General features: G+C 29.2%; 5 protein-coding genes and 1 long non-coding RNA gene across 9 annotated transcripts; 2 read left to right on the top strand and 4 right to left on the bottom strand.

Moving 5' to 3' along the window:
* Positions 1–573: 573 nt before the first annotated feature.
* Positions 574–4,495, bottom strand: LOC107446687 (uncharacterized). The gene is made up of 3 exons (XM_016061399.4): positions 4,386–4,495; positions 1,353–1,824; positions 574–702 (listed from the first exon to the last, which is right to left on the bottom strand). Exons 1-2 carry the CDS (start codon positions 4,398–4,400, stop codon positions 1,360–1,362), a joined length of 480 nt encoding a protein of 159 aa, XP_015916885.1. The 5' UTR covers positions 4,401–4,495; the 3' UTR covers positions 574–702; positions 1,353–1,359.
* A 19,305-nt stretch (positions 4,496–23,800) lies between these two features.
* On the bottom strand, positions 23,801–39,951 carry LOC107446700 (RING finger protein 141). The gene is made up of 6 exons (XM_016061415.4): positions 39,769–39,951; positions 37,741–37,874; positions 35,164–35,272; positions 32,901–33,085; positions 31,302–31,415; positions 23,801–27,501 (listed from the first exon to the last, which is right to left on the bottom strand). The coding sequence occupies exons 2-6, from the start codon at positions 37,869–37,871 to the stop codon at positions 27,342–27,344; spliced, it is 699 nt and encodes a 232-aa protein (XP_015916901.1). The 5' UTR covers positions 37,872–37,874; positions 39,769–39,951; the 3' UTR covers positions 23,801–27,341.
* Positions 39,952–40,167: 216 nt separating this feature from the next.
* Positions 40,168–44,875, top strand: LOC147807258 (uncharacterized). Of its 2 annotated transcripts, none has more exons than XR_015435585.1 (3): positions 40,168–40,320; positions 41,231–41,375; positions 44,166–44,875. It is a non-coding gene; the product is annotated as an uncharacterized LOC147807258 (long non-coding RNA). The 2 variants fall into 2 exon arrangements; XR_015435586.1 differs by lacking the exon at positions 44,166–44,875 and adding an exon at positions 43,711–44,032.
* A 14,407-nt stretch (positions 44,876–59,282) lies between these two features.
* On the bottom strand, positions 59,283–71,089 carry LOC107446690 (progranulin). Of its 2 annotated transcripts, none has more exons than XM_071182894.2 (3): positions 71,019–71,089; positions 64,155–64,238; positions 59,283–59,721 (listed from the first exon to the last, which is right to left on the bottom strand). In XM_071182894.2, exons 1-3 carry the CDS (start codon positions 71,035–71,037, stop codon positions 59,300–59,302), a joined length of 525 nt encoding a protein of 174 aa, XP_071038995.1. In that variant the 5' UTR covers positions 71,038–71,089; the 3' UTR covers positions 59,283–59,299. The 2 variants fall into 2 exon arrangements, with proteins under 2 accessions (XP_071038995.1, XP_015916888.2); XM_016061402.4 differs by lacking the exon at positions 71,019–71,089 and adding an exon at positions 66,253–66,389.
* An 8,155-nt stretch (positions 71,090–79,244) lies between these two features.
* LOC107443027 (carcinine transporter) lies at positions 79,245–111,627 on the top strand. The gene is made up of 10 exons (XM_043048008.3): positions 79,245–79,940; positions 85,204–85,307; positions 91,830–91,984; positions 93,951–94,119; positions 96,415–96,541; positions 101,983–102,095; positions 104,110–104,324; positions 108,322–108,503; positions 109,268–109,431; positions 110,420–111,627. Exons 1-10 carry the CDS (start codon positions 79,530–79,532, stop codon positions 110,469–110,471), a joined length of 1,692 nt encoding a protein of 563 aa, XP_042903942.2. The 5' UTR covers positions 79,245–79,529; the 3' UTR covers positions 110,472–111,627.
* Positions 111,628–119,093: 7,466 nt separating this feature from the next.
* LOC107445832 (transmembrane and coiled-coil domains protein 2) lies at positions 119,094–142,003 on the bottom strand. Of its 2 annotated transcripts, XM_071183257.2 has the most exons (13): positions 141,746–142,003; positions 139,155–139,395; positions 137,842–138,031; positions 136,981–137,191; positions 134,309–134,353; positions 133,481–133,546; positions 128,195–128,280; positions 127,101–127,164; positions 126,728–127,022; positions 125,940–126,005; positions 125,677–125,832; positions 122,173–122,357; positions 119,094–119,721 (listed from the first exon to the last, which is right to left on the bottom strand). In XM_071183257.2, the coding sequence occupies exons 2-13, from the start codon at positions 139,386–139,388 to the stop codon at positions 119,598–119,600; spliced, it is 1,722 nt and encodes a 573-aa protein (XP_071039358.2). In that variant the 5' UTR covers positions 139,389–139,395; positions 141,746–142,003; the 3' UTR covers positions 119,094–119,597. The 2 variants fall into 2 exon arrangements, with proteins under 2 accessions (XP_071039358.2, XP_071039359.2); XM_071183258.2 differs by lacking the exon at positions 133,481–133,546 and having other exon boundaries at positions 141,746–141,907.
* Between the last annotated feature and the right edge of the window lie 2,176 nt (positions 142,004–144,179).

The following is a 144,179-nucleotide window of genomic DNA, read 5'->3' as shown; positions in this document are numbered from 1 at the left end:
AGGAAGTTAATATTTTTGTGAACTTCTATTTCATAATTTTGGTGCAGAAAAAGGCATTTGATTGCATCTTTAGACAACTCGCAAGAAAAACATGTTTTAAAATATAGGGCTCTATTTATTGGGAATTTGAAATATTTTTTATTTATTAAATATAAAACTGAAAAACGTAGACCCTTGAGAGAAAAATTATTAATCGAGTCGATTGCCACTAATAAATAATCTATCTTAATGGAAAGTGTATTTCTAATTCCATATGCCTTTTTTTTTTAAATTATAACTGTTCATTTATAAGCTCTAAGAAACTACATTTTTTCGAACTTCAAAGAATTTAAATTTTAAAAGAATCTAAAGAAATTATTTTTAACTCAAATGTACTGATTAAAATAGTTTAGTTCATGTGGTTTAAACTCTTATTTTATTGAACATATTACAATATTTTCTTATCGTGAAGCGAAACAAATAATTTGAAGAAGAAGAAATAACATAAACTTATGAGAAATATAACAATAATTTATTAAATATTTTTTACATTTTTACAGGTTTTTACAATCATTGCATTTTTAAACAGCAAAAAATTTTCTTTGTAGGAACCTAATTATGTCTTATTGCTTTCGAATTGGTCAAGGAGATAAGATTCTGTTTCGAAACAATTGTTTTTCCAGGAAATAACTCAGGTGCAGTCTTGTGATAACTCAGTTTATTCTGAAATAAAAAGCAGCAATAAAATAAAAAGTAATCGTAAAATAAACCATAGTTAAAAATAAGTAACATTATGGTATAAATAGCATAGAAACTAGAAAATGTCTTTGTCAATAGAACAATGCAGTTGTCAATAGAACAAGATTGAAAGAGCCTAAGCTATAAAACATTTTATACTAAGTACTATGTTAAGGAAAAGTATCTGCATATAGTATTTATATCACACTGCTTTTCAAAATAATAGGCACCATAGGCACCATAATAGGCACCCTTAATATATATTTTTATAATCCTTGCCAGTAATGAAATCAAAAAATAAATACATCAAAACGCTTTAAACAGATCAAAAAACTTTTTCAGAGAACTAATGAATCATAAAGAAAGGAAATGAGATTAAATACTTAAAAATCTGTTTGATTGCCTGTTGAAAGGTGATTTTTTATCTGCATCTTCAAATTTTATCTGCAACCAAACTGTTTTTGATCTTTTTAATTCCACCTATTACAATAGTTATTCTTTAGATTTTGATATCATTTTTCTTTTTTATCGCTTAAATTTTAATTGGCGACCATTGCATATTTTTTTTCATCTTAATAAAGATCTATTTAACATTCAAATAAGATTGTCAATAAATTATCAAATTTATCACTTACAATACTCTTAATAATAGCCATATCCTCCATAACCGTTACCGGGATAACCATAGGATCCATATCCATATCCGTAGCCAGGATAGCCATAGCCTCCATATCCATAACCGAGACCGTAGGAGCCGAGTCCATATCCTCCATATCCAGATCCAAGACCGTAAGAGCCAAGGCCATAACCACCATATCCTAGGCCATAACCACCATATCCTAGTCCATAACCACCATATCCGAGTCCATAACTATCGCCAAGTCCATAACTACCGCCAAGTCCATAACCACCGCCAAGTCCATAACCACCGTAACTGAGTCCAAGACCTCCATATCCGGCACCGTAGATTCCTGAACCTATACCATATCCATGATCTTTAACAAAATAACGTCTGCTAACACCATGACCACCATGGGGTCCACCATGGTGAATTACATCTTCTCCATGCACGAAAGCAATGGTTGATAAAGCAACAAAAAGAAATACCTAAAATATAAAAAAAAAATAACAGGCAAAATTAAAATTTTAGAAAGTGAATAAATAAGAAAAATAAATAAATATGAAAAATAAACAAATATAAAAAAATAAATAAATAGATAGACCGGCAAAAATTTCATTTTGAAATACATCACATTATTTATATTCATATTTGATGTAGTTTCCAAATAACTACAACGTAAACAAAAGTTATTTTCCAAGCAGAATTCAATTTTGATATTGAACTCAAATAAATTAATAGCTCCTGAGAATCCAGCTAGCGATTTTCCAATCCAGCAGAGTTTAACAACCTGCTCTTCTGTTCTGCATTTTCTTAAATAAAATAAAAACTTTTCTTGACTTTTATTCTATTTCCGGTTACAAATTCTAAAAGAAATGAAATCTTGCATAATAAATGCCACTCACTACAACCTAGAGAAAAATCTCCAAAAAGAAAAACGAGTCATTTAAGCTCGCGGGATTGCAAATTAGCACTCCGGTGCAAATTAGAATCCGTTCAGCACGGCAGCGGACGCGCTACAGATTATTTACAGCTTTTGCAGATTATTTTTCCTCTACGTTTACATTTTCTTTTTAAAAAGCAAGCAAACAAATAGGAGAAAATATCTAAAATACTTTTAAAAACATTTCTAAGCTTGTTTCTAATCAAAATTAAAATGCTGAATTGAAAGAACATCTCGAAAGCGCCAAAAGTAAAGATTATTTTTTATGTTATTTGCTTACAAGTCCAACTATACAAGGATTTATTCCATTTTTTTAACATGATTGTATAAAATTAAACTTACATTTAAACATTATAAAGTAGTGTATAATTTGAAAGAACCTTATGTTTACTTTTTTTGCTACATGATTAAGCTGAATTTTTATAATAATAATAAAAAGTATTATAAATCACTCCTTTTCCACAGGAGCCATTTAAACATCAAAGTAATCTTTAATATTGTTTCCTGATGGGTACTTTATTGAGTTTCACTTGATAACAGCTGAATATATATAAACATGCTATTTCCGAAAAGGAAATCATGTTAGTGCTCTCTAAAGACATATGACTTAGAGCATTATAATGAGATTTATCATAATAATATAAATATAATGCTCCAAATCTTCTGATTGCATTTATTTTATTTTTATAGCCATCGTTTAACAGCATACCCAATTTTTGGGTTTAGGACTACTAATGTTCAACTTCGTAGACTTGCTATTTTGAACCCAATCCAGACGACAAGGAAATTCTTGGATCAAGTATTAGGAGATATTTCCCTTCGTGGAGTATTTTTTGATGGAACTAACCCGCATTTGAGTTACATGGAGATGAAAACCACGAAAATCCCCTAGTTTAACTTGACGGAAAAGGGACTCTAACCCATAATCCGCCTACCGCTGAGGATATTTCACGTCAGCACTGTGGTCGATGCAAGACGGATGCGGAATTCGTGTCGACCAGCTATCGCTGGGATTCGAACCTAGTTCGTCTCATTGGAGGACGAAAGCTCTATTCCCTGGTCCATCACGGCTCCTCTTCTTTACATAGCGAAAACATCAACACCAACAAATAAAAATTTGATACTTTCTGCCAATTAAAATTTTAAAAGAATTAATTGCTCAAAATGTGCCGCAAAAATACCTTTTTAGAATTATGATCATTTTATGAGACATTTTAGATGAAAAAGATGCTATACGTAAAGAGGCTTAATACATTTGATAAACAATCATTATTCTACATTCGTTACCAGTCATTGCACTGTAAAAAATTCCAAATCAAATTACAATCTAAATTACTGGCTCTTTAGGAGCATCATCCTCAAAATCTATTTTGCCGTAAAATATTATACCGTAATTAATTTAATTAGTGTGATTCAGTAATTTTATGATAACTATTACTGTTAAAAATATAATGGAACAAAAATATTAGCTTATAAGTTCATAAACATTAGTTCATAAGTTTACAAATATAAATTGTTTGGGAACAAAAATATTAGAATTTTTGTTCCAAAACATGCTCCGGTAAATCGGGATCTTACTGTAAAAATTTCCGACACCCTGAATGCGGTACTTTTTACTGTAATTTGATGCGAAATGTTTCGCAGTTTAGATACTCTACTTTGAAAAGAGTTTGAAAAAACTTTGAAAATCAAAAGATAGAAAATTCATTGAGGCTCTTTGTTTTCAATTTTATTTAGTTTATAAATAATTCAGAAATAAAAGTAGTCAGAAATCCTACGAGTAAATATTTTTCTCACGAAACAAAATTTATTATTTTTCACTATTTTGCTTTAAACAAATTTACGTTTACTTTAATAATAACTCTGAAGCTGCAATGCTTTGCTTTATTGTTTATGTTTACATCATTTATGTATCTTAAAAATTGAAGAAAAGAACCAAGAAATTCTGACAAATTATTTTAAATGATCATATTTAAAAATACATATTGAATATAGGGTAATTTTTTTACCTAGTATTAAGAAAAGTTCAATTTTTTACTTCCTATCATACAATGCATACATTTTTACTATGCAAACTATACAAGATATAAGAACACAAATACTTACTAATGATTTGATCATTTTAGAGCTCGTTGTATTTTCAGTTAAGAACGATAATTGACCACAAAACTTCAAAGTCTTTTATAATAAAAAGTTACAATGCTTCAGTGAATTTAGGGTGACAAATCTTCGTCATAATTGCGGTCAAGCGAAAACAAAAAAGGAATTTTAAAGAGAAAGTAATAACACTTCACGCCTTGTTTGTTTTCTTCTGATTTTAATGTCAATGTCAAAGTATAGATTCAGAATAGAATTGATTATCCAAAGCTTTTCGTCATCAATTAATTATGAAATACAGATAATGATTTTTAAATTTCAATATTATTAATTAAATGAATTTTAATACTTTAAAATTAATTTAGATACTCTATCAAGAAGAATATCAATTTGATAATATTTATTTCATTTCAAAAATTATTTCAAAATTATTTATTTTGTAAATATGTTTATAAAACAAATCCGATTTTCTTTAAATTGACATGAATAAAATTCAATTATAAGAAAAATAAAATAAAAACGAAAAATATTTACATTAAGACACTGATTGCACCTGATTAAACTGTTTGACTGACAGTTAAAAAAATTTTTGTTATTTAATGAGTTAAACAAATTAGTTTTCCCTTTTCACTTTTTCTAAGTTACTTTTTCGGAATTATAAATAATATTTAAAAATTAGACATCAACAAAAAAAAAAAAAAAAATAATTCTAAAATAATCTTTAAAATTCATAAAAAATAAAAATAAAATTTATAAACAATCTATGTCCGTTGTTTTATTAATAAATAAACACAATATTTTTTTTTCTTCTAAATATTGACATTTTTCCTTATCACAAATGCAAATAAGTAAAAAAGTAAAATATAAAAATTAAGATAATAGATATAAATAGTAAAACTACTTTTGTAGCTCCCCCCCTCCTGAAATTAATTAACTTTTTACTCAAATTTATTTGTCACAAATATAACTCAAAGTCACAACCTTCTGTATACTTATTCATTTTGCTCATTTATTAATTTTGTATTTTTATTTTGTTTCTTTCAGTTAAGTCGCAGATTTTATGTATTTAAATTAATGATTACAATGCCAGCCATATAATAAACTATTGTATGGGTTTTAAAGCAATCAAAGTAATAAACAGGCAAGACCTAGCAACGAAGAGAACAAAATGGAGAAAGGATTTAGAGAAGACCAGGGCCCACCCAGGCGGTCGTGCTACTGATGATGATGAATATTCTATTGTATTTAACCTTTAACTGAAAATTAACACTCAAATATGACAAAAAGAGTACAAAAATTAACATAAATTTGAATAAAAGTAGGGAAATAGTTACATGCTTGTTTTTATTATTATTAAGAAGTAGTATTAGTATTAATTACACCTAAACACCTAATTTGCAATACCTTAAATCAAGTGTTCTTTAGTGGTGATGCAATGTTCGCGGAGTTCCATGCATCACAATAATACGCAGAAATGAATGCTTGTTTGTTCTTATATTTTATTTTATAACCGTCGTTGAACAGCCGACCCAATTTTTGGAGTTAACGACTACTAATGTTCAACTCCGTAGCCTTGTAATTTTAAATCTAATCCAGAAGACAAGGGAACTCCTGGATCAAGTATTGGGGAATTTCACCTTCGTGGAGGACTTTTTGATGGAACTAACCCGCATTTGTGTCACATGGAGAGGAAGACTACGCGTACCTCCCACGTTTAGCCTGACGGCAAAGCGACTCTAACCAATGATCCGTCAACCACTGAGGATATTTCACGTTATCACTGTGGTCGGTGCAAGCCGGATCCAGATTCGCATCAACCTGCCAACGCTGGGATTCGAACCCGGGTCGCCTCACTGTGAAGGTGAACGCTCTATCCCCTAAGCTCTCTCGGCTGAAAAGGTATGCCAACGGCACGCGGTATTCCCAGGTGGTCACCCTCCCAAGTACTGACCAGGTCCGATGATGCTTTCGGAGGAGAACCGGTATCTTCATCATGGTATGGCCGTTTTTGGAAAAAAAACGACTTTGTTTGTTTTGCAAAAAAAATATTAACAGCCTCAATCTAAACTTTGTATTTTTGCCTTTGGGTGCAAAAATTTAAGATAAAAAGAACCGGCACTCAGAATGCCAGCAATTTTTACAGTAAAATCCGCATTTACCGGAACATGTTACGGAGCAAAATATCTGATATACCGTAATTTCTTCAGTAAAAATCATCGTAAAATCACTTAATCACTCTAATTATGTAAATAATATTACTGTAAAAATTACGTTATAATATTTCACTGTAAAAATCGGATTTTACGGATGGTGCACCCAAAGTGCAGGTACTTTATACCATAATTTGATTCAGAGACATTTATAGTGTGTGCTTTGTAAAATGAGTGCTACTCTTGTGTCAACTTACATGTTTAAAAAAAACTAACATGCTCGATCAAAACGTTTGTTTTCTCTTTCCTTAGTCGCATCTTGTTAGATGACTGTTACTCTTGAGTGAACTTAGACGTTTTTTTTTTTAAAAAAAAAAGCATATTCTCATTTGTATTTTCTTTCTTTAAATATGTGTTGTTCTTAAGTCAACTCAAATTATTAAACAAAAACTTAGAAATATTATCCATTGAAACGTTTGTATTTTCTTTCTTTAAATGTTTGTTGCTTTTGAGTCAACTTAAATGATTAAAAAAAATTTCTCCATTGAAACTTTTATGTTTTCTTTTTTTAGATGCGTCATGTAAGATGACTGTTATTCGTGTGTCAAATAAGATGTTAAAAGAAAGATGTTATAAGATGTTAAGGCATCCTCTAATCAAAACTTGTATTCTTTTTATTTAGATGTGTTTTGTTAGATGTATGTTTCTCTTGTGTCAGTGCAGATGAATAAAAGAAATACCATTAATTGAAACGTTTGTATTTTCTTTCCTCTGATATTTCTTGCAAAATGACTGTTAATTTAACCCCAATTTTGATGTAAAAAAAAACTATAAGTTTGCACAACGCAATTTGAATCATAACAAAGGAAAAGGGTCTAAAATTTTATTATTTGATTCAACCTGCAAAACTTGCTTAAAAACAGTTGAATTTGCAACACTTAGCCTAAGAGAAAATATATTCCAAAATTATGAGCTTATTTCGTTCACGTTAAATTATATGAGTCAAATTCCATTTTTTACTTTTTATAAAACTAAAATTTTAAAACAGCCATAATTTTTCAAATGAACTATTCAAGAGCAATATCAACTGCAATTGAATTAGAAGAGCTTTTTCTTTTTCTATTCTCAATATATATTTAATTTTCCGAATTAACTTTCATACACATACATTTTCAATCATTTGAATAAGGCAGTTTTAATCATTTCTTTATCCTTTACTCTGGTATAATAACATTATACTAATAATCTACTTTGCAGCATCCTTTTCTTATTAATCGGAAATATTCCGCTTTTTAGTATTAGATGCTCATAAATAAACCATTCCCTTATTACATCTTTAAAGAGTTTTAGCTCACAAGTTGCACAAAAAATTTTTTAAGGCTTCTACTTATTTCGTTAAGGTTAAAAGATTGGAAACCTTTAAATAACACTTGAAAAGTCGGATAACCGCTCTCATAATTCGAAATAATAACTGTAAGTGTAGGGTATTTTTGACTTTTCATAATTTGATCCTATTTAAGTGCTTATTTAGTCATTCATGCGTTACACTTATAGAAACGTGCATATAGAACCTTATACCTAGAATAACAGGAGGGGCCAGTGCAGCCCCTCAGGTATTTTGGTTAATATTCCATAACAGCAAGAAGTTTTGGTCATAAGACAACCTTTGGTACATGCAAGGTACTCCAATTTCATTTAAAAAAAGCAAAAGTTTTTCGAAATGTCTATAGTTATTATTCATACAGGAAAGGAAAATCAATTATCTAAGAAACTATTGAATAAGTATAACTGAAAATCCAGTGTTCCGTTTAATCAAATATTTTCGTTAACCAAATCGAATAAAATACCATATAACTCCGATGATCAAGTCTATAGTAACTTTTTATTAAATTAATTATGATTTTATTTTAAGAATTTTGATGTCTAATAGATCGGAAATCGGGGAAAGGCCAAACTGGCCCTTTCAGTCTTTCTAGGTATACAGCAATGTTCAGTCTTTCTAATACTAAAACAACTGTTTTTTCCCCAACATTTTGACCGTATCTTTAGAATAGTCATATCAGTTAAATCAAAATGTCTGGACAATTCAATTCTTGCAATTAAACAAGGATTCCAAAAATTTCATATAACATACATTTACATTCAAACTCGCATATCAAAAGAATCTTATATTTAAGGCAAAAATAATAAAAGATTAAAAGAAACTGTTTTATTGCATGTACAGTGCTCTAAAAAAGAATTGACCACTCTGAATAACTGTTGATCTACTGATCGGATCTTCACGTTCTAGGACTCAATCATAATGGCTCGATGGAGTGTCCTCAAATATTCGAATTAATAAGTGCAGACGGTATTTTAAGTTACGAAATCAGATACAAAAACACTTAATAAACATACCTTTCATTTTGTCGGATTTGGATTTCTGACCTCCAAAATACAGGGGTTAGCCGCAATCTGAGAAATATGGTCCCAATATTTTTCTACATACTGTCCAAAGTTTAGACCCCCTAATGATAATTTAACTTTTTGCTTTCTCATTATCTCGGGAACTTTTCAAGCGAATTAAAAACTTTTTTTCACACAATTATAAAATTTGTTATAATAATCCCATACAAAAAACAACTTTTAGTATATATTTATTATTTTTAATAATTTCATTTATTAATGGTAGAAAAATTTTTTAGTTGTAAGGTATGCAGTATTTTGTATCATTTTGAGGAACGTAATTTTACAAGGCAAAATACAAAATTTGAGCCGAATAATTCCTGAGTCGGTCGAATAGTTTCTGAGAAATATAATTTTAACTATCAGAGATTTTTGAAATTCAATTTCTCAGAAACTCTTCAACCGATTACCTTTGGATAAACGAATTTTATAATTGCGTGCAAAAAGTTTTCAATTCGCTTAAAAAGTTCACGAGGTATGGTGAAATACGCGAAAAGTAAAATCAGCACTAAGGGGTTCAAAATTTGGAACGATCTCTTGAACAAATTATTAGGACCATATTTCCCAGATTGTGGCTACCCCATATATTTTGGGGGTTCAGAAATCCAAATCCGTCAGCAAAAGAAAAAAGATATGTTTGTTCAGAGAAAGTACGTTTTTGTATCTGATTTCGTAAATTAAAATATCCTTTGCACTTATTAATTAGCATATTTGAGGTCACCCCCTTGAGCCATTAAGATTGACTCCTAGAACGTTAAGATCCGACCATTAGATTATTCTATTCTGGGTGGTCCTCTTTTTCTCTCTCTCTCTCTTTTTTTTTTTTTTTTTTACTAACTGTACACTGATTTATATATAAAATATGTACTTCAAAATTTCACTTCTTTTGTGTTCCTGAAATTATTTTGAATTTTAAAGTGGTATGAACTTTAAATTTTATTCCTTTATTTTCCTCCCAAAGTCAGTTTGCCCTTGCGCACATAGTCCCTAGAAGTTATTCTTATCTTCTACTCTTATCAACTCTCTCCGACGCTGAAAAATGATAATCTTATCCCTGAAAAATGTATTGCATTAAATAGTATAACTGAAATTTGTGAAAATAAGCTAGAATTTCTAAAAAATGTTAAAAAAATACCTTAAAAAATATCTCGAAATTAAGAAATCCCCTAAATTATTTATGAAAAATAACCTAAAAGAGCAAAAGAGTCCCAAAATGCAAAATAATAATAATAATAATTTCACGTATTATCAAATTCCGATCCATAACTTACTAGTAATTTATCAACGCTGCTTATTGATTGCAGCACAAACACATTGCAGTAATTCTTATTTCATAATTTTAAAAACGCATTCATAATTACATAACATTATGACAGATATAATTAGAACTCTAAATTAAGTAATAAAGAATATATTTTCCCCCCTTTCAAAAAAAATGACGCAAAATTTATTTCACAATTTCACCTTTTTGTCGTTTGTCAAAAGTGCAAATGCGACTCATTTAACCTCGATTTATTTTTTTGAAATAAATGATTAACATTGAAACTTGTTTCCTTTTTGGTTGATTCGATGTTGTTTTGTCATGGAAAAAGGAATATATTCTTCCCGCTTATAGCCTTGAATTATTCGGTCATCGGGTTTTATGTGAACCGTTGACTTCGTTCCAAAAGAATGCGCACCGAAATGCGGTTTAGTTTTTCTATTCCTCCGAAAAGAAAGTGATGATTTTGAAAGTGAAAAATACATGCTTTTCTCTTGCCCTTAAAAAACCCGTTTTTCTTCATGTTGATTGATTATATATATGAATAAAGAATTTGTTTATCGGTAGTTTTTTTTTCATTATATTGGATTTAATTAAAAGAAGGAATATATATATATATATATATATATATATATATATATATATATATATATAATTAAGTTGAATTGTGCCATGCATTAAATGAGTTATGAAACGAAAGAAAGTTTTAAGAATGTCTTGATCCTTCTTATAATCTTGCAGATGCATAAGAAATATATCTTTAAAAAAATGTTTAAAAACTTTTAAAAAAATTGAAAAAACCACTTTTCTATGAGTCTACACGAAAAAGCAATAAATGAAATATTGCATGTAACTTATTTTATTAAGCTTATTTGCCAGAAATTATGTTCATTTTCTATAAAGATTATCTTAAAATGTGTTGCAGGAATTTTTTATAAAATCTTTAAAGAAAGCAGATAAAAAGTCGGTAGTTTATTTGGATTTATTATTGTTATTTGAAAACCATCAACTTTTCATCCACATTCTTTAAAAATTTTATAAGAAAATCTTGCAACACATTTTAAGTTATATAAAATTAATATAATATCTGAAAAATTAACCGTGACGATATAAACTCGATTTTTATAAATTGCACATAATATTTGATTTATTACTTTTTCGTGCGAAACCATGAGGACTTTTTTAAATTTTTTTAAAATTATTTTTTCTTTTGTACTTTTCTGCCTTAGGAATCATTAAGTTAATGAAAAAAGTTTCGCCTTTTAACCCCCAAAAAATTTAAAAGCACAACTATAAACAAAACAAAATAATAAAAAAGTAGTTTCAGATAACTTTAGGAATGCTAACTCGGTGACGTAGCACAAATCCAAATACCATTTGCGTTGATGACTGAACTTGTAAAAAATTACTTAACATTAAAGAATGCGCTATAAAATCTTGAGCAGAATCGTATACAATTTTACTTATAACAATGTCTAATGTTATACTAATGTGAAAAAATAATTTTTCAAATATTTCTCCCGAACGAAATAATTAAAACTTTTGAATGATTTTTCGAATCGGGGGCTAAAAATGCACTTCGTAGAATTCAAAACCTTAGCGCCAACGGTTCTAGAGTTATAAGAGATTCAAAATAATGTCCCGCAACTGGGACAGATAAAACACTGTTTAAACACAAAAGTAAAATTGAAAAAGAAATCATAAGTAATGCGTTAAACTTAACTTACAAATATTTTACACCTTACAAAATATTGTTGCTAAATAACTAGAAATGTTTACTTATTTTATTTAAGAACTCATGTTTAAAATTTAATTTTTTGAATTGTTTGATCAACTAATTAGAGATTTTATCAAAAGCTCTCCATAGTAATGGGGATAATCTTTTTGAATACAGATACATGATAATGACTATTGTGAGTTGTGCAAGATTTGAAATTACAGATATTTATTATATTTTTCCACATATTGAAACTACAAACATTACACAAGAAACAAATACAGCTAATACGATGAGTCAAAGCAAAAATTCCTCAATTTTTTTATTAAAAAAAATCGATCAAATATAATCATTTTAAGGTAATAAGTGCATAATGAACTGAAGACTTTTGCCAATATTACGAGAGCAATGCGATGTGATTAGCATATTTTAAAGAAAATAAGCTAAACCAATTTTACCATTTTCTGACGCATCTACGATTCACAAACCAACCATTTAATGGAGTTGTAAATTAAAACGCATCTGTCGCTTTAATGAACAATAAGTACCAAAAATTCTTGTTTGAAAAATTTTAATATATTAAACATAATGACTTTTGAGGAAAGAAGTAATGGACGTTTAGAAGAACGAAATTCCGTAATATCGTTTAGAACAATTTCCGAAATCTCTACTCCCTCCCGCAAATCGATTATTCTATCTTTTCCTCCTTGAGGATGCTATTTTCTTGAGTGTGTTTTAACTAAAGGAATTTAGAAAATGAGACTGATCGAAGGCAATAATTTCGAAAATTGGCTAGACTTAAACCCCTAATTTAGAGCTGTAAGATGGTGAGTAAATTAAAGTTTTCGAAAGCTATTTTCCGGCAAAAATAAGACATCAGACCTGGAAAGTTAATCGAGAAGTTTTAATCCAAGGGCACTAATGATTCATTTTTAAATTGTATCCAAATGAGGCAGCTGTTGCCATTAGCTGTAAACCTAATTTCATCTTTAACAATTTAATTTAGTATTTTAATCTCGCTATAATTAAGTTGGTTGATGGCAACATGTTCTCTCGCAGACATCTTGGAATTTGACAGTTATTTTAAGCTTCATAGAGTCATTTTTTTTCCAGCTTATTATATCCTATGTTTTTAGCTACTTCAAAACAAAAAACGCTCTCAATTTTACACTAATAAAATTCAATTTTGCTAACTAATCTATCGTGTTAGAAAAAAAATTAAGATTAAAACTTGAAATTTAATGGACACATTAATTAAATATTAGGGAGACCGGAAAGTAATGTCGTTTCGGAACATTAAATATTCGTTAGTTGTAAAAACAAATTCTTTTTTTTTTATCTCTTTCGATTTATTTTCGATCTTGCATGGTAAGGCTGCTGCTACCCATGTTGATTACATTATTAATTAAAAAAATAAAATAATAAATAATATTATAATATAAATAATATAAAACAAATATGAAATGCACCGAAACGACATTACTTTCCAGTCCCCCTAATAGTTCCTTGTATGATAATTAATTTCATCCTAACACATTCTAATTAAATGGTAAAGTAAAGAGGCAGCAATTCTAAAGTCTATAAATAAAATAAAATGAAATTTAAAAAAATACGAGCTAATACGTAATGCGAGGATCACCAAATATTTTAATACTTTCAAATGAATATGAAAATCACGGCGAATGAAAATAGCCATTAGTTTCAATAAATCTTAAACTGTCACGTTAATTTTAAAAAAATATTTTCATCGTGTTAACAGACAACAGGATAAAATTTGAGGAATCCGGACAAATTGCATCCACGTGGACTTTTTACCTCATGGATCGACAATTTTTCTTTCAATCTTATTTTTTAGTTGATTATAGATTTCATTTTTAGCATCCTCAACAGTATAATTTTCGAAGCTCATTTTTTTTACATTTACATTAAAATGTATTCATTTATTTTTATTCACATACATTTTTTTTCCTTTTACACAAAATCATATTTTATTTAAATGTTTTAATCAACATTATCATCTTGCTTGTTATTAGTTTAGCTGCTTCGTAAGAATGAACTATTTGTTTATATTTGTTTTAAGATGGCTTGAACAAACGAACAAATCAAGTTCTTGGCGCAAGAATAAATAAAGTTCATGGAGCCACAAGAATAAATGGTGGCTAGTACCTGTTAATGACAAGACACACAGCCAAGTTATTTCAAATTTGACATTCTTTATTACTGGCTTGGTCTTCGGCTTTCTGTTATGATTGGTAACTATGTTTACACACTTTGGATATAAATTCTGGTCACATTGGCACTTCGATTTTAACATTTTTCCAATGTAGTTAATAAAAAAAACACATCACCCCAACTTCAGCTTCGGCTATGGATTCAGACAGAAGCTTTTATCTGATTTTGTACATTCTCGTAAATTCATCCTGCCCTGCAACCCTATCTAGAGAAGGAAATTAAATAATTAAAATCAGAATTTTTGAAAGTTCTTTCTGCAAAATTGGAAAAAACATATTTTTTCTCAAATTAATCGACATGTTAGAGATTAGAATTTAGTGAAAGATGATAAACAGGATATAAGGCAATAATCATCTTATTGTTTGTCAATCTTTCTAGAAAAAATCTTCACAAAATAAAAACGTTCCTATTCAAATGAAAGAATTTTCAATGCAAAAATATATGAATAACTTGATCTAAAGGTGGACATTAGAAGGCTTTTTTCCTGCCGATTGAACTCCACCATTCAAGGGAACATTGATGGAGACGTAAAATTCTAAAATGCTATTAATCATCTTTATTTAAATTTCTCAAATATATTCTTGCGGAATATATTTTCTCTACTTATCCAGTATCTTTCAAAACATACAGAATGCACACTGAAAAAAAAGTGCATGTAAAATTACCTTATTGTATGATTACTACATTTTGGAGAAAAAAACACAATTCAGGTTAATTAAACGAAAATATAGGGTATTTAAACCATTCATTATATATATATGCAATATTTTGTAAATAAATCATAAACAAACAAAAGCACTAAAAAATCCACTTTCTTATATGAAAAAAGTAAAATTTATCTTTTGTTTTGGAAAGTAATTTTATCAGTGAATATTTAAAGTTGATTTCATTATCCAGTGGTTGAAACATTAAAAGAATTTTAGAAGAACCCATTTTACTCCTACTGTTTAATATAATAAAACTACAACGGTGATCAATATTTTGTACATTAATCATAAACAAACAATCGCAATAAAAAGAAAAACTTTTTCTATAAATTAAGAAAGTAGAACTTGTCTTTTGTTTTAGAAAGTAGTTTGATAAGGTGAACATTTACTGTTGATCTCTTTATCTAGTGATTGAAGCAAGAAAAAGTTTTTAGAAGAACACGTTTCACTCCTGCTATTAAAAAAATAAAAAAATAAAACTATATCAGTGATTACTGTTTTTCACATTAAAGCATTCGAGTCTCAAAGCATTCCCAGTATCCAGCGTACGAAATTAAAACAAATTTAATTAATAAAACTGGATAAATTTAAATATAAAATCTACTTAACGAAACTAATCTAATTTAGTTAATAAATTCCCTAATATGTGATGTCTTACCAATTAACCCACATTATTATCACAGAAAGCTAAATAGAGATACGTCCATCTAAGTCTTACTACTACGTATATAGACAAGCCATTTTTTCGTTTAAGCCTGTTATTGGTTAACTAAATAAATACAAATCAAAAATTTCTTCTCTTAATCATAATAAGCATGTTAATGAAAAACATAATATCTTGTGTAATATAAAACTATGAATAAAACTAGCCTAAAGAAGCATTTAAAATGTATTTAGTATTTAACAATTAAGTGCGCCCGCTTGTAAATACATATGAAAGTGTAAAAGATTTTAGTAAGTCTGCCAAAGGTTTCAGAGAAATTTTTACTGATAAATAATTCAGTTACAGGGTAAAGGTTTGAAGAAAAGAGTAGTAGCTCAGGCGCTGTTCCCGTCATCTAACTGGGATCAAAATTATATGGCATTCCTACCATGGCCGTTAAAAGATAGAGCTCTAAAAAATGGAGTTTGGTGCTTAACGCTGCTTTTCAAAGTTCTGTCGCCAAGGAAAATTAAAAAAAAAAAAAAAAGGCTATGGTTTAACTTATAGTTTAACTCATAGTTACACTTAAAGCAATGCGATGATTTTATACTATACATATATAACCTTGCTGTGAAGAATTATCTGGGTTTTAGAACAGACAAACAACGTAAATATTTTAAAAGTTATAAAACTTTTTAAAAAATCGCCAATTTGGCGTCGTTTTTCACCTAGATGAAAATTATCAAAATCACTGCCTTATTCTCAGTTTTTGCAAATTTTTATGAGCTTAGGTAATGTAACATTGGAATAAATTTTTACATATTAAAAAATTAGATCACAAACGCTTTTCATTTGCACAGAACTGTGGCTTTTCTCCATTTTGACGTTTTGCGCCATTTTCAAAATAAGCACAGACAGCTCTAACTTTAGATAGGCTTAACTTGACTTTACAATCATGAGTTAACAGTTGCAAATTCACAGCAGTTATAAAAGTAGCATATTATTCCCAAAAAAGCATCATTTTAAATTACGATGGAGCCTTCGAATGAAGTTGTATTTAGAAATAACTATTTTCTCAACCATCTGAAACATTCTAAAGAAACTAATGAAATTTAACAAAACATTAGGAAATAAATGTTAATTATATCTGCAATACAATTGGTAAAAAAATTCAAGTTGAATTCAATGAAATGAAGTCGTTCCGTACATTATTGGCATAAAAAAAAATTTTTTTTTTACCTTCAATATTATGGTAACCGTTCATTTTATCCTTTAAAGCATTCAATATATAAAAATGTCAGTTACTTTATCTGATAGGTTGTTATTTAGTTTTTAAAAATGATTTTTCAAGAAAGTAATTTTAATTTTTTCTCTACTCGGTTGAAAATCAAACTTTAAAAGAAAAAGAGGAGAAAAAAAATATTTATCTATGCATAATTTCTTTTTTCAAATTGATGGTTTAGAATTTTCTTTCTTCAACGATTTTATACGCATTTTTTTTTTCAGTTTCTCTAATCATAAAGTTCAAAAAGAAAATGATATATTAATGAATGCATAATTCCACTCATAAAAACCAAGTTAAATTATGCCTTCAATCCGCCTTCAAGTTGTTTTAAGTCATTTGAGAACATGAAAGAAGAAAAAGGGGTTTTTAAATATGAATATTGGTTTTATCTAAAAATAAAATAAAAATAAAATTTCTCTTTGCTAAAGTGGATAAAGATAAAAAGATGATGAGGAAACAAGATGTTTTGAACAATATCGTTAAATGCAAAATAATTGAAGGTTGGGTTGTATTTTTAAGTATAAATGATAGCTATTGAGCTAGGGAAAAAGGGCTAATCTATTTTGTAATACTAAAAGGTATAATATCTGTTGTTAGTTTTAAACTAAACTATGAAAAGAAAATAATTCTGGTAAAATTACCGTATTTGTATAGCAATGACAATTCTGGTTTAAAAATAAAATAAAAAGCTGTAATTTTTGTTTTAATACCAAAACATACGGTATTTAAACCATTCATTTCCATTCGTATGTGATGGTTTACCAGAAATTTTTGTTCTTAAAATTTTAGTACCATGCATTTAGTAAGAACACAAAACTGAAAAATGAGTTTCTAAGGTATCATGATAAAATTACCACATTTACATGCATGGTAATAAAACCATATTTTATTGTTAGCTTTACCAAAAGTCATTACCAAGGCCTTAAAAATTACTGTGCTTTTTGGTGTTTCCATAGAGAAAGACTAACGTTTAATTTCGCCTTATTCTAATATAGTAGTTTTAACCATACTTTTTCTCAGTGCATTAAAGGCTGTTCAGAAATGATTTCACTCTTATTTGTGAAATTGTGTCAACTTGTAACAAGGGGACGAAATTATCAAGAAGTACCGCATCACACATTTTGGTTCAAATAATATTTGGTTTATATACTCATACACGCACACACACTGTTTTATTCCACTTTTATTTTAAAATAAAAATATTGTTTTTGAATGACTTTGTATTTCTGTTTATTTTAATTTATATCGGAAAAATTCACTCTATTTAAGGTTTAAATTGATACTGGTTGAAAATTAGAATCTAAAAGAAATTGTTCTCCGACATTTATGCTCTTAAGAAAAAATAACATGGATCATTTTCACAAAATTCGAACAACCTTAAAAAGAGAACATAAAATTAATAATAAAATAAATAATGCAAATTTCATTTAAATATTAAAAATACTAATGTTTACAATTTCTCTTTCATAAAAATATTTAATTTTATTGTACATTAATTATGTTTTTTGTAGTAAACCTTACTGTTACTTAAGTACGCCTATGATCATTATTATGGCTTAGCTAACAAATGTCAATAGTATACACGAATAGAGTTTAGAAAATAAAATTTCCTGCATGATTTATAATATAGCGTAGTTTCTAAATTGCGAGTACTACAAGTTCAAGTAATATAACGTGACATTTGACAGAGAGGGTAGAGTTTAATGTGTGACACTTTGTGACAAAAGGGTGGAGACAAAAGAAATGATAAAAAAAAATATTAATGGACAACCATTTATCTCATTCGATTCAGCATAAGAAAATTAGGTCGGAAAATGTATCTTACATGTTCAGATAGCCTCTAGATAGCAATGTCAAAAGTGTACATAAGTACATGTTATGCATAAAGTATATGTATGCTCTTTATGAATAAAGCTCTTTTAACATTTAAACTATTTATTCTACTGACTCTTGTATAATTTTATTCGATTTAACATGGAAAAACTACATGTGAAATAATGTCTCACTTGTTGAGATAGCAATTGTTAAATAGATACAAGCAAGTATAAAAGAGTCTTTGATTTCATAACATGTTGCAGTATAGGCTGTTTGATTACTATGGTCACCAAACAGATCACCTTTTATTTACCAAAGATGTCTATCTGACTGCAAGCAAGTGACTCTCACTTGGTCGCTTTCATCATTCGTATTCTAGGTGTTCTTTTTATATAAAGCTACACGGGAGTAAAATTAACAGCTGGGCATGAATAAAGGCTCTTTCCTTAAAGATGGATGGGTTTTCAATGTGGGTGGTGTAACACATAAGGCATCCTATTCAAAATTATAGAAAAAAATTTCTTTCTAGAAATAATGAAGATTAAAAAAAAGTAGCTTGGGGAAGAAAAGTGAACTATTTCACTGGATCTATCAACGTATTTCTTTTTATCTGCAGAAAAGATTGTTTATATGCTTCGATTTTTAATCTAAAAACTTTTTCTAAAAAAATAAAAAAAAAAAATTCTATTAAAAGAAAAAAATGTAAGTTTTTTGACTATTCTAAGAAAAATTTTGGTGCACGATTGAAATATTTATTTTCAGAGCGACGCATAAAGGAATGATAATTATCGTTATTTTCCTTTAGAATGAGCAGAAACCTTTGAAAACCGGCGTACAATTGAAAAAGGATCATAAAATGTCTACTTAGAAGCAATAAAGGTAAAAAAAGTTACAAGGGAAAGAAAAATTAACTATTTCACGGAAACATATTTTCTTTTATCTATAACAAAGATTGTTTATTTGCTTCAATTTTTTATTTAAAAGCTTTTTTCTAAAAAAATGTAATTTTTTTTTTCTATTAAAAGAAAAAAAAAATTAAAATTTTTGACTATTCTAAGAAAAATTTTGATGCATAATTGAAATATTTATTTTCAGAGCGACGCATAAACAAATGATAATTATCGTTATTTTCCTATATAATGAGCAGGAACCTTAGAAAACCGTCGCACAAATGAAAAAGGAGCATAAAATGTCTACTTAGAAACAATAAAGGTAAAAAAAGTTACAAGGGGAAGAAAAATTAACTATTTCACGAAAACCAGCAACATATTTCTTTTTATCTGTAACACAGATTGTTTATTTGCTTCAATTCTTAATCTAAAAACTTTTTCTGAAAAATCTAATTTTTTTTCTATATAAAGAGAAAAAGTTAAAATATTTTTTACTATTCCAAGAAAAATTTTGATGCATAATTGAAATATTTGTTTTCAAAGCGACGCATAAACGAATGATAATTATCATTATATTCCTACATAACGAGAACCTTTGAAAACAGTCATACAAATGAATACCTTACACACCTTTGAAAACGGTCGTACAAATGAAAAAGGCTCATAAAGAAAGGTGGTGCATCAGTGAGAGGTCAATAAAAACTATTAAAAGAGAGATATTCTACTCTTCGTCTTCACTTTACTTCATATGTCTTCACTTCGTCTTCACATGATGCCAGTTACACTATTTTTTCCTCTTACGATATCTTGATTTTCATTGTTTAGCAATTACTTTTTCATTTAAATTTCTCACGTTAAAAATAATATTTTGGTTAAATATTTATTATTCACAACTATTGTGGCTAAACTATTATTATCTTGACAAAATCGTGACATCCTTCGCTCATTTTGAGGGTCTAACATTTGAAATTGTCGATATCGAAAAACGGGTATATTCAGCGAAAGTGCGCTTTGTATCTGATTCCGTAAATTAACAATAATTATTGCAAATTAATAAGCATATCTGAGGCCAGCCTTCTGAACCATTGTGATTTACCTTGTGCTTTCTTACAATATTGAACTCATCCCTCTATCAATAATTAATACTATTTTTTTATATCCAAAGATTAGCGTCTAACAGGGCAACAATAAAATATTCGCCAAAAAACTGCAATTGGCATGATTAACCAAACATTATGCTGACGCCATACAATTGCAACTGTTCACACTTAATAACTTAACTCCCCACTTTATGATAAGAAAACGAAATATTCTACGAGAATAAATAAGGTGGAGAAAAAAAAATGGTAAATGCTTTTTTCGACGGAGACTAATTATCGTTAAAAGAAACGGCTACCATATCCCCAAGTTTAATGATGATTCTTCGTTCGAAATCAAATGCCAAAGGCGTGGTTGTTGATGTAGTTCCATCATTAATTATAACTCTTTATTTTGAATAAGTAACTTTTATTTAATGATACTTTAGAATGTTCTCTAAAATGGCATTTTTCGGAGATGAAAAATACTCCTCGAAGCCGAGTTCAGCTTGTTAAAAAGGAAAAGCTTTAAACGCATGTTTATTGTTGGCGGTTATTTTTTTGGAACCGTATTTAATGCTGATGTTTTAGAACATATGCATTCTCGTGAAAATTATAAAGGTGATTCAAAAGTAAAAAAATCTAATGATGCCTTTGTAATTTTATCTCAAAATAAGGAAAATACTTTAACGCAATAAATTGTTATAATTATATGCAAAAAAAATTCTTTTGCTTTTCGAAAGAAATCTTGCTGGTTGATTTTAACAAAAGAGCATTAGAAAATGGCGTGGCGTTATTTTTCAACCTTTCAACTTGAAGAAGTTAAGAGTTTTTTCTAAATTGTTTTTACGAAATATTTTTGATGTTGGAGAAAGTTTTAAAGGTTCTATAATGATTTTAATTGTAGGTTGTTGAATATACCGCATTTTAGTTAGCATTTTTTTAATACTTACCTACTTGTTAAGCAAAGTTTCACAACAGCAGCCTTTCTTCACGCAAAAGAAATTTTTTCCGTTCCTTTAGAGTTAATGAAACTTTTAAAAAGTCTGTTCCTTTTTTTTTTTTTTGGTAATGATAGGAAACAAGAAAAATCAAATTATATGTCTTACAAAGTTTTTAATGCGAGTTTAAAATACTTATTGTTGTTAAACACTTTTTCTTTCTTCCTTTTTTCTTAAAAAAATTTAAAGAATTATTGTAGCAAGTAGAATAAAAAGTATCAAAAACACGAAATTTTACTTATTCTTTATTACTTCTTTTATTACCCTAAGAAAATTTCGAGCTTTCAAAGAAAAGAATAAAAAAGATTTTCGAAACATTTACTTTAGAGATATAACGCAAAAGATAATTAAAATTTCTTTTTCAAATTATTTATTTTTACGCCTACAGCATTCAAAATTTTAAATAAAAAACTTGCCTCATAGATTTAAAAAATTTATTCTAGTTTAAAACACTAGTTCAACAATTAAAATCATACAGATTTTTTCCAAAATTGCAGTTTCTTCCTGTGTTTTTTACATTTAAAATGTAATTCCGTTACATTTTTTAAAAATTAATATCCATATATATTCACCAAAATATCCAAATAATTTTTATCAACTTCCACACAAATTAAAATAATCATTGGCACATTTTGGTTAAATTCAAATTAATTCCTGTTAAACCTGGTTCTTCTTACATTTTTATTATCTGATAAGAAATAATTTATTAAACTTGCGTAAATTTTCATTTATGACTCCTATTGTGCATATTTTTTTTCACTTCGGATAAAAATTTAAGGTGCGCAGCCAAATCTTTCAACAAAAAATAAGCACCTTTTAAGTACTTTTCAAGAACTCAAAAAATATTTTTAAGCACTATATACTTTAACAAAATGCAAAATAATTTTCCGACTACATGATCCTGATAAAATAACTAGTTTCTGACAAAGAACTTTTTTCTCGACTATATTAGCCATTATAAAGTGATCAGGAGATTTTTCAGTTCAATATTAGAGGGGGGGGGGAATGAAGCATGAATTTAAGAATATCTTGCAAAATGCAGCAGAGACTGCAATAATCTTACCAAACTCAGCTCAATAGACGCACATGCGGACTCGCAGGTATTTCATCAAACATGTAAAATGATTGGCTCATTCATATGCTATGGACCAAATAGATTGTAATATGTACGCCAAATAGATTGTGGTTAAATGAATTGTGAAAATGTTGAAGAATGTGAAAAGCACGCTTTGGCGTAATAAGTGGCGAAAATCAGCATGGTAAAGTAAAAAAATCCAATTTTCGAAAAGGGAAAATTAAGGACTTTTTAAAAACACCCAATGGAAAAAGCACCTTTAAGGGCTTTTAAAACCGAAAATCAAAAATAAGCACTCTTTAGAAACGCTACACACCATGTTATTAATTAACAAAAATGATAATTCCTAAAATAGTTTTAATATTTTTGAATTATTTTATCAATTAATCAGAATTTCATATAAGCCAGGGTGCGTAGCCAAATTATTCAACAAAAAATAAGCATCTTTTAAGCACTTTAAAAAAAATATCATAATTAGGCAGATTTGGAAATTTTTTGACAATTTATGGTTTTATCTTGTTTTAACCGTCACATAAAACAAAACAAAAAAAATTTTGAACATTGTTTTTGACAATTCTGTCAAAAATTATGAAATTTTGAATTATGTAAAATGGATGGCATTTTCATATGCTAGGGACTGACAAAAAGTCGAAATAGATTGGGGTTGAATTTATTGTGAAAACATTGTGAATAGAGCAATGTGAACTGTGTCTTTTTGCATAATTGGAAATGAAAATCAACATAGTAAAGGAAAAAATTCATTTTGGAATAAAAGGAAAATTAAGAACTTTTTAAAAACACCCAATGAAAAAAGCACCTTTAAGGGCTTTTAAAAACCGAAAATAAGCATCTTTAAGCACTTTTTAAAAACGCTACGTACCCTGTAAGCAGAGTTAAGTTTTGACTTTTAAAATACATTACTTTAATAAACTTAATATACTTAAAATACATTACTTGATTGCATTACTTTCTGTCAGTGACAGTGCAATTCATGCAAATAAATTACTGATAATCAAATATGACAGCACACATTTTACTGTTTAATAAAAATATATTAATTTAAACTAAAACAAATTTTTTTTTCATGAATAAGACAACAACAGGAACTAAAAACAAACTCTCAAGACTAGTAAATACAATTTTTTTGTTTATTTTGATAACATTAACAATCATAATACAATATATACAGAAATAAACTTATAATACAAATAAAATAAACTCTATCATAATTAAAAACGCTTTAATTCTCACTTAACACTTAAATTTTAAATGTTTAGTTTAAATTAAATGAGTTATTAAAACTTGAACTCAGAAACACAAATTTTAACTTGAACAGCTTGAAAAAGAATTGGTACTTACATTTTATTTTTTTTTTACATAACAGACCAACATAGAATTATTAGAACATTCAGAATATGTCCCTGAAAAGGTTTATAAATTCAAGACTTTATATGAATGTAAATATGCTAGATGTTCTTTAAAATTTTTTTCTTAAACAAAAGCTGTCATTAAATAACTTTAAATTTTTTTTTAACTGTACAAGTTTATTTATCCAGCTCTAAAATTTCTATATACAATTCCAAAGACAGCGTTTTACTTCATCACAGATAAGTAATTTTAATAAAAAAACAACTTATAAAAGATATGCATATAAAAATAAATTAAACAAAAAACTAAATCTTTGCCAATACAAATAAGGTTATAAATGGTAAACCATTTCTCTTGCTAGAAATAAGTGATTCACTAAAGGAAGTTATGCAGTATATGTAGTTTTAACAAACTAGTCAAAAAGTAAAAATAGTTGATAAATAAAAATGTTCAATATTGAAATACTTTTGATGAAGTATAAAAGTAATTTATACAACAACTGAATGTACAGCAACATATTATATATTCTTTAATAAAAATATCACTAAAAAAAATTGCATACCCCTCCAAAAAGACTATAACTTGCGATTATTCAATTCCTTTCAATATTGTACATTTTTAAGCCAAATTTCTCATTTTAAATAAAAATTACACAATGGGGATATACTTATTAATACTCTAATTTGCAAGTAATTTTGATTGATACATTTGTTTACTATCTACTTTTAAATTTGTTAAAAGAATAGCCAAGGATTAAGTTTCTTTTTAATAACCTTCAATGATAAAATTTGTAAATAAAGAGAAAGCAATAAAATGCCTGAACTTCAATAACAAAAAAAATAAATAATAATAAAATGAAATATCCACAATTTTTAGAAATTGTCATTTTATTTGATATTTAGTTTATCTCAATAACTATGTGTACTGGAAATTAACTCAATATCATTTGAATCAATATCAACTGAAAACTTTACACAATCAACTGATAATATATTAACTCGGAGGGCATAAAGTACAAAGGTCAACATAAATTACAGTTAGAAATTATTTCAATTAAAAAACACTTATTGATTTATTAGCTGTAAATTGCAAAGGACTACACTCAATTATATATAAAATCAGTCCTTAAAGGAGCTAAACATTCCAAAAACTGCAGACTCAGGATTATCACAACTTACTCTAAAATATTAACAAATCATTCATAAAATTTAGAAATAATTAATTACAATTATTGTATATGTAAAAGATACTGAAAACAATTTTAAATGCAATGGCATTTTCTTTTAAGGGCTATACCAAGTACGGATTGCAATGTGTTGTTTTAACTTACTGAAGGGTGAAAATTCAGTGTTAGGGAGCTGTTAATTAGACCCTTGTTAAAGGTTGCATGGTCTCTCTCTTAACCATCAGATTGAAGGGCAAGAAATTAGTGCCGAAGAGGTTTTTAAAGGAGTTGGTTGTTGTATTGAAATATATGCATAATATACATGAATGCACCTTCGACATTTGAAGAAAATTTGTCACTATGGTGGAAAATTTATGAAAATAACTAAAAGCAGCCAAAATTACTATATTCTACCCAACAAACAATTTTAGGGCTGGGATATCCTGGTTGGTAGGACACTGGGCCTATGTCTATGAGGTTGTGGGTTTGATCCTTGCTGGCCGAAGACTCCCCATGTAGTAAATGGTGACTGATGCACATTAAATCTGTCGAGTCTCAATGTCCTCCATGTTCCCATAACAAATCAATACCTCTGAGGGTACTGATCCAGGAGTTTCCTTCTTTTCTGGATTGGTTCAATTACAAGGCTAGGGAGTTGAACATTAGTAGTCGTAAACCCAAAATTGGGTCGGCTGTTCAACGACAGTTATAAAATAAAATAAAACAAAAAAAATTAGATAGAATGACAGAAACTTCGTTAAGTTAATAACTGGTTTTATACTTCCAAAAAATTTTTAAATTGAAAGAAATATATGCTGATATATAAAAAAATCAGTAAAGATTTTTAGAAAAATTAAAACACATATAAAAAAAACAGTGATTTTCGAACAAATTTTGTCAAAATTAGGTGGCAAAAGGGTTGAAACTAATCAATACAAGAGTCAATTAATTGCTTGCCAAAAGGTTTTGTTTATAATTGAGATTTTGTGCTTACAGAAAGTTTTTCCTTTTATGAAAGTCTGGCGATAGACATGGTCTATCATGCAAGTTATTTAATTTACTCTGTAATTTGATAAAATTTCTATATGTATGTAGTTAAAAATAACTATGAAAAATTTCATTCCAAAACCTTTTCCCCGTGATGTTTTTTTTTCTCTCTCTCTCACCATTTTCTCCTTATTTCATTTTTTTAAATTCAAACACTTTATTTATAATGATTATTTCTTGCAAAATATGTACACAAAGCATGTAAATATTATCCAAAATTTAATAGTTGACAGTGAAATATTAATAATAAAAAATAGGGAACTACTAATAAAATTTCTAAGCTTAAATTGGAAATAATTAAAAAAACACTTACAGATAATGAGATAATTTAAAAATCAGTTGGACCATTTCACACCAATGTTAATTTTTTTTCTATTTTGATTTTTATAAAAATACCTATCAGATGTAGAGTTTTCCTCATATCTTCCAGTGAAAATTTATTTCAAACTACAGATTTTAATGGTCAAGTAACCATTATAGCATCAGTAGTAAAATTAACTGAAACATGTCATAAAAATGTACTTGTTTTTACAGATGTTAGTACACAATTATCTTTTCTTTTACTTAAACTGCAGCCACAGTTAAAGTTTGCAAAAATATTTCTGAAAAATGCAGTGAAATATAAAAGTATCTAAAAACAAGTTAATTTCTGTTTGTTAATTACAACAGCATCTTTTGAATTACAATTACACAAGAAATTAATTTTATTAATTAAAAGTACATTTGCATCGTTTCTAAGGTCACATTCCAAATGTAACTATGCTTGAATTAATGCTTCTCTTTGTTTTTTAACAAAACAATACAGTAATATAATTTTTTTATTATCTTGAGCTCTTAGTCTGTTACAATAGAACTACTAAATTACGTTCTTTTCAGGAACAAAAGTGAGAAGAATAAACTAATAAAAAATATGTAAATTAATAAACTCAATATAGTAAACAATTTTCAATACTATAGGCAATACACACAACACAAAGCTCGTGAAAAATAACATTGATATATGACTTGAGAGACACAAATAGGAGATTAATTAAATTGACAAAGTTTTTAAGCATGTGAGACAATTTTTTCAGGTGTTGCTACCCAGATCAATCGTCATCTTCAGGCAAGTTTAATGTCAACTCAGTCAGAGCTTTTTGTACTTCAGCATTAATTTCAGATGAGTTTGGAATATCTGGGGTTACCCATGATTCATCTGTATTTTCCACTGTTTCCCGACAAACTGGGCATGTTTTATTAGATACATTCCTAATAAAAGCAAAATATATTAGAAGGAACTAATGTTGAACATACAAAATTTCTGTATTACTTCATAACAGTGCTATTTAAAGTGTGTTTATAGTGTAATTTTTGGGTAGGCTATAAATACAGCCTGACTTCCATTTAACAAAGTCGCTACATCCTGATAAAAAGTTCGTAATATGAAACATTCTTTATATAGAAAATTATCATTTGAAATACTTAAATAACACAATAATAACTGGTTTTAAATTCATAAACACTAGACATAATTAAAATAACAATTGATTCACCTTTATCTTCATCTTAATCGTTTCAAATGATTTTAACATTTTATCATATGAAGGTTTGGTGATTTCTTCATAATACGAAAACCTCAGAATGCCCCGGTACCCAGGGAATATTATCACCTCTGCTTAATTTAGATGGCCTTAATATGCCGATTAATTAACACAGACAATAAAATCGGAGACAAATGTGTTCCTTAGCTTATGGAGAATTGTAAATTACACAAAACATTTAAGCTCGTTAATTAGGAAAATAGTTGAAGATTCGACCACTTAATGTTAATTTTACTTTTTATGTATTTTTTCATCATAAATAAGTTTAATATTTCTCAAGAAATATTCAACTTATTTCTTTCAAATTTTGGATTTATCATTGAAATTTACATTAGAAATAATTATCTTTAAACATTAGTGAATTAAATATTAAAAAGCTATAAATAAAGATAATAAACAATTTTCTACATGGAATTGTCTTTGGAAGAACAAGTATTATAATTGAAAGCAAAATTTTTTAATTTACTTCATCAATTCCACAAATAGAGCAAAGTAGGAATCATTCTGCTGCAAAATTAATGGATCATATTTTACCACTTTCACGAACCACTACCCTCATACTTTGAGGATTAGGAATTCAAATCTGCCAAAAAAAATTTTTATCCAAAGAAAGTACAATTTTGTGCCAGATTTAAGACATTGTCTGCACTAAATAAACCCAACAAGAATCTAGGGCCGGCCCTTGACATTTTGGCGCTCCAGGCAAAACCTTAATTTTGCAAGCCAGAGCACAAGGTCAAGAAAACTGGAATGGGCACAGTAACTCATGGCTCTTGATTTTAGCAATGTACATAAAATATATTAAAACACTTTCTATAATTATTTTTTTAAAAAAATAACTTTTTATTATTACAAGAATAAACAAAACATATTACGTGAAAATATTTAGTCACATAGCAGTAAAGAAATATAATGGACGACACAGATTTTATTTTATGTTGCTATTGCTTTTAAAGCCACATTAAAATTAGCTGAAAGAGTAACTATGGGTAATTCACTATGGGATACACTTGTTATTAGTTAGCACATATGTTTAACTGAATTCTTAAAATTGGAGGCAAGTATTTTTTATTGTGTTAGCGTAATATTTTCTATAAATAATATTTTTTATAAATGTCAAATTATTTTATTTCGTGAATCAATCAGAAAATATCTTTCAGAATTTGTATAAATTTGTTTAAAAAAATATTAGTCATCGTCTTTTAGATACCTCAAGCTAAAATTAATATCTTTTTATGATTTTCTGGGCATTTTAATAAAATTCTCTGGCATTTCTTTATCTCACTGTTCAGTGACACCCTGGTTTTAAGAAGTTGTAATAAATGTTTTCTTTTTTTTTTTACAAAATAATAATTTAAGCATATTTCTTCAAATTTTAATCTAACTTAACAGAGGTCATTTCTTATTCAAACTTATATGGTAACAAGAGTTACTATTTTCACAAAAATCAAAACTTTATTAGAATTAAAGTATTATATAGACATTGAACTGGAATTATTTTTAAAGAACAATAGAATTTTTCTCATTATTACCGATTTCAAAACAATATTTTATACACTTTCCCCAAAATATTTGTTTTACTATTTACAAGATATCTGCAAAATTTCAGATTCTCAAATTCATGACTAATTCCAAGAATTTTTCATGACTTAATGAAGTTACTATTTTCTAAGATAAAAACACAACAATAAATTTAAAAAAGCATTATAAAAACATTCATTGAAATGATAGGTATAACCAAAACTGTTATACTCTGCATCTTCATAGATTTTAAATTTAAAAAACAGAGTAAAGAAAGAGTTGAAGCAATAAAATAGCTGAAAAAAATACAAAAGCGAATAATTCCTTTTTTTTTCTGCAGAATTACATTCTAAAGATACTTTTTTTGTTCATCAGAAAGGAAAAAAATACTCCTGATTTTTCTGTTCTCATTTCGGAATAAAAAAATTTGCCAATGGCTGGCTTGCCTGCAGCTAAAATTTTAAATTTATAAAATAAAAATAATAAATAATAACAAAAATTCTGAAATCACAGATAAAAGATAATTCGCTCTAGAAATGAAGTTTCTTCTTTCATTTTTTGAAAACACATCATAATTTTTAAAGAACACAACAAAACATTTTATATTTTAATCAAATATGATTGTGAGTGGGGATTTCGTTACAAATTCAGATATTCGGAACACCATGAAATTGGGGGAAGGGAGATAAATTCCATTTTAAAAATTAGATTTTTTGGTGACCTAAATCCATGACTTTTCGTGATTTTTTTTAAAAAATAGCTCAGATCATGACATTTCATGACAATTTTTGCTCAATACCAAAATGTATGACTTTCTAGGTGCTCGAATACCCTGTATTTATTCACAAAGAAACATAAGTGATATTAGATACTAAATGTAATGGAATGAAACAGAGTTACAAACTGAGTTAAATGTAAAAATAAAATAACTAGAAAGCAAACAAAATAAAAGGAAAGATCATCGGGGGCCTTAGGATTATATACAACTACATACAAATGAATTGACACACGGGTATGTATACAAAGAGTAAAATTCTTCATTCTAAAGTTTCAATGTTTTTTAATACAAATATAATTTTTCATGTGCACTTCTGTACATTATTTCAAAATAAACATTTGATGACCTTAATGAGGAGATTGAATCAATACAACAAATTTCAATATTATGAACATTAAAATTTAATATAATTGTAAAAAAATATATAAATGGGAAGTAGTTTTACAAAACTTCATCATTTGTTTAAAAAACTCTAAAATAACATGTAATACACACAAAATGCTTTATAAATTTTAAATTTAGAAACTTTCGTATATTCTGGTGTAAAGTCTACCCCATATTTTTTATTCTAAGATAGCAAATTTCCGGTACATTACGTGTATAAGTCCACCAATGAAAAAAAAAAAAAAACAATTATGAAAACTTTTATTTCATTGTAAAATCTTTTAAAAAGTGAAGAATTTCAAATTCTATGAATGGGGGTAAATATGATTTTATGTGGGATGAAGTTGAATCCATTGCAGAGTGAGGTCTCTATGACAACACTGCTAAAGTTATTGAAATCCCACTTTGATAATGTTCTGCAAATTTTAAATTTGTAGCTTTATTGTGTAAGTTTTTACTGTGCAATATCTTTTGAAATACTCTTGAATAATTTATCTTAACTTTTCTTATTCATAATTTTTTTCTGAACACATTTATAACATAATTGATATTAAAAAAAAATTTTTTGTAAAAAAATATTATGAGAAATGATTATGAAGAAGTGTTTTATCTAATTAAATTAATACATACGTTAATTAAGCAGATATTTTTATTAGAAAATAAATAATATTAATCTAAACAAAAGTGGTATTTTAATTTTGTGTAACATCTTTGAGTATTTTTATAAGCTTAGAATTATTGTTAGAACATAAACCTAAAACTAAATAAATGTATTTATTTCTTACCATTGTTCAATGCAAAACAAACAGTAGGCATGAGTGCAAGGAAGAGTTACTTCCGGTTTTCTTTCCATGCATATTATACAATCTTCTGTTTCAGGATTTTCTCCGGATGTAATCCTAAAATTAAAAGTAATTTATTAACTAGAATAGTTAAAGTACTTCTAAATACAAATGTTCAATTGATAAATGGTAAGATAAATTAATATTATGCATGAAGATTGTATCATAAATGAAAAAAAAGGTAATGTGGGGGTAGTATTTATCGACAATGTCAACCTTCATCTATGAAATGGTACCCCGACATAGAGTCGAGTTAGCATGTCTTATATACTAGTGAATTGTAGTTGTAATTTTTGTAGTGGTAGATACGCTACAGTACTCCCCCACCAGAATTATAGCTGTGATAGAATTCAACACATGGATACCACTAGTTGATATATTTGTGACAGATCGGGAGAGCTGGATTAAGGTCACTGGGTTTTGAACATTAGTCATGAGAGCTGTATTAAGATCATGGTCGCAGTCGCTCCTGTGTTGCCTTTAGCAGTCGGATGAATGCAGGTTGGCGTTGTGTGTGATCGAGACGAGACTGAGTAGCAAAAGTGCGAGGAGGTGGATAATGTCACAGTCACAAGTAGCAAGTCAACAGTTCAATGTGGACCATCCAATGAAGTAGGAGTTACCAGATCGAAGTGGGCGTTACTGCCAAGGTAGGCGTGTTCACATCATGTCCGAAGGTCACCAATATGGTGATAGTATTTATCAACAATGTCAACCTTCATCTATGAAAAAGTACTCCGACATAGAGTCGAGTTAACATGTCTTATATACTAGTGATTGCAGTAGTAATTTTTGTAGTGGTAGATATGCTACCGTAACATATACAACTTAAGTGTTGTAGAGAATAGTAGTTGAAAAGATATTTCTCATTAAGCTCTTTGTTCATTTAGCTTTTACATTAGCTAAATGAACAAAATACACTAAATTTAAATTACATTGTACAATTATTACATCATTAATACAGACTACTTAATTTTTTTTCCATTCATACTGTAGATGTTATATTAGCTACAAAATAAATATTAGAATTTTAAAACCCAAAATCTGACACATTTAAAATGCAATAAAGTTAAGATGGAGGATAAAAGAAATCGTAAAAGAATAAGTAAATTTGAGTTTATTAGCCACAATCACAACATATAAGATGCACGTAGCAAACACTGGGTTGTTGGTATTCCAGTATTGGAAATATTATGAAAAATAAGATGACAGAAGCCATTCAAAAGACGAAACTTACTTTCTATGTTTCAAAACAAAATTTTAAATATTGAAATGAAACCAAAATGAAATTAATAAATTTTAAAAAGAATAATTGTAATTTAATTTCTTAATTGAACACCACTGTGCTTAAAAAAGTTTCCTCCCCCCCTTTTATTACTCAGATGAACTACATTAGAGAGAAAATTAGTTTGTAACTATGAAAAACAATTACTAATTTCTAACAGTGCTTTTTACTTAATTCCCTGCAACAATGTTATGAAAACGTAATAATACCTTAAAAAACAATATTTAATAGAATTATAGAAAGAAAGAAAAACTCACTCATCCAAAATCATAGATGCTGAAAATTGTTTCAATAAACCACTGGGGTTTTCTGATTTGGCACTAGCACAGTTCTCAATTTCTTGCTTGTAGTTCATATGATACAGTATCATTTTGTAGCCTGTTAGGAACTGCCTCAGGTTCAATAATTTGTAAACTAATGATCGAGGAGGAGAAGTTAAGTGCTAGAAAGAAATATATATTCAAAAAAATAAATAAACGCTTTGAAATAAAAAAAAAATTATAAAATATTGAATTATATAAAACCACGAACACTTTAAAAAATATTAACAATAACCTCACACAAGGTTGACTGGTTTAAATTAATGTGATTTAAACCACAGTTTTCTTTTTTTTTTAAATTTAAAAAAAAATTTTTACAAGAAGAAATTTTTTAAATAACTTAAGTTTTCATTATTAACATAACACAATGAAAAATAGTAAATTTTTTCCATAAAAATCTCTTTAATCTTGACCTAATATGAATCTGCGTTACTTCAAATGAATAAATGTGCTACGTAATGTTTAAAAGATTATGTATTACTGTTCTTTTGCTAAAATATATAATGTGAGTAAATTTAAAGTCAAGTCGTAATGTGTCTAAAAATTATATAAATAATGCAGACCATCATTATTTCCATGTTCAGATAGTTTATAAAATTATTCAAAAAATGCAATTATAGAACAAGGGACAATCTAAAGTTTCACCATTTTTTTTCATCTTGTTAATTATGTTTTTGCATGTGACAAGCATAAATATATTATACTTGCTACAATCAAAAGCATAAATGGAGATGAGGTGCTTTTCTGAATTTTATATTTTATTACCAGATTTTTTTTTCTTCTGTTGTCATAAACAAATTATTATTGTATGTTCTACACAGCATGTTTTTATTGATTCTAATATTTTCAAAATACAATGCTTATATAAAGGGCATAATTAAACATTATACAAAATTCATATGCATTTAAAATTTAACCAATGTATTATAAGCGCATATTGATATGCTTAAAGCTTCATTGTGTTAATTAAAATGACAAAAAAGATTTATATTTCTTATTTTTAATTAAATCATTATAGAAAAACATACCTTTACTATTATATATACATGCCAATTTGATGTTTTTAGTACTTTCATCATTCCACTATTTTCAAGTATTTTTCAGTTGAAAATAAAATGTTTCTTGTTCTCCTTAAAGTTGAAATGAATTGAATTGGGGAAAAATAATCATTTTATTCATTAAATTGATATAAAAGTTGTAAATTGAGTGCAGTCTATTAATGATGTTAAATATTTCCTTAAGTATTAGTTTGTTTTATATATACAGGATAACAAAAGGAAACTCTTTTCCTTTTATTTTTTGTTACTAATATAACGTTTAAATATTAAGTTTCTATTTTTAATATTTAAGTTAAAATATGAAGTGATGTATTGTATAAGCACATTCAAAATATTCATCGATTCTTTTTTAACTGCTTGAAAGTTGATTTACTGCACAAATTAGAATTTACTAAAGAGGGATTTATACAAGAGTTTTAGTGATTTGATGGCCCACTTCAACACAAAAAAAAAATAAAGATAAAAACTTTAAATTATCTTTTTGTAATACAATTTTTTTAAATATTTCTAAAATAAAATATTTATTTTAAACTAAAGAGCTTAAATTTTAGTCGCTCATAGCTGATAACTTGTCAGATAATATAAGAAAATTGATTTAAAATAAGAACTGAATGATAGATCGTGAAATATTGATTTAAATCCCATATCCTCACAATGATATAGCAGTTTTCATTTCTTCGGGATACACTGAAACCCGGATATAAGAATATGCTTGCGCTGTAACGATACAAAGATTTAACATTCTTGGATTCACTGTAACTATGTTAAAGATAGGCAAAGACAATGTTGGTTTTTTCTAGCGATAAAGATATTATTTCAACAAATTAATGCAAAAAAATATCCTTTCTGCAATGTCATACCAAAAATTAAAAAAAGTCATGGCAAAAGTTCATTTTAAATGTATATCCTAATTAAATTAAATAACTTAATCTCAAAAATGAACATAAATATTTTTTTTGTCAATAAGATGCTGAATTTTAATTGATTGATAAAATGTATTTAAATAGTAGACCTGTTGTATTGGTTTCATATGATTCACATCATCTTTAGTAATTGTTAAGTATTGGACTAAATAGGATAAAGAGGATGTATTTAATAATCTTGGAAGTGAACAAAAAAAATAATAGAGATTTGTGATTTACCCGAACACAAACTATTTTTATAGTGTGTTTCCAAAAGAATGTAGTATCACTTTCCTCTTTAATCTTAAATTCTAGCCTTGAGTTGCCGTCATCTGCAGCATGCGCTAATCTAAGAAATGGGGGAAAGGAAACAAAGTTTAAAAAAGGTAATCAACAAGAATTTTCAAAAAGTAAAATTTGTATCGTGAAATATGTGTAAGTTGACTAATTATGGTGCACTTTACTGGTAATCTAATAGAGAGGCATGTGCCATTATTTTTGTTTCTTCTTAATCGATTGTTATATCTCTCTAATTCAGAGAAATTCTAACAAACACATAAACTAATGGCATAAATATTCCTAAAAAGTTTTTTTTTTTAAATATAAATAGAGTACATACATCACGATAATTTTTATCCTCAGAACGAAACAACATGAGTGGATGGTGAATTAAGAGAGAAATTCTCTATCTTTCACTTCACCTTGTTATTTCAATAGAAGAAAATTGATGTAAGAATTTTCAAATCAAAATTCTAGGCAGAATGGTTTATTGCTCTGCATTTTTGTTATACAGACAAATTTGTTAAATGAGGACCTTATACATTTTATAGTTAATTTATCACTTTTTGGAATGCAATTGTTATATTTATTATACAAAGTGAACTTTTAAAATGTTCTTATTTTCCTTAAAGCATCATAATAATGCAGATTATTCTATTTTATTCATTCTAAAATTCAAATTTTTACCTTTAAAACTATCTTACAAATAAAAATAAACAAAGAACACAACTTAACAATAAAGTAATGATTACAATGTGGCTTTGAGGAGAACTCCTCCAGAGGGAAAGTCTGGGACTGTCTGTTACTATGGAAACAAGTTAGGGTACATTTCTGATGGGAGTGAAATGGAGGAGAGATGGTGTCGATTGATTTACTTACGGCGACCTATGCCAAGATTAAGACAAAACTATTCACCCCAAACCACAGTCTTTTCTTCATAACCACAGTACCCACCACAACGCGCGAGACAGATGTCTGAAGGAGTTCTCCTGAAAGCCCCACTATATATGGAATTATTAATTATAAACACATAATTTTTTTTTCTAATTTTAGTGCTAAAATGAAGTAAGATACATTTTGATGGCATTGTTGTTTACTCCTTAATTTCTTTATTTATGTTGTATTTTTATTACTTTCTATAATATTTTTGAAAGAATAAATTCTTCAATATTCTTTCATTTTAATTTTGCTTTGAACTGATTAGTTAGTAGTATATTTACTGAGATAAATATATTTACTGAGAGAAATAAGGGGTTATGAAGGATAATTACAAAACTATCCAATAAATAGGACTTAGTTTTGTTTAGCAATTAAGAATTATTTTTGCCTCTTTCTTGTTTCTCGACCAACGTATTTCACCCAATGATGCTTGATTCTGGTGCTCTACTGGGAACTGTGTCTTTACAATCAGTCTACTATAGGGAAGGAAGCAAACAACATGCTGGTGGCCTCATCAATGGGAATGTCAAGATTTTTTCTTCTCTTTTCTTACTCATTTCAACAATGAATGTGCTTCACCCATCCATCAATTCACAAGAGCAATCTCTTGCAAATGTGAGCTTGAATTTCCCCTCGGGCTTCAGGCTTTTTCCTCCTTCCATAATTTTTTTACTTCGAACAATTGTTTTAACCCAAAACACATTTATTACGAATCCTTAGAACATAAACAGACTAGTAATTATTATCATGTTGTAAATTGGAGTTTGTTACAAATTTGTACATGATGTTGTACAGTCCAAAATTTGTCTGAGCCTGCCACATTTACAAGAAAATTTTATAAGAATGCCATTTATAAGAAAATAATAATTTTAAAAAATACCATTTTTCGAGCAAATTGATATCAATCTGCTATATTAGAGTATTTTTTCATTAAATTCACATCGATCAGAGAATTCTTGAGTAATCCTGCAGAAAAATGAAATTGCTTAACAGGCCGCATCAAAGAATAAGCCAAACATCATGATAATTTGATTTTTAAATACAGATAAGAGCTAACATATTTTCCAGCAATTATCATGATCTAATAAAGTGTGAGGTAAATTATTTTTAACGTTTCGATGTTTCCTCCAGAATTGCTTCAAAGCAGGTCCCTATTAAAATCTAAATGCATCAACATCCAACTACTAATTTTCAACAAGAGATTAAAAATTTAAAACATAATTTAAAGCAGAACTTCAACCTCAAAGAGTTTAATACAATTATTTTGCCTTAATATGAGGTTATTATGTTCAATAAGACCAAAGGATATCAATCATATAAGTAACAGTATATATATATAAGAAAAATTAATAAATATACAAAAAAAAAACCTGATTTATATATGTCTGTAGAGAGAATAATAATTATTATACAGCAAACCACATGCATTTGTAAGGAATCAATCTTTTTATTATTATAATTATCTCATGCCAGACTTAGTCATGGACCACAATATATTAGCAAAGTTAGAACAAAATTAAAATGTATCTACTTTGATTATAAACCTACAATAAAAGAGTAACAAATATGAAACTAATAAAATAAGGCATATAAACATACATTTCATTGACTTGATTTAATTTCTCTAACAATTCTTCATGAGAGATATCAAGTAAATTTTTAATGGTATGAGCTTCTTTAACAACATCATCTTTTATTTCTTCCAGTTGACTTGTAAAAGATTGGCCCATAGTCTGAAATGTAAAACTAGTATGTAACACAAATCATACTTATCATTGCCTTAAGACAGTGGTTTCAATAAACTTTAGTAACTATTGGTCCTCAGGACCCTGGTCATTCACATTTCCACTTCACTTTTTAAAATGACATATATCTCCCATTTATATTTTTCAGTGACAGCACTCTACACAGAAATCACAGTAATTGTAATTTTTTAACTCTAACTAACAGCTGTCAAATAGTTTTCTAAATTTTGTAAAGTTGTGGTTTCAGTACCGTGCCATTTTAACACCTTTAACCTTTTGATGATGGCTGGTACAAATGGTGTACCAGAACAATGGATGTTAGCACACTAAAAGCCGTATCCAAAAGGTTAAAAACATTAGACAGTATACAATTATGCTTTAATAAAAACTTAAGAACATTTTTTTTAAGCTAAGGCTATGCTTATTTGTTTGACATACATAAAGAAAATATACAAATAAAAGTGCTTTTCTCATATTCTAAAAATTGACTAATTAGTTAGTAACACAGATTTAAGTTAAATACAGAGTTAAAAGTTTAAAATAAAATCAACTAATTGAAAAAAAAATAGCTTATTCAAATATGTATTAAATACTCAATTCCATAAAATTTATACTCTTCTTTAAAATAAAAATGGCCCTTTGTGCTCCAAAGCTAAGACATTGTTTAATCATTAGTATGAAAAAGATTTTTTTAAAAATTCAATTGTTCTATAAACTTAAGATTATTTAGTAAAATTTTGACTTAAAAATATGTATTACAAAAATGTTTACAAGAAATAACACTGAAATGATTAACAATAAAAAGGCTTTGAACTGAGATACACATATCATAATTATGTTAATTAATACCATAATCATCATAATTAACAAAATAGATATACCATATCATTTGACCACCTTTACCTCATATTCTTTTGCATCATTCTAAAAAAATTAGACATGAAATATCTTAAGAAATTTTTCCTTTTCTCTACACTTAACTTCAAACTAACAAAAAAAAAAAAAAAAAAAACATGTGGTGGAATTTGAATTAGAACAGTAGAGAAATTTAGAAATTATAAGGATGTCAGTTTAAATCATCCACTGATTTAAATAAAATTTAAATTAACTTACAAATTTGTATTTACAATCAAATAAAATTAAATCTTAAAATTTAGTGTGTTGTTAATAATATATGGATTTCAATATTCAAAGAACTTTTAAAGCAAAAGCAATTGTGATGATAAATATGCTGCACATATTTGCATACAATCTACATTTAAGACAGTGATGCAAAAAGTTATAAAAAGAAATAAAACAATCCTGAATAATAAATTAATACAGACATGTAATCCCCCCCCCTTATATAATCAAACATTTAGGAGACCTGTTTTCAGCAAGCATGTATTAATCATCACCTAATAATAATTATTTTCACAAAATATGTTAAAATAAATATTTAAAAATTTAGTTAAGCTATTAGAAATAAAATATACCTTATATCTGATAACACAATCATATCAAAATATATTTATTTTAAGCAAGGATTTATTACAAATCTGAATTTAACCTGATGAATTTCTGGAGGATATTTCGGTATCGTGATCCGTCAGATTTCTGAATGGATAGTGAAAACTTAGTTAAAAGAATTAGTAAGAAATATTCTACTAAATAAAAAATTATGCATTATGTCACTTTAATTAAATGGAAAAGATTTTTCTTAAAAAAATCCTCAGTCAAAAAGATTATACAAAAGGTTGACATAAACTTCGAAGAATCTACATTTTCTTGAAATTGCTCATATTTTTGCAAGAAAAGAAGAAAGAGATACTTTAATTATTTGTTCGTAATTAAAAAATAAAAATTTAGTTTACTACGTCAAACAATAATATATGAAAATTACCTTCTCAGTAGGTTTTCAGTCTCAACCAGTCTAATTTTAAAAAATGTATTAAGGAATATTTCGCCGTTTAAAAGTTTTTTTATTCATTTTAACTATTTTATATAATTTCCATCATTAGGAATGAATTCAATAAACACAAGAAGGGGAACCATCCGAGCGAAAAATCAAAATATTTATTAAGACGGAATCTGCAGGTACAGTTACAAAAGTTTATATCAATTTTCATCACGTGAGGCCATCAGAAATGTTTCATTCTTGCTGCTGTAAGTCTCGCAGTTGTTGTTGTTGTTGTTGTTGATTTACGTCGCACTAGAGCTGCACAATGGGCTATTGGATATTTGGTCAATTTAGGAATTGGTAACTGGGCGGAGTGAGCTTGACGCTAGCTTTTATCCATCAATCTTATTATAACCCTATATTGATTGTGTGACCAAACTTTTTCGCCAAAGCAATTGGCGTTGTTTAAACAAAAGCTATTGTTAGAGGAAGCCATTTTCTGTATTTGGCTGCGCGGGATTTCATATTTTATCATCATGAAAGTTTTAATTACAGGTAATTCTTATTAATTAAAGATTTATAATATTAGTGTACGTTTCATAGCAGTATATAAGAAAATTACATGAAATTTTTAAAAAGATTAATGAATTTTATTAAATATCTGTGAATACCACGCGTTAGATTTTAAAGTAAATAGTTTGTAAAATGTATGTATTTTAAGAAAATCGTTATAAAAATTCATTTATCAAAGTTTTTCTCTGCTTCCTTAGAAATCCTTTGTTTGATCTGCCGAAATTGTGTGAAGCAGTTTAGTAATGAAATTTCATTTAGTTGAATTACTTGATTTATGTTTATTTTAGTGACATAATATAGAGGTATCTTTTTTTTCTATGAAATATATTGCTAATTAAAATTTATTATATATAGAAAGATTAATATTGAATTTTCTTAAAAATAGTGAAGAGGGTTTTGATCATGTCTAAAATAATTTGTTTCAATTTTATTGTAAACTAATCTAAAAAAAAATTCTGAGAGAAATGGAACAAATTTAGATAATATTTATCATTTTCATTCACAGTTACTGCATTCATTATTATTCTTTTAGGTTGTCTTAACTATTGAATAAATTATGAGCATGCATACTTTCAAAAAAAAATTTTATTCTATAGGTGTATCACAATTATGTGCAAAACAATTTGTACTCAATAATTTGTTTTATTTAAAATACATAATACAAGTACTATAATAAATTAGAAGATAATTCAGATTAGCAAGTTATCTTAAATTTAAGTTATCTTTATTGGATATTAATATGAAATTGAATTTTTTCAATTATTTAACTTCTCAAACTATATCTATATTTGTATTTTTTTCATTACCCTAAGATTTTTGACAGTTTACGTGGACAATGTAAAGCAAACTTTTCATATTTCTTCTTTCTCTTCATAAAATACTTTTTTACTAGGTGATTCCTTGGAGAAGTATTTGGCTAATTACTTAAATGCTGAATGAAAATGGGATATCGATGTTTGCACACCCTGGAATCGGTGTGGACAAATTAAGTGTGCAGTTGTGAAGGGACGATTGTGTTTTTGTCTTAATTCATGTTGGTAAGTTGAAATGTAATTTATTTACATATTTAATGATTATGTATCTAAACCATTTGTTGGCATTGTTAGTATCTTGTGTAACTATTCTAATTCAGATACTTATTTATTTTTTATTAATATTACTTATGGTTGTGCTATAAAATAATAATTTATTTTGCTTTTCTTAAAAATAAAGGAACTAATGATGTGCAATTGGGTACAATGCCCAACTTTAAAAAACTGGCTTGTGTGGTTAATAAAATTTGTGGGGTTATTGGGGAGATTTTGTTTGGTTATCTGTGGAAGAATAATTCTGGGTAGCCAGCCGCCAGGAACTAATAAAAAGAGAAGGGAACTCAAAAGGTATAACTCGTAACCACCCCCGGACAACTATCTACATGTGTTTTTTTTTTGTTATAAAATTTACAAGTTTAAAATCTGTTTAGCACCTTGGCGATTGTAGTTGGCACGACAGATCACAATACAGAAATATTTCCGAGTGGTTTTTCTCGAACGAAGAGTTTAGAAATTTCTCTTGCTGAAAGATCAGCGTATGCATCAACATTTTGTTAATCTTGAAAACGTCACTATAAAGCGATTCAATGAAGTAATTAAAACTTTGTGAATTTTACTTGGGCTAATGTTCTGTGAATCAGCTTTATCTGTGGATGAATGTATTGGTTAAGATCACATACATTTAAACTGCCAGGGCCATATTCAACTGGCAAACATCTTTGAAGAATGCATAGCAAAGTTGCTAAAAAAGAAGTGTATTTATACACAACTTTATATACTAATAATATAAAAATATTGTAATCTTGTCTTGACATTTAGCCAGATAACCAGAACTCATCCCATACAAATAAGAAAGAGTAGTCACAGTCAGATATCAGGGATTTGGGTCCGTTAACGAACTATTCACAAAATATCTTTTCATAAAAACGGACATTTCACAAAATAATTTATCCTTTACTCAGACCCTTCACAAATTCGTTTATCTTCATTATTGTTTTGTTAATCGAATAAGCCCTTCCCGGGGGGGGGGAGAACGACAGATGTAATCTAAATAAATTTTGTCTTCGACAGACACTTCTTCCTTTATTCGTCCGAAATGAATATTCTGCGTTCAGCAGTATAGGCAAAATACCAAATATTTGTATGTTGCATCTCTAATTTAGTAGCAGCTATTGCTGTTTATTTTTTAAATTTTAATTTTTTTAATTATAATTTTACAGTGTTGGACATAATCTTGTAAGTCTTTACAATTTAAAAACTCCTTGAAAAAGTTTTTTTTTTTTTTTTTTTGCAATAACAGACCCTATTTGCACAAATTCACAAAAGCAGGACCCTGGTTGAAAGAATGTGACTTAACGTTTATTTTATATTCACAAATTACAATTAATTTTTTTCCAATTTTACAAATACGGACCTTTTACAGAATGTCTGGACAGATCCCTGACAGTACTTGAACAGATTTAGTACTATGATGCTGTAAAGAAAAATATTCAGTAGAGAGTGTTTTTTTCTAATATTCTTATCTGTGCTACTTTACACAATGCAGAAAATTTTTTAGATGCAATAGAATATTTTATGACTAGTTCTCTCTCTCAATGATTCTGGTTCTACCCTTAAAGGACAGAGGGAAGATTGTTTAGAGCATTGTACCTGAATTATAAATACTCTTCCACTTTAAATGCCTTTGGTAAAATATACTAAATGAATAATGCTAATAACGCTAATGAATAATGCCAATTGCTATTTCTAAATAGCAATGGGTATATGTTCAACACTAAAAGAGATTATAAAAAATTTTAGATTGCACGGAGATTGATCTAATTCTATTCTTTGTTAGCTTAAATGAGATCTAGACTTAACAGAAGCTAATATGAGTGTCTCAGTTAGTATCTTTCTCTTTTATTACTATAATGTTTTGATTATTCGGAGAATTGTATATTTTTAACAGTGGCATTATACCTTAATCGTTGTGATTCTTTTTTCCCCAACTGTATTGTTATAGTATGGATTGTTTACTGTTAGTACAGCACTGTTTATAAATTATTACAGTATTAATAAAATAATTAAAGTCAGAATGAATTAAATGATCTTTTAATGTTTATCAGTATTTGTCTTTAATCACACCGTGGTTAAGGAAAAGACAGTGCCCTACCAGTTAGTATATTCCTCTTTTATTAATAATATATATTCTTTAACTTTGATTATTTCAAAAATATTTATTACTTTTGTTTTTATCAGTGGCATTTATTGCATTCTAAATAAAAGCTAATTTAATGTTTGATCTAGATACTAAAAAGTTTAGAAAATTAATTTATGATTTTATTTTTTATTCTTGTAAAAGGTTTAGAAAATAATATTCATTAAGGAACTGGTGATGTCGACAGAATTTAGATGATTAGATACTAAAAAACTGAGAACAGTGCAATCAAACCTGAACAATGGACAAACACATCAACATGTACTGACTCATCATTAAAAGTCAGCGTGGGGATAACACAACATGCACATTCCATGATCCATCATGAACTCGTGCCTTTAAGAAGCCTACGTGGCTGTCTCTAGGGTAAACGGTGACTCAACAGTGCACACACCAACTGAACAATTGGCTGTGGGGTCATTTATGTTGTGTAAAGAAAATATAAAAAAATCTATGCTGTGACTAACTATTAAATGCTGTGATGTAATGTCCTGTGGTTGTCTTGTTCTTAAAGCCATTAGTCTTTATATGTAAACCCTGATTGATGCTGCAATAGAAATATTAAATAATATTAATCAGACACTTTCCCTCTCTTTCAGATGTAAGTAACCTGACTAAATTGGGGATCTGCAAAAAGAAAGAATTGAGCAACAAAGCTAATGTTGCAATAATTTACACTCCTTTTTTATGTCTTGATTTTAAAGTGACAGATGTGTCAAATCCCCGAGTATGAGTTTGAGTGATGCTTCCTCCCAAAAGAGTTGTGAGACCACTCTGAAAGTGTCGCAAGTATGCCATATGCGTGGAGAAAGATGGATATGCCAGATTTAATAATAATAAAAAAATTTCTGTTAATCTGTGCTTATAACTTAAAACTTATACTTCTGTGCTAAAAGTTCTTTCACTCTGTAATTCAAATTGATTCAAACTAATGTATGCAATCCTTTATTAGATTCACAATTTGAAGAGTTGTGCTTTTATCTATATACTTAACCATTGGTTGAAATCTTAACAAGGTATCTTGATTACAATATTAATTTGAAGCAACTTGTTCTCTTCTAGCTTTTGCCTGGATTCTGCTGATGATTCATGTTTGTCCCGGGGAATGGTCTCACAGCATTGTCTGCTTAAAGCTTTTCTGTGAGATATATTTACCAGGACTTGATTTTCTACAATGGTTTATGCAGAGTCTCATTTAGTTTGAAGAATATCTCTGTACCGTAACAAGATAACATTTCAGTCATTGATTTTGCTATATGTATTAAATATAATTGTATATTTTTTAAATTCATAAAAATAATTAAGCTCTTTATTTTCCGGCACGGTTGTCAGTTATTAATATAACTGAAGTCTTTGATTGGATTCTGATCCACTGTAGAATTTTAAAGTAACATGATTTCTATTTTGTTATCTAGAAAAATGCTTTTATTTTACAGCTGACTAAGCAGACAATAGCATAGCTGCCAACTGTTCAGAATTTTTCGGATTTGTTCCTACTTTTTAAATCCAATCTGATATTTTTATAAAAATTCTGAATTTTCATAAAATTTTTGATTTTAAACCAATCCTTTTTTCTGATCGCCACAAGCATGCATCCTGCGATTATTGTGCTAAAGTAATTTTTAGTAGCTTTTTATTGGAAAATATTATTCCAATAGCTGTCTGTTGCTGATTATTTCACTAAATTATTATTTTTGGAAATTTTTTTTTTGTAGTATTTAAACACTTACATCAGAAATATTTGTTTATGATGTAGATTATTATTTACCAGTGTTTTATAATTTGGAGATAAATAATTATATATTAATAGGTAATGTTTGTTTTTAATATATTATACCGGTATTCCTAATTATAAAACATTAATATTATAAGTTTCCCACAAAAGATAGTGTTTATAGTTTTGTTTTACTAATTTACATATTTAAATGTATGTCTATTAATGTTATGATTTAATAATTAAATTTTTATCTTACTCTCGTAATTAGTGCGTATAATTTTGTCGCATATAGTGTTCCTCATTTTTGATTCATAAGGTTGGCAGCTTTGCAATAGTTATAAAGAAAGACTTAGCTGCTCTTTTTCTCAGGATGATGCCACTGATAGTGGTCATAGACCTTATATGATTGCATCTGCAAGCACCTTCATAGAGTCAAGCTAGCTACCATACTCTGTCTATTGTGTAAGAACAAAAACAAATATACGTGCTTCAAATTCTCAGATCCAACTTGAATAATTTTTCTTTCTTCCTTTTTTATACTTTTTACATATGTTGTACTCTTACCACTAAAAATAAATATATTCAAAAGAAAATTTATCTCATTTATTTATTCTTTCTTGAAGATGTATATCAAGAGAAAGATACTATTTTATAGTACATATGTATCCAAGGTGCTACTACTATAACACTGCAACTATTTCAGTTTAAATGAATCTCAAGTTAGAATTTAATGCTACTATATTTAATTAAAATTTTGAAAATACGTCCAATAGTACGTTTAGAAGTTATTTGACTAAAATATTGTACAAGGGCTAGCTCTTGACCTGAGAAAAAAACAAGAGTTTCGGGAAACGAAAAGCGTTAGTTAACTTATTTTTAACGAACTGTAATTCAACTTTTTTTTATTTTCAACTAGCTAAATATCCACTCTTCGAACAGGATTAATAAAATCAAAAAAACAATAACTCGTTACTGAACAACCCAATGAAATCGTGGACAAAACTGAACGGTATATACTGACAAAATTAATAAGCAAAAACATAACAAAACCTGTTTTTTGTTGTTCAGCCCATTAAAATTGATATTAACTGTATTCAACATTACTAGGCATAATATCGAAATTAACCATTAACTTGGAATTTTTGTAAATAAGTAATTTTTTTAATTTATATAATAGGAATTACCCATATTAATTAAGCATCATTGGCGACAATAATAGTATGGCGCTTGTTTACGATTAATCTACCTGAACTCCATAAATGTTGCTTATTACATAATGGCTTACTTTTTAGTATTTCAATATGCATCTATTACATTACTTAAATGAACTGAGCGTCAGCATTAACACTTTGACTCAGAATTTTCATTGAATATATTTTTTTTTCATTATTTCTTTGTATTTATTCATGTCAGGATAGGTGAGAAATAAATTTAGAAGTTTAATAATATTTGGTGAGATGAAATATAACGTGAAACACCATGTCTTTTCCTGCATAAAAAGTCAAATATTTCAAACGCGGTTCACTTCCAAACAATTTAACTAATATGCAGTTATTTAAATCTTAGCGAAACAGTTATTTATAATTGAAACTTCTTTAATTTACAAAATCATTAATACATTTTTGAATATGAATCAAAAAAAGATTTTTCCAAACTAATTATTTTGAATTTTATATTTCAGTAAAATATATAATTCCGTAATCTAACAAATATTTTTTATCAGCTGTTTGACTTTTTATTTTTAAAGAGAGAATACCAAAAAATATATATATATTCTTACTAGGAATTAAAAGGCCAGAGAAAAAGAAAAGAGGGACAGCTGTTAATAAAACTGAAGTAATTTTCTACGTTTTTCCTAAGCAAATTAGTACCACTTTCCCATTAATTTTGCCTTTCATTGCAAAAGAATTTTTTTTTTAATTTTAATTACCGCTGTTTTTAAATTATTTACTTATACCGAAACACATTTTGACAGACGTGTAAAATTAAATACGTGATTTCAGATAACTTCAGAGATAATTTGGTGACATAGTGCTACCACGTAAATTTTTTTTTTCATTGTTGTTGTTTACGTCGCACTAAAGCTGCTCAATGGGCTATTGGTAACGGTCTGGTAAACATTCCTGACAATCATCTGAAGACATGCCATCACAATTTTGAACTCTGCCGAGGTGAGGCTCCCTTCGCTTCGATAGACAGACGACATGCGCGTGAAGTCAAGTACTTACGTATAACATTTTAACGAGAACCAATACCTCACACCCTCGGTCCCTTCACAGATTGATCCAAGTAGTTTTTCACCCGCACGCTGACAGCAGCCAGTTATGCTCGACTTCGGTGATCTGCTGAGAACGTGTCAACAATCAGTCAATTGCGGAACTGTTGTTGATTGAAATTATGACGTAGCGAGAAAAAAAAACTAAATAAAGTACAAGCATTAACTCTTTTTTATTGTTATTAAATAGAGCTATAAAGTATCAATGTTATGTTTAAGATTTTTGAGGAAACAACGGCTAAGGTTTAACCAGTCAACCCCGCTTAAAGGAATATCATCAGTTCCAGCCAAATCTATGCAATTGAGCGGGTTATTCGATTAAAAGGATAGTGCAATATTCTATCCTAAATTTCTGCGAAATTTTATTTTTAATGGTATTTAATGCAAATTATAGTGTTTTGATTAAATAAACTTAGTTTTATGATCAATAAACAATTTTGATTAATAGTATCTGTGTTAGTATCATAAAATATAAATGTCATTTAAAGTTATATAAAAATAAATCAATATTAGTGAATAGTATAATATATAGGTACTAAAATATTATTTGATCCCTTCCGAAAAAATCTATAATTGAAGACTATTTTTATACCCGTTTAATTTGTCAATTTATCAAAATTAGATTTTCCCTTTCAGTTTCTATTAAGACTTTCATGAATAATTGCGTATTCCTCTCAAACGTATAGTCAGATTATTTATTTTAAATTTTTTTTTTCTAACCTCGTCTTGAGAATTTCCAAATTAATGAGCTGTTTTAGTTTGGAATTTTTTTTAATATATCGTTTCCCAGATTCATTGCCCCCCCCCCTCTATTAATTCAAATCCATCCTTTTCTCGCTGAACTTGCAATCATTCTCAGAGTTATTCTCTGGATTAAGCAATAATTATTCTTACTTAAGAGAAAGACACACTGTATACTGATTTGTTACGTTTTTGAAATTTTTTCTTATGAAAGCTAATAGCGCACCAGGAGGGGACCACAAATCTTGACTACAAAACAAATCACTCTGTACCTTTTTAAAATTCTAAATGATGTGTAAGTAAGTACAATTTGTCTAAAGTAAGAACTCCCCTATTCGTCTGGACCTGTGGGGGTGACTATGGTAACAAGGTATAACTATTTCAAATAGGGGTGTGGGTCACTATTTAGGATATATTTTGTCTCGGGTGGGGGAGAGAAAGGGAATCATTTTTCTTCATATTGCCCTAAAGCAGTGTTTCCCAAAGTGTGGTACGCGTACCCCCAGGGGTACGGGACCAGTTTAGCGAGGGTACGCGTCCTTATGCGAAATATCTTGCAATAAACGAAAATTTCAAACAAACTTATTTAAAAACAAAGCTAGCCATGAAAATTTACGATTACGTATTTTTCTATTTGCTATTTTTTGCGGAGTTTGCAGTTAATAATTAGTGGTGTCAACAGCCAGTTGTGATTTGTAACTTTTGTGCAATTTTTTTTATAGTAAAAAATACACTCATTTTTTTATTAGTCGTACACAGCATTACGAAAAATTTAGAAAGGGTACACAAAAGTCATAAGTTTGGGAAACACTGCCCTAAAGTAAAGAGAAGCTACCCGCCCTGAAATTCGCTATTCTTGTTTCCTTAGCAGCAGACGGCCTCAGATTTAGTGGCGGGGGGAGTTCTTACCGTAAACAAACTATAATTCAAAGAGGGGTAAAACACTCGTCGCTCACTTCAATGTATAACTAGCAGCAAGATTAGATTTTTTTTTTTCAATTTTACCCCTAAACACCTGTTTAGACCAACTAATGAACAGGACCCTTTTGAAGTGACCACCTATTGTATCCTTATCTTAACTGAAAAACGAAAATTTCATTTTAGTTAGTGAAGCATTTCTCCAAAATAAACAAATTTTTTTCATTTCAGTACCTCTTCTTCATGCAATTAGGCGGGGACAAAAAACAAAGAATGTCAGTTTAAACGGGGAAGTTTAACATTAGTTGCATACAAAATGATTTGGTTCCATTCGTGTAAGCTTGTTATTCGATTATCCGACATGTAATTAAGTGGACATGACGCAAGAAAGTTCCAATCCGTTTTTCGCTCGAACGGTTTGTAATATAATGTTTTAATGTGAACAGTAACCTTCGTGCGACGAACTATTAGTATGCCAAATTTCATTGCTCTCTGTCGGATGGTTTAGTCCAGGGGTGGCAAACCTTTATGTCTCAACGTGCAATTTTTTCTAAAAAAATGTTTAATGAACTAATTAATGTATAGTTTGTCTAAAGTAAAAACTCGCCTAGCCATTTGTCAAGACCCTTGGCGGTGACTATGGTAACGAGGTCTAAATATTTCAAGGGATGTGGGGTCATTGCTTAGGACAGATTTTAGCTAAGATTCAGCGAGAGTAAGAGGACTTTTTTTCCAGTCTATTGTGTTAGCCCTAGAGTGAAGAGAAGCTACCTTCCCTCCCCCCCAATGCCCTCCTGTGTTAACATTGTTCGTCAATTCGGACATTAACAGGGCAGATTTGTTGGCCTCTCTTACAAGGGCACCATATTAGGTGGGCCAACGTTGCTCCCACAGTAAGGACAGATAGTACAGAGAAGAAAAGAACATCCATGCCTTGCCCGGGATTCGATCCCAGAACCTTTCTGGTGCAAAGGCAGTTCCCTAACCCCTCCACAGGCCGGTCGGCTAGCTACCTTCCCTGGAATACGCTATTCTTGTATCCATAGCAGCAGACGGCCTCAGACCATGTGGCGGGGGGAGTTCTTAGCTTAGACAAACTATAAATACTCTGTTAAATTCTGCATCCATTTATAATTACATTCATGTTTTTAAAATATAGGAAAAAACAAGTGAGTGCGAGCGAAAAGGACACATAGCCTCTAACATAATTGGATATAAATAGGAGAACAGATTTTAAATTATCTTAAGTTAAAGCTAGACGCCCGGTGGCTGAGTGGTAGTGCTTTGCGCTCCCGTGCCACCGGTCCTGGGTTCGATCCTCAGGCCGGGCAAGGTTGACTCAGCCTTTCATCCCTTAAGTGGGTAGACAAATGAGTACCAAGCATGCTTGGGAACTAAACACTTGGGGTTCCGCGTTCGGCTGACCACCTAACTGGAACATCTGCTCCTGTACCCCAGAGCCCAATGTCAAGAAAACTGAGATGGGCCCAGTAGGCCTTGGCCCCCTAGAGGCTGTCGCGCCACTGAGTTTAGTTTAAGTGAAAGCTACATTTTTTTCCTTCGGCTTAATTTAGTTAAGCTAAGATTATAAGAAGTAAAATTATGACCGCGGCAGTAACTATAGAGTGGGGGGAGTCTCTCCCCCCTCCCTATATATATATGTGTGTGTGTAACATAAAGCGCTTCAACTAATCTTTTTATGTTATTCCTTTGTCAAAGTCTTTTTCTTAATTTACTATTCTAAACTAAACGCTCTTGCACTTTAATATTCACATCCTGTCTTGTAATCTACTTTTGGTTACTCGAGTAACAGTTTTGATTTTTCCCCTTATTTGAACTGTGAGAAAGACTTTTTCACTCGTCTTATTTAAAATATAGATTTTGTTTTATAACCATCGTTGAACAGCCGACCCAATTTTAGGTTTACGACTCCTAATGTTCAACTCTGTAACCTTGTAATTTTGAACAAATTCAGAAGACAAGGAAATTTTTGTTTCAGTACCCTCAGAGGTATTGAATTGTTATAGGAACATGGAGGACTTTGCAACTCGATAGATTTAACTTGCATCAGTCACCATTTACTACACGGGCAGTCCTCGGCCGGCTGTGGATGAACCCACGAACTCTTGGGCATGGGTTCAGTGCCCTACTATCCAGGCCTATAATAGATAGATTTTATTTTATTTTATATCCGTCGTAGAACAGCTGATCCAATTTTTGGGTTTACGACCACTAATGTTCAACTCCGTAGTTTTGTAATTTTATAATTAAAAAATTAAAAACTGGAAAGTTCCGCCCCTTGTTTACGTTGCTGATCAACCCTCATGGTTGCTTCTCATTAATCATTGCGGATTAAGAGAAAAAAACCGTTTATTTCCTTAAATTACGATCGCATTGCTATTTACATTTTGAAGATGACTAAATTTAGACAAAACAATAAAATTGGTACCAATCAATAAAATTAGAACATCCTGTAGAGTTAATACTCAGTGAAGATGGAACCAAGGGAAAGAGTATTCGCCTCCGAATGAGGTGAACCAGATTCGAAATCCAATAATGGCTGGTCGATACGAATTCCGCACCCGGCTTGCACCTACTACAGTGCTGATGCAAAATATCCTCCACGGTAGACGGATTATAGGATTTCGTGGTTTTTTTCTTCGTGTAACGCAAATGCGGGTTAGTTTCAATAAAAAAAAATTCCCGACACTTGATCCAAGAGTTCCCTTGTCTTCTGGATTGGGTACAAAATTACAAGGCGACGTTGTTGAACATTGGTAACAGTAAACCCAAAATTGGGTCGGCTGTTGAACGACGATTATGAAGTAAAATAAAAACCACGCGCTCCAATCACAATATTTTTCAGTAATATCCCGATTTTTTTTTTTTTTTTTGAGAGTAGATTTAAAGCTCTTAAATATCATTACTTAAACTGCATAACATATTTGAGTTTGGATGGAGTTGGATGACTGCATTCAAATCATCCTATTACAATCATTGTTGTCGAAACTGGTTGTCGTAATAATTTCATTTAAAAACAATAAAAGGTTTCAACTTAAACAGGGCATTTCATAAAGTTCAACCTTAATGTATATTTTTAAAATCCTTGATGAAATTTAATTAAAAAAAAGGGGAACACACTATAAGGGTCATAAATTAATATTTAGGCAAGGAAAAAAAAATCAAAATTTAATGAATCACGACTGATGAAGGTGGGATTGACTAAAAACTTGTGATTACTAGAGAAAACAAAACTTAGAAGGCGATTAAAACTTAACACGTTCGTGTGTCATCGGCCATTCAAACTGGTTTTCTATTTTTCATACCGCCTATTTACCAATTAATTTAACTGATACGATGAAGTTGTCATTTTTTCTCTTCTATGAAATATCAATTTGCAGCTTTCACAACGTGTTAGATGTAATTACAGAACACCCTGTATGATATACAGTATTTTACGTGATTATTAATTAGGTAATTTTCACAATCAAATTTAAATTTTAATAAGATAAATAGCTTTTCTAATACCTAAAATTTAAAAATATCATTTTTTAACTTCTTGTAATTACTACGTCTCTTCAAAATTATGTTGAAAAATTATGATGTTAAGAATGATATAAAATGTTTCATACCTCTTAAAATACACTTCTTTTTATAATCATTAATGAATAAAATACAAATAATATTTAATTCTTAAAGGAACTTCAACATTAGTTTTGGACAAATAAATTTTACTGTAATGTGAAAATATTTTTAAATTCTTGAATTTAACTTCATAGATACGACGGAAATGCGAATTGCCATAGCATTTGTGCTCATATTTTCGACCGCTCTTTAGAATGAGCTATTGTAAAAAGTTGCATAGATTTTACGAAAAAAAGAACAACTTAGTGTTCAAACGATATTGAGGAGCATTTAGAATGTCGAAGGCACTCTGGAAAAAAAAAAAGTAAATAAATAAAATTCTGCTGCTTTTATCCTTGTGTTTCATACTAGGTTTATCAGGCATGTTGCAAATATTGATGAGCTTTCTTTAATATCATTGATGTTTGGAACAGTGTAGTCGATTCTGGTAATGCTGTCATTAAACTATAACTGAAATTTCATCTAGAAAGAGTCAGTCCAGTTTGAGCTTTATCCTAAGCACACTTCTCTTCAAATACAATTAATCCATATATAAAACGTAGCAAATCAAAATTGAAACATTATTTATTGATTACCAGTTAACATCACTATTTTCCTTAGTAATAATCAATGAAAACTCACCACTCATGCTCTAAGGAAATTCTTTTTCAATGGTGCATTAGAGTTCAAACAGCGATTTTACAAATAAACAATTAAAAATAAATAATAAAAAGTACTGTTAAATTAATGGGGTATGCCTTTTTATTCTATGCATAAATCATGGGGATAAGTATAGGCTTACTGTTTGCGGGTTGCAGCCCAAGGATAGTCAAAGGGTCATCTAAGAAATGACAAAAATAAATAAAATAAAAAAAGCTATATTCAATAATTTTTTTGAAAAAAATGTCAAAATTCCAAAACTGCTAAACAGTATGAGAAAGAGCCTTAGTGCAGATTATACATAAAAGGCCAATTCTATACATGCAAATAAAATAAAAATTATATATATATATTTTTTTCATGAGTAAAAAATTAACTAAATATTTAACAAATCTCATTTTCTGTATTAAATTTATGAAAATTTATTTTAGCCATGATAAAAAAATTATATATGTGTAACATGTTATGAAAAAATGAAACTTTACTTTACTTGTAGCTTTTTTTTAAGACTATGTACAAAAGCAGCTTCTTTTTTATATTAGGTTTTATTTCATACCAAACTTTGAGTACATTAACATTGATACAAATGGTAAATAAATTAAGAATTAAATATACTTTTTATGACCATTTAAACTGTAGTTGATTTAGACTAAGAAGAAATAATACACTTCTCCATTTGATTACAAAACAAGAAATTATTATTTTAGGCTATAAAGTAGTAGTAACCATGTAAGCATAAACAAATACTGTTAATTCAAATAATAAAAAACAATTTAATTCTATTTACTTAAGCTGATTTGAAATGAGATCCACAATCCCTTAAGATGTTCTTTGGTTTCTTTATGTTTCTGAACAAAGCATAAAAAATAAATGCCCTTTTAACATAAAACGATAGTTGTACTGTAAAAAAAATTTCTTCCTTCATGTTTCAGCATTCATACATAACTTTTTCAGAAAAAAAAATCTCTATATATATATATTCTAGCAACATTTAGACCAATTTAAATTAGATATTCATTCAACACAAAACAATCCTATAAAAAATTTAAAAAAAAACTAGAGTAAAAATTAAATTAAAATTAGAGTAAATTATTTACACTTTTTAATATTGTGTTCAATAAACAAATTTTGTGTATTATAAAATCATATTATGATTGTGAGAAATAGAGACACTTTTTTGAAAAGCCACACAATCTCCGGTACACAAAAAAATATATGAAAACAGACACGAAAGCCACACATCAATTAAAACGAAAATGTATTAAAATTCATCTGAAAGTAAGATCCAGTCAGTGGTGTTACATCCTTTAGAACTGCTCTTAGAAGATATTAGAGGGTATGTTGTAATTTTGCAGTACAGACAATGGTGGATACGATGTATTTTAGATGTAAATATAAACTACGAAGAAGTTAAGATACGTTTTCTACAGCCTCATGGACCCTCACTGTCATACTCGTACCCACAGAAGCCTTTGATATTGAAAGTAAATAAATCACAGATCATTTAGAAGGTAACAACAACAGGTTAAGATTTTTTCATACCGTCTAATGAGATAAAATAATTAACAAAAAAATAGCACTACATCATTCCTAACTATTTCATAAAATTTTATAATGCTTATATGTTTAAAAAATTACTAATTCTGTTCATAACATATTGTAACAGAGTTAATAATCATAATTTAAAAAAATATTTTCTATGAAATAAATGTTATTCATATCTTGTAACTATTTCACATATTTTTTGCATATCAAAAGGTAAACCATTTTTTAATAAGAAAAATATAATACACTTGCTAAAAATAAAAATGTTATTTTCGATACATTTTAGGAGACAAAAGTATGGGATAAATACTACTTTTGGTATGAATGATCATTGATTTATATATTGGTTTAAGAATTTTAGGCTTTTTACTCAGTTTTCCATGTATATTGTATGAAATGTCTTAAAGGGGAAAAAAGTTGTACAGCATACCACTTTCAATTAATAAAAATTTTGGTTTGCAATAATTAATGTTTTTTTTTTTTTTTAAGTTTCAATTTCTATGCTACAAATTTGAAAGGTGTAGAAGAATGTTGTAGTCAAAAAAAAATATTTCTTTCATAATTCTTTGAGACCACATATCACAGGTCAAATCAGGTTGCTTTGAAAGTTGACCTAGCCTCAGAAAGTCATATAAGGTATCAAATGAAAGGTTTATTGCAATGGTGTTTCAAATCTTTTTTTAAACACCATTTACTTTCTTCTAAAGTAAAAAAAAAGTAACTTATAAAATAAAAGTTCTTAAAGTAACTTTTTTTAAGTAAAAAAAAAATACAGTTATTTATATGTATGCAAGTTAGTGGTTTTTTCAGTGAAAATTTTATTTTTTCAAGTGTTTATAACTTGGGCAAATTTCAAATTAAAAACTGTTCGAATTGTTTACTTTATCATGTGTGCATGTTCCACCAAATTTCATTAAAATAGTAGGGGGGTCAGTTCAAAAGTGATTGATATATTGTTCAATGACTCATTATGAAATTTTTCCTTTGCTAATATTTCTTTCTACTTATTATATAAATATAATTCAAATTTTAAAGGATCTTTTTGATTGATAGTTTCTAAATCAAAAAATAAAAAATTTTACTCTTATATGCTTCAAATATAGATTTTTATATATTTATTATTTGATTGTTACAAAATTGTTTTTCTAATAAAGCAGTGGTAAGTTTAAAAAAAGCAACATTTTTATACTGCCACTTGATGCACATTTGACCTAACTCTTAATACACAGCAGTAAATAATATGTAATCAAAAATCTAATCTATCATCATGAAAGTAAGTAGTCAACTATTCGAAAATAAATTTCATGTAACATGAATTTTTTTCATTTCCAATATTATTGTTATTTCCACAGAATTTTTATCATTTCAATATTATTGCTTATCATGATGTGCTTAGATTCACAAATATATTATTACTTTTCATTACTTCCAAATAAATATATAATAATTGATAACCACATAAAAATTTTACCGATAATTTTTCTCTTGCCATAGTTTTATTAACTAGCGATAATTTTATTAAAACTGCGAGTTACAAATTCATTTATAAAATGTTAGAAGTAGAAACACTTTTAATGTCGAATAAACATAATATATAAACACTTAAACATCAATTTGAACTTTACTCCAGAATTATTTTTTATGTTACAATTATAATGCTTAATAATTAAGTACAAATGTTAGGAAATATGCATAGGATGATTAGACATTACATGGCATAATTATTCTTTTAATTTAGATCCGAATTTTCTTTTCCTTACAACAGAATGTAAGAAAATTATATAAATATTGCAGCTAAGCTTTTATAAGAGAATACTTAATTTAAAAGTATTAAGAGCAAAGTATTAAGAACATACTCTTAATATCAAAATGACATACTTTTATTTAAAAACAAATAATAAACATAGCAAAGAAAACATTCATTTTTATTGTTACATTTATAAATATCTAAAAATTCGAAAACATTTTCGCCTAATTTCTTTTTTAAACACAAATCTCCTCTTTTCCAGTGTCTGTTTACGAAATAAATGTAAACACAATCCATCAATGAACCAATTGTTTCATCACACCAAATACGAGATTACGCGAGAACACAGACAGGCGTGCACAAAATTAATGAAATTTTTATTTTAATTCACAATAAACGCGATAACTTCCCAAATTCTTGCAACCATGAGTGATAGTCAACAGCCAATCACAATGCGAAAAGCCCATTGATCCGACGTTATCATTTCCTTGTTGCCATTCTGTAGTAGAAACTATGGTTTAAAATTAGTTACCAATTCCTTAAAAGATAGAGACCCTGGGCTATTGGCGACGGTCTGGGAAACATCCCTGAGGATGATCCGAAGACATGCCATCACAATTTTGATCCTCTGCAGAGGGGATGGCACCCCCGCTTCGGTAGCCCAACGACCTGCGCGCGAAGTCGAGCACTTTACGGTAGCACAGTTTAACGAGGACCAATACCGCACACCCTCGGTCCCTACGCAGACTGATCCAAGTGGGTCACCCACCCGCACACTGACCGCAGCCAGTGATGCTTGACTTCGGTGATCTGATGAGAACCGTGTCTTAACGATCAGTCCACTGCGGGACAAGTCTCGCAGTGGACTGATTATTTAACGACATAGGCAAAAGTGTGCCGCGACAAAAATAAAGGTTGAGAATCGATGACATAGAAACTGAAGTTCGCCACACTATGAAAGACCTTGGCAACAGATAGGAAGCAACGCAGCAACAGATTTTGATCTACGTTGCCATTGCGATGGGGATAGAAAGCAACGCAGCAACAGATTTTAATCTACGTTACCGTTGCGATCGGTGGAGACCCAGCTTTAGCGTTAGATTCGTGATCGATCTTAGACCCTCTCCTCTTCTTCTCAGTTGTATATTAATGTACCTACGAAATTTCCCCCTTTCTTATTATTTTTCGTAGTTAATTATCTGAAATATTTTTTTACATTTCCATGACGCTTTTTTTAGAACTATGTTCAACGCAGTTTCCAGTTCCATGCAATTTTCTAACTTAAAAAATGTTTGATCTACTTGATGCTAAGTGTTGCCGTAGGTAGAGAATTCTGCTCTACGCCACCTGTAGCCTATTTCGATCGCCAATTGTAAAATGTAATTTGAGTAATATTTTGCAAACTTTAAATAATGTTAAAGAAAAAACACCAAAGTAATTCGATAACTTTAGAAACGGCAAGGCTACGCTTCTGATCAGAAACGTAACATTTTAACTTGGAGAGAATTGAACCTCGGCCTACTGTGATCCGGCTCAATGGTCTGCAAGAATGTACGAAACAATGACATGTACATAAAATCCCACCATTAATCCCCGATGATTCTCTCCATAACCATTTATTTTGGAGGTCACTTTCTTATATATTCCACTATAATAAGAATTTTGATTACGGTACCCAGGTCCAGAAGGCCAATTCACCAAATGGCATAGATTCATCGCTTGACGATTCATTCTTGTATCAACGCAAAAGTTTAAGTCGATGGCCAAATCTTTATATAATGAAAATTTTAAAAGTCCGACCCACCTTTTCGCAAAAATATATCTTAAAAGTTACATAAATTTTAGATAATAATCTAAGTGAATTTCTTTTTATAATTCAATTTCAAAAATATTTCAGCTTAACACTCATAGAAAAAAATGGTTCTGTTAATAGTAAATTCGGCTGTAAACTTTTATACTATTTCCAATACATTACTTTATATTGAACTTTAACTAATCAATGTTTTACAATGAAGTTGATCTATGCTACATACATTCTTTAAAATATTTTTAATGACAAAAGCTGTTATGTGTTGCTTTTACCCTAGATTTCTCTGTAATTGGGTATAATATGAAAAAAACACAACTACTTCGATTTAGTAGGAACAACATATGACGCAATGCTAAACGAATGGAATTTAGTTGTTGTTTATTTAGTTATTGTTATTAGTAGTTGTTGTTATTTGTTTTAGTTGTTGTTGTTTATGTAGTTGTATTTAGTTTCAATAACTTTTCTTTATAATGCAATAAAATCTGGCGAGCAGCTATTTAAACGATCGAACACTTCGTTTGTTTATTTGTGGCTTGAAGTTAGGCTCGCAGAAAATGCCGTTCATGGGTTAAATTTAGTAGGAACAACACAACCTGTGACGTAGGCTATATTATACCCAATTGTATTTTTTTATTTAGCTAAAACTTATGAATATAGAAAAAAAGATAATAATCATATATTATTTTTCTTTTTTTTTCAGAATTTATTGAAAAGTGTAGCAGATACAGGAGTAGAAGAGTTTTTTCTTATGCAATACTGGGATGTTGAATCGCAATCAGAGCCGGATGGGCAACAATGTTGCATATCAGCACAGCAACTTGCATTTGGATACGGGCAGCAATCATATCCACTTCCTTTTCGATGACAACAAGTTGATCCAGTAGAACAAACTGAACTATCTGGACAAAGTATGAAATTGGGCATTTTGTTAAAAGCAGATTTCAGATTCAAAACTGTCTTGAAATAGACTCGTTCTGGATTCTGCTCAGAATTGCACTGAAGTGTGGTGAGGTTGCATACATAATTTTGTGGGCAACAATGAAATCCATCAGAACAACATACAGCGTTGGGTAAAGGACAACATTCCCAGCTTTTCCAGTTTTCGCAACATGTCTGGCCTGTAAAATTAAAGTTTCAAATAAATGAAAAATAATTTATAGTTGTAGTTCATTTACGTCGCACTAGAGCTGCACAATGGACTATTGGCGACGATCTGAGAAACATCCCTGAGGATGATCCAAAGACATGCCATCACAATTTTGATCCTCTGCAGAGGGAATGGCACCCCTGCTTCGGTAGCCCGACGACCTGCACGCGAAGTCGAGCACTTTACGGTAGAATAGTTTACCGAGGACCAATACCGCACACCCTCGGTCCCTACGCAGACTGATCCAAGTGGTCACCCACCCGCACACTGACCGCAGCCAGTGATGCTTGACTTCGGTGATCTGCTGGGAACCGCGTCTTAACGATCAGTCCACTGCGGGACAATAATTTATAGAGATGAGCGAAATATAATATTAACTTACATACTAAATTAACACCACACCTACAGACAAATTTTTAGAGTTTTTATCAAAAATAAATGAAAAAACTTGCTTATTAGGTTCAAAAATTAATATTTAAGAGACGAAACAGCAAAAGCGTAATCGAATAGCAATCAATCGCTTTTGAGAAAGACGGGATAAATAACATAAAAGTCAGCTTGTTTGCCGTGTGAAGTTTGAAGGTTTTTTCTAATAGCTGACTTTCAACTGCTTACTGTTTCCTCCGACAATCAAACAAGTTTTGCTATCTCTAATCTTACTTTCCTTGTTAATGATTAGTCTAATTTTGATAACGCTTTTGTTTTTATTCCTTGTTTTAATGTTAGTTAGAGATTCTTAGTTTACGCGTTGCTTTTTAATTTTTTCTTCGAGGGTTTTAAAAACACACACTAAGCTTGTTGCTGAAAAGTGTAAATAAAATTTAATAAATATTGGATTCTTTTGTTATTCAAGGAACGAAATTTCCACTCACACTCACCAGTCAGCCGTTGGCGACCAAATATTTATGGCAGGCGAGTAAGTTTTGCCTTGTAAAATGCAGTGTTTCGAATTGAACTACAAATTTTTTTAAAGAGTTGGGAGTTAACATCTACACTCTATATATCAGGACGAAACAACTGTGCAAACATTATAGTTCGCAAAATTTAAGGCTATGTCAGTAGGACTTATTATTTAATTTATTTCTATTATTGTTATTATTTTATTATTAGTATTATTTTATGATTAATGTTATTTTGTTATTATTTAATATTATTTCACTTATTCATTGATGTAAAAAAAATTCCCTTTTATTTTCAGTTTTTAATCTTTATATTTTTGATCTCCAAAAATATTTATACCGCATGAGTTAATGTTTTAAAAATTGCTTACATTCTTCGTCAAAATAATGGCAAGCAAAAATTTTCGTTTGACTAGAATTGATATTTCATGCCCTGCTGTAAACTATAACAAATTTTTTTAATAGTTACTTTTATAATTATTTTTATAATTTTATACATTATTTTCTTTAAAAGCTATTTTTTTCATTTCGTAAGTAGTTATCGATACTTATTGATCTAGATTTATGAAATTTTTATTCACCCATATTTTTCAGTTTTTAATTTCGAGGGAACTAAGTCAAGTATGACAGGCCAAGGTTTCTTTTGTAAATCACCTAATCACTATCAGTAATATTAGGCTACTGTTATTAAAAGGGGGTGGAGATTTTGATATTTGTAAATCAGCGAATATATATCGTGATACATATCGCGAATACATTTTTGTGATGTGACACTTCTTGTGATAAAATTTTACTTCCTATGGAACACTAAGCAACAGAATTTGGGTTGCGGTAGCTCAGGGGATAGAGCACTCGCCTCTCAATGAGATGCTCTCGGTTCGAATCCCTGTCCTGGCTGGTGGGTACGAATGCCACTTTCTGCTTGCATGACAGCCAATTTGTAATCCAGTGTCCTTTAGCGACTTTTGGGACTTTTCCTCTCGGTTGTAGTCAGTCCCAATTAGGGTGCAAGTTTTTATTACTTTTAAAATTTGTTACCTGAGCTAGAAAAAAAAAACATTCAAAAGTAAAATATTTTGTTATTTAAAAAAATGCCAAACAGGAAAGTGGGCTTTAAAGGCCGCTATATTGGTAAATCACGTTGCGGCAATACGCAGTGGTAGACGGATCATGGGTTAGAATCTCCTGAGAATCAGGTTTACAATGTGAGTGGTTTCTGTAGTTTTCCTCTCCATCTAATGCAAATATGGGTAATTTCCATCAGAAAGTCCTCCTGAAGGCTAATTTGTTCTGATATAGTTCCAGGAGTACCCTTGAGGTTTGCGTTGGGTTAAAAATTACAAGGCATGATATATTGATAGTCGTTAACACAAAAAAAGGTAGACTGTTCGATGCTGTATTAAAATAAAACTGTGGATTAAAATTAATGATCCTAATTTCCTTTATTGGAGATTAGATTTCGCTTTTGTGATCATAATTTGCGATTTATAAAATTTTTCTCTAACCAAAAGTTGGAGAAAGTAGAAAGCATTGAATACTTTCTTCAAAAATATCCGTTGCAGTTTACTTAGTATAATATTTTAAGTATCAAATCAATATCTTTAAATGTTAGAGGACTATAAGAATACGATTTAGCGAGAAGAAAGATAGATAATTACGAAATAAGATATTTTTTTAAACATATTCATTCAATTAAGCCGCACTTAAAATTCTTACAATAATATTTCATCACTCAAAAATAAAAGCTAGTCTTCTAAAAAAAAAATATTTTACATTCCACGTTTTTGATATTGACGATACACGTTATCTTGTTTTCTTCATTATGTATTTTGCTTTTATCACCCTCGCAAAATCTTATTCTAAGTCCTTCTAAGTCTAACAAAATCTTTAAAGATTTCTTAAGAAATATAAATAAACGTAAAATATTAATTTTATAACTGAATAAAATTAGCAATAAAAAATGCCCCAATTACAGTTTCTATAATGGAGCAAGGGATGCATTTAGGGTAAAATTCGTACATAGTTTCAAAAATATTCTTGAAAAATCCAGACTAGCGTACCACCAACGTGCTTTTAATGCATTATTAAATTATAAAGCTTAAATAAAATAAAAAAATATAGCTGCGAGCGAGACCAGTTCCGAAATTGAAGACAATTTGTTCCTTTAAAGCCATTTTTAATGTAAACAATAGCACTGAAGCTTGTAAGCCGTTAATAAGTGCATTACCAAACTAATCTGCAAACTAACTAGGGTGGTCTGCAAATTATTTAGGTAATGTGGTGGAAATGTGCAATTTAAGTAGGTAATGGCAATAAAATATTTCCGTGTAATAGGCTATTCTATAGAGGAAATTCCAAAAACTTCTTAAGTAACCATTTGAAAACAATATTAATAAAGAATTTGGCGACAAAAGGCCACGTTTAAATTAAGTTTGGCTTGCCGCTATGTTGTGGCAAGTCTTTTATATAAATACACTTAATACAATACACACCCTTGTTTTTATACACACATTAGCAAAAATTTTACCTTGCCCCAGTTGGGCTCCAAATTTGCTATAGATAACTCCCATAAGAGCATCCATCAAGAAACCAATTTTAGGAAGTCTAGTTTTTTTAATATTGGAAATAGAATGGCTTCCAACATTGGTTGAATAACGGCTACAAAATATCGGGTGTATTAGCCATTTTTATATATGGACTAATATAGACTGTTTAACGGCTGTAAAATATAGGGTGAACTTCAAAAATTTGAATAGGGCGAATATTGGCAAAATATTGACTCTTTAAATCGTTATTGAGCCAAGATTGGTGAATATTGGCCCAATGAGAACCCAAGTTATTTTGCTTCTAAAACCTTGATAAAGCAAGAACTTCAGCCATTTGACTCGAAACTCTTAATCTGCATATTTTTCATACTTTGTTTTATTATTTAGTTTTAATTTAGATCCAAATAAGTGAAAAACATTATATCTACCGTTTTAATAATTAATGGTTATGAAATATAACATGAAACACTAGTGTCTTTTTTTGCGTTAAGGGTAAAATCTTCCAAACAAGGCTCACTTCCAAACAATAACTTTTCAAATTTTTACTTATTTGCAGTTATATAGATCTAAGAGAAGTGGTTATTCATCAGGGAAATATCTTTAATTAACAAAATCAATTAGTGATAAATTTATGAATATGAATAGAAAAAAATTCAAACAATTTTTCGTTTTTTCTGTCGGAATTTTCTATTTTAGTACAAATATAACTCCAATAGCTCTGTTTAGTAACTATTAGACTGTTATTTATAATGAAAAAATACTAAACTACGTGTTAGCTTAAAATTAAAGCGTCAGAGAAAAATATATATAGGAGACACCGGTGTGCCATTTGTGTCAAATTCTTGGAAACAGAGAAAATTGTTTGCAATGCATCAATTAATACTATTTTAATGAAAGGAATGTCCCCAAGGGGAAAAAAATCATATTTTATATTTTAAAAAACTTTTAAGTACACTTACCCTCAGAACAAATACTTTCTGAACACTTTCCTATGACAGAGGTAAAGACAGCAAAAAGCACGAACAAAAGATGCATCACAAAACCTGAAATATGGAAAAATAAAAATAACGATTAAAAACTTTTGACTATCAGGATTATGGCAAGGTTATGGGTATTTGAGAGATGTTAGGAATTTTTAAACGTTAAAACTGTAGAGAAAAATTTAGAATTGAAGAATTATAGAAATTTTAACAATGGCAATAAAGCATTGTATTTTTCAATTTATGTTTTTGATGCTGAAAGGTGCCATGATATTACAACAGTGACAATAAAATATTGAAATTTCCTCCATATGTTTTGTTGTTGTTGCTGCTTCTAATGCTACATGCCAATACCAGCAAGCTTGCTTGGTGAAACCAAACGAATTTAAGGCAGAGAGTGAGTTTCTTGTTTTTCAGTGTCGCCATCTGTTTCCAAGAATACGATTTCAGCCTCACAGTTGTCACAGTCCGTTTATGGGGCGGACCCATTCATATATCCAGTCATTCATCCACGGATCGTAATTTTGAATTGAACCAAAGAACTATCAATCTCCAGTTCAGTATCCCCAGAGGTATGATTTGTTTTGGAAACATGGAGGACTTTGTAACCCGACAGATTTAACACGCACCAACCTCCATTTACTACACAGGGAGTCTTCAGCCAGCGGTGACAGAGCTTACAACCTCTTGGACAAGGACACAACGCCCTACCAACCACGCTGTCCCGGCGAAGTATGGCCGGAAGAGCGTGGTTTGTTTTTGATCTTGAAAAGCTCCATGGCATTTCAACAACGACAATAAAATAATGAAATTTCCAATGTATGTTTTTAATGTTGAAAGGCTCCATGATTTTCGTGTGAATTAAAAATTTTTGCGTTGCGGCTACTTCCTAAAATTTCGCTTAAAAGGCAGTTTTATTATTTACTTAATAAAGCGTATATTTTTTTGTACAGGTCATTAGAAAAGTCCGAAATTTTATTGGGGTAATTTTAAAGTGTTTAAGTTTTTTGTTAATTTTTCACAAACTTAAAAGCATTCGATCAAAATTGTTGAATATGTAGTCGCTTAGTTAATGTGTTTTCCCCTCTGTTAAACTATTCAAAAGAATTCATCAAATGAAATTAACTTAGGATTTCCTATAGCTAACAAACATAAAAAATATAACCTCTGCTTTGATTTTGAATTACGTTTAATTCAGTATTAGTTGCACTAAAAATACAGGTGATGGTTCATGGGGAACCCAATTACTGTCTTTAATAACTTATATTTCAAGTTTCATAAGTAAGAGAATTTTCCAAGTTTGGTCCTTTATTTGTTAAGCAAGGGCAAGAAAGGAAACGCAATCGCAGGGTTCAAAAAATCTCACTATTAGTTTACATATTGATTAAAATAGACTCTCCCTATTCATAACAACTCCAAATTACCATTTTTCAATGAAAGGGGAATATTTGGCCTTGATTCTGTCCAAAAGATGGAAAAACTACAAATTTTTTGTATTTACTTGATTTATAAACTTTTACTTGATTTATATTGTATGTAGGAAAAAAAGCGACGTTTTTTTTTTAATCGTCAGTTACGTACATGAGTATGCGGATTAAAAAAAAAAACATTTGTAACTCTTCTGTGATCAGTTTTTTCTTTATATTAAAAAATGTGAGAACTATTTACTTACTCCAAAATTAAATCGAAATTCAAGCAATCTGAGACGAGTTACTTATTTATTTGGACATTAGAGAGCTCGACTGCAAAGGAGAAAAATCATAATGCATCCGCTAATAGTTTTCGCGGGTGCCTTAAATTTGACGTGAAATGACTCAAAAACTAATAACCAAATCGATAATGTTTGGATATCAAAATGTTCTTTAAATATTTCTCAACCAATGCGCGAAATTTCACTTTGTTTCATCAATTAATTTTATAAATTTGACTGCGGCACACTCAGGGCAAATTTCCCATAGTAAAGACGGCGCAATATCGTTTTTTTCATACAGGGAAAAATTTTATCATTAAAAGAATAATTTAAATAATTATAATAATTAAAAACTACTAGATGTTAGAAGAAAAAATTCATACATACTTTTTGTTAATAACTGGACCATTTCACATTTATGAAATAATAAAAATGGATAAATGAGACTTAAATTTTTTAACCTTGTCATGCATTTATATAGTTTCTTTTCAGATATCAAATAATCATCCATACACTTGAATTAGTTTTTTAATCAGTAGCACACAAACACACATAAAAAAAATTCTTTGAATAAAATATTAAAACCATTCTTTCACTTCGATAAGATTAATGATAATTAAATCATAAGAACAATAGAATTACTTTGGATTGGTTCTAATGTTTAAGAAAGGCTTCAAAGATATTTAAACTTTCACTTTCGTAAAATACGTTTCTGATAAAGCAATTAACTAAACATAATCTCAAAATTATCAAATTTTTTTCATATTTCAATACTTTTTATATAATCTATCAAATATCTTAGCAAAAATATAATTAATAAAAACTGCTTTTTGAAGGATATACCTTTATCGTGTTACGTTAGAATCGCCCTAAGAAAGTATTTTTAGAATTCTTACAAAAATTGAAAACAAAAAAGTATGCGCACTGGGGGCCTCAAATTAATAAGTGGGAAAAATACTATGGAAATCTGATTAATTACAGTAAAAGAAGACAGGTTCAATAAACATCAAAATAGGTTTCATTGGTGGTTGAAACTTTGAGATGTTTCAAACAATCAACTTTCAACTTCTTTCTTTTTTCTCCTATAATCAAACCTGTCTTGTTGTTTATTACATTCACCTTCCTGTACTGTGATTTGTTAAGCTTTCATCCCGCAATGCTTTTTCTTCGCTTAAATATTAATTTGTGACCCTCAGTTTCATTATTTAATTTTACTTTGAAATTAGCTTTAGATTATGAATAGTAATTGAAATTACTTTGCCAAATTCGGTACACAGTTATGAAATATTTCATAAACAATTATTTTTAAATAATGATTTGGTATATTTTATAATTTAATTAAATAATGAAGAAATAAATTTAATAAAAAGATACATATTTTTTTGTATGTCTTAAAATGAAATGATAGGTCTTGTTTAACTGCATTGCAAACTAGTAAGCTATTATGATGTAAAAAACTGCTGGCTTTTTAATTATAGTCGGTACACATCTTACATCTATCACAAGTGAAGTTATTTAGCGTGTAATATGAAACTTGTTCGCAATATATGTAGCCGTTGAAATCATTGAGCAGTTTAGTTTTCGGCTAAAATAAGTTATCTAGTCCTGTCGTATGTATTTTCTTGCATAATCATAGCAAGAATAATTATAGCATGTAATTTGCAATAATGTTTTCGCATGCTTCAATAATTTTGCAGCAATATTATATACAGTGAAACCCCTTGGGAACGAAAACTCTCTGTTCCACAGTAAAATGGTCGTTAATGGAGGTTGGTCGTTCTTAGGGTTTACCTCTATTGACTTCGAAATGTTATAGAGGGTACATGATTTTTCGCAAGCGATTCTACTTTTAGTTAGTGTCCTTTTCTTGGTGCAGAAAGGCCACTAGTGTTATGAAAACCGGATCAATGAATAAAATTTAACGCCAATAAAATCGATCCCTACTGACATAATTATTAGTAAAAACAAATTTGCCAATTATGAATGATTTTGAGTACTTCATTGATATTCTTGAAAGCAACTAAAATAATTGTTGCAATAAAAAGCTAATGAAATTAGAATAATCATTTTAGTGATTATATGAACCTTGTCAGCAAAAATAAGTAAATCACTACCCACCCTTATACTTGTGAATAATTATTTTTCAAAGCATAGTTTTTACCACAAGTTTAAAGATTTTCTTTAATATACCATGAGTTTTTCTGATAAAAAGGCATTACTGTCTTACGCAATCATCTCCGGTAATTTCCATTTCCTTTATGTGTGTCAATGAGAATAAACCAGACACTAAACCCATCCCCTTCCTTGGATGCTGACGTACCATTAACATAAAAATGATTTCGTATGACTATTTGTTACAATTCTATAAAAATTACATTGCTAAAAGCAATAAAGAAGAATTTTTTTTTAATAATTACTATTGAAAGCTAATGTATTTATTAAACTTGTATCTATAAAATGAGCAAAAATAATTTTTCACCTATGTTTATCTGTCTATGCATTTAAAAGCTAAATTAAGTTAAATAATATGAACATTAGCACATGTAATAAAGATAACAGCTATAGATAACAGCTAAGATCTAGATGCAGAATTTGACTAGAGTCAGTGTCAGATGTATATACTTTTCTTGATAACTCTAACTACAAAAAAAAAAAATGTTCATTGAAGGATTATTTACATTTAATGACTATCAGTAATTTGATGTTTTCTAAGAAGTTCTCGAATGATAAGTTTTCTAGACTGATCAATGCTAACTAGGCAATTTTTTTATTCAGATTCAACGAGAATTTTTTTATTTACTTATACATCCACTTAATTTGAAATTCTTGCTTACTAAAGTTATACTTTTAAGAAAATTATTGACATACAGGGTAAGGTGGGTAATACCGGATAGCTAAGATTCGAAGGTCTGTTGGAAATTATATTCATGGCCTTAAAGCTGTATAATAGTAATTATTTTCATATATAGATTAGTCAGTAAAACAAGGAGTAATTCACAAGAAAATTCAACTATACATTTGAAATGGAATTCAATTAGAAAGATTGAGTGTTGTGAAGAGAGTAAGGATTAATCCTTATAAGGCTTGAAAGTAAAATTAAGATTGATACTGAATGAAAAAAAAAAGTCGTATCTCTACTAAAAAGAATAAATTATTTTGATTTATCAAATTTTTTAAATTCAATTACAGTTTAAAAAGCATTTATTTTTTCTGTATGAACTTTGTTCAAAGATAACAAAATATAGAAAATTGAAACGAATTTATTTCCCAATATAGTCTTCATCTGTTTTATTTTAAGCAATAACAAAGGGTTTTTTCTAAAAATGAAAAATGTAGTACCGTCATTCTTCGTACTTTGTGCAGCGGGGGCTACTTTGTGCAAATTCGAATTCGGCATTTTTCAAGTGCTGCTATTCAGTATTATGTTTATTTCACGTTAAAAATGTGTGGAATTTAAAGATAGAAGTCTCTTCTATTACTACAAACATTTTTTTCGAATTTTAAAACAATCTCAGAGTGTGTTTCGTTCATCCAATGTCAACAACTTTCCGAGGACGTCGGATGTCGAAAAGTGTGCGTGGAAACTTTAGCTGTGAAATGCAAAGACGTTGATAAAACAATTGTCGTAAGTGCAAAATTTTTTATTTATATATTAATAAACAATTATATCATGTTAGCGTTAAAAAATTTTAAAAACTAATAACAAATAAACGGAAAAGGAAAAAAAATGCACTTTGGGGCTACTTTGTGCAAAGTTTCATTCGTTTTTTTTTTCGACAGAAAAATGGTCAGACGTTATAAAAAAATACCTGGAACGAGAAACTACCGTGATTGCACTTTAGAAAAGCTGCAACAATGTTTGCAAGCAGTTGCTGGTGGTATGTCGATTGGAGAAGCTTCTCGGAAGTACAAAATCCACAGAAATACTATTTCTAATAAAATTCACAAGAAACACATGAAACGTGCAGGTAAACTATTATTTTTCTTCTACAAAGAGTTTTCTAATGAATTAATCAAACGATTTAACACATAAAAATACGTTTTATAGGACATCTGGTGATTTTGACAGAAACTGAAGAGCAAGTTCTGACATGTTCATTCAAGCATGTTGTCTTCAAATGTATCAATATTATAAATGTTAATGAATATGTAATAATTATTTTTTTTGAAATATCATCCATTTGAATGCTAAAAAAAGTATATGGTTTCCTTTTGTTTAAACTCAAATGTTTTGAAATAAACATTCTTTTTAAGAAAAAATTCTTCAAAAAAAATGGTTTTTTAACGCTGAAAATTATTTTCAAACTAATACCTTTACATATCTTGATGTTTTTGTCTTTAAAAATGTCAACAATTAACTTTTTTAGCAATTTTATATCAATATTTTACTAAAAACATGATTATTAAACTGAATTCCTATCGCTGCACAAAGTAGCCCCATTTGGGGGCTACTTTGTGCAAGGTCTGTTTTGACATATTATTCGTAAATATTACATGCAAATAATGCCAATATTGATCAAATTCACTCATCTGAGTCCAGTTATGAATATAATATCGATAAATTTTACTAAAGTTTGAATTAACACAGTTTTTTTACATGTCAAAGTTCAAAAACTGTGAAATCCTGCACAAAGTAGCCCCGAATGACGGTACCAAAAATGCGTTTTTTATGCAGTTGCATAATTTTTTAATTTTATTGTTTTTGTAAATTAATGACGCACATAATAGGACGTAAAGTAAAATCCCGTTGTATCCCGTTAATCCAGCCGTATTACAAGAAGTCCGCTGTCGCAAAAAATTTCTAAGCCACTGTCAAAATACAAAAAGAAGATACAAAAGATATAACTATTGTATGTTTATTACGAGTTGAAAATTACTAGTCTTCCTCAATTACTAAAATTTTTTTTAAGAGGAATATATTTTTCTGCTGTTTAAATTAGCAATATTACACGAAAACGTTTAAATGGATGGCATTTTTTAAATTTATTTCCTCTAGTTTTGTTGTTTCTAATGTCAACTTGAACAAACAAAGCTCACACGCCATTATCCTTTTGCAAATCAAGTTAAGAAATGCCTTTTGTTTGACAAGAAAGCACCGCAGGGGTGAAAGTACTTCTTAACTCAAAACCCCACGAACAGATGGCAGTACTTACCACTCATTCCTGAGGCCATTTCTTCATTTTAGACGTAGATCTGAAGGGGAAGAAAAGTTTCTCTTGATCCTTGTCGAGCTCAGCGACTGGGCACGGGACTTTCGATTCCGCAGATTTTACAAGCAATAATATCGTATGCACTCGGTGGGTCACAGTGGAGTCGAGGACCGAACCCTGGACCGGAGTCCGATTCTCAAACCACTGAGCTACCACGACCCTTATTTCATGTAGCAATGCAGAAAAGCAAACGTGTGTGCTGCGACCATCGCTGACCAAGTTAGTTCTGTTGTTTTTAGAAAATGTACTTCCTGCCATGTACTTCAAAAGAAAGTTTTTTTTTTTTGTTGAGCACCACGTACCCTCTTTTTCATAGCTTATACAGTTAAAATGAACAGTCACTTTTATTAATGATGTCAAAAGGTATTGGAGTTCATTTCATTTTCATCCTCCAAATATCTGTCACAATTTGAAAACATTTTGTTTAAACATTAATGTCGCAAACATTTCTAACTTTCATTAAGTACAGAGTTACGTCAGTTACATTATTCTACGTAATACAGTTCCTAAAGCTAGATATGTAATTTAAAACAAAATAATTATATTTTGAATAAAATAAAAAGAGGTAAATATATTTCCATTATTGCTACTGTAACACTAAATATATGTATTTGCTTACAACAACAAACTCGCTGTGTTGACAATTTCATCTCTTATTATGAATTATTGTTATAATGGACTTGTGATTTTAAAACTGAAAAATTATTCTTTAACGACAAATTGTTAGCTGAAACTATAATCTATATAACTCGTAAAAACATAGTTTCAACAGGTGTTTTATATAAAATATGTCATTTCTAGAAAAGAGTCTTTATATGGGTTAAGTCTGTTTAACAAAATAAATAAATTAAAAAAACTATATTTTTTTTCCTTTTCTAATTATTCGATTCTTAAATATTTTATTTCAATGAAACTAAAACAAAAAATTATGAAATGATTAGAAATTAATAAAATAATCGGAATGCACACGTCATGAATAATGCAAAAAGGCGTTGACATTTGCGAAACTGACTTAAAACCTATTAAACCATCACTCGATCTTGCATTTTATTTTCAGATATCATTTTCTAGGATTAATGATTTTGGATAACCTTTTTGTGCATGTTACTTGAGTGCAGCTTTACAAGCACTTCATATAAAGCACTTAAAAGATAAAGTACTTGTTGGTATAAATTTTTATGTCCTTCATATTTCGTTCTACTCCGACACGTTTTCTTAGATACGTGTGACTAACGATGGATTTGATAATCTTTTGAACCGCAATTGCTCATCGAAGTCTATCCTCGCTTCCTTCCTGATATACTTTCTCACCTTACAATCATTACAGATCGCTTGTATGTTGTTACACAATTTTTTTTTTTTTTCGTTATTTGGAGATTTACGCGTCACTTCATTTTTGTACGCATTGTTTAGTAACGTCAATTTTAGTTTTACGTCAATGAACTCTAATGATATTTTATGGCATAATTTTTTATTGGAATCATCAAGTATTCTCAGAAACGCTTTTTAAAGCTTTAAAACGAACATAACAGTTAAGTCTATCGAATGTACTTCCTTAATAAACATTGGCTTCTTTGGCGGAGGGGACGGTGGGTATATTTCCTCCACAGTAATTTGAAATCTTTATAAGTTCCCTCAGTATTTCAGACAATTGATTTCAATTTTCATAAATCATTGATTTAAAATATTCGCTGTTATAATTAACTAAAACATTTTTGCTGTTATTATTTTTTTCCTTTGCAGTTATAATCTATCAACTGTTATAATTAATGCAGTTACTTTTTACTGTTATTATCCCTTAAAATAAAAATTTAGGAAACAATTATGAATGTGTATGTGATTAATTAGAATTCGATGATGTTTTCGTCCCTGTCTCACTGAAACATTTGTTTGCGATTTCTAATGCGTATATTTTTTTACTTATTTTTTTTACACGATTTTAAAAATATATATTAAGGGAGATCACCAGAGAACATCCTGTATGTTGACATTAAGGCTATTTCTAATCTGCAGAGTAAGGTATTTTCAGTCATATCTAGTATGGAGTTAGTTAATTTACAAATTTCCCCTTCGTTAACTTTTTTATATTGCTTTTATTGCAACGTTTCTCAAACTGTGGTATAGAGAAAGAACTACTGGTGGATTGTTAGCAAGTTCGAGAATTGTTTATATGGTTTTAAAAATATGGTTCATAGCTTAAGATGACTGGGTTTTATACTGATAAATATTTTATTTTATAACATCTGACTCAATTTTGCGTTTAAGACTAAGAATGTTCAACTCCATAGCCTTGTAATTTTGAACCCATTCCAGAAGACAAGGGAACTCCTGGATCAAGTATTGGGAGAAATTTGCCTTCGTGGAAGACTCTTCGAAGGAACTTACGCATTTGCGTTACATATCGAGGAAAACCACGAAAACTTCTCATGGTTAGCCTGATGACAAGTGGACTCTAACCCATGATCCATCTACCACTGAAGATATTTTTAAACCAGTACTGTGGTCGGCGTGAGCCGGGTGTCGAATTCGTATCGATCAGCCATCGATGGGATTCGAACCCGGTTAACTTCATTGGAAGGCGAACACTATATCCTTGAGTGCCGGTACTTTATACTGTCGTATTTGTTTAACTAAAAATAAAATTGTTATTATTCATACACATTGTAAAATATTTCGGATCAAATTACAATTTAAAGTACCGGCACTCAAGGTGCTGATGCTTTTTTTAAATCGTAAAATCCATTTCCGGAACATATTACGGAACATGAAAACTGAATTACCATAATCTTTATAGTAATAATTACCGTAATGAATTACTCTAATTAAATACATATTACTGTAAATTGCATTGCAATATTTTATTAGTAAAATGGATTTTACGGATGATGCACCCAATGTGACAATACTTTATACCGTAATTAGATCAAAAATGTTTTACAATGTAATTTTATTAATTTTTTAAAAATATTATTGAAAAATATCGTGAATAATAAATATAAGAAAAATAAGCTATAGGATATTAAGGGTGCTTTTTTTAACCCTTTTTCCTACCAAAGAGGGAAAAAAATTGCTTAAAGTATTTTCAACTTGAGCAAAACTTTTTTAATTTACGCATAACATATTACTAAAGAGAATTAATTGTCCAGTTTCAATCAAATAAATACTTTAACAATTTTATAAATCTTTAAAGATTTGAATAAAAAAAAATCGGTACTTAGACGAAAATCATTTTCGCATTGAGTCAAAACAATGCAGTGGTAAAAAAGCTTTTAAAATTTGAAAACAAACTTTTTCCATTCAAAAATATTTTGCATTTTCTAAAATCTGGGACTTTTCTTCATATTTTACGTTTTATTTCACTCTCATAATCAACATAGAGGGCGCTGACTAGAGAAGAACACTAGCAGTCATGAGAATAACTGTTACGAACTCACAACAATTGGATACTTGCACTTGACGCCACCGTAGGTAAATCGTGGCATTTGCTGATTCAAAAGTCAAACAGGCTCTACACACACGTGTGACATTTCTTATTAAAGAACAGTCGTAGAACGTTTTTCCCCCGGAAGGATACCTACTGAAGTATTTCTTGATTTATTTAAGAAATCAACCTTTTCCCTTATGCTTTCACGTGCAGTTTGACCTATTTAACAAAATAATAATAATAATTATCTTTAATAACCTAATTTTTAATATTCATACAATATTAATTTTTCTATATTCTACACAAACATCATAAAAGTCAAATTCATTATTCATCTAAGATTTATACTTTAAAAATCACATATGAATTAATAAAACTGAATACTTTAAGCTGCATTACATTATGAATCTAAAAAGAATTTTCAAAAACTATATTGTTTTTAATTAGTTCAAGTACATTTTCTTTACCGTAAAAGAACTTCAGAATCATATATGTCATAAACAGCTTAAGAATATTCGATCATTTTGGAATGCTGGAATGTATACAATGCAACCTTGAAGTATTCAACAACCTTATACTTATCAGATGTTAACAGAGCTGCTGTTGATAAGGAATTTTAATTAAAATGTTGATTAAAAAATAATTAAATGTTTTGTATAATTTCAATTATAATTCTTTTAAAAAACAGAAAAATTTAATGATGTATGTTTATAAACTTAATATTTATAAAGTTATAAATTGTATACAAAAAGGATAAGATGAATTTCATTAGGTAAGTGTTGATTTAGTCAACACATTCTACTAATTAATTTTGAAATAGAAATTACTTATTAATTGAATTTTTATTAATTTTTCGAAAACAATTATGTAAATAATTCAAAAAACATTAAAATAATTTTTGAAAAATTTAACCTAAACACGTCAGCATTCTTCTACAACATCAGATTATAATAATATTTTAACCAACATTCAATAGCAATTCAATTCATCATTCATTTACTTTTTTTAATTCAAAATATACAGAAAAAGCAGTTTTTGTACATAACTTTTGAACTCATCGTCTGATTTTAACGTGCGAAATGTTCATGGTAAGAAGGGTCCGAATGGTAAATTCCAACAAATTAATATTATTATTTGTGAATTTACAGGCAAGAATCAGATTTTTAAAATTTAGGCAGTGGAGAACAAATTTTGCAAATATTTTGAAAAAGTTTTTCACTTGCTTAAAACTATCGTCATGTGGGTCTACTTTGTGCAGGATTTCGCAGTTTTTGAACTTTGACATGTAAAAAAACTATGTTAATTCAAACTTTAGTAAAATTTATCGATATTATATTCATAACTGGACTCAGACGAATGAATTTGATCAATACTGGCATTATTTGTATGTAATATTTTCAAATAATAAGTCAAAATATACCTTGCACAAAGTAACCCCCAAGTGAGGCTACTTTGTGCAGCGATAGGAATTCAGTTTAATAATCATGTTTTTAGTAAAATATTGGTATAAAATTGTTAAAAAAGTTAATTGTTGACATTTCTAATAACAAAAACATCAAGATATGTAAAGATATTAGTTTGAAAATAATTTTCAGCGTTAAAAAACCATTTTTTATAAAGAATTTTTTCTTAAAAAGAATGTTTATTTCAAAACATTTGAGTTTAAGCAAAAGGAAACCATATGCATTTTTGAACATTGAAATAGATGAAATTTCAAAAACAATAATTATTACATATTTATAATATTGATAAATTTGAACATAACATGCTAGAATGAACATGACAGAATTTGCTCTTCAGTTTCTGTCAAAATCACCTGATGTCCTATAAAATATATTTTTATGTGTTAAATCGTTTGATTAATTCATTGAAAAATCTTTGTAGTAGAAAAATAATAGTTTACCAGCACGTTTCACGTGCTTCTTGTGAATTTTATTAGAGATAGTATTTCTGTGGATTTTGTACTTCCGAGAAGCTTCTTCAATCGACATACCACCAGCAACTGCTTGCAAACATTGTTGCAGCTTTTCTGAAGTGTAATCACGGTAGTTTCTCGTTCCAGGTATTTTTTTTATAGCGTCTGACCATTTTTCTGTCGAAGAAAAAAACGAATGAAACTTTGTACAAAGTAGCCCCACAATGGAATTTTTTCATTTTCCGTTTATTTGGTATTAATTTTCAAACATTTTTAGCGCTAACATGATATAATTGTTTAATAATATATAAATAAAAAAATTTGCACTTACGACAATTGTTTTATCAACGTCTTTGCATTTCACAGCTAAAGTTTCCACGCACACTTTTCGACGCCTGACGTTCTCGGAAATTTGATGACATTGGATAAACAAAACACACTCTAAGATTGTTTTAAAATTCGTAAAAATGTTTGTAGTAATAGAAGAGACTTCTATCTTCAAATTCCACACATTTTTAACGTGAAAAAAGCATAATACTGAACAGCAGCACTTGAAAAGTGCCAAATTCGAATTTGCACAAAGTAGCTCCCGCTGCACAAAGTAGCCCCACATGACGGTATATTTTTTTGTTGACTTCGAAAAAGTCATCAAATAGCATCAAAAAAATGTTGCTTAGAGAAAATTACAAAATCAAGCTACTAAATGTTATTTAAGTTTATTCGCTCTTTTAGAGACGCTATTCTAACATGGCATTCGATTTAAATAATTTTTGCATAGTTATTAAAGTTTGTGCTTAGTTTCTTTTTAGTTTTTTAAAAAAGCTCTAATCATCATTTGACGTTTGTGTTACAGTAAAGACGAAGGGGAAGTACAGGTGGCTTGTGGCAACATTTTCACAATCATGCAATTGGTCACGTAATCCTGGAGCCTTAACCTCCATGATCCTCTTGCCCACAACTGGCTGTACCGAGAATGCATTATTTTACTTAATTATTATTGATCTTTAAATTATTTTGAATTCTTTTTATTTAAGTCTACGTATTATTTTATGACAAACTTTTAAAAAAAATTATGTTCCCAATTCATAAAGGATATTTAACGAAAAATTAGAAGTCCTACTTTTAAATTGTCAAAATAATTTTTAATTAATTCTAAAAAATTTTCTTCTTTTCATTTTTGGGTTCCATAAATCAACAGTTCCCAAAAAAATGTAAGAAGCCTAGGGTTCTATGTAATGATCATAGGGATACCGATACTTAGGACACATTTTAATCAGCTGTGATTTTTCAAACCAGTAAATATAGTTATATCTAATCAATTATCTATTACTAATTTAAAAATATACATAATTATCCTAATAACAACACATTGAATAAATTATGAAAAATAGACCCTTTAATAAAAAATTGCATTAATATTTTCCATCGAATTTCTCAATTCTAAATAGCTAACTTCATTAATAAAGAAGTTTGTTTTCCTGATAACAATTATCAACGCTTATGGCATTTTTTTTTCACTTTTCCTTTCAATAAAAACCATAATCCTGTTAATTTTTATTCACATTCAGTTTAGAGGCATATGCTTAGATTATTATCAGCTTATATATTCATCTGCTTAAACTTATTCAGAACTAGATCAGGCGCCGTTCAAGTTCTACAAACTCAATAGGATACCTACAATTGTCGTAATGTCGGTGTCTCGATCCTGATTGGTTGTTGAAATGTGGTATTTGTTTACGTTAGCAACTGTTCTTTCCATTCTATTTCAAGTAAGCCAAGCCAGTCAAGTATCAATTCTCTTAAGCGACCCATTCTATAATCTTACACAGAGATTTTTTCTCAAAGATTTCAATTCCTTCACCATATATTTCTTACTCAACACAAAGACAGGTAGGATTCCATATTGAACATAAACAAATTAATTATGCACCGAAGTTGCCAATTACACCAAACAAAAATTTATCACGGTAACAATAAAATACATAAACAAACAATAAATCTAAGTAAAGTAAAAGACGTAAGCGAGAAAGAATTATATTTCAACAAATTCGACGCGCAATACGACGCTGTATTTAACTAACTTCACGTTAATTACCATTCTAAATTATGTAGAGAAACTTAGTTCAACTTGAACACGCTGTTTTGCTTATAAGCGATCAGTTGGCACTGACGTCATAGGTCATATGTGTGTGTATCCGTGATCTTCTTCTTGAAATGCAAGTACACAATTTTCTTAGATTTTATCTGATTTATTTTAAAACCATATTGATAAAAGGATGGGAAAAAATTCATTTTTAATTTAAAAATTTTTAAATGGGAAGTAGTTAGGAATTCGAATTAGTTAGTAGTTTCGTTAATAAATTCACAATAGCTAATGAATTTGATTTATGAAGTCGAGTTACCGCTAAAAGAGTGATCATTTAGGATTTCATAATCGCAGTTAACTCGAAACAACTATTTCAATACTGAAGAGCCCAGTTTATAATTAAAATTTTTGATCTCAAAAAGTCAGCAGTTTTTAAAACCCTCTTTATTTTTGAATGAAAGTATACCTATTTTTTCTAAAGGTTGCAAATAAATGAAAACATCTTCTTAACACTAAATTTTTGTTCTCTTTTTTTTTTTTTTTTTTTTTGAAAAAAAATATCAAAATACTCGATGTTTTTAGTTCCTAAACTCATGTGTTCAAAGGTCTTCCAAGGTCTGCACCAAAGCCATCGACTCGCATCTTCTCGAACTCTTGAAAAAAGAAGTTAAGAAGTAGAAAAGAAAAAGAAAGAAAGAAAACAATTCTATCAATGACGTCAAAAAAGATTCTCCGTTGAGCGGCGCGCAGTTCAACTTGGTTATAATAAAAAAGATGCACCGTTTTAACGATGACAAAAAATATAGTTTTAAGCTAGTGAAAAACTTATTTCAACTGTATTCTATCTTCTTATTTCTAATGTTTACCAACTTCTCCAAAATTCGGAATACAATTTCTCCTTTTTCTACAATTTTTTCAAATCAATTAATCTCTTTTATGCAATATCCCTCTTGTCGTCATTCCTCGAAATTTTAATTTAGTTTAATCCTAACTATTAATACTTAGTTATCTTTTAATAATTATTTAAACATGGATTTCGAAGGAATTTTAAAAGAGGTTGGTGATTTTGGAAAATATCAAAAGTCATTGTTGATCAATTTTATGATTCCAACGACTTTTGCTTCGGCTTTTTATGTACTGAATGTTATTTTTATGGTGGCAACTCCCGACCATTGGTGTCTTGTTTCTGAACTGCAGTCTTTGAATATTTCCGAATTAGATATAAAGAGAATTTCAATTCCGATGCAACCAGGTGGAACTTTTTCAAAATGTACAAGATACGATTATAATTTCACTGCTTTTGCATTAGAATACATGACAACGGGAAAGCTGCCTGAGATTAAAAACGATGGAAAATTTATAACAAGGAGACCGGTGAAAAAATGTGACAACGGTTGGATGTATCAAAAAGATTGGTATGAAGAAACTATAGTGTCAAAAGTAAGATTTTGCTATATTTTTTAATTATTAGTAGGATGTTCCATGATTACTTCCTTTAATTAACATTTTAAAAGTTCTTGTAAAAAATGAAGTACTCAGATTAAGAGAAGCAAATTAATATTTTAGCGAGAAAAAAGTAAAAACATTATTGAAATCTGACGTATCATTTCTAAGAAACGCCCGTGTAAAAACGTCAAAACCTGTTTGATTTGCCAGTAGAATCTATTATCGTCTTTCAACTTCTGTTAAACAAACAGTTTTTGTTGCGTTTAATTTTAACTTCCTCAGTTTTCGATAAAATTTTTATTTTTTTCTAGCTAAGTAATTTGTGGCCGCAAATGTGTAAACTTTTTGACTTTATTTTTAACAAAGATTCTAAAAATGTATATTAAGAGTGATGATTACAAAACACCATGTATTTGACTTTCAAGAAATTCTTACATTTAAATAAATTTTAACAAAAGTATTATTAAAAATAATTTTTAAATTTTTTTTTAAACTCTTATATATCTATGTAATTTAGATGCAAAACCTGCTTACTATTGATTAAACGATATTGTGTAAATGTATTATAAAGTGTGTGAGTTAAGATTTTTTTAAAATAAAATTGAAATATAATTTTAAGGAAGATTAAAACAATATTGTATTCTTATTGAAACTAAGAAAAAACTTGATACAGTGATATGTCTATTTTTATTTGCAGTAAACAGCATTTGCGCCTAAGTACAGCAAGTTTTGTAACCCAATAAACTGATACATTCATTGTGTTTTAAAGCTATTTATGAATTAAAAAATAATAACAAAACAAGTATAAATCTTTTTGTATTAAATCTATGTGTTTCTCCCCAAGTAACTGAAATATGCACATTATAGTTCGTTTATTCATATGCTCCATATGATAAATTTTCTTTATTTATGATAAATTCTCTTCTTTTCTTTGCAAAAAAATTTATATTTCCAATATTTGCTTAATATTTTACAAACGTATTACAAAATAAACTTCATATACATTTGAATTTTACATTTATTTTGTTTATTTTGTGTCATTAAAATTAGAATGCATTAAATAATTAAAAGGGCAAATAAATGCAGCGCTAGTTGAAATACAATCAGAAACAATTTTACTTTTTACAATTAATTCGATTTAAGAAGTGAAAAATAATTGCTTAATTTTAATGATTTTACAACGTTAATCTAGTTGTTCTTTCAAAAGTTAAAAAAATTACTAAATCAAAAGATACTTAATTTTTTCATAAAATTAAATTATTTAAAAATATTTCACTGTTTGCTTACGCTAGCTAACAAAGAAATAACAAACTCAAAATTATTTAATCCAATAACGTACAAATCTCTAAACATGTTATGTTCACACATGAGTTTGTTTTTTTTCTTCAAATAGTGCATTTAATATAACACCATATATATGTCAAATTAACTTATCTGTTACTTTAGATAATCAATTTCTTAATAAAACTTTTAATAGAATGCATAACAGAAAACTGACTAATGGAAGAATGGAAAAATTGCTGTCGTAGGGCCACTCACACAGCACTCAACCATGGCCAAACATTATCATTTAACAGCTATTTAGGAATGCCATGTAGTTTTGACCCCGGTCAGACGATGTAGACAGTGGCTGAGCTGATACCCTTTTCCAAACTTCCAAACCATGACCAACGAGAAAACATTCACCCACAACAAATTAAACGTGCACTTTGATGCGTATACATACCGGTTGTTTAATCAACCGCCAGGATCGAACTCACGATCCTCAGTTCTCCACCAGCGGTTTGTGCGTCACTTTCACCGAGTGCGCAATCGGAGGGCTCGTTCAGTCATTCATTTTCGGCTATTGATTATGGCTTTAAATTTGGCAATATTATAGTTTTTTATTTGTAAATGTAACTATAATCTTCCGTACTACACATACTTAGGCAATTATGCTATTATTATAAGATGCTAAGTAAATATTTGAAAAATAGTAAAATAAGTGTCCTCGTTTCAACGATGGAAACCGTTCACCTTCTTTGAACCAAGGAGTTTCTATGAATAAGCAGTTAGCTATTTATTTTTTAAATGCTTCGAGATTTTTGATGTATGTGCACATCAATCTAAAAAGAATAAATTAGATTATTATCCAATTTACATTTAATTACTCCTGATATGATTTTACTATATGCTTTTCTATAATAAATCATAATGTTTCTATTGTTGAGTAACCAGCTCATTTATAACAACTAAAATGTCTCGTTAAAGATGATTAGTATTCGGTAATTAATATGTCCGTAAATGCTGCCAATGTAAATAATCTCATAGTCAAGATGTTGATTTTTGAACTTCATAAAATATGCTAAGCAGTTAGCAAAGAAAGTCTGCTGCAACTATCTACAAAATAATGGAGGCTGTCTAACGAAGGAGCCAGCCCAGTGTTACCAACTAGCAGTCTTTTCCCATATCTAGCTGGCAAAATCTGTCTTCTCGGCTCAAATCAATAATACAAAATTTTATTAAACTGTTCCATCATCATGCTCTATCATCAACGAAAGCCAATCATGTCTTTCTAAGTAGTTTACATCCATACTTACTTTTAAAAAAATTATGTAACTTATATTTATAATACTGTTTCAAACGTGATTAACATTTGCGCTATGATTGGAACTTCCAAAAAGAAAGTCACAATAAATAATTTATCTGTCTTCTCGGCTCAAATCAATAATACAAAATTTTATTAAACTGTTCCATCATCATGCGCTATCATCAGCGAAAGCCAATCATGTCTTTCTAAGTAGTTTACATCCATACTTACTTTTAAAAAAATTATGTAACTTATATTTATAATACTGTTTCAAACGTGATTAACATTTGCGCTATGATTGGAACTTCCAAAAAGAAAGTCACAATAAATAATTTATCTGTCTTCTCGGCTCAAATCAATAATACAAAATTTTATTAAACTGTTCCATCATCATGCGCTATCATCAGCGAAAGCCAATCATGTCTTTCTAAGTAGTTTACATCCATACTTACTTTTAAAAAAATTATGTAACTTATATTTATAATACTGTTTCAAACGTGATTAACATTTGCGCTATGATTGGAACTTCCAAAAAGAAAGTCACAATAAATAATTTATCTGTCTTCTCGGCTCAAATCAATAATACAAAATTTTATTAAACTGTTCCATCATCATGCGCTATCATCAGCGAAAGCCAATCATGTCTTTCTAAGTAGTTTACATCCATACTTACTTTTAAAAAAATTATGTAACTTATATTTATAATACTGTTTCAAACGTGATTAACATTTGCGCTATGATTGGAACTTCCAAAAAGAAAGTCACAATAAATAATTTATCTGTCTTCTCGGCTCAAATCAATAATACAAAATTTTATTAAACTGTTCCATCATCATGCGCTATCATCAGCGAAAGCCAATCATGTCTTTCTAAGTAGTTTACATCCATACTTACTTTTAAAAAAATTATGTAACTTATATTTATAATACTGTTTCAAACGTGATTAACATTTGCGCTATGATTGGAACTTCCAAAAAGAAAGTCACAATAAATAATTTATCTGTCTTCTCGGCTCAAATCAATAATACAAAATTTTATTAAACTGTTCCATCATCATGCGCTATCATCAGCGAAAGCCAATCATGTCTTTCTAAGTAGTTTACATCCATACTTACTTTTAAAAAAATTATGTAACTTATATTTATAATACTGTTTCAAACGTGATTAACATTTGCGCTATGATTGGAACTTCCAAAAAGAAAGTCACAATAAATAATTTATCTGTCTTCTCGGCTCAAATCAATAATACAAAATTTTATTAAACTGTTCCATCATCATGCGCTATCATCAGCGAAAGCCAATCATGTCTTTCTAAGTAGTTTACATCCATACTTACTTTTAAAAAAATTATGTAACTTATATTTATAATACTGTTTCAAACGTGATTAACATTTGCGCTATGATTGGAACTTCCAAAAAGAAAGTCACAATAAATAATTTATCTGTCTTCTCGGCTCAAATCAATAATACAAAATTTTATTAAACTGTTCCATCATCATGCGCTATCATCAGCGAAAGCCAATCATGTCTTTCTAAGTAGTTTACATCCATACTTACTTTTAAAAAAATTATGTAACTTATATTTATAATACTGTTTCAAACGTGATTAACATTTGCGCTATGATTGGAACTTCCAAAAAGAAAGTCACAATAAATAATTTATCTGTCTTCTCGGCTCAAATCAATAATACAAAATTTTATTAAACTGTTCCATCATCATGCGCTATCATCAGCGAAAGCCAATCATGTCTTTCTAAGTAGTTTACATCCATACTTACTTTTAAAAAAATTATGTAACTTATATTTATAATACTGTTTCAAACGTGATTAACATTTGCGCTATGATTGGAACTTCCAAAAAGAAAGTCACAATAAATAATTTATCTGTCTTCTCGGCTCAAATCAATAATACAAAATTTTATTAAACTGTTCCATCATCATGCGCTATCATCAGCGAAAGCCAATCATGTCTTTCTAAGTAGTTTACATCCATACTTACTTTTAAAAAAATTATGTAACTTATATTTATAATACTGTTTCAAACGTGATTAACATTTGCGATATGATTGGAACTTCCAAAAAGATAAAACAATATAAAATGGTAGAAAATTTATTTGTTACAGAAAAAAATAACTTACAGATCTCACAAACATAACTGTCTTTTTTAGTCTAGGCACAAAAGTGAGTCTACATTTAGTACATACTGCATTGAACCCACACTTTTCCACGAGTGCCCTTTCATACCAAAAGATGCTAAGTCTTTCATATCCCCCCTCGCCATCAGTCTAACTGTAGGAGGCTTTCGTTGTTTTCTTCTCCATTTAACGCAAATGTGGATTTTTTTCACCAAGAAGTCCTCCTCGAAGATAAATTTCTCCCAATATTTGATCCAGGAGTTTCCTTGTCTTCTGGATTTAATTCAAAATTAAAAGGCTACGGAGTTGAACATTGGTTGCCGTAAAATCAAAGTTCGAGTCGACTATTTAACGACGGTTTTAAAATAAAATAAAATCCTTGATATCCTGTTGATATTATCATAATTTCTTAAGCCATTAACAAGATTTCGTTTTGTGTTTCAAATGGTTTTCTGACTGGAATGAATTTCGTGAAATTATCTCTTTCTAAATTCATAATATGTTGAGAATGTCATATAAATTAAACAATGGGTAACTTAAAGTACTCTTACAGTGGAATCTTGTATGTGAGGATAACTATTTGCCAAGTCTTGTCTTAACTTTAGCAAATGCCGGGAGTGTATTTGGAACATTCATCTTCTCTGCGCTGGCTGATCGGTAAGTTCAGAAATTCTTCCAATTGAATGTGAAAAAAAAAAATATACTTTAAGGATTAGCATTTTACTAATTGAACTGTTTGACAAGACACGATCTATAACACATTTTATTTTATCACAATTTTTTACAATTTTTTTAAATAATATTTTATTTAATTACATGCTAAGTTAAGCTTTAAGGTCATGTTTATGTATTTCATAAATTTTGCGGTGAACGAATTTACATTTTATAGCTTTTATTCTTTGTGAAAATGTCCCGCAGTGAACTGATCGTTAAAACACGGCTCCCAGCAGGTCGCCGAAGTCAAGCATCACTGGCTGCGGTCAGAGTGCGAGTGGGCAACCACTTGGATCAGTCTGCGTTGGGACCGAGGGTGCGCGGTATTGCTCCTCGTTAAACTGTTCTACCGTAAAGTGCTCGACTTCGCGTGCAGGTCGTTGGGTTACCGAAGCGGGGGTGCCATCCCCTCTGCAGAGGATCAAAATTGTGATGGCATGTCTTCAGATCATCCTCAGGGATGTTTCCCAGACCGTCGCCCATAGCCCATTGTGCAGCTGTAGTGCGACGTAAATGAACAACAATAACAATTATGTGAAAACAGTCATTTCTTTATTTGAATGGATTTGGCTTCAAAATTTGCAAAAATGATCCTATTATTCTAGACAATTTTGAAACCTTCATAAACCACAATTTGTTACACTGTCATTAAAAACGAGGCATCCACTACAGTTTCGGTATATATTCCATTGTAGCACTAATCGCCATGCTCTTTTTGTCGTTGTTAAAACCAGTTATCCTTGCAATCCATGAATTTATTTCTCTCTTGAGACCGTAGGGCTTTTTTGAACAAAATACAAGATTCGCAAATTATATGGAGACAGATAAGGAGTTCTTATTAAAATTAGAGAATTAGGAATTCTTATTTAAACTTCTTCAGAAGCTCCGTAAGAATGCAGTTGTATATGGTGCACCGTATTGCACAACAACATATTTCCAGAAGAAAGCTTTGCACGATATTCCGATCAATGACCAATGAGGTGAACCGAGTTCGAATCCCAACGATGGTTTGTCGATACGAATTTTACACCCGGCTCACACGGACCATGTTGCTGATGTAAAATATCCTTAGTGGTGGACGGATCATGGATTAGAGTCCCTTTGCCGTCAGGCTAGCCATGGGAGGTTTTCGTGATTTTTCTCTCATCATAACGCAAACACGTGCTAGTTCCATCGAAATGTAATGCAAGAAGACAAATTTCGCCCAATAATTCATCCAGGAATTCCCTTGTCTTCTATATTGGGTTCAACATTACAAGGCTACGGAGTTGAACACTAGTAGTCTTAAATCCAAAATTGGGTTTAACGACAGTTGTAAAATATATGCTCCTTCATGTTTATTCAGTGAGTGCACCAATTATTTTATAATAGGGGTGTTTCCAGGAAGAGCTGCTTGCATTCCCAAGGGTATGTAAAGAGACAGTCGAAAATCCTTCTGTAGCATGGTCGGTGCTCAGTACTTTTGTTTCAGTACTATTCTTATTGAGAGAGGCAGATTGTGAACAAAAAATAATTGTCTGTGTATTTAAGTTTTGACATTTAGAATTCCTTATGCTGCACTAGAGCTGTTTCTCTTGTTTGTCCTGTTATACTCATTTACAATCTATGTTTTGTGAAGCTATTATCAATCTCTTCTATGTGTTTTTGTGTTCCTGTTTACAAGTGAATAAATTAGTGCTCGTCCATCATCTGATTCCTTCTTTTCTACAGAGAACAGTCAATTACATCAAAATGTTAGTGCTACGAAACTGACACATTTACTGTAAAGTGAAGCATCGGAAGTGTCATCTAATGTTTTCTATTATAATATTTCTATATTTAGGAAATAGATTTGAGAAATTGATTTTCGTTTCCGCGTCTTCATAGTTTTGAGCCTAATTTGAAAAAAAGTAACTCCATAGTTCAAGTATTGCGGTATTTGAATATTGTTGCTTTATCGAAAGAAAAAATCCCACAGTTAGCCTGACGGCATTTGCACAAATAAGCTGCCTAATGCAATAATCTGCCTATTACTGTAAGTAATTTACGTTTGAGCTCTATAGTTGGTACGGACTGAAAGTAGCCCCAAATCAACCAACAATTGCCAAGATTCAACTTGGATGGTCTCTTGCCATGAGACCAATACTAATACGATATCCTCAAAGTCATGCAACATTTTAAAATCTTGTCAGAGTTATACGATCGATCCATATATTCTCCTACATTCGAAACATTTTATTTTATATCTGGTGTTGAACAGTCGACCCACTTCTGAGTTTATAACTATCAATGTTCAACTTCGCAGCCTTGTAATTCTTAGCCCAACCCAGAAGACAAAGAACTTTCGGATTAACATCGGGACAAACCAGACTTCGTAGAGGATATTTTGATGGAACTTAACCAGCATTTGTGTTACGTCGAGAGGAAAACCACGGAAACCTTTGATGATAAGCTCGTCGGCAAAAGGAATCTAACCTATGATCCGTCTACCACTGAGGATATTTTACGTCAACACTGCGGTCGGTGTGATCTGGGAGCAGAATTCATACCAACCAGAAATCAATGAGGTTTGAACCTGAGCCCCTGAGCCACCGCGACTCACATTCAAAAAATAGAACAAACTTTGAAATGCACCAAGAAAGAACTCGTCGCAATTGAACGAATAATATATAACCAAAATATTTGGCCTTCGCTAAAATGCATTCGAGATGGCATTCATTCAGAAACGATGTTTTCCAGACACTTCGTATTAAAATACAGTATTCTTGGATACAGAGAGTTACAATGTTCCTTCTTCGAAATTCTAACTAATTGTCAACATGAACTTAAACACTACTTGGAATTCAGTTTGTTTCTTTTGGAACAAAATACATTTCAAATAACAAAAATTAACGCTTTTATATTTTGGGGTTCGTTACAATGTCTTTTAAAGCTGATTACTACACATATATGTACCTTGTATTTACTACTGTGTGTACTTACCTGTAATGTAAAATTTATTTAGGTACATGCAACGTATATTATTTATAAATAAGAGATTGCCTTAAAATGGCATTTATAAATTTATACTTATAGCATGCAAGATCTGATTCTGCCCAATTCATCATCTGCATTGCAAACATCCTTATGCGCCATTTTTTAATTTTGAAAATTTAAACTAGCATAAAATTTTAATGCTAAAAAGATAATGTGGTAGACCATTTTTTAATAATGTTTTATGAAGAAAAATACAAGGTATTTAAAATTACAAGGAGAAATTCGAGGTGTCCTATGTTGAGTGATGTGTGAATGTGGCTTACCCGTATGAACATTACTATTTATGGTAATGTGGCGGGGATAATGTTGCTTGCCTCCATGACTTAGGTTTATGGCTGACCACCAGGTAACGTTAAATGAGGAACATTTCCGGCATCTTTCGAGACAAAGAACGAGAGTTCAGTGTCAGCCGCTCGAAAAAAATATATATAATTTGTTAGTAAAACTAATTCAATTTTAATAAGGATAAACAAGACATTGCATGAGTTTGAACTCGCATGGATGACAGTTTCTCGATTTGAAGTTGAAAATTTACTTACTTGTCCCATATTGTCACAGTTTTGGAGAATTATGAACCATAATATGATTCGAATTCGATGTTACTACCTTAAATATGTACTATGTTAAGTTGAACCATAATATCGTTCTTCAGAAACTTGATTGTTGGATACCAGCTCAACTAAAACAGAAACATGGTACATATTATGTTAACATCTCATTTAAGATCGCAGCAAATTTGAACAGCATTGTAGTTCAAGGTACAATGATTCAAAGTTCAACCTATTTTACTAAGAGTACGCTAATCATAGTTCAAAATCTATTTCAAAAAGGTTTAAGAGTTGAATTTTAGTTTTTATATAAACAATTCAATTTCTCGTTCAAATTTCGCCTGTCGCCTGACCGATTTTTTCGTGTCAAATCGTTGTTAGGTTGAATCATTATATTAATACTCTATAGGGGCATTTTGAATTTCTAGCACAAATATTCATAAAGATATAAAAAGATTTTCATGTTAGTTATTTTATTTAACATATCTTGAAAAATATGGTTTGATTATTTTGGAAGCATATCTTAAATATTGTTTTATTTAATTTTAAGTTTGTTTTTTGGATTCTTAATTAAAAAATATCATTATAGTGCAAAAAAAGAGATAATATAAGACTTCTGTAAAAAAAAATAGCATCTATTATTTGAACATTAAATTACCTCATTATTTTTACTTCCGGGTTATTATCAAGTAAATAAAACTTCCTCGACAATCAGATGCTGTGTTTTAGTTATATTTTTTATATTTTTTTCTTCGTTTTCTCTGTTCTGTTTTTGTATCAGACATTGTTTCCAGTGTCATTTTATTTTGTTACTCTGATCAAAAATTTTAATTTTTTTCTTCAAAATTTGTCCTGAGTTTAGTGCACCGCAGCTTAATAGCCCTCTCGTACCAAACATTTCACTAAATCAAATTCATTCCTCATTTTTTAAGCTTAAAATTTATAGATTAAAATACGAGTTTTTCTATAACCAAAAGCCTAGACAAAACTCCTTCAGTATTAATAGTTTTATTTGAGAATATATTTATTTACAAGGCTGAAAAAATAGAAAATAATGATTTGGGTAGTTAGTCCTTTGTTTGGATTTCGGTTTATGTAACTATTAAGATTTCTAAGATATATCAAAATCACTATGAGGTATAAAAGCTACGTTCTAACATAACTATTAATATGTCAAAAAATACCAACTAGTAAAACTATTAAGGAATAATAAAACTACGTACCAGTAGTAACCTTTAAGGTAACTAAAAATAAGTACTAGTAACTAGAAATACTTACTGTTAGTAAATACTAAGGTACTAAATAGACAAGACTTCCATGTAGTAATTACTATATCAAAAAGAAGGAGAAAAAATCTGAAGTTGATTGGCTAGTCACGCATGCTGGTAAGATAAAATCAATTTTGAATGCTCCTTTTTAAATGGTTGATTACTATTTTTTTATAATAGTGTCCTGTTATTTGCTAAATACCATTTAAAAACGTTGTCTTTGTATGATTTTGGTTGAATAGATATCATTCACGATCACTTGAGAGACTATCATCGCGATTTTTTTTCATGCGACAACATGACCATCAATTTAAAATGCCGCTGAAAAAATGTTAATGCCCGTTAACTTAAGTGCGTTAGCATTTTTTTGCAAATTATGGTGAGTGCCCATGAATTCTAATAGGCAAAGACATTTTGTAAACGGTTTTAATTTACAGTGTAATTCATTAATTGTTCGCAAAAATGTTTTGATTGTTACCTAGTGAACAAAATAATTATAACGAACATGGGCCAAAAGAAAGAAAAATAAACTTAGTTGCTCTCTTGCCAACAGGAATGAAAATTTCTATTTCGGAACTAAGAATTATTGTGTTCCTTGAAGATTTTGTTGACCTCATCCAAGGTCTTCGTGACACTGTTGTGTTAAAAAACGTGAATTTTTTTTCGGTGTCTTCGTCTAAGCTGCATTGCATAATTTAACGTTTTGTTAACATTAGATGAACTTGACAGTTAAGATAGAGAGCGAGAAAAACAGAAAATAACTTTAGAACTTCACTTTACGGAAAAGATGTGATCTTTTCTCCAAATTTTACTTGAAACTTATTTCAAAGGTTCTACAAGAAGTCGGTACAATAGTAATAAAATGTCAATTGCTCTTTTGTAAAAAAAAAACAAAAAATCGATAAATAAATGAAATGAAAAAAAAATGAAATAAATAAGAAATGAAAATAAATAGAGAAAAATACGAGAAAATTTTTGAAAAAAATAAAATAAAATAAAATAAAATAAAAACTAATAATAATAAAATTAATAAAATTAACATAAAATAAAATAATAAAATAAAATGGCCGGAATAGCCTGGTTGGTAGGGCGTTGGGCCCATGTCCAAGATGTCATGAATTCGATCCCGCCGGCCGAAAACTTCCCATGTAGTAAATCGTGCATGCTAGATCTGTCGGGTTACAAAGTCCTCTACGTTTTCATAACAAATCATACCTCTGGGTGCGCTGAATTCGAGATTGATTATTCTCTTTTTCAGGCCAAAATTACGATCTGCGGACAAATGAGTAGATTTATGATTTGGTCTACCCTATAAACGGGTTGAGACGTATGTGTGTCGCAAAACTCGAATTCTTAGCGATAGATGGCGCCATTGAGAAACAAGAAGTAACTCACCCACTCTGCCGTAATGACATGCTATAATAACAACGTAAAATTAAAAATAACGTAAAATAAATAAAATGAAAATTAAATAAACGGAATAACTAATTCCAGTTGCACTATTCTTTTTAAGAACGAAAAAAAAAACAATTTTTCCCAATTGTTTTATTCTCTGATCAATACTAGTATTCACCTCAATGTAAAACATATCATAATATTTATTTCATAAATCATGTATTTTATTTCTCCTCCAGGAATGGTAGAAAAAATGCTTTCATGGCAAATGTTGCTGTTGCTTTCGTTTCTGGAGTACTATCAATCTTTTCACCTACTTTCGCAGTATTTGCCATTCTTCGAACAATCACAGGCTCTACCGTTCCATCAAATTTCCAATTACCATATATAATTAGTAAGTAATCTCTTTTCTGCATTATTAAGTGCTGGAAATGTTACTTTGACTAGCATTTTACTTTTAAAATGACTTACTTTGTTTTCTTTTTCTTTTAAAAATAACCAGCCACTTGTCTTTGAAAGAGGGTTTGCTTCCAGTTTTATCTGTTACCTATGCTATCAATAAAATATACTATGGTTGATATTTTATGGTAGTTAAGGTCGCGCTTGAGCTACACTAAAAAGCTGTAGGAGACGGTTTAGGATTCATCCGTAACGATGATCTGAAGATAATATTGGCGCATGCACTCACTTATACCACAGATGATGGTAGTAATCATCAACCATCGCATCGAGCTCCTAAAACCGCTCAAAAGAGCAAGTTTTTTTTGCAACTGAAACCACCGTATATATTATTTTAGACAGGATTTTGAAACATTCAATCGGAGAAGAAGCAATACGATAGAAAAAGCACAAAGTTTAGAGCATTTAGTATAAGGAATCAATGACCACCGTCGAAATCATGGAAGTAATCTGAAGTAAACAAGTAAAACAACCACAGGGTATTTATTTTACCACAGCACTATTATTAGGATTGACGCATATTTGACATTACTTACGTTTTGTATGATATGAAAATTTCATTTTGACACATATCTCTTTGGTGAACCATAATTTGATTATGAATACCTAATTAGACAAAATTACAATTAAATTATTAACACAGGACTGAATGTAGGGCCATTTATTACGTTTCTCCTTTTTTTTCTTTTTTGCCTTAATTTTGCTATTTTATTAACACTTAACATTTTCGCTAGGTTGATTATGCATGATAGATATGGCAATATTACCTACGTTATGCAGTTAAACTGAATGTCTGAAACTTATCAAACGAAATTCTATTTGCTTCATAAATGAGCGTGAAAAAACATGTTCCGTTGGGTTCAAACACGGCACTGACTCTCAAGACAGCATATGGAAAAAATCGCCAGTAAAATAATAGGGAAGCAAACCAGGACTGCAATGGCTAAAAGAGTCAAATCAGGTTAAGATACATTTCCATATGGAATGCATGCGTGCGAACCGTGGTAGCCCAGTGGTTAGAGAACCGAGCACCGGGAGAAACCGAGGTTCGATCCTCGATTCTGCTAAGGCCCATCGAGTCAACACCTCCTAGAAGTAGAAAGGCCTCAGCACGGATCAATTTAGTAGTCCGATGTGACGAAGTTCACTGCGCCGTTGACGAAAAATAAGAAAGATGTCAGTACGTTAGGGGTACAAAGCTGCGCAGTGGTTGAAAATACAAAATATGTCATTACGTTTGGACTACTAAGGGATATTTATGGTAACCCGTGCTGAGGCCTGTTCTTTCTAGGAGGTGTTGATCGAGTGCATGCAATGCACGAGCTCGTAAGATCTGGGGAATAGGAAGTCCTGTGGTCGGTCGCTAACATGAATACAAGGATCTGAAGAAAATTTCCTTTTCCTTCAGATCTACATCAAAATTGTGAAAGTGGCCTCACGAATAAGTGGTGCTGCTAACTATCCGGGACTTATTACTAAGGAATCATCATTCATATTAATGAAACAAGACTCAAAATGAGCTGATGTGTCAGTAGTGGAATAAATTTTTCGTATTTAAAAAATTTTATTTAAGCCCAAGGTCCCAACAATATGCGGCAATAGGTGATTCATTTAGCTTCATAGATAATCATTTAGTGAACTCAAATTCCTGGGATCATTTATTTCGTTTAAATTACTTACTTGAAAGAAATATTCGTTATCATACCGGTGCCAGATAAATCTTTAATTAATATTCTATCACCAACTTATTTTACGATTTTATATGGTCCGTGTTTCTTTATTTGTTATATTTATATTTTACTACTAAACAATGTTATTATGCATTATAATTAATGCAATTATTACTATGTAATGAATCAATATCATTTTTTTTTATAATGAAATTTCTGTTTCTTTCTCAGGTGTTGAACAAGTTGGATCCAATCAACGATCTTTTTTGGTTTGCGTATCTTGGATACTATGGACTTTGGGAGCATGCTGTCTAGCTTTGATAGCTTATTTGACAAGACACTGGACAACTTTGGGTTTGGTAACCACTATTCCAATTGCTGCTTTTTTGGCTTATAAAAGGTACGAAAGGCATTATTCTTAACAGACTTAATACCCACAAACAGAAATAAATAACTTGGTTTAATACTTAAGCATTCCAGTCAGGAGAGGGATAAACAGATACGAAAAAAACATTTTACATTTGTCTTTTATTATTTAATTTCCTATTCATCAAAATATTTTAATATTGTACTGTTCAAAAGATTTTAAATTATGTAATTTTGAACCACAAAATACAAATTATGAACCAAATTACTTGAATAGCTCGTAAGTGAAAAAATTTTCAAAAAGTCACGCTTTAAAATTTTTTCTTCGTCTGATTTCATTCAAATTTTGTATTTTATTGTCATTCAAAATTACCCATTCTAAAATGACGTAGACATTTGAATGCCTCACAATTAAATTTTTTTTTCAAATATTAATGAAATAAATTTTGAAGAAAAATAAACAATTATCAAAATTGTCTTTTAAGTGGAATCTTTGGATAAACAGGTTTTATAATTGTGAGTAAAAAGGTTTTTGATTTGCTTTAAAAAGTTTAAAAACAACCGGAGAAATACATAAAAAACTATTGTGATCGTATTTTTTATATTTTGGCTGCACCCCTTCCCCATTTTTTTCAAATTGCGTTTTGAAAGTCAAAAGTGTATCCAATTCTGTGAAAAAAGAATGTTTGTTCAGAAAAAAGTTAGTTTTTATGGCTGACTTCGCCAACGTAAACTAATTATCATAAAGTCAACCCTTCGTGTCATTGAAACTGCATACTAAGACGAGCAAATCCGTTCATCAGATCAAAAGTTAAGTCCATTTTTTTTAGTTCAGTACAGTTGCAGTTATCTGTATCCATTGGCATGACAGCTTAGTAAACTCCTGAGTCGTTTCTATCTGGCTCGATCAGACGCTAGGCTTCTCAATTCTATTCATGCCCATGTTTTTAAGTGTAATCCATCTGGTGTTTGGGATTGCAACTGAAATTATGTTTGCTTAAATTTTCTGGGTAATTTATAATTGTACTGAATCTGCCAAACATCGTTTGCTTTAGTAGCTCCAAAGATTGCTCTGAGTATTTTTCTCTAACAAATTAGTAGTTTATTTTCCTCAGTTAGGCCAGAATTCGCCGCCCAAAAGTTATACAAGTTTAATTTGAGTATTATATAAATTAATTTTTGCTTTAATGGAAATATGCTTTGATTTTCGTTGGTTTCTCAATCCAAAATAGCATCTATTAGTCATCGTTATTCTGTTATTAATTTTCGTTTTGATATCATTATTAACTGTAATAATTATCTTTAGGTATTTAAACAGACTGACCCCTTCAAATGAATAACCATTAATCACGAGAGCTAAAACCGTAAAAATTCTATTGTTGACTGCCATAAATTTGGTCTTATCCTGATTAATAGTTAAACCCAATGTTTTAGCAGAAGCCTCATGCTAGGTAAAAGCCTGTTTGGTACGTGTTATTAAATCAATGACGCCCGGTGGCTGAGCGGTAGCGCTTCGCGCTGTCGTGCCACAGGTCCCTGGTTCGATCCTCGGGCCGGGCAAGGTTGACTCAGCCTTTCATCCCTTCAGTGGGTCGATAAATGAGTACCAAGCATGCTTGGGAACTAAACACTGGGGGTTCCGCGTTCGGCTGACCACCTAAACCGGAACATCTGCTCCTGCACCCCAGAGTCCAAGGTCAAGCAAACTGAGATGGGCACAGTAGGCCTTGGCCCTCTATGGGCTGTCGAGACTGACTTTAGTTTAGTTTATTAAATCAATGTCAACTGACATTCGAACAGACTTTTGGATAATTGTACCCCTAACATTGGCGTCTCTAATTGCTTTTTCAATGCACTGTTAAATAGCAAGCAAGAGAGGATGTTTCCTAATTTTAAACCATATCTGTGTGTAAAAAGGGTTTGATGGTTCAGAAATAAATTTTATTCTGCATTTGACATCTTTAAGGGTGGGCAGAGTTTGGCTTACTATTACATTGAAACCTCTAAACTTTATTTATTTATTAATTTTTTTTTTACATAAAAATGCTAAAACACAAAACCATGAATTAGTCTGTATATACTGTATAAATTCTGAAATTTGTTTAAATTTAAACAATTACAAACATTTAAATCATGTTACATAGTTTCATAATTTATCTATTATTTTAAGAATGCCTTTATAAGCTAGTCTATATTTTATTTTATTTTATAACCGTCGTTGAACAGCCGACCCAATTTCATGGGTAAGCTAGTCTATTAATAGTAATGTAAGCTAGTATAATAGTAGTATAAGCTAGCAATAGTACATGTACTCGTATTTTCTTTCCAGCTATTTAAAACCTTCGCCGAGATACCTTATGACTCAAAATCGTTGTGAAGAAGCCGCAGAAATTATAAAAGAGATGGCTCACTGCAATGGCACCAAAATCCCCAAAGATCTACTCCCTCGATTAAAAGTAAGCATACATTCTTTTCTTAACTTTTTATTCTTATTAGTGAATAACTTATTTCTCTATTTAACATAAAAACGTTGTGGTATAAAAACTTTTCCATTGTTGTCGGAACATTAGTATTGGCTAGAAAAATCACTTGGTGTCCTCATGTTTTCTTACAAGAAGGAATTTTGATCTTCAGATTTTTTTGGCTGTCATCAGAAAAAATTATAAAAGTTAAAAAGGCATTGTTTCCTGTAAAATATTTCTTTATCTTTTATTTCAAGGTATTTACCTACAAAATTTATTTTTCATACTTTCTTAATATTATCTGCTATTATTACGTTTCTAATTAATTTTTCACCGAATCCTTTTGGCGGACAAGCTGCTCTGTTGGCTCGACTTTCAGATAAAACCATTTTAGATAAATCGCCAATAATAGATATTTCTCTATATTACGAAACAACTGTTATTCTGATACTTTATATTTTGAATTTTATTACGGGGGCTTTAAAAGAAATTTATATTTTCATTTCAATACAAATATAAACAATAATATCTTAATTTGAAACTAAACCAAAATTATAGTATTATAACATCGCTAAAACTAAGTAATTTACTTAACATTAGTGGTAGCTTCTCAAACCATGAAGATTAGAAGATTATTGAGAAGTCAAGTTCTACAGTTTTATATTGTGCACGTAGCTAATCACAACATTTATTTTCTTAACTACTCTATCATTACCTAAAAGAGTTACAATGTAAATGTTGAAAACAGTTCCATTAACTAGTTCAAAGATAATTTTAGTTAGCAATCAGAAAACGAATTTTTTGTCATTTCACAAGTATTTAAAAAAATTCATAAAATTATGATTATTTTACAAACTCAAACTTCAAAACTTTTTTTTTCTTTTCCTAATTCCTTGAGAAATAAAAGTCGAAATAAAAAAATAAGAAAAGTGAGTATCAACAAACAGTTATCACTTCCTGAAAATTAGATTTGCTGATAAGTCTCAGATAAGGTGAACTTTATTCTATTTCGAGAATTTTATTTATTGCTAAGAAGCTAAAATTAATCTTATGAGACATTTTATTGCTAAATAAAATATAATAAATCAAAGCGTATCCATAAAATATTCTTTGATGATAAAAATGTTAAATAAATAATCTTATAACGATAAAATAAATAGTTTATGTGTGTGTGTCTGTGTATCTCTCTTATAACTCCCGAACCAATTGTGTTAACGCCCTGAAATTCTAACAGGGAAAGGAAGGAGTAATTTTAGTCCCCGATTCTAGAAATCGTTCAAAAATGTCAATTGCATCATTCTGGACAGATGTTTGAGTTACAGTATTTTAATATAAAATAAATTGATATACACTACCGGTCAAAAGTTTGCGAAAATTTTTAAATCTGCAAAGAAAAGGCCTAAATTCAAATGTTCATAGAACTGCGAAAAATCATTCAAATGGCATGAAAATTTGATATGTTCTGAAGTGAACCCTCTACTGTTAGTTACATATGATCAAATTGCAATACTTTGTTTTTTGCGAACTGAATCCAGCTTTTCATCACGGATTGTTTTTATGGTGAAAAAAGTTGTTAAGTTTGAACACTTGCCAAACTTGCAAAAAATATTTTTTGCACTTTCTGGTAATAGAAAATAGTTATTTGAACAGTTCTATGTAAGCCCTCAAAATTTCAAATCGATTCGATTTTTTTTGACGAAGTTATAGAATTTTGAAAAACATGTGTACTTCTCTCGATTTTTGAGCATTCCACATATGCAGTCTTCTGGTCTATACATCTTCTATCAAAGAACTTTTTAATTTTTATGTTTCTATATTTTCAAATAATTAATATTTATCATAAAACAAATACTCTTATTCATTATTGTAATTAATATTGTTTATATTTATTGTTTATATTTATTGCTTACCTGTATTAGTTTTGTTGTGATATTTTTACTTTATATTAAATTAAATTAAAAAGTTATAACAATAATTACATAAATAATTCTAAAAAAATAATAACAATAGTATAAAAAATTTGCATTTTTATTAAACTATTTTATTTACAACAGGTCAAATATTTAACATATTCTTATTCGTATTTTGTAATTAAATAAATTAACATTTAAATCTTAGATTCCTCGAACCATCCACCTTTTGCTTTTATTATAGCCTTACATATGCATAGCATTCGTTCTAATAAACCATTAATCACTTCAAGTGATATAGAGTTCCATTCCTGTTGTAAAATGTCCCATAACTGACTTCGATTCAAATATCAGAGCATCTTTTGCAAGAACAAACAAATTTTAGATGAAATGTGACATCTATGAGATATTGTTTTAATTATATTCATAATAAGTTCCTTGTAGTAACAATAATTACAATAATAAATAAGAATATTTGTTTTATAATCAATATTAATTATTTGAAAATATAGAAAACATTAAAATTAAAAAGTTCTTTGGTCGAAGATGTATAGACCAAAGGACCGCAAATGTGGAATGCTTAAAAATCGAGAAAAGTACACATGTTTTTCAAAATTCTATAACTTCGTCAAAAAAAATCAAATCGATTTGAAATTTTGAGGACTTACATAGAACTGTTCAAATAACTATTTTCTATTAACAAAAAGTACAAAAAAAATTTTTTGCAAGTTTGGCAAGTGTTCAAACTTAACAACTTTTTTCACCATAGAAACAACTCATGATGAAAAGGTGGATTCAGTTCGCAAAAAACAAAGTATTGCAATTTGATCATATGTAACTAACTGTAAAGAGTTCACATTCGAACATATCAAATTTTCATGCCATTTGAATGATTTTTCGCAGTTCTATGAACATTTGAATTTAGAACTTTTTTTTGTAGATTTCAAAATTTTCGCAAACTTTTGACCGGTAGTGTAAATTAAATAGAACAGTAGGCAATTGGAAACATGCAAGCTACGTCACGCGAGGTTAAATCATTTCTATTTATGTCACGATTCAGCAGCCAATCAAGTTCATAACACACGAGCGTGATGCTACTTGCTGATATCCAATTAAATCTGAACTGGAATTTCATTCAACGGGATAATAAACCAAACCTATAATAGTCGTACTGTTAACAAGCCAAGCACAACCACGTTATTAGGCCCATTCCATATTTTTTCAGCGGAGAGCTTCTTCTTGAGTTGCAAGTACCCGTTTTCTGTTTTTCAAATAATTTAATGATAACACCAGTAATGTTTAAAGCCCTATAGCTCTATTTAATAAAAAAAAAGTTATTGCACTTTCTTTAATAGTTAGTTATTTTTTCATCCATTTCGTTTGATAAACTCACTGATAAAGGTGAACGTAGTAACATAGGTGGACTACGTCACTGAATTAGTATTCCTGAAGTTGTCTGGGTATAATAAACACTGAAAAATAAACGCGTGAGGTGCTTATTTTTTTAATAATAATACTTTTTAAATGTGTTTCTATGAAATTAAATACTTAAAAATTAGCAGCAATTGAAGCAAACTATATAAGAAAAAAAAATAATGGAGAATTGTACTCATTTGTTTTGGAAAAACGTGAAAAAAATCGCCGCGCAATTATTGACGCTAGTGATCTGTAATTAATTTTGGAAAAAGGAATTTACTGGGGGAAAAAATTTCCTTAAAATCAAAACTAAGAAAAAAAAGTACTTATTCGTTAAAGAGAATCAAACAGAAACGACGCTACACTATTTGACACTAATAACAATTGGTTTTATTAATAGGTATTTGGTAATAATAATACCAATTACTGCTGTTTTACTATGTTTGAAACATAATAGTATAGATGTAAAGTTCTATATTAGTATTTTTGGTAACTATTAAAACTGCACCAATAATGTGCAAACTTAAATAAATATTGTGAAAATACGTTTTTTACAGCCCATCGAAAAGGATAATTTTGATTTCGAGAGGAAATATTTGTTTGAATATGATAAATTTGATCGGATGTACGACTATACATGTCTTATTTAATCTAATGACGCAAAGCCACCAAGCAAAAATTGGAATTGTTTTAGCTTCATTACACAACATTAAAATTCGTTTATTCACAGATAATTTCATTGAAAAAAATGAATAATTTTTTTTTTTATAGCTTGATTTCTCACGAACTATTCGACCGATTTCGCTCAAATTTCGAAATTTGCCATGTAAAATTAAATTCCTTTAAGTAATGTAAAAAAAAATTATTCTTTATTGAACCATTATTAAATAAATTATTAAAGAAAAATAAATATTTACTAAAAGTTAATTTTTGCGTAAAGTTATCCTTGTTTAAACGAATTTCATAACTATGTGCAATTCGCTTAAGAAGTTCCCGAGATATAGCGAAATACGCAAAAAGTGAAATTAACATTCAGCAGTCCAAATGTTGTACCGTTCTCCTGGCCAAACTATTGCGGCCATACTCCCAGATTGCGGCTTCCGTCTATAGTTTGGGGGTAAGAAATCCAAATTAGTCAACAATAAAGAGGTATGTTTATTCAGAGACAGTACGTTGTTTTTTCTGTGATTTAGTAATTTAAAATATCTTCTTCAATAAATAATTAGCATATTTGAGTACACACCCTCGAATCCTAAAAGGTGAAGATCCTATCTTTTGATCAGAAGTTATTCAGGGTGATCCTCTTTCTTTTTTCTTTTCGTGCACCATACAGTTTTTAGAGCCCGAAAATTTTTAAATTTTGCAATATAGACCGAAGAGCCATTACATTATGACCACCCTGCTAATAACATGTAGGACCACCTTTAGCCCTCAAAACTGCTTGCACCCGCTGCGGCATTGATTCCACAAGGTGCTGATAGGTAGTCTGAGGTATCTGGTACCAAGCGATCACCAACTGGTCCTGCAATTCCCTCACATTACGAGGGGGTAGCGTGGCAACACGAATTTGGTTTTCCAAGTAGAACCACGAATGCTCTATTGGATTAAGGTCAGGTGAATTTGGGGGCCAAGACATCACTTGAAAGTCACTGGAATGTTCCTCGACGATTCGACCCTTATGACATGGTGCATTATCCTGTTGGTAAACACCATCCCCCGCAGGAAAAACTGTTGCCATGAATGGGTGAACCTGGTCTGCAACTATATTCAAGTAGCTTACAGACGTCAGGGATTGTTCTATGAGGATTATGGGTGCTAATGTGCCCCATGAAAACATTGTTCCTGGGCGAGAAACCATGAAAAGCTGGGAGAGCCCATTGTGATAGGTGGAGGGTGGTCATAATGTAATAGTTCTTCGGTGTATATGTCAGATTAAGCTGTATTTTTACAATACTGCATTGAGGTTGCGAACAAATTTTGATTTGTTTGCAGCCTCAAATTGAACAGTATTGCAGATTCACTCTGTAAATTCTGTTTCCGGGGTTATGATGCATTAATTGCGCAAGTAAATTAATTGATGTATTTTTTAATAGTTTCATTTACTTACAGGCTATTAATGACTCTAACAAATCCAGCACATCAGATTCTACAAACCCATCACTTCTAGATTTATTGAAGTATCCTCAATTAAGAAAAAAGTTATTAGTTGTTACTCTAAACTGGTATGTGCTTCATTCTACTCTATAATACACATTTTGCAAAATGAAATAAGTTTATTTAAAAAAAATTAAACATCTTAAAACGCAGGGAAAAAGTACAAAATAGGTTTTCAAATTTTGACCTAATAATTGAAATATACTAAATCCAATGAAGCTTTTAGCCGAATCGTAGCATAAGGTGAGCATATTCCAGAAGCACAAGGCAGTGAAGCTTGCTTTCGATTATTTCAATCTCGCCTTTGCTCTTATTAATCTCAATAATGATTGGTCATAGTGTAAAAAATATTTAGTTATTTCATTTGTTCACCCTTAACCCTTTGACACAGATCGGATACCTGTACCCATTTTATATATATTTTTCCGTCACTCTCTAACTACAAGCAAACATATATGATTTGGTATTTTTTAATTATAAAAAAACAATTTAATAGTTACTAAAAAAATTTGTTAGATTATCGGAATTATATTTGTTCTAAAATATTAAATCCAAAAAATGTAGTTTGTGTTTTTTTTTTCATTTATATTCAAAAATTTATCAATAATTGGTTTTGTGAATTAAAGATGATGAATAACTGCTTCTCTTGAATCTAAATAACTGTAAATAAGTGTAAATTTGAAAATTATGGTTTGGAAGCGAGCCGTGTTTAGAAGATTTCACATTTAACGCCGAAAAAGACGCCGGTGTCTCATGCTGTATTTTATTAAAGTACTAAATACAATATTTCCCCCTCATTTTGATCTAAATTAATACAAAATAATGAAAAAAATATGAAAAATATGTTTAATAAAAATTCTGAGTTAAAGGGTTAATGGATAAAAGTTCATTTTAACCCATGGTTTAAAAATAATCTAAGCAAATATTACATATAAAACGGGTTCATATCTGAATGTTATGCATTTGTGTAAAAACTTTTATATTGTGACAAGATTACGACGCACATTTTTTGCAATTTTAAACAGTAGATGCAAACTTTGTTACCATTTTTTTCATGGTAAGATAGCAACTCACATTTTTTACAATTTTAAACAGTAGATGCGAACTTTGTTGCCATTTTTTTTCATGGTAAGATGGCGACGCACATTTTTTGCAATTTTAAACAGTAGATGCAAACTTTGTTACCATTTTTTTTTCATGGTAAGATTGGGACGCTCATATTTTGCAATTTTAAACAATAGATGCAAGCTTTGTTACCATTTCTTTTTTCATAGTAATTTATATTTATGAATCAAATATGAAAGCAAGAATAATAAAAAAAAATCTTTTTTTTAATTCATATTATTTTTACTGATTTTTGAAAATTCATAAGCAAAAGGATCAGTAGTTGAACAATTGGAACGGACTGAACATTTTTTATTTATTTGTTCATTGGGAATTGCTTCAAAAAGAAATTTAAAATATTTTTTCAAAAATTCAGTTGTAATAAAAGTCTGTTATAACAATAATTTACAAAGTAAGAGGAATTTTGGTTAAAGTGTGCTTGTAAGCAAATACACATATTTAATGTTTAAAATAGCAGAATTTTAAAAAAAAAATGAAGTATGATAGCTTTTGATAGCAAAAATAACTCTAAAAGTTTATTTTATAAGTAAACTAGGAAGCGATCAGGAAGGGAAATAATATATGTGGTGAATACATATATTATTACTTTTATGAGCTTCATTTTTAATACTTAAAGACTTACTCCAATGCCGTATAGGTCGAAAATAAGATGAAACGATGTCAGTTTTTAACTTCTTTTGTATTGATAACAGAAATAAATAGAAATGGCTCCCATTTAACTCTTTTTCGTACATTATTCCCCACTTAAACGAAAATGTATTTCCTTAAAAAGAGAAGAAAAAAAATTGTCTCAATAGTAGATATCTAATAATTTTTAACTTCTTATAATTTTTGTATCTTTAATATTAGTATTTTTTGGTGACTTATCTATGGTGGAAATTATCTTTAGTAACGGAATTCTTGTATAATTTTCTGTGCTCGCTGTATCGAGCTTTTATTGTATTTCATTGCTTGCAGGACTGCCATTGCTGTGGCTTACTTTGGTTTGACTCTTAATGCAACAAATTTGGGAAAGAACGACTTCCTAAATTTTTTCCTTCTGGCTGCAGTTGAACTTCCCGCTTTTCCTCTTGCCTATTTGTTGATGGAGAAAATTGGTCGAAGGTGGTCCAATACACTATTCGTTTTTCTCACAGGAGTTGCTTGTTTAGTTCCATCTTTCCTCACCAAGGGTAAATACGAACTCTACTCTTCGATGCATCAATTTTGTTAAAATATTGTCAATTTAGTGTTCTAAAATTACAATTTCTTACCCTGAATTCTTTGCGAGGTAATAATTTTATAACGACTTGACAAATGTAAACGGGTATTTAGCTTATAAAACTGAAACGTTTATAAGGAAAATCCGAATGTCAATTACGTTAAGATATTTGGAAGTTGCATAAAACACAGTATATATCTTGATCACAGTCAATTTCATCAATAGCCTAAAGTTGGCTGCTTTTAAAGTTATATATATGACCATATATATGTAACATAAAAAGCTTCAATTAATCTTTTTATGTTAGTTTCTCTGCTATAAAACTTCTTCCTAATTAATTATTCTAATCGAAATACTTTCTCACACTTTTAAAAGCCCCATCCTGTTCTTAAATCTATTTTTGGCTCAAGTATGCATTTAATTAAGAGCAGGACATTTTTCCCTTTGCTCTTGTGTGGGAAACGTTCGATCTATTTCATAAACCAATAGCAACTACTAAGAATTCCCTCTTTCCCTAAATTAAGACATTTTACGGATTTTACTTTGCAAGATTTTCCCTAACATATAACCAAGGAGCGCAACTTTTCGTGTGCACTCTTACTTACTCTCATGACTGCTCTTGTCTAATAATTAATAAATAAATTTTGTACCCTCCTTCCCGACCTATGACCTGTTTTAATCCTTCCACTCGGCAACGACGTTATAAGTCGCCAGGATTGAACGGTCGGGAAGGGGTACAGTTCGTACGGTACATTAAAGATATTAAATATCTCATTTGAAAATAAATAAATCAACTTCGGAAGAGGGTACGTCAAAAATATGGAATAACTTCAAATCATTTTTTCAAATGGACATTTAGTAAATAAGCAGTCAAATTCTTCTTCAACTTATGGCAATAATTAATTCATCTAGTATCTTCATCAAAAAATAAACTCTTCAAAACTTTTTGTTTATTATAAATGATACCTACGCACAGTGGAACTAAACGATCATCGGTTTTCCATATGTCTATGCTGCATATTTTGTCTACGTTCCTGAGACTACTAGAAAGCTGAGCTTCAATTTCTTTCCTTGGACTAAAAAGAAAAACTGCATCGAACTCCTGATAATTAAAATGTTTTTATTGAAACCCTATCCTTTGGAGAAAGCGTTGATTTTGCCACTCTTAAGTGCTGAGCTGGATCTTATCGTCGATGAATTGTTTTCACACCCCGGAATAATTTACGATGGTCTCCTTAGATGTTCGACATTCAAAAGAAAAATAAGCTTCAATTTCTCCGTCACTATTGGTGTTAATTTACGATTCATCTTAACGAAGAAACAAATTTTTTCCCTAGCAGCTCTCGTCTTTGGTTTTGGAATTATGTTCACGGAATTTCAATGTTGTGGTTTTCAAAATATCTTGGACTAATTCGAACATTTTCACGTATCCTTTGAGTTAAATTTTTTTACAATTCTCATAAAACAATTTCTTGAATTTTTATTGTTTTATTGATTATTGTTTTAAATTTTTTTTTCTCATTTTTGATGTGTCAATTGAAATTTTTTTTCATACATTAATCGTATTTACTGTTGAAATTTTTTTCTTGAAATTTTTATTTTCAGTGAATTGATTGTCATAAGAATTGTTTCGAGAAATTATTTTCAAATTTATTGTTTTATGTGTTACAGCTTCTATGATTTATTGATTAGTTTAATTTATGTTTTTGTTTTACAGTGATTAGGGTTCAAATGAAAATGCCATTTAAATTTTTTTTTCTCTTCGTAATGCAACTGCAGTAATTATTGAAATTCAATTTTAATATATAAATGCAATTACGGTGTGGCAAAAATTAAATCAATGAATAAAATACTTGTTGTTAGAATTTAAATTGAAGTACAACCAGGCACTAATGCTTGAGTCCAACGTTGGTAATTAGTTCATAGCTCTGTTCTAGCTCAGTAATTTCCATAAACAAATCGTTTCTTTATTTCTGAACTTTAATTCCAGCACACTGATAGGAAAATGATCAAACACAAATTGAAAAATTTAGTGACCAAATTCACTTCAAAAACACGTTAGAAATAGAAATAAAATATTTGAATTTTCTAACACACAATTGTGACAAATTAAATTACTAATTAAGATCTCTGCACAAAAATTACTTTAAAAAAATATCCGAGCTAAAATTTAAAAAAAAAAAAAAAAAAAAAAAAATATGTCCAAAAAGAAAGAATGAAAGATATAAATAATTAAAAAAGAAATTAAAGGTAATTTGCAAATTAACCAAACTTGCACTTCAGATTAAAAATAAGGAAAATAGCTAGATCAGTCAAAAATTGAAAACTGATTTACCTTAATACCATATTGAATTTGAAAGTTTGTTTTGGATTTCAATTAGTGATTGTTGTTAAACAGGTTGTAATGCAAAATCTGAGAAGACTGATCACCTTTTCTGATTATAAAAGCAATTTGTCTTTACATATTTCCTGAAATCCGGGTTAATAATTGCATTAAAAATACCAATAAAGAAAAAGTATAAATAAATATAGAAAGTAGATGGAAGAATAAGAGAGAAAAAGAAAAGAAAAAAGGGTATAGAAGGTAAATTTTTGGACATAAAAAAAAAAAAAAAAAATTACGGATATTTTGATATTAAAGTGATAAATATGAAAGGTAAATAATAAATAAAGTGAAATAAAAACAATACTGAAGTCTTGGACTTCACAATAACAACCACTGTGTCATTTTTGTTTTCAAACAAGGTAAACAAAACTCAAATCTAATTTCAGATTGAAATTTTTCCTGTAAAACTGTTTTTTGCATTTTGTGTTTTACATTTTAACTTGCACATTTTTTAAATGTTTATAAATTTTTTTTCTCATGATTGAAGAGTTAACTTAAATTGTATTTTTATGAAGAATACTTCTTAGTGAAAAAGCTGTGTTGTGATTTTTAAACAAAAGACTTTTGAAACTGAAAAAACTGTGAAGTCAAAAAAACTGTTGAAAATGAAAATTTTAAATTTGCTGATGATGCTACTACAGATTTTTAATTGTGTTAAAATTTTTACAATGAGAAGATATGTAAATGTTTTATAATTTATATTACTTTTATATATTGTTACCATAACAAATTTGGTTATTTTATTTGTACTTCTACCATAGGGAAGATTTTGCAAATAGATAATTTCAAAATTTTTGGTTTGTAACTAAGCATTTTTGGCGAGGGGGGATGTAACATAAAAAGCTTCAATTAATCTTTTTATGTTAGTTTCTCTGCTATAAAACTTCTTCCTAATTAATTATTCTAATCGAAATACTTTCTCACACTTTTAAAAGCCCCATCCTGTTCTTAAATCTATTTTTGGCTCAAGTATGCATTTAATTAAGAGCAGGACATTTTTCCCTTTGCTCTTGTGTGGGAAACGTTCGATCTATTTCATAAACCAATAGCAACTACTAAGAATTCCCTCTTTCCCTAAATTAAGACATTTTACGGATTTTACTTTGCAAGATTTTCCCTAACATATAACCAAGGAGCGCAACTTTTCGTGTGCACTCTTACTTACTCTCATGACTGCTCTTGTCTAATAATTAATAAATAAATTTTGTACCCTCCTTCCCGACCTATGACCTGTTTTAATCCTTCCACTCGGCAACGACGTTATATATATATATAATTAAAAGAATATTTAAAAACTGTAAGTACCCATGCACGACGGAAATTTAAAACAATTGTCACTGGTGTAATATGTGTTGTTTTTTATAAATTAGCTTGGTTTACGCCAATATAATTTTTAAGCTCAATATACTTGGAATTCAACCTTGTTTAAAAGGTGTCAAGCGCCGGTGGCTAGTTTATTTTAATTAAATAAGTTTAATGCGGTTACTTTCTGTTTCATCGAGATACTCTCAAAGTTTTTCATACCTTATTTTTTCTTTTACTTAACCTAAAGATTATAAATTAACCTAGTGTCCTTCTTCAGATATGGCCTGGTCTGCAATTGTTGCCTCGATGTTGGGAAAATTTGGATCCGCTGCAGCTTTTATGGTCATCTATCAGCAAGCAGCTGAGCTCTATCCGACTCCTGTCAGAGCTCTGGGAATGGGAGTTGGATCTGTTGTCTCGTCTTTAGCAGTTATTTGTATGCCCTATGTCTGTTATCTGGTAAGAAAGCTTGACATGATTTCTTTTTTTAAATTTTTCTGCTTAATTTTAAAAAAAGGTAAACGATTGCTTTATTTTTTTGAGCTTTATTTCTTGAGCTTCTGTTTTTAAAAAGTGTAAATTCTTAATTTACAAAATGAAATTTCAATCTCACCGAAACCCTATTTTTCCCAGGAAATTATTCTCTCTAGGTTTTGACCTGTACCTAAATCAATAACATTTTTTATAATTTTAAATTCGCTAAGAAGCATGTTCAACTTTGACAACAGTGAAAATTTTTGTTAAATGACAATTTATATGCTGGTTTGAGGGGATGACTTGTAATATGCTAATTAATTAGTGCATATGATATTTTAAATTACAGATCAGATACAAAAAAGTATTTTCTCTGAAATTAACATACCCTTTTTTCGCTGTATTCGGATTTCTGACCTCAAAAATATAGGGACAGCCGATATATCGAAAACATGGTCAGGAGAGCAGCCCAAAATTTGCACCCCTTAATATTAATTTTGCTTTTTGAGTGTTTCGCTATATTTTGAGAACTTTTTAGCACTCGAAAACTTTTTATACAAACTTAACATATTATGTTATATCAAGATATCATTATTTAAACATTAAATTATCACCAGCCAACGGAGACGTAATATTCTTCCAAAGAATAAAGCTATACACACTCGGGTAAATATTCTAGTTCTTCTAGCCTAAATACTGTTGATAATATGTGTATTTTATTGCTTTCTGTACAAAATAATGTATTCCAGGGAATCTACAACAAGGCAATCCCATTCTTAATAATCGGCGCATTATGTGTCTCAGCTGGATTAGTTGCCCCTCTTGTTCCAGAAACTCTTCATCGTCGATTACCACAAACTATTCAAGATTCTGAAGAATTTGGAACAGCTAGAGCTTGCTTGCCTTGCTGCGGGTAATTTTTTTCTCTCTTTAATTTCAACTAACGACTTTATTACATACAGTATTCTCCTCATAATGCGATAACTTTGGGACAAAAATTTTTTGATAACATTAACCGATTGATAGCATTAACAGATTGATAACAATAAACGAATAGCAAAATTGGATAAATTTACCGATTTAAGCCACACACACTGAGTTTGTAAATAAAAGGAAAAAGACTCACTTTATATTTATGTACTGTATATTTCTTTAAAAATAGAAAGATTATAAATTAGAAAAAACATCAAATGTGCGCAATTTTTCCAAAGAAATAACGAAAATATGAAAGAAAAAAAAGAATATAAATTAATTTTAAAAAAACATCAATTGTTGATTGTTTATATTTTCCCCGATGAAATAACAAAATCTTTTTTAAAAAATTGATGAATGAAAATTAATATTTGCCATCATCTTCAAAGCCTGACGCAAAACGGCTTTTAAATTTGAAATCAGCATAACAAACTACATTTAAAAGATAATATTTTATAGAAAAACGGAAAGAGATAGCAATGTACGGTTAGCTGCGTTCTGCTTAGGAAGTCAGTTTAAATTATCGCTTAATTTCAAAAATTAGTTATAAAGATCGTTAACAGATGGCGCTGCTACCTAAAGATAATAATACTATGTTTCTCAAAATAACCACTATCTACATTTACTGTGCGTAGCAGTCTGGTGACGAGGTTAAAACACATCCAACCAAATATTTCATTTGCAATGGTCTGATATGCAGCAAAATATGATTTATAGCTTTACAAATCGAGCCTTCTAAAGACAAAATTTGCATCCAGTCTTCGGATTTCCTTCTATGATGCAAATCTTATATTTTCATCTTCTTCCAATTACCTATAATTCATTTTTCAAATTGTCGGCCATTTTTGGAAACCCCGCACCATAAACATAATTTAAACATTAGCTAATTTTCATGTTTTTTTTTAACGATTAATGTTTTTTTCTTTCAGTCATGATGTTGAGAAAGACGAGGAAGTTGTAGAAGAAACAGTGAAAGTATAGATGTGTTCCACATTCCTACTTTTTTGGAATAATTCAAATTCCCAATGGTGTTCATCTTTGGAAAAAATGAATATGAACTCTTTGCTCAAAGGTCAACCGTCATCTCTAGATCAGAAAAAAACATTCATAGTTCTCCATCTACGAAGAAGTGCAAAATGTTATAAATTTACACTTCTCCTAAAATCCTAAAATTTAAAAGAAATCTCCTCAGTCACAGAAACGCCCTTAATAAATAAATATCCTTGTCAAAAATAAACCAAAAAAAAAAAAATTAATAATAATCATTAGAATTGGGATCGCAACTTGATAAGCTGTAAAAAAAAAATAAAGAGACATTATCAAAATCTGACGAAACACTTCGGAGTAAGTCGGGTTTAAATTCCAGTTAGATTGGAGAAGAAAATTCGGTGTTGCTCATAATTATCGTCTCGCTTTCCTTATTGCTGAAGTTTTTGAAGTTCTTTTTTCCTCGATCAAGCGTTGAATTACGAACGCTTGTAGGTTAATACGTTTAACTGCATCTGTTGATAAAGATTCTAAAACTATGCATTGAAGGAAAGGCTTATGTAACACAAATGATTGCAAATGACTGCTTGGATGAAGTTTGAATCGCTTCTACTTCATGAGCAATACGATAGAAAAAATTGTAACAATTTTACCAAAATATTTGTTCTTTTTAATAATACTTAAAAATTCCAACCTTAAAAAAACCACGTTTTAGACTTTTACTTGTAACTTATTCCATTATATTTCATTCCTTAAATGAACAAAGCTGACTGTCGCAAATCTAAAAGTAATATGAAATAAAAATTATAACATTACGACTAAAAGCAAATTACGTTTATAAATTCGCAAATTTAATTTAGAAATGCAAAGGATGCATTTTTGAGTCTCAAAAAAAAAAAAAAAAAAAACAGCGTGGGAGAAAAATCAACATGATTCCAATTTCATGAAGATTGTGTTTCTAAAGGAATTAAAATGTGTTCACTGATTTAAATGAATTTGAGAATTTATTTAAAGTTTGTTAATATTTTCTCTAGGATGGATTTGTAAATAATGTAATTTTGTATATAAACATGTATATATTTCTTTTATTGCAGTTTGAAAGATTTTATGAATGCTTTTTGTTACGAATAAAACTTTTAACAAAAATGAATTCACTGTCTCATTAAATAAACTTATGAATTTTCACATTGTTTTTTAATTTGATACTACACATTGTATTGGTATTAGTGAATTTTCACTAAATAAATTATGCATAGCACGTTTTTAAAAGTTTAACTCAACAAAATGTACTCGATACAATTCGGCACTTAAAATAATGCTCTTTCTCAACTTAAAATTTACCTTATTGAGCAATTAAAAAAAAAGAAACAATAACTTTAAAAACTTGTAATTCAATAAATGAAATTCCACGGGTGTTTAGAGTTATTTTAGGGCTCCGTAATCATATGAAATTAGGCTTTTTTGAGAATACAGTACAAAACCCGTTATCCGGAAATCAGAAAACCGGAAAACCAAAAAACCGGAACGAAATTCGATAATTTTCCTGCCATTTAAAAAAAAAAATTTTTTTTTCCTCATAAGATTTTAGGATTTTTCTTTCTTTTTTGAAAGATGTTTACCTTACCATCATTTTGGAAATAATCATTAGTGTATTACCTCATAGTTTTTTCTTCTTTTTAAGATTATTTCCAATTTTTTTTTTTTAGTTGGGTTTAACAATAAAAAAACGGCTTTTTGTAGCTATTCAGAAAACCGGAAAAATCAGTTATCCGGAATAGCGATGGTCCCGGATAATCGGTTCCCTACTGTAATATGCTATTTTCATAACTAATGTGAGTTAGTAACAGTTAAGTCATGACTATTAGGTCAAGTTTATAGCCAGGCAACACTCTCTATGCTTATTCTGCAAATGGTGCAAAATGTTAATCTGGAGAAAAGCAGCACTCTTGTTAAAATGAAAAGCGTTTGTGGTTTTTAATAATAATTTTTAATACTAATATAGTGAAACCTCCAAGAAAGAGCACCTCTATGTAGAGATCACCTTTAGTTACGACCACTTTTGGGAGGCACTGAATTTTTTCCATAGACTTTGCGTTTAAGAAAACCTTTAGGAGAAACCATTAAAACCTCTCCCAGCGACCGGGGCAAACATCTGCACTAAATGCAGAAAAGACCAAATAAGGAAACACAAAAAAATATCAAGACAACAAATTTAACAAAACAAATAAGTAGCTTAAAATGCATTTACAATATTTGTATGAGGCTCGTATTTAGAGAGCTCTTTTTGACGATACAGCCTCATGTCGCAGTCAAATTGCACCAAAGACGATGCTATCAATGATTTACTTTTACAGTTGAAAGTTAAATTGAAAAAAAAAGTCATTTAAGAAAAAACAAACATCCCAAATAAACAAACCTCTTCTCATCTTTTAAAGCTAATTTTTATGATAGAAAATTATATGCAAACTTAAACAAAAAAACATAATTGTTTATTTATTTAAAATAGCTTTATCATTCACAATTGCTAAATTTATTTTCACACATAGGGGGATCAGTTAGAATCATTTTTATAGACGCTAAATTTTATTCATAGATCGGTCTTTTTAAGACGCCAACAGGAGTGGCATTTCTGCACGAAGAAAATGAAACTGACTAAAATTAAAATAGTTAGCGAAAAATCATGTACCTTCCATAACAATTTTGAAGTCAATAAAGATAACCTCGAAGAACGATCAACCTACATCAACGACCATTTTACTGGGAAACGTTCGTACCCGAGAGGTTTCACTGTATTAATTATTTTTAATACTTAAAAACTTACTGCAATGCTGCATTATCTGGACTCATAAAAATTTTCGAAAACTGAGAATAAAACAATGATTTTGATAATTTTCATCTAGGGGGAAAATGTCGCCAAATTGACGATTTAAAAAAAAGTTCTATAACGTTAAAAATTTTTAAGTTATTAGTCAGTTCTAAAGCCCAGATAATTCTTCACAGTTAGATGGTTTATATAGTTTAAAATTACAGCTAGGCTTCAAGTTGAGGGGATTTAATTATTGACCATGTCAACCTTCATCTATCAAAAGGTACCTCGTGATAGAATCAAGTTAACATATCTTATATACTAGTGAATTGGTATTTAATATTCATAGTGGTAGTTACGCCACAAAGTGTAAAGCATTTAAACTGTGTTTTTTTTTTTCTTTGGAGAAAGAGCTTCGAAGAACAAAGTTAACGCACATAAAATCAATTCCAAAAAATAAATAGATAACAACTAACTTATGACAAGAATTTTTATTGCATAATATATTTCTCAATTGGTTGAAATTTAAATAGACAAAGAGATATCTTTAATTGCATACAAAAGATGGAATGCACTGGATAAAGGTTAATTTTAAAGCTATCACAATACTCTGGTAAGGAACATAAACAAATAATGTAATATTATATAAACAACGTGTAAATTTAATTTATGGCATTGAAATTTTCAATGCTCCTTTTGAATGGACTACATTTAGTAAGGGTAAAATAAATATCGTTGAATAATTTTCCAAAGAAAAATTACCAAAAACAGTCAAAATTATTTTGCATTTGAATAATTTGAGTAATAAACTATCTTTAGCAAAATACTCTAAATACATATAAAATTCTAAAAAGTTTTTCCAACAAAGAAGGGTTATAAATTCAACATAAAATTTTCCCTATTTTCAAAGTGAATTTTAACAAAATATCTAAAGATCATTAGTATAACCAAATTAAACGTTTCTAGTTTAGTACCCATAATGTTCTGAGTTTCACTTGCAACAGAAAGGGAGGGGTTAAATACAGTAGAATAACAATTTTTTTTTTCTTCCACACATAATAACATAAATGCGTATTCAATTTTACGATATTGCTAGTTTTAAAATTTCGAAAGATAGTTTATAAGTACTGAGTGTAGCACATGCTCCATTTTTTCAAAATGATCATTATTAATAACCTATAGATTTAAATTTTTCTTTTCAATTCTTAGTCTGAAAATATATCACAAACATCTTCCTTACATTTTTTAAACTCAATTATGTAAGCTTCTTCTGAGTAATTGATAACAAAATACAATCAGCAGGTATCTATCAATGCTAAACTTTGTATTAATACTGTATTAATGCTTCTCAACTGTTTTGATTTTTTGTATGACATATTGGAATTATTATTGATTTAATTTTTCTAAATTATACTTAAAAACTATTTTCATGAAATTTAAAAATTTTAAAAATTTGCCTAGCAAGTAAATGTTAACATATAAAATGTTCAAAAACATAAATCTACATTCATTAAGCAGAAACAAGTGTGTTAACATAAAATGTTAAGAGATCCATCCTATAAACTACATGATTTATTTTTAACATAAATAAATTTCTAAGGCAATAATGTAAGAACCTTCAAACTAAATATAAGCACATATGGCACACCCAAAAAGTAATGTCATTGATTTTTCTGTGAAACTTACCCCTATTATAGTACTCAAACCAGTTGTAATTGATAAAGGAGCCAGTCATCTCCACTGACAATTTGGGAAATAAGAATAAGCACTTTCGTGAAACTCATTTTTTGTTTCTAGTTGAAACCTTCATACATCAAATTTGAAGGGTGGCAAGTTTGCAGTTTGAACTTTTTCTATTATACAGACAGCCTTGATCATTTATCGAAATGCCTAGTCTGTTAAAGCATAAGGCATTTTCTGAAGCCCATGAAAAGGGCAGGGATGAAGATCACCATAAAATGACATCAAAAATCTCAGACTTCTTGTTCTAACCCTTAAAAAATATTATTCTTGCACTGAAAGCAATTCATAGCTGCAGAAGAAAATTCCATAAAAGGCCCACCAACAACCACAGACTTCTTGTTCTAACTCTTGAAATATCCCATGAAGAATGTCAGTCTTGCGCAGAAAGCAATTCATAGCAGCAGAAGAAAATTCCTTAAAAGACCCATCAACAACCACAGACTTCTTGTTCTAACTCTTGAAATATCCCATGAAGAATGTCAGTCTTGCGATGAAAGCAATTCATAGCAGCAGAAGAAAATTCCATAAAAGGCCCACCAACAACCACAGACTTCTTGTTCTAACTCTTGAAATATCCCATGAAGAATGTCAGTCTTGTGCTGAAAGCAATTCATAGCAGCAGAAGAAAATTCCATAAAAGGCCCATCAACAACCACAGACTTCTTGTTCTAGCCCTTGAAAAATCCCATGAAAAATATTATTCCTGAGCTGAAAGCAATTTATAGCAGCAGAAGAAAATTCCATAAAAGGCCATCACCATAAAAGGCCATTAACAAGCACAGACTTCTTGTTCTAACCCTTGAAAAATATTATTCTTGCACTGAAAGCAATTCACAGCTTCAGAAGAAAGTTAATTTTAGACTTTTCAATGCCCCTTTACCAATCAGATCGTGCATTTTAATTGACTCAGAGACATTACTTTTCGGGCAAACCATGCAATTAACTTTAAAGAAATGAATAATTGAACTTAAAAAAAATTCTACTTTTGACTTATTTAAAAATTCAAAAAAATATTTTTTTTAAATTATAGCAATAACAAGTCAATTTGGCTTAATAGTGTTTTATAAATGAGACAGAGATTAATGAGAGTATTTTGCCATATATCATAATGTGAACAAAATTAAACCCTAACTGATAAATATAATCTCTAAAAAGTTAGATCTCTAATCTAATTTAAGAGGTATATTCCATGTATTTTTTATTCAAACCATATTATTACTAATTCTAATAAAACTAGTGAAGGTGAAGTTTTTATTCAAACATTAGATATTGGAATAAATTGTTATAATAAACATAAAAGAAAAATCCTAAGGCATTTATATGACTTTTAAAAAGTTCTAAAATTTATATACTAGTAACAATTAGAGTGAATTATAAATGAAACTTCTATAATGTGATTGGAATTTAATATTAAAATAAATAAAAACTCATGCTGTTATTTCTTTACTATTAGTAATTTAACACTATCAATTTTAACAGTAATGAGCTGATATATTTCATTCCTCAATTGAAAATTTGAATTAATACTTATATATTTAGATATCTTCTAGATAGTAAAAAACAGTTGGGTAGGATCATTCCCAAGTACACTGATAGCTAATTATTGTTACAAAAACATTTGTTTCACGCAATATCCAAACCTTTCCAGTTATGTCTTAGTTAACAAATTAATTAGGATCTAATTTAGATTATTTATTAGTTACATAAAAGGCACACTGGCTAGAAATACTGACTAGACATATCTAAATATAATTTAATTATTCTTAAAAAGAAACTCTTTTAATCACAAGCTCCCAAGCATTTAGTAAATGCAATTCCAGGCTTTATCATCATTATTTTTAAATTAAATTATCAATATGACGAATGAAACAAAGCAATTCAAATACATATTAAATAAAAAGAATGATTTAGAGAAGTTTGTTTCTTAATAGTTTTAAGAAATGTTTTGAACATCATAACATTTAAAATATTAAAGAATAAACTTTAAATAAGGACTTGGAACAAGTTAATTTTAAATGAAAAATATAAAATACAAATTTAAAGGGGGGGGGGGGAATGAAATTTCTACATTATTGCAGATACAGCTTTAAATATATCTATATATATATATACATAGAAAAATAGTGGAAATAATTTTACTACATGCAGATGTAAAAGACCATTACAAATTGATTGGATTAAACATAGAGCTTAATGACACAAGAGCTTGATGTAGCTAGCACAAGGTATAAAACTTACAACATCACAAACTCAAAATAAGAAACAAAAAAGTGAAAAGGTTACGAGGGCACTATGGAACCCACATTGATCTGATAAATATAAAATCCAAGGAGTTATTTAAAATAATATTTTATTTACTTGTAAGAAAATAAAAGATATTTAATTATAAAATAAAATTTATGTAAATAGTGAGAATTAAAGATTCGAAAAGAAGACTTAATATATAATAAATGTATTTGTATGGTGAATCTTAAAACTACATTCATATGTCTAATTAATTTTTATTACTTTAAATGTTTTAATAGGTTTGCACAAAAGCTATTAAATAAATATTTTCCATACAGTAATATTCAGTAAATAAAAATAAAATAAACTTTGCAAAGTAGTTGTGAAATTTCATCAATTCATGACATTAGTTTCAGTTCCCTTTTTTTCATAATTTTAAAACAATACCCAAATAGCATGCTTATAAAGAGTTTGTGGAAATAAGTAATTAAAAAGCATTGGTTTGATTCAGAGTAAATTTCTAAATACATTTTTGAATGAAAAAAAAAACTTGTTTTGGATATTTTAAAAACATAACTTAAATAGTAAACTACAAAAGAAATAAATTTTATATGCTAACCTAAAGTTCATAATACTTTTTGGAAATCAAAAAAGCATTTCCTGAAATAAACTAGATTTTACAGACATAAAAAACAAGCTAACTTTTTAAATAAAAAATGTCTCAAAGAAGTTAAAACATTTCTTGAAACATGACATTCAGAATTAACTGCTTATTTATTAAAATTTTTAAACACACATGCTTTGAATAGTTTTAAAATTTGCAGAAGGAGTCAGTTAAAAGAATTGGACAGATTTTAGTGTAAATAATTCTAAAAATTTAATAAAAACACTTTTTTTCTCAAATAACTTTAAAAGACAAGTTATCAAAGAAATAGAATTTATTTAACATAAAGTTTTAAAACTTTTATGAAAAAATTAAAATCATTCATAGAAAGTCATGTGAAGTGCTATACAGTTTTTCTTTAGCTAGTGGAATATCACCTATGTTTATGTACTTTGTTATGTAACAGAATCATATCCAAATATCAGTCCTGCAATTAACAATTTCAGACATGTAAAGAAAAATGGAAGAAACTGAATATTTGAGGAAAGGAATATTTTCTTCCTAACTGAGTCGTTGGTAGATTACACGTGGTCCTGGCCAAAATTAAGAATTTTTTTAATGTTATATACGGGACAATTAAAAAATAGATTAAAAAAGATCTTCATAGATTTTTGCAAAACTTATTGAAAGTGATTAATTGATTATCTTTATATTATTTTCAAATTAGTAAAGTTTTACTTAATCCAGAACTGGGCCTTTAATGAGAGAAATTTTTTATTTACGATTTCAAAATCAGGAATTATCAAAAAATGTTTAAACATACCTTGTTTTCTAAATTCTATGATTTTGATTTCCATTAGTAAAAATGTGGAGCCGACATCTTTCATCATTTCACTAAAACTTTTCCACACGATTGAAGTAGAAAGCAAAGTTTTTGAATTTTTAATAACAAAAGTGTTTAAAAAATTTTTTTATTATTTTAAGAATAAGTATTTACTTGAAAAATCACTGGCTCAGGGTCCTTTAGAGTCCTAGAAAAGTGAAGTGCTGAGCTCTGTTTGCTCTACACTTACAACAGCTTTATATCCTTAAACAATTTCTTGCTAACATATGCTCTGAAAACTTAAGATTTACTTGGTCCTTTCATAAAATTCCCAAACAAATATGAAATACTTATTCACAGTTGAAGAGTAATAACAATTAAAAAAACATTCGTTAATAATATAATACTTATAAAGCTATTACAATAAAAGAGCTTTATAATTCCAATTCAAATGGCACATATGGTACTTAATAACGACATACCAAATACAAGCATATCACAAAAATAAAAGTTTTACTCAGAAACTAATTCAATAATTATTGAAATAATGATATTTCTTACACTCATAACAATCAAACACACTTAACATTTTAACTAATACTAACAATGAAATAAATATCTAGCACTTTATAACCATATGGAAGCTTATCGAGTAAAACAGATAAGAAATCAACAAATGAAAGAAAATAAATAGAATATATTTTAAAAAACAAGAAGAAAAATACTTAAAAAGCAGAAATTGTTAACAGTTAAGATCACACTCAGCTTTCATTTTTCTTTTTCTATTTTTTTACACTTTATACATAAAAACAAATACTTACTACAAAATACAATTATCGTACTTATTCACATTCTCACTAAAAACCATTAATGGTTAGCAATCGTTTTGTTTAAAAATTATAAATATATTGTGTGAATCTACTTCGTTATAGAAGGTAAGATTTTAGAAGCTTTTGAGTGACACAGTTCAATCAATTCTGGATATTGATGACACAATATAATAATTATAAAGATGAGTAACAATGTTGTCAGTGTTCGAACCCTAGAAAAGGTAACAATGAATATCAGTACCATTAAAAATAAAGATATTAGTGCTTAATACTACAGCAAATATTTAGTTACACATAAAAATGAGATAAATTAAAGATACAATTAACTTACATTCCTTTTAGTCAAGCATTTTAGATAAATTTTTTTATTGAATTTTTTTTTTTTTTTTTTTTAATATTATATTTACAACTACAGTTATGAAATATTCCTAAAGGATTTTAGCTTCCCCCCCCCCTTTATAGAGCAATTTAACCCACTGACAGTTCTGCATGTAAAAAGTCGTATTTTAATCTGCAGTCTTCTTTGCATAGCAAAACTGGTTTTTCCATGTTAATACATTGAGGAAAAGTGTATAGGGAAAAAACATTCTCCCAATTTTGCCCATTTTCTAAACCAACAGTTGGTTGAAGTTTAATCAAGAGAAGAAAAAAAAATGCATTTTTAACTGCTTTTAAATTGAAAAGTATTTAATATCTTGGTATAAATATTTAATATTAATTTCAATTTTCTTTCATTTGATAAAAAAAACCATCATTATTCACACTTCTGATATCCAAAAAAACCTTGTAAACTAAAAACTATTTTCCAATTTTTATTTTATAATTTGTTTCTTTCAAAAACTCAGTTTGCCTTTTTACATAAAAAACTGTCAACATGCTATACGTTAGAGCAGGGGTTGCCAAACTTTTTTGATCATCGACCCCTACATAATTTTTCGAAATTTCCATCGACCCCCATAAAAGTAATTTTCTGTTAATTAAAACAAAACTCTATTAGATACTGTGTTTGTACATTTATTTTATGATTTTGAACATTTATTAAAGTATTAGTACATAGTGTAACAATAGTTTTATGAAAAATATATTAATGTTGAAATATAAATACATTAATATTTATGACATAATAAGTAATTATAAGTAAGTAGAAATAATAAGTAAAGTAACTACGGATTTATTGCTTCTTAATCAATGACATGGGTGTGCCTGGTGTTTTTTTTTTCTGCAAGGTTCGTTATATTGGGTTCAAAATTAGTAAACTTTAATCTTAAATCCCCTCGAAACTCCACATTTATTTCTGTTCTTAGTTAAGATTGAATTTACGTGACTGAAACCGGCTTCAACCATATAGGAACTTGGAAATGCTATCATAAATGGCTGAGCTATTTCGTAAAGTCTTACATATTTTTGCATTATATTTATATTTGTCCAAAATTTGCTTATTGTTAAATTTTTAAAAAGCGTCTTTACTTCAAATCCCCATAATAATTCAGCAAGCTCATCTTGCAGGTTGGTGTCCACGTTTTCAATTTGAGCAGAAAATGGCACAATAATCCAAACAGGGATGTCAATGTTTTCTAAATCAACAAAACGCAGTTTAAAATCGTCGCTCAATTTTTGAAGATTACCTGTATATATTTCCAAGTCTTCTTCTTTTATTTCTAATTGTCACATATCTGAAAAATACTGATAATCCTTCGACCAATCGAACCTTCCAGTTCGGATCGACCCCCATTCGACCCCCTGGCTCAGATCGACCCCCGCTTATGTTAAATAGACCCCTGGGGGTCTATATAGACCACTTTGGCGACCTCTGCATTAGAGCCTCAATTATCCGTGGAATTTGGTGGCAAGGGCATTGCGGATAACAGAAATCACGGATAATTCAAAAAACTCAAAAAGTAAGGTAGTGGCCCAAAAAATAATTTGAAAATGTATTTATATATGTGTATATATTTAAAACACACAACAGAAATTTTTGTTCTATAACTAAATCGCTGAAACAATGAATGGTAAAGAAAAATATAGTACATATACAATAGTACAATGCCCTTGGGATGTAGAGGTCAATCATGTGCAATATACTTTTTTAACTCTTTGTCGAACTCATGAATAATCTGTATTACAAATAATCAGGACTCCATTGTAGTGAGTAAAATAATTGGAAAATTAGAACTAGAATTGTAAAAAGTTTGCAAAATTTCATGGTTATGAAACATTTTGTAAATTGGAAACATTGTAATAAACAAAAGAAGTAGAAATAAAATATTTAGTTTTATTTTCAAAAGCTAGAGGCAGTGTTATCCATGCATTTTTTACTATGATCCTAACCTTGCCAATAATTGAATCAAACTTATACACTAATATCTTTAGCTTCATATCTTAATCAAGGAGATCTTGAAAATTTAATTAATTAAAAAGAATAAAAGCTTAAATTGCACATTCTAAACATTTCTTGTTTTTTTTCTACGTATCATCCATTGCCATTCAGTAGCTAAACTGTATGAGTTTTTAATATTGGTGCATACATAGTAACTTACTTAGTTCTAAGGCATTATTATATTTGAAAGAGTTATGACCATTTGAAGCATAGAGCAACATTGATTAGCTTGAGTGAAAGTTCTCCCGCTTGGGAGGTCAATATTGATACACATTTAAACACTTACCTAGTTCTTAAGAAAGGCATCATTATATTTGATAGAGTTGCGACCAATAGCAGAACTACTTGAAGCATAGTTAGTGCAACATTGATTAGCTTGAGTAAGAGTGCTCGCGCTTGGGAGTTTTCGACAGCATCTAATGACACCAACTGTTGAAGATGCTGATGCTGTTGATGTTCCATACGAGATATCTACAGAAAAAAAAAGAGATAATAAAACTGCAACTAAAACTGATTTCTGCAACGTATGGCATGGTCTAATTTACGGATGCACAACCCTTTTGAGTAAAGAGCCATTTGCAAAGCAGGTTGATTAACGATAGGCTGCAGTCATATTTTGTCATTTTGGTGGGAAATCTGATAATTTTTATGCAAACATTAGTGTTTTAAGCATAAAATATTTTTTTTTTTAAATTTTATCCCTTTTTCTTAAGAATAGATTTTTTGATATGGGGGAAAATATAAATTCCATCAAAAAAAAAAAAAAACAAAAAAACTGTCAGACTCACAGAATGAAAGTGTAAAAAAAAAAAAAAAAATATTTCATGAGTATCATTAATTATTTTAAAGAAAGAAAATTTTTAGGGCTTAAAGTAAAACCAAGAATTAAAACAAATATTATACTTATATTAAACAAATACTTATTATAGAACAAAATAAGATTTATTTATTTCGTATTACACTTTAGATATTATTTCTATTTCTTGAAATATAAAACGTCTTCCTTTCATTCTTTTCTTTAAAAAAAAAAACACAAAAGCCACTAAAGATTTAAAACAAAATTACAAAAAGTAAGGAATTTAAAAATTCGTGATTTTCTCAACTTTTCGAATTTTTTATGTTGCAATAATGTAAGAAAATATTAAAATATAGAAATTCTAAATATCACATACTAATACATGACACTAATTACCGAAAAAGCATCGGAAAAATAACTTATATTTACTGTGAAATATGCACAAATATATTTATCAAAAAGTGATTACTTGAATGAGTGATTAGAAACTCCTATGCCATAATAACATTATAGTTAAAATAACGGGATCATCAAAATCAAGTGGAAAAGCATCGTAATAATTGAGAAAAAATTACTTTAATTTACAATGAAATCATCATGAATATATCGTGTCAAAGAGTAATTATTTAAAATACGTGATTTAAAATTCGCTTGTCGTAATAGTTGGAATTTTTAAAGTTCATGGGAATGCATCATAAAAAATGCCAAAAAAAATTTTAGAAAAATAACTTGAATTTACGATGAAATCGGCAAAAGCAAAACACTTTAAAAAGTTATTATTTAAATGCGCCATTCAAAACTTGCATGTTTTACAAATGTAGTAAAAGTATGGAATTTTCGAAATCACATGGAAAAGCGCATTTAAGAAAGAAAAGCCAAGCGCCAAGAAAAACAATAAACGCCTTTTAAAAAAAATCATTAAAATTTTTTAAATTTAAGAGAAAGCGGTACAAATAAAGCTCGTCAAAGAGTGATGAATAAAATGCTATATTTGTAACTCACGAGTTGTAATATCGTAATAAATGTATCAGGAATTTTCAAACCGCTTAGAAATTGTTATTTTTCAGTGCAGAAAAAAAAAGAGTTGTGAGAATCATAAAGTAAAAGTATTTCTTAAAAAAAACTTTGTTCAGAAGCTCCCGTGGGCAACACAGGTTGAGCACTACTGGTTGAATTCCTTCTTAGAAATTTCAATATTTTATTTCATTTAAATGAAGCACTAAAAAAATAGCAACTGCCAGTAATTCAAAATAAAAAAAGATTTCATATCTAAACTAAATGTACATTTTTAAAGACAAAATTAAGGGTTTTTTTGTTAATGAAGATAGAATCTAATAACATTTAAAGCTAAACATTGTTTTAATGAATAACATTTATAAAATTAAGAAGAAAAAAAAAGAATAAAGTAAAATTTAAATAAGTTTGTTTTGGTAAAAACACTTAAAACAGTTAGGGCAATAGCTGGTTCAATGTGAAAGAAACTATTCAGCTGAATTTGTCCAAATTTTAGGGAAAAGAAATATCTCCAGATGTAATGATAGAGTTTTTTTAAATTTTAGGGAAGTTTTAGGAAGATTTTTCCAAAACGTTTTGCAGTAATTTAAGAATTTGTTAGGCTAAAAACAGGTTATACTATAGGTTTTCATTTAACCGACTACCAAAACTGAAAATACATATTCTGCATAGCATATTAATCAAGCAGCATTCAAATTTAAGATTATTCATATAATAGATTGTAATAATTTGTTTTTAAATAAGCAATTCACATCTAAAGATACAGTAAAAATTAGGAGGGTTATTTAAATTTGAATCTCTTTTTTCAAAACTTGTCCTTTTAGTTTTGAAGACAGTCAATTCCCATTCTAATTTTTGCAACTGATCAGTTCCTTCAGATTTTCAAAATATTTAGAGCTACTGCAGCTGTAGCTTTTTTCAGTCTTTCTGCTCCCTCTTTTGCAAGGTCTACAGCTAGGTTTCAATTCTTTTAAATCATTTAACTTATGGTTATTTTAAGAAGTCTGCAAATCAAGATAATCTTTTTTTCTTTTCCTCTTTTTCAAGTTTTTCTTCCTTTATTTCTTTAGGCTTATGGTCGTTAAAAACATTCCTGGTATGATTTAATGAAAATCTTTCACTACTTTCAGAAGTGTTAAAAATATATGTAAAATTATTACTTGTTATAATTTTGAATGGTATCTTTCAAACTTGAATGGTAACTAATTTAAGATATATAATAGCGTTTTCATTACGACTCATATTGGGCATAGCTTTATTAATAAAAAAAAATAAATAAATAAAAAAAAAACAGAATCAGAATTTCTAAAAATTGTTTTGATTAATATAGTTAATTTTCCATATTTAATACTATTGTAATTATCTTTCAAAAGAAAGAGTTCACTTCCATATTCTCTCTACATTATTCAGGGTTGCCACCAAAATCTGGAAAAAAAATTCCCTGTGTTTTTCCTGTACATACTATACACAATATATTAAGAGGAAACAACAATTACTGTGCTCTTGTGTGAGATATATTGGGTTAACAATATTTATTACTTTTAATCGCTGGAAAAACAGCTGAACATAATGTTATAGTAAGTGAAATAATTGAATATAGCTGAAATATCATGGTTAAATATCCTACAGATTACACTTTGAGTGGTCACAATTTTTTAAAAGACAAAAATAAAAAACAAATTCCCTGTATTTTCCCTGTTTGTAAAGAAAAAATCAAAATTCCCTGTTATTTTAGGTGATTTTTAAATTCCCTGTATTTTCCAGGTTCTCCCTGTGGAGTGGCAACCCTGTTATTTCAGATAATTCATGAGGGAAACATCAAAAATAAATAGCTTTCACTTAAACCTATAACTTGTCAATAAAGTCATTTGAAAAGTTTAAATATAGAGTTAAGATAGCAAAAGAATGTACAAAGATATCTGATCTGAATTCATGTTTCCAACTACGAGAACTAAGGAGTTTGAAATTAGAAATATTTACACGAGTCTGGCAGTTATCCAGGAGATCATGTACATCTCTCAACCTTTCTTCACTTTGATATTGCACTTTTTCCTCCATATCAGCAATTCCCTGTTTTAAATTTTCAATTTCATTTTGATGCAACTCTATCAAATCGTTCATTTGCTCCTCCAAACGCTAAAACACATTGAGGATGCAACATTAAAAATAAATACATATGATACTAGAAATATTACATTGAATACAAAATCAAAGTGAGATTATTAAAAAAAAGTGTAACTAACCTCATATCGATAGCGTTCTTCCTGCAAAGCTTGAGAAAAATAAGTAGACTCTTGCTGAATTTGACCCTATTCAAAAATAAAAATAAATTTTTGTTTGCAGACATGAATACAAAATAAAAAATAAAGAAAATACAATATAAGGAAAATAGAAAAAAAAATAAGATAAAGAGAAGATGGTAAATAAGAGAAAAAGTTACATTTGAAATCAAAGTTACTGATCAAACAATTCATGATTTTTGGTTTATTTCACATGACACAGAACATAAGCAGAATCGCATAAAACCTGATTATTGCTTTCATGGATTCACAGCAGGAAAATATGATCATTATTTTCATTGATTGACTTCAAAAAAATTATTATTACTTTCATAGATTCTCGAGAAAAATGCCACATCATTATTTTCATAGATTGACTTGATTACTTATTACAACCACAGATTAACTAGAAAAAAATCTAGATTATTACTTTCACAGATTCTATTTCCTTCACAAGATGCTGATATTCATCTCGCTGAGAGCATTTGAAATCAAAGTTACTGATCAAACAATTCATGATTTTTGGCTTATTTCACATGACACAGAATATAAGCAGAATAACATAAAACCTGATTATTGCTTTCATGGATTCACAGTAGGAAAATATGATCATTATTTTCATTGATTGACTTCAAAAAAATTATTATTACTTTCATAGATTCTCGAGAATAATGCCACATCATTATTTTCATAGACTAACTTGATTACTTATTACAACCACAGATTAACTAGAAAAAAATCTAGATTATTACTTTCACGGATTCTATTTCCTCCACAAGATGTTGATATTCATCTCGCTGAGAGCGCAATTCATGAAGAATTGGTTCCAAATCTAATGATGCATGTCCGACAGACTGTATAGTGAGTGATTCCGAACCAGAAGGCATGTTTTGTAATGGGGGGTGGGGTTGAGTTTGGTGATGTGGATGATGATGGGGACTGGGAACAGTGGAATGAACTTGATGAACCTCTCCGTCTTTGGCATTTTGATTTTGACCTGATTCTGAAGTTACACTAGAGTTTTCTTCATCAGATGTATACCTGGTACTGGAAAATGAACCAAGATTTAGATGAAAACAAATGCACAACAAAGACAAGTCAAGGGTTTGCTATAAATAAAATTACCTGTGAGTAGAAAGAGCACTGCTATGGATATTTATTTCTCGATCATCTGGACATTCATCAGATTCTGAAAATTTAAAGACATTTTTTAGTATATTTATCAATTTTATCATAAGAATCAATACCAATTGCAAAACATAATTTAAAAGCAAGTATCAAGTATTTGATTATTTTCAATTTTATTGACAATTTTAAGTTAAAACACAGAGTAGATTTTGGCAATTAGTGAATCTTGACAATGGTTAATGAAGTAGATAAAAAAAAAGAAATATTTAACCTTTAAAACTAACTACAAAATATCAATAAAAAAATATTATGTTGCAAATGAAAATATCCAAATATAATGACAAAAACTTAAATGAAATCAAATAGAAAGTTTAATAAGTGACTATTTTACCACTAAAGTAAAATAAAGAAGTTTTTCTTCGCATCTAAAAAAAATATCATAGATATGAATTAGTAAACATAAATATTTAATAAAGAAATGCATGCATGAAGAAAAAATTAATTTGCAACCCTTCAATTAACATCAAACAATAGCATAGAAGTTATCAATTATTATATTATTATAAGTTATATCCCTATAACTTCAAGTATGTACAATAAACACAAAAACACACACACAAAAAAAAAGATAGAGAGAGAAAACAATTTAGCTATTTCTTGAGATACTAAGACTTACAATCATGACATAATAAGCCTCAATCTCAATGGTTTTAGAACCTAACCTAAAACATGCTAATTAATTAGTGTAGACTATATTTTAAGTTACAAAATCAAACACAAAAAATGTACTTGAGTAACCATACAGTTTTTATAGCATAAGAGGCATATAAGCAAGAATTTCAAATTTTGAAGAAAAAAATTTTAATTAAATTGGGTTCACAGTGAGCCCCGATACAGTCCCTGGACAAATTATTAGAAGCACTATAAGATTCTATGTGAAATGATACTGGCACTCACTGTGAAATTACCCTTACAAATGAAAAAACAAATAAGCATAGTTAAACTGTATTTAGTATCCATACAAAAGCAATGCGCAGACAATATGTTGTAATTATGTTATTTAATATGAAGAAAAATCTATTTTTACTTACTCTGATGCACTGTGTTTATATTATCTGCACTGCCAAACTTATTTTTTATAAGATGTGCAAATTCTCTAGGCTTTGACATGACACTTCTGGAAAGAAGAAATTAATTAATTAATACACTAATTTAATATAATTGTAATACAGCCTTCAGAATTGGAAGTTTTAATCTATCATTGAAAAATAATGCTAGACTACGAGGAAAGAAACACATACTATCCACAAATATTACAAAAACTGCTTCATTGGTTGAACATGTGTTTTCTTCCAAAATAAATAATGTTTTTAAATTATGCAACAAACTAACCATCTGAATCATAAAAGATGTTTCACAATGTCCAGCATGCTCTTTGGGTTAGCAATAATGTTATAAAAAGTTAACTCCACAAAATAAAAAAATTGGTAGCTATTAAGTGGCAAAAGTATTATTTCTAAGCTATTAAGAATGCTAGTTAATGTATTCTAATAACACAGTTATTAGGTGATTGATTTATTTGTTTATTTAATACCACACACTTTATGACAGATATTTTTTTTCAAACAAAATACATACTACATAAGAGGAAAGCTGAAAACAAATACATTAATGTTTTTATTTATTTATTTTATGATATTTTTCTTTTCTTCTAAACAATATAAGAGGAACATTGAAAAAAATGCATTAATGTTTTTAAAATTTAAGCATTATTTTGTACATTTAAACTAAAGTGAGTATTTATATCTGTAAGAGTATAATTTGAAACCTCTTTCTGGGGGCAAGACGGATCTTATAATGTATTCATTTGAAAGACACATTGTGAAACATTAAGAAAGACATTTTTTTTAAATATAAAAAAGATGTGACAAAAAATTTTAGGGAATGAATAAAAATAATAATACAATTTTTATTGATTTTATGTACGATAATACTGCTTCGTAACTTTAAATACTGCTACATCCACTACAAAAATAATTTAGGTTATTTTTAAGATATTATTTTGTATTGAATTATACTTCATTGCAATTTTCCGACTTCAGTGTCTAATACAATTCAGTCCAATAATGTCGAATACAATTCAGATTATCACAATATATATATTTTTTAATATATATAGAATTTAAGCTAGGCTTGTAATTAGTTAACGCCCGGTGGCTGAACGGTAGTGCTTTGCGCTCCCGTGCCACAGGTTCTAGGTTCGATCCTCAGGCCGGGCAACGTTGACTCAGCCTTTCATCCTTTCAGTGGGTCGATAAATGAGTACCAAGCATGCTTGGGAACTAAACACTGGGGTTCTGCGTTTGGCTGACTATCTGCTCTTGCACCCCAGAGCCCAAGGTCAAGAAAACTGAGATGGGCACAGTAGGCCTTGGCCCTCCATGGGCTGTCTAACCACTGAGTTTAGTTTATAATTAGTTATGTCAGTTTTTTTGCGAAGAATGCTCAATCCGAACAAAAAATAACTCAATAAATATGTTTTAGAAAAAAATATAAAAATTACGGCATGTGCAAAGAAAGTGTGTCTGCTTTTTATAATTTTCATTAAATTATGATTATAAATTTAACTTTCATAAAAATCATTAATAAGCAAGTTTCCATAGCCTGATAAATGAAAATGTCTTAATTTACTTGTTTTTCATACATTTAGAATTATTTTATTTTTAATCCACCTCTCTTCACAAATAAACTTTTGTTAACTATTAAATTCACTCCATGGCAATCTACATGGGTTGTTATGAGGAGCTGTACTTGTGAGTCATCTAAAAAGATTTTACTGTTATGTGCTTTGACTTCATTTAGATCTTCCATATTTATAAACTCATAGTAATTATTCATAAACCTCAGATTACTAACTTCATGAAAGAGATCCGTCAGATTTATTTTATAATTAAAACAACTTTATTTCATATTCAGTTTTTAGTTTAATATCGATTTTTAAATAAAATTGAAGTGATCTTTTGAAGTTTCAATAGATAACAGCATACTTAAAATTACAGATGGCAGTATCAAAGTGATTTAGATAAATTTTGAAAGTAAAACTTTTGAAAACTATAAACAAATTAGTTACATGGTTAATATTTAAGACGGAAAGCTGATTAGAAAATAACATACAATCATAAATCTTAACAGGTATGAAAGCTACAAGACAGGAAAACATTTTGCAAATAGACCAAGCGAGGAGATGGATATACATGCAGAAATTTACAGAATAGTTTTAATAGAGATCTTGTAGCATTATACTCAATTGAAAATAGATTTAAAAATGTGAGATAAAAAAAACTTGTCAAATTGACAGATAACTTTTTGAAAGATTTATATAATTTATTGCATTCAAATAATCTTCATTTTATAAGGATTAGACCAGAAATGTTAATGAAATTAAAAAACAACGCACAAGTGCATGCATCTTATAAAATTAACATTTATAACCCTATATATTATAAATTAACTATTATAAATTAACATTTATAAATAAAAAAAATGATGTAAAAAATAACTTGATTTAACAATTAATTGAAAGCATGTGACTAAAGTCATTAAATAAAATATAATTATAAAATTTGATGTTCAACTGTTATCTAAAAAAGTGTTCGAAATTTAGTGTAAAGTTTTTTGCTAAAATAATTTTTTTTTAATAATTCCTCATAATTGTTCTAACATAAATAAGCATAATAAGTCTTACAGTCCAATACGAAAAAGAGGTATCTCCAGGGGTAGGGGGCATTCTAAAATATGAGGAGCAGGTCTCTTTGAGGATAGAACAGTCCCAGAGATGCTATCCATTCATAACAAGTTCCTAACACAAAATGCAGTCAACAGAGTCAGAAGATCTAATATTAAGTAAATGTGCCTTTAGAAAGTCCTGCCCAGCCAGCAACCTGAAATGCGAAACTCCGATAGGCCTAGGGAGGTTCTAGAGAATACTTAATGTTCAGAGGTTCTGACAAGAAACATCAAACTCTCTCGGTAAAAAAATACTCAGTGACTTCGAATTTCTTGTTTTATTAGCAGTTTAACATTTCTCAGAATAGAGGGAGAATCAGGAGGGTCTGTCTGTTTTGCGAGGTTATCTGCATTTTTGGTATTATGTAGTCTGGTTATTTAAGAAGTCTTAGTGTATTTAAAAAAAAGGTACAAGTAATATAAGAGTAACTAATTTTACATAATCATACATAAAAAATGTTGGTAGCTTTTATTTAATTGTAAATATATTGTCAAAAAATGAAATTTAATTTAGAATATCTTCATATCCACATCTGATAAAAATTTAAGAGTTTATTTATTTAGTATTTATTTCAGCTGTATACCTTTTCCAAATAGTACTTGTTATAACTAAAAAAGAATTACATTAAGAACTCTTTAAAATCTTAAAAAAATGCTCGTTCTTATAAAATAAAGCTACAATATTAGCAAACCTTACTTTGCCAAACCATGAATTTTGATATACCATAGAACAAAAAGGCTTAAAGTAAAGTAAAAATCATAAAAATATTACATATATATATATATGGGTCATTCTCACGAAAACTGTCATTTTTCAGTTCATAAAATCCCAAAAAAGTAAAGTGAATAAAAAGCTCTGAAACTTTTTATATTAATAGAAATATGTAATGGCATTATAAAGAAAGTGAATATCCTACAAATTATACTTAATATTTAAATTAATAAATTTTTTAAATAATTAATTCATAATTAATTAATTTAGAATAATTAATAATTAATTAATTAATTTAATAAATAAATTAATTAATTTAATAAATAAATTAATTAATTTAATAAATTAATTTATTACTTTTTTAATTTATTTTTCAAATTAATTAATAAGTAAATTAATTATTTTCACTATTGAAAAAGTGAGGGAATGCCACTAATAGTGAGGGAATGATATTTTATTTTAATACATGTTTTTATCTAAGTTACATCTACCTAAAGTTTGAAAATGATAACATACTAAGTATATCTAATATTTATTATAATTTAGTCTTATATATTTAATAGTTTTTACAGGTTTGAGAAATAAAATTGGCTGGCACGATTGAACAAAAAAAAAATTTGTACACATCTTGAATCATTCCCTCACTTTGTACACTAGTGAGGGAATGACGAATTCAATAAAATTTAAAAATAACAGTTAGGCCTAATGAATTTCTGAAGTCAATCACATACAATTATATTCATACAAGAAAGCAACATATAATTATCCACTTTCTCGATGAAGTTGTATTTTATTTTACTCTAAAAAATGACATGAGGGAATGATAAATGTAAAAAATTTACCTGGTTTGATTCATTCAAATGTATTTTCCACAGCAAAGCTTCTTTAAGTTGAAGATGGAAACATACTGCAATTATGTTCTATGATAACAGTTGTTAACTTCTGAAGTTTTTATTAAAATATTTTTATTCTAAGAAGATTGCGGGTGATAAGAACATTGTTGTGAGGGAATGACGCGAAACACTGGGGACAAAGTTTAATATAGTGCTGTGTTAATATTTTTATCAGAAATTAAATTTAAAATTGATTTTCTGAATTCTATATTTCAGTATTCTGAAATAAAAAACACGAATTTGTAAAAAAAAAAATTTATTTCAGAAACAATTTTTTTTTTTTTAAATCAGCAGTGGGGACAAGTGAGGGAATGACATTTTGGTATATTTTAATTACCTAAAATAAATAAAAAATAAAAATTGATAATTTTATTTTTATTCTTTTGTTAACTTGCATTCTGAAGGACATTTTCCCTGAATTTTTTTTTTTCGTAAGCTGTAAAACAAACATAAAATATACTGGGGACATGAAAATGACTGTTTTTGTGAGAATGACCCATATATATATATATATATATATATATATATATATATATATATATATATATATATATATATATATATATATATATATATATATATATATATATATATATATATATAATTTATACATACATTTATATAAATATATATATATAAATTTATACATACATTTATATAAATATATATATATAAATTTATACATACATTTATATAAATATATATATATAAATTTATAAACTAAGAGTGGAGAAAAAAGATTAAAAAAAATCTTAAAAAAAATTATACTAACAAATTAATGACATAGATAATATTGAAAACATTATATATTTAAACAAAAAAAAACATGTTTAATTTTGATTGATTCATACAATGTTTCAACTAACAACAAATTACAATTAAAAATATTTAAAAATAATTCTAAAAATTAGTTAACTTCAAATTCTTGAAAATATATTTCTCATTAATCATAATTTAAAGTAAAATAGAATATAGAAATGACTTACTCTGCAGCTGTATGGGCGATTGAGGCACGACCTAAACGCCCTCCTTTCAAGCTGCCAACAACTCCTCTGATGCAGCATAATAATTAACACATCAATGAATATAATTAATTAACGCTGCATACATTTAAACAAAAATACTGAATTTCACATGAAAAATACTTTTCTTTACAATAAAGAAATATCAAGTAAAGAAGAGGAAAGCAAACATAAAGATTTATCAAAAGAAGAATAAAAAGTTAATTTATCACAATTATCAGGTATAATACATGCAAGAAACGGTAAGAAAAGCAAACTCACATGCAGAACTTCAGTGCTTCAAAACACTACGTAAATTACTCATGAAAAAAAAAATTTAACACAGACTAACTTAGGATACACATTTTAGCTTATTCCTATTTATTTTTTTACATATAAAAATAATAAAAAACTGTATGCTATTATAAAATACTAAGGGTTATTAAAGCTTCTTTTTATAACTGTGATTCTAATTCTTAAAGTAAAAAAAAATTTCAAAAAATTATTTTTTATTAAAATGTGTTAAACATTATTTAAACATAAAAATCTAAATAAAAAAAATTTTGCCTAAATATTTTAGACACTTTACGGTCAGCTAAATTGATATCTCTAGACACTTGGGATGCATCTCAACTAATGGATGAAAACAAAAAGAAAGAGGCTGGTAATTTTTTTTTAAAAAAAACATTTATAAATTCAAATATTTACAAGTACATAGATAATTTTAAAGATTAGCCTATAATATTCAGATTTAAGTTTTTACACAAAAAAAGTTATTTACATTAAGAAATGAATGATATAAAATATAATTACCCAGATAATCCAGAAATGCCACCTTTGATATTGGCTCCAACATCCCTGAAAGTGACATTACATCAAATTTCAAAGCCATAAAATGCAGGTAAATTATTTGACAACAATTGAAGTGTCACTACTAATATTTTATTTGAAAGTAAAGCATTTCTGTAACAGCTAGTTGCAGAAATAGGAAAAAGGAGCCCATGGTGCCACCTCGGGATATAACCAACACACTTCACGACAACAGCTACTGTTCTATAATTGCTCAATATACTTAGGGTAAGTAATTAAAAAAAAAGATAGAATTAAAACAAAATTGAAAAAAAAATTTTAAAAATCAAGTTTAATAAGGTCATAAATTTTATTGTGACAAACAGAAAATTTTTGTAAAAAAAAATGTAGTTAATGAGAAAATTTCTTAAAATTTTAGCCAACATTTTAAAAAATTTTTAATATTAACACAAATATGTTCTGATAAATTTAAAAAATAAAATAGATAAATAAAACAAAATTTAATTTTCTTAAAAAATTTCAGCAATTTTTTTATGTTTAACCAATTCAGTTGCTTCCACAGATCACAAAATAAGGCACTGAAAATAAAATTCCTTTAATTTTCCATTGCAAAAAAAAAGAAAAAAAATGAGAGCTTATTTAGCAAAGGCTTATTAAAGGCTTATTTAGCACCCTTACCAACCTTTCATGTTTTCAGTGGGCTGATAAAATGAGTACCAAGCATGTTTGGGGACTAAACACTGGGTGTTTTGTATTCGTAACCCAACTGCAACATCTGCTTCTGCACCCCAAAGCCCAAGGTCAAGAAAATTAGAATGGGCAGAGTATGCCTGGCCATCCTTGGGCTGTTGTGCCACTGAGTTTAGTTTAGCAAAAAGAGCATACAATGTAGGAATAGTTAACAAAAATTCTAACTAATGTTGCTCCATTTTGTTTCGAGATATATATCTAAAATTAGATATTGTTGATGAATGAATAAATAAGAAGATAAAATAAGAAGATAAATAAGAATAAATAAGAAGAAAAATAATAACTAATTTTAACAAACATTTATCATTTATATAAAAATTATCAAACCACTTTAAGAAATAAAATTACCACTTTAATATATTGCTCATCAAAAATTTTATAATTTCTTAAATAGTTAGAAAATATATTTTAGATTTTGTAATATACTGAGCATATTTGTTCATTTAATTTTTTTCAGATATAAATTTAGTTTTTTATCATTTAACTTCATTAAGAAATTTTTTTTGAAACAGCAGTAACTTATACTTCGTGATAGATATTTGTAAGAAATATTTACTATAAAATATATAAAATTTTAATAGTGTACTTTTTGCACACATAAGGCTTTGTTATGTGCTAAAAAAAAATAAAAAAATACAACATTTTTTTGATGAGTATAGAAGGCTACTTTTAAGAAAGGCAAACTAAGAACGAAAAAAAATAATAATAATCTGCTTTACTTAAGTATAATAAGGGCAAGTTTATCACAAAAGTAATAAAAATATAGTTTTTTTTAAATTCCAAACTTGCTTTGTCTAGGACAGAAAGTTTAACACGGAATTCTGAACAACTCATAATAGTTCGAGATCATTATGAAGAAAACTTTTATAGTACTGCTGTATTAAGGAAAAAAGAATAGCCACTATCAATTAGATAATATTCCCTCATGCCAATATTTAATTAAACTTTAAAATCAAGTTCAAGCATTCCTTCATCAAATAATTTCAAAGTTTTAAAAATATTGACATGTAAACAAAGTGAATATGCTGCTAAATATTTTTGGACAAAAGTAATTTAATGGATTATTAAAAATTCTATGATATGATTACAGCATTGTTGATAGGAATTAATCATTTCAAAAATCAGATGAAAGAGACGAATTAATGAGAATTTACAAAGTTGAAACCTGCAAAATTTGTAACAGTATTTGCTAAAAATAATAAGTAAGCATACGACCCTTTAATTTCTTACTATGATAATTTGACAATTTAAATTGTTTGACAACTTTCCTTTTATAAAAAAAACTATTTCCAAAAACAAAATTAAAACATGAATCCTGCAGGTATTGATGTATGTCTATATAATGCATATAATAAATAAGTAGACGCTTACCAAGTTCGAACTATCGGATTCTGCAGTTTTTACTTGCATTATGAATTAAAATAAAAAGAAGTTAATTAAATAAAAAATCCAAATAGCCTGATTTTTTTTAAATCGATTTTTTAAAATCCCCTTTTTAATTCTTAGGAACAGTATAAAACACACAAAAATTCTTAACACACACACAAATTAGGAATATCAGGGCAAAAAGCAACAATTAGTAAAAACAAGGACAAAATATTTTTTATCAGGAAAGTCAAAAATATCAGGACAACTACAAACCCTGACAACATGCGATAAAATAAATTATATGGAGGGACTTTTAATGGATATTCAATCGGAAACTTAATGAAGAAAAGCTATAAGAATGAATACATTATTTGCTTATTTTTGTAAATGGAATAAAACAAAATGCAATTTTTTTAAAATTAATACACGTGATAAAATCAATTATAATTCTAAACAGAGAAACCTTTGCTCCAAATAATTAATACAATTAAATAGCTGAATTCATTTATTTGGCACACAACTTGCAGGACAGAATGAAAATAAGGCAGACTAATTACTTTAATCCTTGTCCCATATCTCTTAGAACACCTCGAGGTAAACCATGAGTTTCCAAATCTCGTATTCTCTTGTTATAGTTTTCCAGTTTCTTTTGCAACTGTGTTATAAGCTGAGCTGATTTTTGGTTTTTCTTTTCAAACACATTTTTGATTCTCTGAAGTTGTTGTTTGTCTGCATTAGTAGCAAGTTTTAAATATTCATTCACATTTTCTAAAAGGTAAAAAATTTATAAAATTAAAATTGAGTTTAATTGTACGTAATAAAAAAGAGAGAGAAATACATATTTTAATTTAAAAGGGTGGCTATCAACACTAAGAAGAAAAAGAAATTCCGAGGCTAAATTAATTTTATTGTATTCCCTGATTTGTGTAACTGGTGACATAAATTTCATTATTTAATTTTCAGATTAAAATATTAAGAGATCAAAAATATATATATATAATAATAATAATATCAAGGATTAATTTTTTATTGGAAAAAATATTGGACATGTAGGCACAGAAAACTGACTCAATTCCTTCATTTCCCCTAACTATTACAGTATTTTAACCAAATTTCCTGTTCCCTGCTCCTCTTGATTAAGTAAATTTTATTAAAAGACATAGTTTAATAAAGCTTTAAAAATGCTATAACAAACATTTTTATAAAGGAAATGTATAATTCACTTGCTAAGCCCAATTTTAGTAATATTTCTGATATTAAAACTAGAGTAACACTTCCTGTTTCACATCATATGAAAATTTCTTGCATAAAAAATATGTTTTAACAAAACTTGAGAATACATTATACAAAAATAATTAAACTATTTGCAAATAATGATGGAAATATTAAGTGTTAGTGGCAAACAAAAATAAACAAACCATCTCTGGCAGTTTGCTCTGCTTTTATGAGTTCCTTTGTACGATATATTTTCTGCTGAATGTGCTCGATTGCTGCCTTAGTTTTCGATAGGTCAGGAGGGTGGGATGAATTGAAATCACACTCATCAGAAAAGTGCAGACCTTCATTACTGCCTAAAGATGGTAAACTACCACTCAATCCAGCAGCTTCCTAGAATAAAATACAAAAAAATTAATTTATAATGAATGCCAACAAGTAATTAAGTGCAAATTAAAAGTAATAATAAAAAAATAATCATAATGAAGACTTTTACATAAAAAAAATAGGTGTAGGTCAAATTCATATATTGGGAGCATTAATATTAAGGAAATCTGGGTTTGGCACGAAAATTTTCAATAAATGATAATTACTGCTAAATGATAATTGCTTCTGGAAACCGAATTTGGATTTAAAGAAGAAATTCATAAATTTCTTGAAGACCACTTCATTGAAAATTTCAGTAAAAGTATCTGACTATTTGTGAAAATTTCCTTCCTTTTAAGACAATTTTAAAATACATTTTTACATGCTTCCCACAACCAGTTAAAAGTAAAACAAAAAATAATGGTGGTTGTTAAAAAGGAAATTGAGGGCTGGTAGTTATACAAAGACTAACAAAAAATGATGTTAGGCAAACCATTTCATATATCATGTATCAGAAAATATTCAAATCGACATTAAAGCAACATGTCTAGAATGAAACAAATGCGCCAGTTTTTTAAACATTTTAAAAAGCAATAAAAAAAGAGAGAAAAACTAGAAATGGCAGTTAAAGTTAGGTTGTATATCTAACAAAAATACAATGAAAACAAGAATACAGAAAAATAAATTTTATATCTTGGCTAAGAATAGATCAACTAGAAATATGCATTAAGCAATATTTGCCTTAGGAATACAATAAAGCAAATTAATAAACAATTTCTTTGCAAAGAACCTCAAACAGATCAAATAATTGTAAATTCATTTTGTTTTGTAGAATTAAACACAATAAAAAATGCTTATAATAGAAGAATTACAAAAATTTTACACAAATAAAAATGTGTGAAAGATTTTTAACAACAAAGAATAAACCCATTTAGGGAACTGAAGTTTGTACAAAAGTCTGCTTTGTACGATCAAATTTTATAAAAGGCTTTTTTTAATGTCTCTAAAAAATAATTTTAAAAAAATGTATAAACATGTTAGATTTCATGTTTTTTTTTAAACAAACAATTTTTTTATTGTTGAGAGTCAAAATTCTGTATTCAAAATTTCTAGATTTAAAAGAAAACTGTAATATCTATTACAGACTTACAGGTTCACCTGTCTCATCAGTGGTGCCCCAATCATCAGTAGTTGTATTCACAGCTTGTGAAGATCCAGACAAAGATGCAGGAGAAACATTAATATGAAATGATGGAGGATGAAGAACAGAAGGACTGGATGTGGTAACATATCCGTGATGAGGAGCACTCAGCTTTGCAGAATCATTACTGTCTGAAGAGGTACCCCCTCTACGGTTCTGCAAAGGACTTTTTTTCCTCTTCATGGTTAATCTAAATATAAATAAACGAAATAAAAAGAATAATTATCTCTTTAACAGGCCATTTATTTTTAATAATAGCGATGTATTCATTACAGAAAACAAATGGGAGAAAATTTCTCACCCTTTCTCAAAAACAGGGTGAGATTTCAAAAAGTTAAGTGAGATTTCTAAAAATTTAAAAAACACGAATAGACTTGGAAAAAAATATTTCTTTAATTATAATACATTTTTCACATCTTCTAATTGAATATTTTTGCTGCATCATTACATGGAAAATGTTCTATATCTACTTTTTCATCGGCTATTATATTTATTTGGCTGAAAAATATCCGTATCTGTTTCCTTTTTGACCGACATTTGTTTCATTTTCATTTGTCCGTTACGTAGTAGAAGATGTCGTTTTAACAAGGTATTTGTCCATCTTACATTCATGCACAAAAAATTTAAACATCTTACATGAAGAAACCTTACCTATGGTGAATACGTGGTTGCAGAGAAATGTGTTCTGAAAGGGGTTCCATGGGGGGGTGCTCTGCTGTTCGCACCGGTTCTGAACAATACTGATAAATAGGGAAGTTAGATAACAAGGACCGATGTTCAAAATAATGAAAGATCAAGGAAGAAAAGTGAAACGGATTTTATTCAAAATGGCAAAAGACAAAATTTTTTCCAAAATTCGAGCTTTTTGAAATTGATTAATACAGTGCGTGAACTTCTCGCGTTAATCGTTTTTTATTGCGAGAAAAGAAAAAAATAGGTGAGATTCTCGCGCTGTAGTGAAAACACTGAATAGTCTGTTAGTAATATTGTCTGAAGAAAATATATTTATTTAGCTTTACAGATAATATTAAAATTTTAACACCATTTTTTTTTCTGAGGTTAAGTTTATTTACCATTATCCATTAGAAGCTAGAAAGAGAATGAAGTTTCAGCAATTAAAAGAAGTAATTTTTTTTTATTTATAAAATAAATTCTGTAAACATTACAAAATTAATTGTACATGTAACTTTTTATTAATATAGCTGAAATTATTAAATTATTATTCATGACATTTCAGAAAACATGGATAAACATTTAACAAGACATTGCAAAATATGCATGTAGGAGCAGCTCAAATAAAGTTTTATAACAATTTACCTTGAAGATTTAAAAATAAATGTTAATACTAGACACAGCCTTAAAAAAGATTAAAAATAAAGTTATTTTGTTTAAAAATCTTGTGACATTTTACCCTGCTCAGCGAGAACTAAAATATAACATAATAATTACTATACAAATAACTGGAAGCTTTATCTGGTGACACTCAACATCGCTGTAGACTATTTGATTAATTAATTAAATAATTAACAGAGTTTAACTGCTTTTCACCCTTGTCATGTACCCAAAGAAATGATAATAGATTGTGGACATAACAGCATTTATAAATTTCAGATGACTTTTTTGATTATTTTAAAGATTGTCCTAACATGCCTATGAAAATATTTTAATTCACACAGCATTTATTGGCAGTGTAAATGTTAATATTATTCTTAATGACTTAGAAAAAGGTATAGGCCAAGTTTTGACTATTGCCAAGCAGTGGCCCTCGAGAAACTTTGAAATATTTCCCAGATCGGTATCAACTTCTTTTTTTTTTTTTGCAAGTTTAAAATCACTTTAGCACATTTGCACTTGTAGTTGGCGCAAACACACACAGATAGAGAAATATTCATGAACTTCGCACTGAATACTCTTTGAGTGTATCATTGTACGCATACTATTTGTCTAATTTTATACAAAACACCTCTGAATTATTATTATTTTACCATATAGAATGCAACTCACACGAGTGATATCAGAAACAATATATTTAAAATTTCCATGATAAAAATCTAAAATAATAATAATTATTTACTAATAAAAAATCTGATAATATGAAAGATGAATCCTTATTATATGTTTTAGTAATTCACACTTTTTGAACTTACATACTTCAAAAGATAGAATACTTGTATACTTTATTTTACAATTTAAAGTTGCAAATATTACGTACTTCACTAAGCCAAATAGATAATACAAACATAACCTTGCTCAAATAATGAAAATAATAATAAAACCTGAGGAAAATTTAATTTAACAAGTACATAACAGATGAAGTTATAGGGCCTTAAAATACAGATCAATTTAAAACGTATTCAATTTTAGCACAAAAAAGTAGTAAGTATTGGGTAAAAACATTAATCATTAATTACAGAGCCAATACAAAAAGTAGTGTTGACAAAAAGTATCTCAGAGAAAAAGATATATGAAATTCACAGTTCCGATATAAATACAGGAAGTATAAATTGAAAGAATTTAGTGTCAAAAATTAACATTAAAACCTTTTTTTTTTCAAACTATGAAGTCATGGAAAGCAATCAGCATTATTAATTTAATGGGAATTCCAAACCAATAAAGCAAAAATTATTTTTGGTAACAATAAAATTATTTTTTTGTTTATTAAATTCAGAATAATAAACAAAAAGAAAACTACAGATACAGTGAAGGAATGAGAATGATAAATCTTCAGTTTAATCTTCTGTAGCAGCCGAGAGATTAATGTCTCATCAAATCTTTCTTTATTTTACAAGCTGCATTCTTACTTGCTATTTTAAAAGCTTCGTTTTTACTGAAGAACCAAATCCCTGCTCATTTATCATACGGCATATTTATCATACATGCAGTTGTAGTTGTTGTAGTTAATTTACGTCGCACTAGAGCTGCACAATGGGCTATTGGCGACGGTCTGGGAAACATCCCTGAGGATGATCAGAAGACAAGCCATCACAATTTTTATCATCTGCAGAGGGGATGGCAGCCCCCGCTTCGGTAGCCCGACGAGCTGCATGCGAAATCGAGCACTTTACGATAGAACAGTTTAACGAGGACCAATACCGCACACCCTCGGTCCCTACGCAGACTGATCCAAGTGGTCACCCACCCGCACACTGACCGCAGCCAGTGATGTTTGACTTCGGTGATCTGCTGGAAACCGTATCTTGACGATAAGTCCAGTGCGGGACTTATCATGTATGCATATTTATCATACGGAATTATTGCGCTCTGTACAGTGGCGTACAGAAGTTCAAGGCAAAGCCTGTAACATAAATAAGAACAAAAATTCTCTATACGTATCAAAAATGCAATAAAAAAAGTTGGCCGGGATAGCTTGATCGGTAGGGTGCTGAGCCCAGGTCCGAGAGTTCGTGGGTTCGAACCTCACCAGCCGAAGACTCCCCGTGTAGTAAAGTGACTGGTGCAAGTTAAATCTGTCGAGTCGCAAAAGTCCTCCATGTTCCCATAACAAATCAATACGTCTGGGGGTACTGGATTGGAGATCGATCGTTCTCTGATTCAGGTCAAAATTACGAACTGTGGATGAATGAATGGATGTACGAATGAGTCCGCCCTATAAACGGGTTCGACGTATAGTATGAAGTCGTATTCTTGGCCATAGATGGCGCCACCGAAAAACAAGAAACGCACACTCTGTCTTAAATTTGCTCGGTTTCACCAAGCAGGCTTGTCCACGTGGTAAGTGACATTAGAAACAACAACAACAACAAAAAAGGTATAAGCACCCCTACTCATAGAGGTTGAAAATAAATATTTTAGGGAAAAAGAGACAAAAACATCATCCAAATCTGACGTATTACTAGCTAAGAAGTCGGGATCAAAAACGTAAAAACTGACTTGATTGCTTAGGAGACGTTTCTAATAACCGCCTTTTAACTTCTGTCTGTTTCCTTCGGGAATTATACAATCTTTGATATTTTTGGCCTAATTTACTCAATGGTGTTTTGTTAGCTTTCGATACAGCTTATGTTTCTTCCTTTCTTAAATATTAAATAGTAACCATTAATGTGTATATTTTTGACTTAATTTTTGACAATGAATCTAAACATATATATTTTAAGCAGAGTCTTGAAGGTACACCCTGCATATTTATAAGGAACTAATTCCATATTTATATTCCTCTTTATGTTGTTGTTGTTCTTCATTTACGACGCACTAGAGCTGCACAATGAGCTATTGGCGATGGTCTGGGAACCATCCCTGAGGATGAACCGAAGACATGCCATCACAATTTTGATCCTTTGCAGAGGGGATGGCACCCCCGCTTTGGTAGCCCGACGACCTGCACGCGAAGTCGAGCACTTTACGGTAGAACAGTTTAACGAGGACCAATACCGCACACTCTCGGTCCCTACGCAGACTGATCCAAGTGGTCACCCACCCGCACACTGACCGTAGCCAGTGATGCTTGACTTCGGTAATCTGCTGGGAGCCGTGTCTTAACGATCAGTCCACTACGGGACAGCCACCTGGCCGGCATAAAAATAAAAATTCTCAGATCATGGGTTAGAATCCCTTTGCTGTCAGGCTAACAGTGGGATGTTTTCGCGGTCTTCCTCACCATGTAACGCAAAAGAGGGTAAGTTCCATCAAAAAACCCTCCACGAAGTCAAATTTCTTTCAATACTTGATCCTGGAGTTCCCATGTCTTCTGGATTAAGTTCAAAGTTACAAACATTGGTAGTCGTAAACCCAAAATTGGGTCGGCTGTTCAAAGGCGGTTTTAAAAAGTAAAATAAAATTTGTTCGTTATAATTATAATTCGCTGTAGTTTTCTTACATATATAAGCACTACTCGAATCGTCATTACTTAAAGTACATTAATGTTTTTCTGAAATGCGAAAAAGCAGTCTAGTCAACCTAATGATGTCTCAAAGAGAATATTTACCGAACGTGATATCCATATTTCATAGCAAGAGT

This window comes from Parasteatoda tepidariorum, chromosome 7 (assembly GCF_982258835.1).
Source record: "Parasteatoda tepidariorum strain Cologne lab strain chromosome 7, Ptep-v5.0, whole genome shotgun sequence".
In the NCBI taxonomy this organism is placed as follows: domain Eukaryota; kingdom Metazoa; phylum Arthropoda; class Arachnida; order Araneae; family Theridiidae; genus Parasteatoda; species Parasteatoda tepidariorum.
Note: the sequence above shows the minus strand (reverse complement) of the source record. Positions and strands in the feature narration are given on the sequence as shown.

Coding starts and splice junctions, on each gene's coding strand:
- LOC107446700 (XM_016061415.4), bottom strand. CDS start 37,871: ATGGGCCAATCTTTTACAAGTCAACTGGAAGAAATAAAAGATGATGTT. Junction 35,273..37,740: donor TTAAATCAAGTCAATGAAAT/GTATGTTTATAT, acceptor CCCATTTCTTAG/ATTAGCGCATGCTGCAGATG. Junction 27,502..31,301: donor TTGTTTTGCATTGAACAATG/GTAAGAAATAAA, acceptor TGCTTTTATTAG/GAATGTATCTAATAAAACAT.
- LOC107446690 (XM_016061402.4), bottom strand. CDS start 66,376: ATGGATGATTATTTGATATCTGAAAAGAAACTATATAAATGCATGACA. Junction 64,239..66,252: donor GGTCCAGTTATTAACAAAAA/GTATGTATGAAT, acceptor TCCATATTTCAG/GTTTTGTGATGCATCTTTTG. Junction 59,722..64,154: donor AGAAAGTATTTGTTCTGAGG/GTAAGTGTACTT, acceptor TTAATTTTACAG/GCCAGACATGTTGCGAAAAC.
- LOC107443027 (XM_043048008.3), top strand. CDS start 79,530: ATGGATTTCGAAGGAATTTTAAAAGAGGTTGGTGATTTTGGAAAATAT. Junction 79,941..85,203: donor AAGAAACTATAGTGTCAAAA/GTAAGATTTTGC, acceptor GTACTCTTACAG/TGGAATCTTGTATGTGAGGA. Junction 85,308..91,829: donor TTCTCTGCGCTGGCTGATCG/GTAAGTTCAGAA, acceptor TTTCTCCTCCAG/GAATGGTAGAAAAAATGCTT.
- LOC107445832 (XM_071183257.2), bottom strand. CDS start 139,388: ATGAAGAGGAAAAAAAGTCCTTTGCAGAACCGTAGAGGGGGTACCTCT. Junction 128,281..133,480: donor ATCGCCCATACAGCTGCAGA/GTAAGTCATTTC, acceptor TCTTCTTTCCAG/AAGTGTCATGTCAAAGCCTA. Junction 126,006..126,727: donor AGGAAATAGAATCCGTGAAA/GTAATAATCTAG, acceptor ATTTTTGAATAG/GGTCAAATTCAGCAAGAGTC.